This window comes from Lampetra fluviatilis, chromosome 26, assembly GCF_964198595.1.
Source record: "Lampetra fluviatilis chromosome 26, kcLamFluv1.1, whole genome shotgun sequence".
Classification (NCBI taxonomy): domain Eukaryota; kingdom Metazoa; phylum Chordata; class Hyperoartia; order Petromyzontiformes; family Petromyzontidae; genus Lampetra; species Lampetra fluviatilis.
The window spans coordinates 8,525,963-8,644,346 of record NC_136300.1 but is presented as its reverse complement, the minus strand read 5'-3'; the positions used below and the strand labels follow the sequence as shown (position 1 = coordinate 8,644,346).

General features: G+C 48.2%; 4 protein-coding genes across 7 annotated transcripts; 3 read left to right on the top strand and 1 right to left on the bottom strand.

The window, feature by feature from the left end:
- Positions 1 to 7,299: 7,299 nt before the first annotated feature.
- Positions 7,300 to 34,751, top strand: LOC144942034 (cytochrome P450 1A1-like). 3 transcript variants are annotated; one of them, XM_078868652.1, is made up of 7 exons: positions 7,300 to 8,135; positions 25,447 to 26,316; positions 27,244 to 27,367; positions 28,737 to 28,826; positions 29,890 to 30,013; positions 32,730 to 32,816; positions 34,038 to 34,751. In XM_078868652.1, exons 2-7 carry the CDS (start codon positions 25,471 to 25,473, stop codon positions 34,324 to 34,326), a joined length of 1,560 nt encoding a protein of 519 aa, XP_078724778.1. In that variant the 5' UTR covers positions 7,300 to 8,135; positions 25,447 to 25,470; the 3' UTR covers positions 34,327 to 34,751. The 3 variants fall into 3 exon arrangements, with proteins under 3 accessions (XP_078724778.1, XP_078724779.1, XP_078724780.1); XM_078868653.1 differs by lacking the exon at positions 7,300 to 8,135 and adding an exon at positions 25,105 to 25,124; XM_078868654.1 differs by lacking the exon at positions 7,300 to 8,135 and adding an exon at positions 25,178 to 25,207.
- Positions 34,752 to 48,757: 14,006 nt separating this feature from the next.
- On the top strand, positions 48,758 to 61,825 carry LOC144942031 (cytochrome P450 1A1-like). Of its 2 annotated transcripts, XM_078868647.1 has the most exons (8): positions 48,758 to 48,784; positions 49,408 to 49,480; positions 50,470 to 51,355; positions 51,933 to 52,056; positions 53,035 to 53,124; positions 53,970 to 54,093; positions 54,668 to 54,754; positions 58,417 to 61,825. In XM_078868647.1, exons 3-8 carry the CDS (start codon positions 50,495 to 50,497, stop codon positions 58,703 to 58,705), a joined length of 1,575 nt encoding a protein of 524 aa, XP_078724773.1. In that variant the 5' UTR covers positions 48,758 to 48,784; positions 49,408 to 49,480; positions 50,470 to 50,494; the 3' UTR covers positions 58,706 to 61,825. The 2 variants fall into 2 exon arrangements, with proteins under 2 accessions (XP_078724773.1, XP_078724772.1); XM_078868646.1 differs by lacking the exon at positions 48,758 to 48,784 and having other exon boundaries at positions 48,795 to 49,480.
- Positions 61,826 to 78,182: 16,357 nt separating this feature from the next.
- On the bottom strand, positions 78,183 to 91,027 carry LOC144942182 (troponin C, skeletal muscle-like). Its single transcript, XM_078868940.1, has 7 exons — positions 90,963 to 91,027; positions 86,665 to 86,679; positions 85,156 to 85,207; positions 83,188 to 83,331; positions 81,303 to 81,417; positions 79,391 to 79,527; positions 78,183 to 78,538 (listed from the first exon to the last, which is right to left on the bottom strand). Exons 1-7 carry the CDS (start codon positions 90,963 to 90,965, stop codon positions 78,501 to 78,503), a joined length of 504 nt encoding a protein of 167 aa, XP_078725066.1. The 5' UTR covers positions 90,966 to 91,027; the 3' UTR covers positions 78,183 to 78,500.
- Positions 91,028 to 96,740: 5,713 nt separating this feature from the next.
- LOC144942039 (centrosomal protein of 89 kDa-like) lies at positions 96,741 to 117,719 on the top strand. The gene is given in 24 exon segments (XM_078868661.1): positions 96,741 to 96,849; positions 96,852 to 96,901; positions 98,521 to 98,630; positions 99,557 to 99,703; positions 100,152 to 100,210; positions 100,923 to 101,044; positions 101,948 to 102,026; positions 102,458 to 102,483; positions 102,670 to 102,706; positions 103,568 to 103,686; positions 105,500 to 105,553; positions 106,613 to 106,696; positions 107,260 to 107,323; positions 109,133 to 109,251; positions 110,039 to 110,089; positions 110,346 to 110,429; positions 111,956 to 112,068; positions 112,915 to 113,042; positions 113,590 to 113,749; positions 113,988 to 114,155; positions 115,156 to 115,297; positions 115,878 to 115,967; positions 116,103 to 116,272; positions 117,400 to 117,719. Coding segments are annotated over 24 exon segments (2,418 nt in total). The 3' UTR covers positions 117,533 to 117,719.
- The last annotated feature ends 665 nt before the right edge of the window (positions 117,720 to 118,384 follow it).

Below are 118,384 nucleotides of genomic sequence, written 5' to 3'. Positions count from 1 at the left end.
AGGTACTCATTTGAGGCTGAGTCGACTTAGGGGAGGCCCTGTACCGGTTCAGATAATCGTCACTGGTGTTGGTCGTGAGCGGGAATCGAACTCGAGTCGCCGGGTACGTAGCGCAGCGCACTAACCACTACACTGCCACCCCCACCACCAACACAACAACAACCGTCATTCGCCACTAAGTGGCGGTGACGTCACCACGGCGCTTGTGCCAGGCTAGGTGCACGTTGAGGCCACGTGAAGTGTCGGGGCTCACGGAGCACACCCACACCCACACAAACGCGCGCGTGCGCAGTACTTCTGTTGACACAAGGGAACGCAGATAACAGAGCGGCGAGTGGGTGAGTGTTGGGTGGGGGGTGCAATCTGTTGGTGTTTGCTGTAAGATAACCGGAGCAATAATCGTTCGGCAGGTAACAGGGACACGGCGGCTGCCTCTCGGTGCCCTTCGCACGCGAGGCGCGTCGCGTGCGAACGGGGCCGGGGATGAAGTCACGGGGGGGGGGGGGGTGCTTTAGGGGGCTTTAGGGGGCTGCTGCCCATAGGCCTCCGCCAGCTGGAGCGGTCTCCAGAGATGAAGTGAAAAGTTATTTCATTCGTGAATGCTGATTTTTCATTTGTTGTTAGCCTTGTAAAAATACATTATATTTCTCTACGTTATATTTGTCTTTAACTATGATTGCTTTTTCATTGCTTTCATAGCTTTATTTTGGTGATTTCGAAAAGTGTATTGGTTTAGCCATGTTTGTTTGTTGTAGTACAGAGTTAGACTGATGGCCTTAATCTAAGTTGTCTTGTGGTTGTTGTTGTTGTTTGACTTGCATCCCACTGGGATTTTTGCACACAGCGTTGGTGTACGGTGATTTTTCTGCAATATTTTGCTGTCTTTTCTTGGATTTTCTGTTTGCACTTAGTTACATATTCACTTTAAGATGTTTTTTGTTCATGTTTTTGTTTTTTTGTTTGTTGCGGTTGCACCCGATTCAAGAGCCGAATGGCTCACAGGGCTATGTTGTATGTGTCGGGTTATGAATTTTTGATGAAAATAATAAAAATTAATAATTTTCCGAAAAATGTGCAAATCGCATTAATTATGTTAATGTGTGTATTAATATGCATAAATTATGATGATGTGTGTAATTATATGCATAAATTATGATAATCGCTGAGATAATCGTAGTAATTTATGCGGATGCTTGCGACGATGTTAATGTGTGCAGTTGTGATAATTAGGCTCAGCTTCGTTTATCCAGAGTTGTCAATCAGGATAACACGATTATCATCGATTAAACGTTTACCGATTATCCTAGTGTGTTATGATATTTAAGGTCACCAGTTCAGATCTCATCAGGATACAGCTCTTATGAATAAGACAGTTTTGCATGGACTTGGAAAGAAGCACTCGAACAGTTGGTGTTAAGCAATTTTATTCTAACAAGCATGTGACATTCTATCATGCAGGTCAAGCATGCGTCAATAATTCAGGAATAACCAAACTCTTATGCATTTGCGATACTATGCATTCGATTAATATGAATAACTAAAATTCTTATGCAATTACGATATTATGCATTTACTAAAATGAATGAATAAACACTTATGCATTTACGATACTATGCAATTACCTAATATGAATGACTAAATATTTCTTATTCATGTAACTCGACGGCAGCACCGCTTTGCACGATCAGTTGATATTGAACACACCACCTCGAAATGGCAACCCTTTTTGAAACGCAAAGACAATAATTTTTTTTTAGTCTTATTCGTGTGCGTGCTGTGTGTGCGTTGTCCCCTCGTAATATTAATTGTGTCGTTAGCTTGTGTGGTGTAGGAGGATACAACCAGCGGCCAGAAGTTTTCTCTGGCTTGGGCGTGGCCGCCGCGAGCGCCTGCGTGTCTCTGCTTCCTCGCTCAGCGTGTCGCTCGGCTTGTGCGCTCTCTCTCTCTCTACCGCTGGATGACGAGTTGGCACGACGCTCGGTGACGCCCGGTGACGTCCGAGTCGTGCTGCTCTTGCGCGCTCTCTCTCTCCACTGCTGGATGACGAGTTGGCACGACGCTCGGTGACGCCCGGTGACGTCCGAGTCGTGCTGCTCTTGCGCTCTCTCTCTCTCTACAGCCGTTTGACCAGGCTTTCTCCACTGCTTCGCGCTCTCTGCTTTGCACGCTTGGTCGACGCTTGGCGATCTCCGCCCTTTTACAGGTTGATTGCTTGTCGTCGCTCGTCACTCTCTCTGCTCCGTGCTTCCTTTGTTCGTGCAGCTGCCAGCTTCACTCGCACTTAACTTCGTTCTGCGAGAAGCGACACCTGCTATCGGCATCGGTGTTTCGTTTCCTCACGACGCTCCGCCAGCCGGAGCACGGCTGAAACCCAGCCCCAACTCAGGTTGAACTCAAACTTCTGCGACTCGAACGACTCCTCCTCGTTCCATCACTTCTCGAGGCACAACCGCCCCAGCTCTCTTGCGAGCCCCCGTCGCAACGCTGCGTCGCAAGCCGAGTTGCGAGACTGAGCGCGACTCGGACAGACTGCTCTCAGACTGTCACTTTAACGATGTCTCGTCGTTCCATCTCTTCTCGAGGCACGACTGCCACAGCTCCCTTGCGTGCCACGTCGCAACGCTGAGCTCGACTCGGACTGACTCAACCCAGACTGTCCTCAGACTGTCACTTTAACGACGTCTCGTCGTCCCATCTCTCCTCGAGGCACGACGCGCCTCCGCTCTCTTGCGAGCCCCGTCGCAACACCGCGTCGCAAGCCGAGTTGCGAGACTGAGCACGACTCAACCCAGACTGCTCTCAGGCTGCCACTTTAACGATGTCTCGTCGTCCCATCTCTTCTCGAGGCACGACTGCCACAGCTCCCTTGCGTGCCCCGTCGCACCGCTGAGCGCGACTCGGACCGACTCAACCCAGACTGTCCTTTCACGGTGTGCGCCCGTGCCTAACTCAAAACGTGACTCCCCTCTCTTCGCGTCTCTTGCGAGAGAAAACAAACAAGACAGAGTGAGAAGAAGCAGACACCCCCCCCCTTTGTGACCTTTTGCTCCCTCCTTGCCCGTCAGACCCCGCTGGAAGACAAAGGTGGCTGAGGAGATGTTTGTAATACATTTATGTGGTCCTGTGTGTTACATTTATTCTTGAATTATATTTTATGAGTTCCTTCGGTCTTAGTATCGTGGTAATCATTCGTCTATGTTTAATGAATATTCGTAATGATTCTCGTCACATTATTATTTTGGCTTCGCCAAGTTTAGTTCTCCAGAGATTGGTGTTTATTCTGAGTTATATTTTAATGTCCTGAGGTTAAGCGTAATTATGTTTCCACTTAAGCTTTCTGGAATTCGTACTCTTTAGTTTTTTTTTTTTGGAAGGTCGTGTAGGTAGGAAACATATAATAATAGAAAAAAATATTATTGTTTGTTGGTTAATTATCTTTGTTAAGTTTCTACTTTTCGGTAAGGAAAACGTTAAGAAAACGCGAAGTTTCAACCGTTATTTATTCTGCCCTTATCTTGTACATCTCCAGATGTCTTGGGAGGCTAGTCCATACATCTTTTGTCCATCTGGATGTCCATGACCTCTTTGTGACCGAACTCTCAACATTTTAACCGCCCTCCATGTTTCATGGATTCCTGGTGTTCTTGTGAGGAGAAGTGAGTTGTTTTCATTAATTAATTAAAAAAAATATATATATAGATTAAAAAAAATTATTATATATATTTTTTTGAATTGTTCTTAATTAAAAAAAGGGTATAGACACAACAGCTACACCTAATAAATGAACTTGAACTTGTTTTTATATATATTACTGGGTGGGGGGGGGGGTCTACAACATCTGAATCCGGCCCTGGGTGCGAAGGAGCTGCCAGTGGAAGGGGCCCTGCACACGGGGGGGGGGGGGCATCGGCTCGCCTCGCTCCGCGCACTCTGAGCTCGCCGCGAGGAGGATGTAACATTTTAGCCGCGTGGATTTGTTGTTGAGCAGCGGTGAGAGTTGGGAGGTGGGCGAATGGTTACCAGCCCTGCCTCAAACGTTGAACTCCCCCCACCCCCGCAAGTGCTTTACATCAGCAGCAGCAGCAACAACAACAGAGAAATATCTCCTTACTAAATTTCGATGTAAAGCTTTCGTGACTGCAGGGATTCATCTTCTTGGTTCTTTCGGTAAAGTCGCGTAGAAGGGAAATAATAAAATAATAAAAATAAAACATAATAAAATAATAAGTAAAATAATATAATATAAGGTTTTATTTATTATTTTAAATACAATAATATATTATTATGTTTTATTTTATTATTTTATTATTTCCCTTCTACGTGACTTTACTGAAAGAACCAAGAAGACACCTCCTTACTCTTTGGTTCTTTCTGTAAAGTTATGTTTTAAAACAGTCTGCCACAGCAACAGACCATGCTTTCCCACCTGATGATGGACGCTTGTGTTGCGCCCGAAACGTCGTGATTTATTTTATTTTCTACCTACGTGACTTTACCGAAAGAACCAAAGAGTATGGATTCCTGCAGTCACGAAAGCTTCAAATCAAGATTGAACCACCTCCTTCCTTGCTCATTGCGAGCGACGTTTAATGAACGCCATGACATTGTGAAGAACAGCTTTGCTATCTCACACCTGCCTACCACCAACGTGGCTCAAGAATAATAAAAATAAAAAAGTGTTTGATCAGTGCAAGTTGGTGAGATGTTATCTCTCTCGCCTGGTCCCCAAGAAGGTTCGTGGGCTCGATCCCGACCCTGACTCCCGTATATAGAAACACGCGTTTAGATTACAGTATTTGGTTGCTAGAAATGCCCAGGTATTTTTGTTAAAAAAGCTAATGGCTCTGTAGATTTTACCTGGTAGATAAAACAGCTTCTTTTGCGGGATGGGGTACAACGAAAAACAACAACCGCAGATGGCAATCATCCAACAGCGGAGTCCCAAAGGGTTGTACATCTTTATCAATGCTATAGAAACACCACCGTGCATGCTGTGATGGGTCCAGAGTATGTATGCTGAACTTCTTTCGCGCCGTACGTAGCCAACCGCGCTAATCGGAGGTGCGGCACGACAAGGGTGACGTGTGTGCGCATTCGCGTTTATGAGACGTTTCACTCCGTCAATGGCATCGTCTATCAATGAATAACATCAACTTGGGTAGAGGCAGCTACTGGGTGAATTATTGCATCGTAGTATCGTGAGAGGTGACGGTGGCTTTTGGGGGAGGCCATCATCCAGCAGTGGAATGACCATGGCCGATGACGAATGGCACAATAGTAAATCAGTTGACGGAGATTCAAACGAAATACTTCAACTGAAAAATCTATAAAAAATTGTGGGGAAATCCACAGATATGTCTTTTCATTTGCAGTTAATAGGCATCCGCTAATTGGGGCAACGGTCCGGTGGCTTTGAAGTGCGCTTGGATCTCAGCCCCCTCCCTATTCCACTCCCACCCACCTCGAGCCCGAGGTGCTTCTCCTGCCCCCACCCACGTGACGAGCTGTGTGCGTGACGTATGATCACACAGGGTGTGCATGACGTATTGATCACACAGGGTGTGCGTGTCGTAGTGATCACACAGGGTGTGCGTGACGTATTGATCACACAGGGTGTGCGTGACGTATTGATCACACAGGGTGTGCGTGACGTATTGATCACACAGGGGTGTACGTGACGTATTGATCACACAGGGTGTGCGTGACGTATTGATCACACAGGGTGTGCGTGACGTATTGATCACACAGGGTGTGCGTGACGTATTGATCACACAGGGTGTGCGTGACGTATTGATCACACAGGGTGTGCGTGACGTATTGATCACACAGGGGTGTGCGTGACGTATTGATCACACAGGGTGTGCGTGTCGTATTGATCACACAGGGTGTGCGTGACGTATTGATCACGCAGGGTGTGCGTGTTGTATTGATCACACAGGGTGTGCGTGACGTATTGATCACACAGGGGCGTGCGTGACGTATTGATCACGCAGGGTGTGCGTGTCGTATTGATCACACAGGGTGTGCGTGACGTATTGATCACACAGGGGCGTGCGTGACGTATTGATCACACAGGGTGTGCGTGTCGTATTGATCACACAGAGTGTGCGTGACGTATTGATCACACAGGGTGTGCGTGACGTATTGATCACACAGGGTGTGCGTGTCGTATTGATCACCCAGAGTGTGCGTGACGTATTGATCACACAGGGTGTGCGTGACGTATTGATCACACAGGGTGTGCGTGTCGTATTGATCACACAGGGTGTGCGTGTCGTATTAATCACACAGGGTGTGCGTGCCGTATTGATCACACAGGGTGTGCGTGCCGTATTGATCACACAGGGTGTGCGTGACGTATTGATCACACAGGGTGTGCGTGCCGTATTGATCACACAGGGTGTGCGTGCCGTATTGATCACGCAGGGTGTGCGTGTCGTATTGATCACACAGGGTGTGCATGACGTATTGATCACTCTGGGTGTGCGTGACGTGTTGATCACACAGGGTGTGCGTGCCGTATTGATCACACAGGGTGTGCGTGTCGTATTGATCACACAGGGTGTGCGTGACGTATTGATCACACAGGGTGTGCGTGTCGTATTGATCACACAGGGTGTGCGTGACGTATTGATCACACAGGGTGTGCGTGCCGTATTGATCACACAGGGTGTGCGTGTCGTATTGATCACACAGGGTGTGCGTGACGTATTGATCACACAGGGTGTGCGTGTCGTATTGATCACACAGGGTGTGCGTGACGTATTGATCACACAGGGTGTGCGTGACGTATTGATCACACAGGGTGTGCGTGTCGTATTGATCACACAGGGTGTGCGTGACGTATTGATCACTCTGGGTTTGCGAGTAGCGGTTCTTTGATGTCGTCTGATGGCCGAGTGGCCCCCTTTAAAGGAGCTTCTGAGCTCAATGGGGTTGTATTTACCCTTCTGATTCTGGATTTCTCAAAGCCAGGAGGTGCAGGTGTTTGTATCTCGAATGCGGTGTCTTAACGCCTGGACGCCCACGCCGTTCCAACAGCGCTCGCCAAAAGCAGCGTTCCTCCGGATCTGCCCGTGCGATCCTTGGGACGGTGACCGGAGCAGCAGCAGCAGCAAGCAGCAGTAGCAAGCAGCAGCAGCATCAGCAGCAGCAAGCAGCAGCAGCATCAGCAAGCAGCAGCAGCAAGCAGCAGTAAGCAGCAGCAGCATCAGCAAGCAGCAGCAGCAAGCAGCAGTAAGCAGCAGCAGCAAGCAGCAGCAGCAAGCAGCAGCAAGGGCCCTTTAGCGGTGGCGAACGTCTTCGTCCAGCGTTGGGTCGCCGCGCGTAAGGCACGCCAGTCGAAGCAGTGATGTTGCGATCGCAGTTGTGGAAACGACACCAGTGGCCCTGTTGAGTGGGGATGGGACGAAGGAGGGTTACGGGGGTGGCGGGAGGAGGAGAGGCGTGTCCCGCAACTGTTATAGATGCAGAGTCGCGGTGGCAGCGGTAGAATCAACAGCGGCGGCCGTAGAAGCACCGGTGGGTGGCTCTTCAACCTGCGCGCGAGAGAGAGAGACACAGAGACAGGGAGACAGAGAGAGACACAGAGAGACAGAGAGAGAGACAAAGAGAGAGACAGAGAGAGATACCCGTCGGAGGCCGTCGGACTGCGAGACGGGCTGCGTGCAGAACGAGAGAGAGCGAGAGAGTGAGCGAGAGGTGGGGGTGTACATAAAGCAAAGTTATTATTTAAAAAAAAATTACGAAATGATGAACGAAGCAAAGTGCCAACTACACCGAGAATCTTCTTGTTTCTACTGATCGTAAAAAAAAGAGACAGAGAGAGAGAGACACAGAGAGACAGAGAGAGAGACAGAGAGAGACACAGAGAGACAGAGAGAGACACAGAGATAGAGACAGAGAGACAGAGAGAGAGACAGATAGATAGAGACAGAGAGATAGAGACACAGAGAGACACAGAGAGACAGAGAGAGACACAGAGAGAGAGACAGAGAGCGGCGGGGGATTTCTCGGTCCATGCGGCAGGCGGAGTAGGGGGAGCTGCCTCGCCTCGTGAACGTTCGTGCCTGAACGCGGCATCCCATCGCCCACCACCCCCCCCCCAACACTCCAACCCCGCTCGCTCGCTCGCTGTGAGTAACTTTGACCCTGCCACACACGCAAAACAAGACAACGATTCCCCGTATAGCCTTCACAGACCGTTGGGGCGAGTGCTGTGAGTTAGCGAGCACTTATGATGACCTGCACGGTACACGAGGGGGTGGGTGGCCGGCACCACTCCCTAGTGGCGATGCATACACACCGCGCCAGGTATGTCATTTGAGGCTGAGTCGACCTAGGGGAGGCCCCAGGACCGTCTCAGATTATTATCGGGAAAATGTCAAAACTGGGTGGTTTTTAACTTTTGCCGACAAAATTGGATCCCAAATGTCAAAACTGGGTGGTCTTGGAAAGCGACAGGCAAAACAGGGTGGTGCTTTTTGATATGACAAAACTGGGTGATGTTCAATGTGGACAAATGTCAAAACTGGGTGAAGAAGGTGTACGATTTAATGTATCATTTTGTACACGTTTAGGTCCTTGCGTTATTCATCCATATGTCGCCACAGATTTAGAGCGTTCCAAATGATGTTTGTCGTGGCTCATGTTCCATACCTTGCACCACAAACTTCCCGTTTGCATACTGGCACAGTGTGCCAGCTCGCTACTACAGTAACACTTACTTGCCATGTGTATACTGGCACAGTGTGCCAGCTTGCAACTACAGTAACACTTTCAGCTCGCGAACATACACGAACTTGCCATTTGTATACTGGTACAGTGTGCCAGCTTGCATGCTACACCTACTACAGTAGAACAACGGTAGATAGTGTTTGCGTCGAGAAGTATGGTGCTGCACACTTAGAACAAAACATGTTTGTTACATATATATAACTACTTCGACGGGCAAGAGCGCTTGTTGTGGCCCTTGGCGCGACAGAAGGAGCACCGCGTGAGGCCCAATGGGCCACCTTCGCCACGGTTGCGAATCCGACGCTTCTTCGGGCGGCCAGCCTTCTTCTGGCGAGGAGGTGGCATCATGGTGTTGTCGCGTTGCAGCTCCTCGGCAATGGGCAGCTCGATACCGGCAACCGAGGTCCATGTCGTGTTGATGGCAGAGACTTGGTAACACACCGCACATGCGTCGTAGAGCTCGGGCATCCGCCCAAACGCCATGAGGGCACGAATGTAGTGCCGACACGGCAAGCCCATCTGCTTCATGTACCCGCACGTGCACGACCGAGAGCTGAGATCGACTCGGCTCTTGGCAGAGGCGTAGGCGTCTGGATCCTTGACGTATGCACGCGTCGAGGTACTCTCGTAGACCTTGTACCTCGGGGCCAACGCCTGCTGAGCGTCGATGAGTCCTTGAGCGTACGGCGTAATGACACGCCCTTGAGCGGCCCACTTCTCGGCGTCGCTGCGGTGGGCAAAGGCCGTCGTCATCATGTCTTCCATGTGGTGCATGAGGAAGTGGAAGGGGTCCATCTCGCGAGCCGGCAGGGCCTCGCTGTTCGTGGACTCCACAAAGTTCGTCGTGCGCCAGCCGTACAATGGCGTCGTGTGCAGGTGCGGGTAGAGCGCCCACGTGTGGGGGTCGATCTTGTTGTAGTACGTGGCCGCCGCAGGCAGAGCTACGCCCAAGCAGCCCAAGGAGCTGCGGAACGCGGCCTCGGAGGCGCACCCTTGGGCATCGTAGATGATGCCTTGGAGGTCGGGCGTGAACGCGGAGCCGATGTTGTCCACGCCGTTGCAGATCAAATGCCGCGTGCAGTGGATGAGCATGAGGTCCTTCCAGTCGGAGGCTAGGATGCCCGTGCCACGATCGCAGAAGACCGGCGTGCCGTCGAGCTCGATGTCGTTGGTCGTGCAGCAGTTGAGAAACCAGTCGTAGGCCGCTGCTGTCTCAGACGGCACCAGCGCCACGGCGAGAAGGACGTTGCGGTTGTTGCCGTCGCGCCCAACGAGGACGAGCATGGTTCCATTGTAGGCGCGCGCCTTCATGTGCGACCCGTCGATGCCGACGACGCGTTGAAGACTTGGCTGCAACGAGCGTGCGATCGGGTTGCAGATGAACGCACCCCAGAAGATGCCCGCGTCTTCTCGCACACTGCAGGTCGTCGCGTTGAGCTTGCCGAACGTCTCCACCAGCGAGTTGATGAACTCGAAGCCTGCATGGGCCGCACTCTCGTTCGCTGCGATGCACGTGTCCTTGGCGCGGTACATCATCCGGGTCGGGACAATGACGCGAGCAACGTCGGCGACCTGGGCAATGACAGTCGGTGCGGAGGTACGGGGGTTGGCGCGAAAGGCCGAACGGGCTGTCGTGTTCGCCTCCACTTGGCGCTGCGTGATCTTGGTAGTGCCCGTGCAGCCGTGGTGATCCGTGCACAGCGCCGAGACGCGGAAGCCGCGTCGTTCCCCCGTGAGCTTCGTCAGCTTCACCTTGAAGGAACAAGGTGTTGAACTAGAGCAGACGATGGCAACGTGCCGTCCGCCGCTTCGCTTGAGGTCAAGGACCGCGCGCTTGCCTTGTTGCAAAGCAAAGTCTTGGATGCCGTGGATGGCCTCGCGGCGCGTGGTAAAAGTCTTCTTGGGGTGGAGGGTTGCCATTCGAATGTGAGCAAGGTGGCAGTGCGCCCGCCTGGTCGCAAGCCCGCCCCGAGCTCACTTCCGAGTCCGAGCCGTAGCTTGAAATGTTGGTCGTTGGGGTGCTGGCACACTGTGCCAGCGTACAAATATCAAGTGTGTGTAGTTATATGGTGCTGGCACACTGTGCCAGCATACTAATACCACGTGTTTAGATGAATGGGGTGCTGGCACAGTGTGCCAGTATACAAATACCAAGTGTTTGGATGAATGGGGTGCTGGCACACTGTGCTAGTATACAATTATCAAGTGTATTTGACAAATGTCAAAACTGGGTGCACCCTGAGTGTCCAAAACTCAAGTTTTTGGCCACCCAGGGTGCACCCAGTTTTGACATTTGGGATCCAGTTTTGTCGGCAAAAGTTAAAAACCACCCAGTTTTGACATTTTCCCGATTATTATCGTCACTGGGTGTTGGCCGTGAGCGGGGAGATTCGAACTCCCCACATCACACAACACAACACAACGCGGTTACGACGATGTACCTACGTTGAACTTCTTTCGCACCGTACGTAGCCAAGCGCGTGTTGATCAATGCCAGCCTCACGCAGTGCGGGGACGACCCCTCACGCCCTGCCATCGTCACACCAAGCGCAGCGCACCGCCCGCTTGCGCCAATCCATTGCTGAATTGAGGGCCTATTCATCTTGACCATACTTCACCACGCTGGTTCATAGCCGGTTGGTGAATGCGGTGAGCATAGAAGTACAGCGCCACATTTGACCTTGCTGCTGCTGCACTCTGCGTTGTGACACGCAGAGCAGCAGCGAGCCTATAGCACCTGGCGGGGGTAATAACAACAACAAAATAAACACTCAACGCATTCGTCAATGACGCCGCGTGCTTGCGTGCGGCCTTGAAACGGGAAAAAAGTAAACTGTAGGAGACGTTTCGGGCAGTGTCCCTTTGCAACACACAGAGAGGCCGGAGCGGTCGTTGTGCAGTCCTACGGGGTGCATCACAGAGAATCGTGCCGTGGATGCCTACCGTGTCAACACAGACGGTTTATCCCGCATTCTTGTGCAGGGAAATCGAGTTTTCAGGTCCGTTTGGCAAACAGCAAAAAAAAACGTACATTTTTTGTGTGTCTCCCTTGTGATGGGACTGTGTAGGATGAACGTTGAGATGTATAAGGGCACGAGGGGTGACCATTGAGGTCTGAGTTGTTCTCTAATAAGGTAGGGGGCACTGATAAGGGGTTGACTGCCATGTGGAAGTGTTGTTCATCCAGCAGTGTAAGTGGCTTCACCGCGGTCGATCGGCTGGGCGCGTGTGGTGGGGTAAAGTGTGGGCACTCCCACCTCCAACAAGATGCCTCGCCAGCGTGGAAGAGTAGGCCAAATACCCCCCACCCCCCCACCCCCAGATTTACCTCTCGTGGAGGTCCTTGCGTCGGCAGTGGCATTAGCAAGGAATTGCAGGGCTTCGCCTTATTTACCTCTTGACGGTGGAACTGGCGACGTATTGATGCACAGTCCAGCAGAGTGTGATCGCCGGTATATCTCTCTTCTAGTATGAGGAAGACGCTCTGGGGAGCCGTGCACTTTTAAATCATCCAGATTGAAAACGCATTTCTTTATAAACGCTTTGTTTGTGTTTAGTTTGATCTTCCCCCCGCACCTCCGATATAGCACGATTGGCAAAGTACGGTGCGAAAGAAGTTCAACATATGGTATCTCGGCCTCGCCGTGCGCTGCGTTGCACCGCTAGTCGAGTAGATAACCATGTGTTCAATAAACCCTCGGAGCCAGGATGACCGTCCAACTCCGATCGTCATTTATTGATTGTAACAGGTAAAACTGGTGAGAAAACACAGATACAGCATCTGTTATAATTCGGAAACACCCACACAATGAACACCACAGCATCAGAACATTGTCTCAGATAACAATAGATCCTGGAAGGACCAGGCCCCCACATTACCCCTGAACAACTAGACAAAGGCACAAGCTGGTGCGTTGCATACAGGCACATAGTGTATTCATCCCACTGCACCCCAAATGTACAGCTTAACCCTAAACTGTGGATGAGATACTTCGTCATCACTCTCAGGATCGCAACATAGGCACAAGTCTGACTCGACCTACTAAATCACAAGTAACATCCACAATAAGGAAAGTCACAGGCTTCGTTACTAACTAGGCCTCGTATTTACTACAACAACTTAACGGCACCATAAAGGCATTTACATTGCTATAACGGTTATTCCAACATTACAACAGCATTTCCAATATTATAGGAATATAAACAACTTACAGATAATGCTTCTTAAGCTCCCACAATGGACAAGTGCGGCTGTGGTCTCACTGAGATGCGATGCGTGCCGCCATCTTGACTTATCTGTGTAATGGCTGACGCCCGCGTGGTACAGTGGAAATCTAACATCGTCACTTCCTGGTCATGTGACCAACATTAGCATAAAAAAACAGGAACTTCCTGTGAACGTACGCTCCCCATCTGCCGTGAGGCAAGACACTCCCCGTCTGGTATCTAGGAGATACCACCATTTATTTCCTATCTCATAAACAAGTGTATAACAACTTCAACGGGTCGACTTATTTGTCCATATCTTTGCGAGAGAGAAGTAGTACTATCTCGACTATGGGCCTGATGAAAGTTCTTGCGACTCCTTGCTTCGCAATCATAACCTCGACCTTTCGAACTTTTCCATCGGCACTTGGAATCGACTTGAGGATGCGGCCCATTGGCCACTCATTCCGTTTGGCTTGGTTGTCCTTCAGTAGGACGAGGTCGCCTTCTTGGATGTCTGGTCTATTAGACTGCCACTTGTTGCGCACTTGGAGTGTCGTAAGGTACTCGTTTTTCCAGCGACGCCAGAACGTGTTCGCGAAGCTCTGCACTTGTCTCCATTGACGTCTGTAGAGGTCTGCAGTGCTGGCCTCCTCGGTAGGTGCTGTGAGCACATCTGTCTTCTGGGTAAGAAGCGTAGCAGGAGTCAAGATGAATGGTGACTCCGGGTCGGTTGAGACGGGGATCAGGGGTTTTGAGTTAATTATGGCTGAGACCTCGGCCATGAGAGTGGTCAAGACCTCGTGAGAGCCATGGGGACCCGACATCACATAGCATGGAGTCGAGAATGCTTCGAGCAATCCCGATCATGCGTTCCCAGGCTCCACCCATGTGCGAAGAGTGGGGAGGATTGAAGATCCATGTGCAGCCTTGGTCACCAAGGTATTTCCTGAGAGAATAATCTTCGACATTCTCCGTATTGATCTCAAGCTCTTTACATGCTCCTATGAAATTGGTTCCACAATCAGAAAGGAGTTGCTTGGATGGCCCTCTGATGGCGAAGAACCTCCGGAGTGCATTTATAAAGCTCGAAGAGTCCATGGACTCGATGACTTCGATGTGCACTGCTCGTGTACTCATACAGGTGAACAGCACTGCCCAACGTTTGCTGTTCGCGAGCCCTCCTCTGGTGCGGCGGGAGATGACTGTCCACGGTCCGAACACGTCAATCCCTACAGAGGTGAAGGGAGGTTCCACACTGAGTCGATCGGCTGGGAGGTCTGCCATTTTCTGTTCTTCCTGTTTTCCACGTAGCTTGCGACACCGGATACACTTGTGGATTGTGCTGGCGATGCACCTCTTTGCTCCAACGATCCACAGCCCTGCAGATCGGATTGCTCCTTCTGTGAAGTGCCGACCTTGGTGCTTGACCTTCTCGTGGTAGTGGCGCACGAGTAAGATTGCGATGTGGCTCTGGCTTGGGATTATGAGGGGGTTTCGTTCATTCTCATCTAATTTTGCATTCCCTAGCCGACCACCGATCCTGAGCAAGTCGTCTTTGTCCATCCCGGGGTTTAGCTTCCTGAGGGTGCTGACCCTAGGAAGGTCTTCTCCCTTGTTGATGGCCTTGATCTCACTTGCATAAGCTGCCTGTTGCACACAGCGGAAGATTGATTTCCTTGCTCTGGAAAGCTCGTCTTCAGTGCGTGGCACTGTGCAGTAATGCCATCCATTGCAGCTACCAGTGGTGCCTCTCATCGGGCGATAGAAGCAGTCTGCGATATGCGTTAAATGTGCTATCGCTCGCACGAGCGTCGTCCATTTCGAGAAATGTTCAAAATTGTGTGGACTCAGTGGACTTCTCGGTCGCACATTTGTTACGAAAGTTGTCACTAGAGGACGAATCTCCTTGTCGGACTCGGGCTCTAAGAGTCCAAAGGTCTCCTTGGTAGTACATGGGCCAACGTCACGTCGTAACCGGAACGCTGGACCCGTCAGCCAGATGGTTTGATTCAGCAGAGATGCAGGGACGGACCTAGTTGCGAGATCTGCTGGATTCTGGTCAGTTGGAACGTAATTCCATTGCTCCGGCTGCGTCGATCTCCTGATGCGCTCCACCCGGTTGCTGATGTAGGTGTAGAACCTTCTGGTTTGGTTGTTTATGTAGCCTAGTACGACCTTACTGTCCGTGTAGAACTTGACCGCGTCCAGTTTGACGTCAAATTCGTCTAAGATCAGTTCCGCCACCTCTGTAGCAAGAATGGCTCCACACAGCTCGAGCCTTGAGATGGTATGTTCCGGTTGTGGGGCCTTGCCGTGGAACTCCTTCCAGAATTCCCACTCGGACGATAGCTCCGAGTCGAGGAACGGAGAGGCCACGGTCACAGCGACCACCGCCACGACCACCAGCAGAGCGACGAGCAGCGGCTTCACCTTAGTCTTCTTCCCGTCAGTCAGGACTGGCTTGGAGAAACGTGGAGGAACAAACTCCAACGAAGACGGTGGATGCACAAGCGAAGTCATGGGGTTTCTTCGTAAGTCTGCACGGTACAGCCTTGACTTCTCTCGCCGAGTTCCTCTTTCAGCGTGAAGTGGTTGGGGCATGGTTTGAAGAGCGACGTGCGTCCATTCGTGAGCACACTCGTTCTGAATGTGCTAATGTGGTCTGGTTTGTGTATTCCCTTCAGACAAACGTCACCTACGATGACCCATCCTAGGTCGAGTCTCTGGGCATAGGGAGCGTCGTGAGGTCTATTGCGTTGGTTACGAACCTTGTGGACTCTCAGCATGTCCCTGCCGAGCAGAAGTAAAATCTGTGCCGCGTGATCCAATGGCGGGATGAACTCTGCTATGGGTTTCAGGTGTGGGTGGTGACGTGCAACTTCGGGCGTGGGAATCTCACTCCTGTCGTCCGGTATCTCGTTGCACTCTGTCACCGTAGGAAGGGCTAGCTTCATGGTGCTATCTATGGTTTCCACCATGAGGCCGCTCGCTCTTCTTCCCGCTGTCTCCATCAGTCCTGAGCATGTTCTGAGCGTGTATGGAAAGGAATTCCCACCTACACTTAGCTGATCAAAGAACTCTGACCTTGCCAAAGACCTGTTGCTCTGGTCGTCCATTATGGCGTACATACTTACTGCCCTTTCAGGATGTCCTTTGGGATAGACTCGGACGAGGCAAATCTTTGAGCAAGATCTTCCTTTGAAGCCTTCTCCACAGACTTCTGTGCATTTGGTTGTGATTGACGAAGTGAGTGTGGCGGTCTCGCCTTGCTCCCCGCCGTGCTCTGCTTCGGGATCGGAAGCCTTAGTGCTACTGGGTTTCGAGTAAAATGTGTGCAGAGCAGTTGCGTGTTTGTCGCTGCCACATTCCTCGCACTTGATATCTGCCTTGCAATTCCTTGCAAGGTGGTTAGTAGAAGCACAGCATTTGAAGCACACTCCAAATTCTTTCAGCATGTTCTTCCGTTCTTCCAATGGCTTCCTCCTGAACTTACGGCATTTCTGGAGGGAGTGAGGTTTATCATGCAATGGGCATTGCTTCTCTGGATCCTCTATCTTTTTCTTTGTGGTGGTTGCCTGGACGGAGTTTGCGAATGTCGCAGGAGAGACCTCAGTCTTGTGTACGGAAATTGGCACTCTCGCTGTTCCTCGTTTCGCCGTTGTCCTTTCCATTTTTGGGAGATCTGGACTGGAAATCCCCGTGGTGCCAAACATGAAACTCGGGTCATTTCTAGTCTTAGCCAGGTTGCGGATAAACTTTGAGAAAAAAGAGAATGGGGGGAATGCAACCTGATGCTCTGACTTGTATCTTGAACCCGCTGTTCTCCATTTTTCCTGCACGTCAAATGGCAATTTCTCTACGATGGGGTTCACGCCATGGTAGGTATTCAAGAAAATGAGACCTGGTAAGTAGGGATCAGCCTGGGCTGATTCAAGCTCCATCAAAAGATCTCCAAGCTCCCGTAACCTTTTATTGTCTCGACCAGAGATTTTTGGAAAGTTCTGCAACTTCTTGAAGAGAGCCTTTTCAATGGTTTCTGGGCTACCATAGCACTCCTCGAGCCTCTCCCACACCGCATGCAGGCTTGAGGCAGGGTCGTCAATGTTTGCTGACCGGATCCTCTTTGCGTACTCTGCAGATTAATTTCCTAACCATTTCACCAACAGGTCGAGTTCTTCACTTGCAGAGATGTCTGCATTTCGGATTGCATTCCTGAAGGTAGATCTCCAGGCTCGATAGTTCTCAGAGTGGTCATCAAACTTAACGAGTCCTGTGTTGATTAGTTCGCGGTGAGCCAGGTACCTAGCAAAGTCTCCTAGTCCTGCTGATCCAGGGTGTGTCCATACTGGCGCTTGTGAGGCGGCATTATTGGCTGTATTGCCTAGCATGCCGTCATTTGCGATGGCGTTGGACTGTGGGCCCAAAGGGTTTCGATCACGTTGGTTGGATCCCCTTATGTGACTGTCTGGAATGTGGGTCTGACTTGGTGCATCCACGTCTGACCCCACGTGCGCGACGCTGAGTTGGCGACTAACTGCCAGAGCGGGATATGCATTTCCACCATTCCTGTAGACAGCATTCATGTTCATTCGGTGTGGAGATGGCGAAGCCTGAACGTCCACCATTTGTTCAGTATGGTTTGATGCATTGATGCATTGTTCAGACCAGTCCAAAATATTTTTTCTGGTGAGTTGATCACGGTCCTTGACAGGTATCTGCGTGCCAAACTCACTCCAATTCTCTTCCTTATCCAGGTTCGCTGCTGCTTCGAGCACCTCTGCCTGGGCCCTTGCAGCAGCTGCTTCCCTTTTGAGTTGTAGGGTGCTTAACTTAGCATCCAGCTCAATGTTCTTCCGTGTGGCAGTAGCCACTATTATACGCTCTTGCTCTTCAAGCTCTGCTTTCTTCCGTGCGGCAGTGGCCACTAATGTACTCTCTTGCTCTTCAAGCTCTGCTTTCTTCCGTGCGGCAGTAGCTGCTAATGTACTCTCTTCTTCTTGTATGCGAGCCTTTTCAATTAGCATGGCTTCCTCTTCAGCAATGTAGGCAATACGGGCGTTTGCTGCTTCTGCTGCTGCGCGTGCCTGAGCTGCTGCCATACTAGTAGATGGTGTCTTTGAGTGTGCTGAGGCTTTAGATCTTGTGGTGGACCTGGATGAGACGGAGTGCTGAGATCCTGTCTCTCTTAAGCCATCCACACGGTCCATTGCATCTTGTATCACTGCCTGCACATTATCATCGAGCAGTTCGAGGAAGTGCTCTTGCGTGCGCACTCCCTCAATGCCCTCATCTGTTTTCATCTTCGTCAGGAGGGATATGTATTTATTTGCCAGGAGCTTGTAGCTTGAGCTGCTCACCTTCACTCGCTGGATGGCCCGCTGAATTGAGACCACTGTGTCTGAGGCGTTTGAAGCTTCAGATAAATCTGCTTCGACCCGGTCCCATGCCCGTTGTATCCTGGCATCCAGGTTCTGTTTCTCAGCCTCATAGCTTTCCAAGGCCCGTTGCGTCAACCTGACCTCCTTCTGGGGCCTTGAACTCCCTTGGTCCTCTTGAGGCAGGATGGGAGATCCTGGATTGCTTGGTTCACCTTCTTCAGCATCTCTCCCTGCTGAACTGTGGCTTTCCATGCTGCGATGTTTGCAGCACGATTTTAATGTAGACTCGTTGCAGAGCTCCTTGCTTGTTGCAGGCTGACTGCAGGGCTGGCTGCAGAGCTGGCTGCAGAGTTGACTGCAGGGCTGGCTGCAGAGCTGGCTGCAGGGCTGGCTGCAGAGCTGGCTGCAGGGCTGGCTGCAGAGCTGGCTGCAGAGCTGACTGCAGAGCTGGCTGCAGAGCTGGTTGCAGGGCTGGCTGCAGAGCTGGCTGCAGGGCTGGCTGCAGAGCTGACTGCAGGGCTGGCTGCAGAGCTGGCTGCAGAGCTGGCTGCAGGGCTGGCTGCAGAGCTGGCTGCAGGACTTTTTGGGAGCTTTAAGAAGAGTATCTTTTTACTTGGCTGCAGAGAGCTGGCTGCAGCACTGGTTGGGAGCTTCAGGAAGAATATCTTTTTACTATCTCGGCCTCGCCGTGCGCTGCGTTGCACCGCTAGTCGAGTAGATAACCATGTGTTCAATAAACCCTCGGAGCCAGGATGACCGTCCAACTCCGATCGTCATTTATTGATTGTAACAGGTAAAACTGGTGAGAAAACACAGATACAGCATCTGTTATAATTCGGAAACACCGATACAATGAACACCACAGCATCAGAACATTGTCTCAGATAACAATAGATCCTGGAAGGACCAGGCCCCCACATTACCCCTGAACAACTAGACAAAGGCACAAGCTGGTGCGTTGCATACAGGCACATAGTGTATTCATCCCACTGCACCCCAAATGTACAGCATTACACTTAAAACTAAACTGTGGATGAGATACTTCGTCATCACTCTCAGGATTGCAACATAGGCACAAGTCTGACTCGACCTACTAAATCACAAGTAACATCCACAATAAGGAAAGTCACAGGCTTCGTTACTAACTAGGCCTCGTATTTACTACAACAACTTAACGGCACCATAAAGGCATTTACATTGCTATAACGGTCATTCCAACATTACAACAGCATTTCCAATATTATAGGAATATAAACAACTTACAGATAATGCGTCTTAAGCTCCCACAATGGACAAGTGCGGCTGTGGTCTCACTGAGATGCGATGCGTGCCGCCATCTTGACTTATCTGTGTAATGGCTGACGCCCGCGTGGTACAGTGGAAATCTAACATCGTCACTTCCTGGTCACGTGACCAACATTAGCATAAAAAAACAGGAACTTCCTGTGAACGTACGCTCCCCATCTGCCGTGAGGCAAGACATATGGGTACATATGTAGTGACATAAGAAGGGAGGGGCTGCTGGGGGCTCTGGGTTCCCGGGCGGGTCCAGACGCTTAAGCCTCTGGGCGCCAGGCGCTGGGTTCCCAGGGGGTCCAGATGCTTAAGCCTCTGGGCGCCAGGCGTTGGGTTCCCAGGCGCTTAAGCCTTTTGGCGCCGCCAACGGGGGGGGGGGGGGGGCTGTGTGTGCTCTGTGGGATGTCTGGTGGCGCACACGGCCCCACCCCTCGTTGGACTAGGCATAAAAAGGGGAGCTCCCTAGACGATCGGGGCCAGTTGTAACTCAAGACCCAAGACCCACGACCAGCCATCTGAAGACCCTGGGATGTTGTGAGAGCGAGTGGTGGGACTCTGGAACTCCCGACTCTACGACCTTGTGAGGGCGAGTTCCAGAGTGTAGCCAGAGTAGAGTATCTAGGCTGTGTACCTAGGCTGTGTACCTAGGCTGTAACAGAGTATCAGGACTGTTGGAGTGTTGTGTTGTAATAAAGAAGTTACCTCTACAAGTGTCTCCGGAACCCGTTACACATACATACTTACTGCATATGTTCTCTCCCCTTCAATCGCCAAGCTTCACGTCGCCACAACTGAAGTTGGACGCGGGCAATATAGCGAAGAGGTGTGTTTGTGGCACAGAGGTGCAGGAGTTGATTGTTGTTCGCAACACCACGTCGTGGTTGATGAGGGCATTTGTCAACAAGGGAACTTTCCTACGTGTAAATATTCGCCTTGATATATCACGCGAAGGCAAGTGTTGTTATCAATTGAGACTCAAGATATTTCGGGGCATTGTTGTGACACGTGCTGGAGAGAGAGATGGAGCTGATGCGGTACGAGAGGACGTGGAGCTGAGTGGACTTGCCGAAGACCGGTGCCATCGGTGTTAGAATCGGCCTCTATGGAGGAGGCTCGTGAAGGACGCTACTGGGCAGTTGGAGGCAGTCGCCCTCCAACAACAACGGAGGGTGGAGGAGCGACGCTTACAACAACGAGCGGAGCGCCGGGTGGATGAAAGGCAGCAAGTTGGCACAGTAGAGGGTACAGCTGGTGCATCTACCAGTCGTCTCAGTCGGCCAACCCATGGCACCTAGGTCTGTCCCGAGACCTCCTGTGAGCGAGACTTCGACACTTCACATGGCCTCAAAGTGCACCTAGCCGGGCACAGGCACCGTGGTGATGTCACCGTCACTTAGCAGCGAATGGCGAGTATTGGTATTGGAGTGCCAAACTGATTGCCAAACAGTTTGTAACAAATTGGCATGTTTTGTTTATGTGACAACCCTTACTAATTGTCCGTGGCAGGTTTAACGACATGTTTATATTCACGCGGTCAAACCCCCAAAAGAACCTCATGGATAATAGTGTTTGCGAAAGCAACCGTGCTAATCGGATAGATGTTGTAAAGTTCCCGATGACGAGAAGATGGGTCACATCTGTGAAGGATGTCGTTCCTGACTTACAGTATCCTGGAGTCTACAAATTGAGTTGCATTTGTGGTGATTGCTACATTGGAGAAACGAAACGTCATGTTTCTGATCGTGTCCGCGAGCACAAGTCAGATCTGAAACACGGTAGAACTGATTCTTCAGCCGTTGCCGATCATTGCTACAACTCGGTGGGCTCTCATGAAATTGTCTTTTCCGAGACCAAGGTTCTCTGCAAACTTCCTGGCTACCATCAAAGGTTTGTACACGAAGCCATCTATATATATAAAATCGCAAGTCTGTCTGTCTGTCTGTGTGTGTGTCTGTGTGTCGCCGGACCATACGCAGTTTCATTGGACGGCGGTTGCCCCTGGCAACGGGTAGCGACGCATTCGCTGCCGGGTGGACGCCATTTTTAATTTCCATTAAAAATATGCGCACGCATTTGTCGTATAAACTCGATATACCCAGCGTTGCCCGGGGGGAAAATACATTTAAAATCTTATGAAAACTTTCAAACATTACATACCAATGAAAAAACAACTGTGTAATTACTTTTAAACCCGATGCGCCAAGAATCGATTCTCTGAATCGCGCAAAGGAATCGAAGGTTGTAGATTCCTTTACATTCGGACGATTCCCGTTTACTATAAGTTGCTTAAAGTCGATATAAACTGCTACGAAACGGGAAATATCCGGCGTTGACCGGGGCAAAAATGTAATTAAAAACTCCTGAAAAAAGAAAAAAAACAATGAAAATGAAACTCTATCATTCCAAATGTAAACCCCCAACATGCCAGGAATCGATTCTTTGAATCGCACAAAGGACTAATCGAAGGTTGTAAATTACTTTAGGATTGCGCTTCCTGTTTAATATAAGTTGCTTATAGAGTTGATATAAACTGCTACGAATGGGAAATATCCGGCGTTGACTGGGGCAAAAATATAATGGTGAGGGCGGTTGTGAGTGGCGATTGTGAGTGGTGATTAGTGAGTGGTGAGGGTGAGTGGTGAGGGTGAGTGTTGAGGGTGAGTGGTGAGTGGTGATTGGTGAGGGTGTGATTGGTGAGGATGAGTGGTGAGGGAGAGTGGTGAGGGTGAATGGTGAGGGTGAGTGGTGAGGGTGAGTGTTGAGGGTGAGTGGTGAGTGGTCATTGGTGAGCGTGTCATTGGTGAGGATGAGTGGTGAGGGAGAGTGGTGAGGGAGAGTGGTGAGGGTGAATGGTGAGGGTGAGTGGTGAGGGTGAGTGTTGAGGGTGAGTGATGAGTGGTGATTGGTGAGGGTGTGATAGGTGAGGATGAGTGGTGAGGGAGAGTGGTGAGGGTGAATGGTGAGGGTGAGTGGTGAGTGGTGAGGGTGAGTGTTGAGGGTGAGTGGTGAGTGGTCATTGGTGAGGGTGAGTGATGAGGGTGAGTGGTGAGTGGTCATTGGTGAGGGTCAATGGTGAGGGTGAGTGGTGAGTGGTGAGTGTTGAGGGTGAGTGGTGAGGGTGTGATTGGTGAAGATGAGTGGTGAGGGAGAGTGGTGAGGGAGAGTGGTGAGGGTGAATGGTGAGGGTGAGTGGTGAGGGTGAATAGTGAGGGTGAGTGGTGAGTGGTGATTGGTGAGGGTGTGATTGGTGAAGATGAGTGGTGAGGGAGATTGGTGAGGGAGAGTGGTGAGGGTGAATGGTGAGTGGTGAGTGGTGAGGGTGAGTGTTGAGGGTGAGTGGTGAGTGGTGATTGGTGAGGGTGTGATTGGTGAAGATGAGTGGTGAGGGAGATTGGTGAGGGAGAGTGGTGAGGGTGAATGGTGAGGGTGAGTGGTGAGTGGTGAGGGTGAGTGTTGAGGGTGAGTGGTGATTGGTGAGGGTGTGATTGGTGAGGATGAGTGGTGAGGGAGAGTGGTGAGGGTGAATGGTGAGGGTGAGTGGTGAGGGTGAGTGTTGAGGGTGAGTGGTGATTGGTGAGGGTGTGATTGGTGAGGATGAGTGGTGAGGGAGAGTGGTGAGGGTGAATGGTGAGGGTGAGTGGTGAGGGTGTGTATATATGTAAGGTTATTAAGAAATATATTTTTCACCCGGGCAACGCCGGGTTTTACTGCTATTTGTATATATACAAAAGGGAAATTTGTGAATGTGTGTCTGTTGAAAATGTTTAGCGTACTTCCCGACATGCAAAAAACGTGAAATTTGCCATGTGGGTACTTTCCAGAATGTACACCATGCAAAACTTATAAAAACATTACTTTTGTATTCTTTTGGAGGGGGGGGGGGGCGCAATAATGCATATATTTTGCACGGCAAGTGAGCTGTGACGTCACATCTGTCATGTGACCCGCGCGTGCCGAAGCGTAACGCAGTGTGCCTGCTCATCACGCATCCCCCCCTCCCAACCCTCCGTGAGCAAAGTGCCATACAAATGTTTTGCAGGTCTAAGACGTTCTTCGCGCAGCATTGCTTTATTATTCCTGTCGTTTACTGCCGTACGCACCGTTAAAGATGTGTGTCTGTAGCAAGCGCGTGTATGTGTACCTATGGACGGGGGCCGCGTGTGTGGGGCGAGCGGTAGTGTAGTGGTTAGTGCGCTGCGCTATGAACTCGGCGACCCGAGTTCGGATTCCCACTTACTACCACCACCTGTGACGATCATTTGAACCGCTCCTGGGCCTCCCCTAGGTCGACTCAGCCTCAAACGAGTAACCGTGGTGTGAACATCGCCACTGGGGAGACAAAGACGGCCGGGCGTCGAGAATCCAAGTCCCGGGCGAAGCCGGGTAGTAAAGCTAGTAGAAATATACAAACACAGACATAATTTCAACCGTGATGATGGTTACAAACTGAGTAATCATTGGAAAGATGTGATTAACCATGCAAAAAATATTTAACTACACTTATTTGACCAATCTTATTTATTATTTGACAGACAACTATTACAGGTGTACCATGTTTACCATGTTCACCATGTTTAGTTGTCACAAACCATAACAAAGGCTCACACTTTTTAGCCTCACCCTACCATATGAATAAAAAGTGTGCTGTACTTGGCCCTTCCCCCCTCTCCAACCATTATATAAACGGAGTGGTAGCTCCTGCAATCTCTCATTTACTTGATACAGCTGTCGTGGCTGTGACGGTTCCACCTGAAGACGGAAGCTTGTGTTGCCTCCGAAACGTCGTGATTTTTATTTTATTTTACTTTTATTAATTTTAATGTTTTTCCCTACGTGACCTTACCGAAAAAACCTAAGAATATGAATCCTTGCAGTCACGAAAGCTTCAAATCTACGTTTTAGGCAGTCTTTATTCGCACCGGTACAGCAGCGCACAAGAAGACTACGTGAAATTTCGATTTAAAGTTTTCGTGACTGCAGGGATTCATCTTCTTGTTTTTTTCGGTAAAGTCACGTAGAAGGGAAATAATAAAATATACGCTGCCAAGCCTGGTGGTGCCCATTCAGACGCTGTCTTTCTGACAAACCTGTTCTTCACCTGAGGACGGCTGCTTGCGTTGTGGCCGAAACGTCGTGAGAATTATTTTATTATGTTTTCTTTTTATTATTTTATTAGTTCCCTTCTACGTGACTTTACCGAAAGAACCAAGAAGAAGACTACGTTAACGATGCGAAATGCAACGACAAAGCTACGAGAAACGGCCACCGTTGATATCGCTGGATTCTGGCACGATCTTCGATGTGCAGCAACGCCTCCCATCCAGCCACAATCGCCTCCTTTTACGCTCTTCTTGCAGCAGCTCCCAGGCAGCAGCAGCAGGAGCAGCAGCGGCGCGTAAACCTCACGCACAACGACGCTTATTCAGGCAAATTTTCACGGTAGAGTGTACGAAGGAAATACTCCTCGGGGACTCTGACACTGCTAAAGCATCGACGGCAGCGGAGGTAATGCTGGGATCGCCCAATGTTGCTCGTCAAAGAAAGATCTCCGTTGTGTGCCGTGCTGCCACTCGTGAGGTTGTGTGGCTGTAAGGCAAATCCATTGTGGATTTTTTTTTACTTCTGAGCACAACACTGTTTTTTTTTATTTAACCATTTAAATTTACGCGATATATTTTTCCATACCGTAGAAAAATGCAATTTCCACCACAGAGCTGTAACCAAGTGATAAGTATAAGGTTTAATAATATTTTTTACTAAATAGTTTGCCTTGATGTTTTGACGTCTTTTTTGGGGGGGGTTGGGGGATCTGTGTTGACTCACGCAGGCATCCAATCTCAGAAAAAACAACATGAAGGCCTCGTTTCTGCCCAAGTCTGCCGAGTCGTCGCTCATTGCCGGGCTGCTGCTCGTGGCCTCGGCGCTCTGCCTCCTGCTCGTCTACGTGTCCGTGAGGAGGTGGGGCTCCAACCGACCGTCGCCGAAAGGGAAACCCATCCCTGGTCCTACCCCGTGGCCCATCGTCGGCAACATGCCGCAGGTCGGCCTCAACCCGCACGTGACGCTCACGCGGATGAGGGATCGCTACGGCGACGTCTTCCTCATCCGCCTGGGCTCCGTCCCCGTGGTGGTGATCTCCGGCCTGGACACCACGAAGCGGGCGCTGGTCAAGCACGGCGACGCGTTCGCGGGGCGGCCGGCGTTCTACACGCTGGGGCTCATCGGCGGAGGCAACACGCTCTCCTTCTCCCCCCGGTACGACGACGGCTGGAAGGCGCGCAAGAAGTTGGCGCGCAACGCGCTGCGCAAATTCTGCGCGGCGCCCGCGGGGGTTCCGCCGTTCCCGTGCCTCCTGGAGCGTCACGTGTGCGAGGAGGCGGCCGAGCTGGTGCAGGTGTGCCGCGGCGGGGACCCGGCCGGCTTCGACCCCGTGCCCTCCGTCACGTGCGCCGTCGCGAACGTGATGTGCGCGCTCGTGTTCGGCAAGCGCTACCGGCACGGGGACCCCACCTTCTTGCGCGTCGTGGAGTTCAACAGGGACATCTCGCAGCTGACGGGCGCGGGGAGCCTGCTCGACTTCTTCCCCGTCCTGCGCTACCTCCCCAACCCGTCCTTGAAGGCGTTTAAAGCCATCACCGGCAGGCTGCAGGCTTTCATGGAGGGAAACATCAAGGAGCATTACGGCACCTACCAGAAGGTTTGATGATGGAGAGACACTCTGACGTTGATGAACGTTGTCAAGTGCAACATCCTCGTTGCTTAGCCCGAGTTTCACGCCCCCCCCCCCCCCCCCACTGAAGTCCATATTTTCTCCACACAGACACTATAACAGGTCTCAGCATGGTTTGGATAACTGTCAAGAGCAATTGGATGTCAAGGATTATCACCCGAATTGTATTGCTGATCATGACTGTTAATATTAGGTTCCATTGCTGTATTTTGCCCCCAATATGAGGGACGTGTTAAGCTGAACATTTGGCTAAATAAGTAATATTTAAAAATACTTTTTAAAAACACGCTTTAATGAAATGTACCGTATTCGTAATGGCAGAACTCCACGACTCCAGGAAGTGGCCCTGAAGCTTGCCATAACGTAAGGGCCCGTGGTGATTTACAGCCAACATTAGTTGAGCGTGGACAATTAGACCCAAGCCGAAACATAACATATAAAAAGGATTGTTTAAAAAGATATATATTTTATTTGTAATGATAGAATATAGTATTGTCATCAGTATGACATAAGTATACCAAGTTTGCAGTCGATACCACATTGGGAAGCGGGTATAAATTTAGTTACAAGATTTGAGGATACAATAAACAGAGTGAGTTAAATAAAAGCGTGTAATAATAAAACAAACGCTGAGGCTCGTTGGCTGTGCCCACAAATTCCCTGGCTCCACTTTCACGGCCGTTTCCGCATACTGCGTCGGATGGGAGTCAATCATTGCGACGCCGATCGCGATCCGATACGCTGGGGGAGGGAGTCACCGAGCGTACGAATGCGGCGTTGACCCAACGTGGACGACCGCGTAACAACGCGGAAACTATAAATTCGACAGCCGCTCGACTGCTGACGAGAAATTGGCCGGTCTGTGTGCGCACGCGTTTCTTCCCCGTGTCGCAGGATCACGTGCGGGACATCACGGACTCGTTCATCAGCCTGTGTGCGGAGCGCAACGATGACAAGATCATGGCTGGGTTAAGTGACGAGCAGGTGGTCGCCACGGTCATGGATATTTTTGCCGCAGGTGACCACGCGTGCGATTGGGAAACGCCGCGCGTGCGAGTTGTACACCGCCAACCAGGCAAAGGTTCATCTTCTTGGTTATTTTGGTAAAGTCACGTAGAAGGGAAGTAATAAAATAATAAAAATAAAACATAATAAAATAATTATCTTATTTTATTATGTTTTATTTTTATTATTTTATTACTTCTACGTGACTTTACCGAAACGTCGTGAGAATTATTTTATTGTTTTATTTTTATTATTTTATTACTTCCCTTCTACGTGACTTTACCGAAAGAACCAAGAAGATGAATCCCTGCAGTCACGAAAGCTTTAAATCGAAATCAGGCAAAGGTTATCATCTATCGTTCGCCGCGTTGCACAAACAACGACCGGGCGCGTACTCTCACGGCCCGGCTCGCCGATCGATGGAGAATAGTGGCAGGGGAGAATAGTGGCAGGGGAGAAAGCCATTCGATGAGCAAGTCACAGAGGCAGGTGAAATGCTGCTTCAGCATCACCCTCTCCGAACAACATTGAAGTGAGTCGGTGCACAACACGTCCGCTGTTGTTAATATTTCCTTTCGAGGTCTGGGAGTGTCACTGTTGACGAATGTGTTGAGTTCTCTGAGCACTCTGCTCCAGTTTACGGCACACCTTACACCTCGCCGTGTGTGTGTATATCTTACCTTGATTTGAAGCTTTCGTGACTGCAGGAATCCATACTCTTTGGTTCTTTCAGTAAAGTCACGTAGGTAGAAAAAATATAATAGATGACGACGTTTCGATTGCAGTTTGCCGACGTCAGCAGTCTTCCTGCTGTGTTTGTTTCACACCTGATGACGGTTGCTTGTGTTGCGATCGAAACGTCGTGATCTATTATATTTTTTCTACCTACGTGACTTTACCGAAAGAACCAAAGAGTATATCTTACCTGTCAACCCACACGGTTTACCTGTATTTGTGTACAGGAAAACTGAGAATTTCAGGTCCATACGGCGTACGGCCATCTCAAAATGGGCAATTTTTTTTTGTCTATTTGTTTGTGTTTCTTCCTTGCGATGGGACTTTGTAGGATGAACGTTGAGATGTATAAGGGGCAGGGGGTGACCAATAAGGTCTGCATTGGTTGTAATAAGGTAGTCACTGAAAAGGGGTTGACAGGTATGACATATATACTGTAAAATCTGTGAAGGTCTTTCCTGAAAGAAACAATTTACTCAATTGGGGTCGGCTCTCTTGGGTGCAGATTTCCATCCGTCGTTTATTGAGGCCGCTCCGTTTGGCTGACAGAGCCAATAAGGCAGGCACTGATAAGTGGTTGACAGGTATGGTATATCTTTGTGGACGCAACGGTAATGCCCAATGTGCGTCCCCTGTGTGCCGCACAGGTTTTGACACGATCATTGCTGGCATCATGTGGTCCCTCATTTACCTGTGCATCTACCCCGACATTCAGAAGAAGCTACAGAAGGAGATCGGTGAGAGGCCCTTTGATCGCTCGTCTCATCATCTCACGTGGTCGAGGAGTGGAGGACAAATGATTGTATGAGGACAGCGTCTTCCAAGGAACATCCTCGGACATTGAATGCAACTGTGTGTCCCATTTTCTTCAAACAAAATGTGTTCCGCGCTGTGTTCATGAGATAAATTGAAGCGCTCGTGTGATAAATCAAAGGGTTCGTGTGGAAGATCGAAGGGTTAGTGTGGAAGATCGAAGGGCTCGTGCGGTAGATTGAAGGGCGTGTCTCTGGGCGACTATTTTCCAGTCGCTTATTCTTGCCAAATGAAGCACACAACAGCAGCCGCGGTGAGAGAAAGGAGCTTGTGTGTGTGTGTATGTTGAACTTCTTTCGCACCGTATGTAGCCAAGCGTGCTAATTGGAGGTTCGGTGGGAGTTCGCATCCCGCTGTACGTCGGTGCGGTTCCCTGTCTGGCGCTCGGCAACTTGGCAGCAGGAAACCCAACTTCGAAATAAACCATTTTGGTCACGTTGCTTACTGCGCCGCTCGTCGTAAATAAAACTTCACTCTGTGATTATCTTGACTGCGGGGATCTCCTTGAAGTTGCTCGATGTGGCATCAAGCGAAACGTCGCGTATCCAATCGCTGCTTAATTTGGTTCTGAGGGTTGTCCTTCAGCTCACACCAGTGGGCGAGCTCAAACGACATTAATCGGCGCTTCGTTAAACGCTTGTACCGCACACCGCGTGACGATCTCAGTTGCTTCGCTATGCCGCGTGCTTGAGGGTCTTGCGCCTGAAATTAGTCTCGATTGTTTCGAGGTCTATCCCAAAAAAAATTATTTTAAAAAGCGTGGATCAGTTCAATTCCCGTTTTACACTTCGCATGATTGACAGCGACGACATTCATCCATTGCTGCTGCAGAAGCCGTATTTGCATTAGTGACCAGGCGTGGGATTTATTTATTCGAACGTGAATGTTCCTTGCTGTTGCTCTTCTGCCCCCCCCACCACCCCATGCGCTCCGAGCGAACGTCAGCACAACAGTCGCGCCGTGTGTGCGTGCGCGTTTCCCCGTCAGATGAGAAGATCGGCGGGAACCGAGCACCGGTCTCGGGCGACCGCAGCAGCTTGCGTCAGCTGGAGGCCTTCATCACGGAAATGTTCCGCCACTCCTCCTACTTGCCGTTCACCATACCGCACAGGTGCCGGCGTGAGCGCGCGAGTCGCTACAGGGGGGCGCGGCGGGCGACGCTTGTGCACCCTTCTGTGTGCATGTTCTGTGAGTGAGTGGTGAGTGAGTGACTGAGTGTGAGTGAGTGCGTGGCGTTTGCTCCAACAGTCTGTTAAGGCTCCACGGGTGGTCTTTGGAGTTTGGGGAGCGGTGGCGCAGCGGTTAGCGCTCTGCGCTGTGAACCCGGAAACCCGAGTTTGATTCTCGCTCGCGGCCAACATCAGTGACGGTTATTCCAACCGGTCCTGGAGTTCTCCTACGTTGGCTCAGCCTCAAATGAGTCCCCTGGAGCGTTGCGTAAACACCGCCACTGAGGAGACAAAGGCGTGGTGGTGGCCACCCAGCCCCTCGTGTGCCATGTCGGCCTTCATAGGTGCTCGCTAACAGCACTTGCCAAAAACGTCTATTAAAGCTGTAGTGACATCGCAGGATGTTAATGTGCAGTGCCGGCCTTAGAGAGGCACGGTGTGCGGTGGAACGACATCGCAGATACCACCGTAGTTTGGGTGTAGTACCGGCCCGAGAGGGGCCCGGTGAGCGCTGATTAATAGCTCGAGATGGCACCACGCTTTGCGTGCAGTGCCAACCCTACAAGACAGGGTGTGGGTGCCGGCCAAGGGATGAGGTTACTCAAGGCCATGGCACTCTGGTTGACCCGGGAGGACACGTGACCAGTCTACAAAGGGGCCCCAAGTGGGGGCTAGGAGTGGTCACGTGGTTGGGACCCAGATCCTTCCCGAGAATTCTGGAAGGTGGGCGTGGCCAAGGGCGGAGCCGGCCACGCCGCAGAGGAGATAAGCCGGGTCCCCAGAGGGACCAGGGTAGTTGTTCATCCTGGAAGAAACCCTTCGTCTACGTTCTCCGTTCAACGAGTCTCCAACACGTGGACCTGGACCCAAGCTGTTGGTCCCGGTCCGTAGTAGCAGTTACGTTGTAACTAGTGTAGTTAGCGTGGTGGTCACCACCCGGTTAACTACACCAGTTACGTTGTAACTAGTGTAGTTAGCCTGGTGGTCACCACCCGGTTAACTACACCAGTTACTTTGTAACTAGTGTAGTTAGCCTGGTGGTCACCACCCGGTTAACTACACCAGTTATGTTGTAACTAGTGTAGTTAGCCTGGTGGTCACCACCCGGTTAACTACACCAGTTACGTTGTAATTAATATAGTTTGCCTGGTCGTCACCATCATAGGTTGTTATTCTGTTAAGGGGAAAGTTACCCCGTGTGTTGGAGTTAAATAAATCTGTTGCCTCCAAGTCTATGTCTGCGACTCAGTTGAACTCACTACAAAGCTATAAAGGGGTTTATATCTTATGTGGAGTGTGTATGTTCTCCCCCTGTTCTGCATGGGTTTCTTCCGGGTTCTCCTGTTAAGTTCCCTAGCGAGACACGCGCACTTATAATGTGACTGTTATTCGCCAAACGTCCCAATGATAAAAACATACCTGCAAGTCACTGATGTAGGATCACACAGCAGCAGCCTCACTCTGTACTGTGATAACCTGGCAGGACCCTCCTGAAAAAGAGTCTTGAGACTCAGTGAGGCTTTCCTGGGTAAACTAGCGTGATAATGTATAAGAGTAAAAATGCAACCTATGAAATTTTAATAACAATGCCCTTTTACCGTCACGGCCTTGCAAACATGAACTTTAGCTCAATCATTACGTGCTAAAACTTCTTCTGAAACTTTGAACATACGCAGTGTGATGAGAACATCCAGAACCTAACCTGGATGTTCCCATCACGAGCAGTGCCGGCCCGAGCCTCTTGGGGGCCCTAAGCAGAATTTGATTTGGGGGCCCCCCTCCCACCACGCAGACTCATCTGTGCTAGAAGATTATTGACACAAATGTCACACTATAATGTTATAGCGAATATTATAAACGAATACAGTGAGGTTATGTATTAATAAAAAATAAAAACAACACTTAAAATACTTCACTCTTTTATTAAAACTTCTGAATACAAACGGTCACAAAAAACATATTAAATAAATTATTTGCAAATGTGCATTAAATGTGCAATCTTTTAAATAAAACCAAAATAGACAAACATTAATCTAATCAAAAATAGAATGTTACAAAAAAAAAGATACTTAAATAATGAAAGCAAACATAAGAACAGCAAGGGTTCAACAATGTCAACTGTACAACAATGACCTCAAAATCGTTCCTTCCTAGCTTTTCTGGAGGCAAAGTCACTAATGACATCATTGTATGGTATTGCTTGGCCAACTTTGTTATTAATACTAATGACTGCAAGTCCACTTAGTCTTTCCTGGGCCATTGATGATCTCAAATATGTTTTTATCAATTTGAGCTTGGAAAAGCTCCTCTCTGCTGAGGCAACTGACACAGGCAGAGTGCAGGCTATCCTGAGAGCTACCCAAAGATTTGGGTAAAGCTCACACATCTCATTTTGTGAGAGGTATGTGAGAAGCTCAAAGGCAGTCATCATAGTTTGGGGAAGTTCAGGAAGACAGAATTTTCTTGTCTTGAATCATTTATTCATTCATTCATTAATTCATTTATATCACTTGTTTAAGTTATTTAATTGTAAAAAAAAAAAAAACGATTCGGGGGCCCCCTGGTGGCCAGGGGGCCCCAAGCAGCCGCTTAGTTCGCTTATGCCTCGGGCCGGCCCTGATCACGAGGATCGCATTTGTGCTTTTCGCCTTTTTGCAGCACGACGCAGGACGTGGTGCTGGACGGCTTCTTCATTCCGCGGGACACGTGCGTGTTCATCAACCAGTACCAGATCAACCACGACCCGTACGTACGCCTGCATTGACGCGACGGCACAGGGCAGCGCGCCAATGCACACTGGGGTGCCGTGTCGCATGCGTAGACTTTTTATTTTACCAGGTGAGGCCCACTGAGATATGTAGCTCTTTTGCAGAAGCGACCTGGCCACAAATGATAACTCAACGAAGTGGCTTGTCACGTGGACATTTATGGCAGTAGCCAAATACTCTAAGCGCACCTCGATTCAAAATTTGGAGGGAAAAAAACCGGAGGACCCGGACAAAAATTGCACGTGACCACAGGGAAAGAGAGACACGCAAACTCCAAATACACAGCAGCAGGCGTCAGGGCCGGGATCGAACCCACGACCTCCTGCTTACCAGGCGAGGAAGACACCGGTGGGGCGACCCTCCACCGTATCTCGCCGTGTACGCCGCGTAGCGAGCGTATGCCCAGCGGTGCGTGCGCGTGTGCACGCACGCGTAGGCTGTGGCAGCCACGGCCAGGGGCGCGTCTCCCTGCTTCCGCGACGGCTCTGCGTTTGTCTCCGCCACCCTCTCACCAAAAATTAACTCTCTCCCGTAACTCTCTCTCCCCGTAACTTGCTCCTTATTCACTACACCCCCCCCCCCCCTTCATCCGCTCGCTACTCCTTTGCCAACCTGTGAGGTTTTGTTCAACCCCTCATCCACCTACCGAGTCTTCCGATGTCCCTGTCCCAGTCGCCCGACTTCCCATCGGAATCTCCACACCACTGGGGCGGTGACATGGCCCAGCGGTAGCGCGTTCGCTGCTCGTTGCAGAGGTCCAGGGTCGTAATCGGGCAGGTGGCCCTGGTTAGTACTGCGGGTTTATTAGCGGTAAGATATAATGCCATCTGCTTCACAGTGGACTTTTAAAGATTCCTGACGTCGTCCGAAAAGAATAGGCCATTGTGTGCTGGCATAATGGCCCAAATTTGCATATTTTTTATTACCCGCATAATACTAATTACGCACACACAACCCCGAGTGGCAGACCCACGCCCACTTGCAGACCAGATGCAGTCACCTTGTTCCACACCGGGGACAGCTGCCACTAGGGGTGCCTTTTGAAAGTGTTGAGATGAGTTGTGCGTCGCTTATGTCATCTTAAGTGCTCCGAGATGCTCCGGTGTGAAGCGCGCTCTATCAAAAACAAACAATTATTGATTGTTACCGTCGCTGGAGTAGAATCGTGTGCTTGTACTAACACTGTTGTCTTGCGCAGGGCTATTTGGACAAATCCCGAGAGCTTCGATCCGAGCCGTTTCTTGTCGAGCGAAAGCGGCGAAGTGAACAAGGAGCTGACGGAGAAAGTGCAGATCTTCGGTCTTGGCAAGCGCCGGTGTCTCGGAGATACGGTGGCTCAGCAGGAGCTCTTCATCTTCCTCTCGACGCTGCTACAGAACCTCTCCATTACATCTCCACCGGGGCTGCCGGCGCCGGACCCCACCCCGATCTACTCCCTTGTGCTGAAGCCCGCTCGCTACAAAGTGTGCATCACCCCGAGGGTCTGAGCCACCTCTCCGGAGTTTCCCGTCGGAAACGGCGAGCAGAACAGGCTGTGAATGCACATTTTTCTATATAAAAGAAACATATAATTTCCTTCCTCATTGTTAAGATCATTTCCATTCATGACCAAGAAATTTTGAAGCTATGTTAATCCGGGACCTGACTGCAGAACCGCTTACACAGTTATAGGTAATCGTGCAAGCTAAGACTTGTCATCACTTCGGTTTAATAAAGGAGTTAAGACAATAAGCCACGTAAAGTTAGGAGAGAACTGGGGGTGGTCAGGATCATTCACATGTCGATTGTGAAAGTGAAATAAATTTTACTGAAAATAATACAGCATAATTAATTACATGAACAATTTCATGTTAATAACATTAATGAATATAATATACATTCAAAATATATACCTACCTCAGCAACAGACTGGTTAAAGTGCACGGAGTGATTATGTCATGGCGGTCATGTTGCATGGAGATGTTTTCTTGGCAGCTGATTGGCCGGCGCAGTGGAAGTGATTACATAATCCCTAGCAACTCCTGCCATGCCCCTAAATTGGCAATCGTGCTAAGACTCGCATATTTCCTTCGAATTTGTTTGTGTTTTGTCTTACAACATTTTGCATCATACTACAATTTCTGCCTGCCCGATTGTATGAGCAAATTTCTGTACTCATGACCCTGGTGTAGAACCCCACCGTTATTGATGGCATCTGGAACATGTTCCAGTGTGCATATTGCTGAAGAATCTGATCACAAACTATTGCGCTTTAGTTTATGTCCCCGAGAAAAAAAGAGAAAATGGTCATATAGTTCAGCCCCGTGCAAGTCACAGCAGGTTTTAATGTTCATTGGTTAGCCATGACAGAACAACAATCATTCAAGCACATCGTCGATCAGAATAGATTCTTATGTAAACAGCACATGCATCAAATCTTGCATTCAGAAAATATGATTTACGGTGAATGAAAATTATATACAAAGGCCTATGGGATGATTGAGGCAGTACAGGAAAGTCGGGTAAGACAGACACTTTGAACAAGACAAATTAATCGATTATTGGATCAAATGAGACAAATCTCCACGTCCGTGGAGAGTCGCATAATCACGATGGGGTGATTCGTCAGCAAGGCCTCGTCAATGTGCGGTAGCCGGGTAACCGTTCTTGCAGCATCCGTGGTGAGCAGCGGTGGGCCGCTTCCGCTTCACCGATTGTAATAAAACTGGTAGGAACTACCTGGTTCCACCAGCCCACAGGGGATTATTGTGTCCGTCCGTCCGTCTTGCATCCAAAAATGGGAGGGGTCGGGCTGGGTGGAGAGGGGAGGGTGGGGAGGGGCTGGGTGGGGAGGGGAGGGTGGGGCTGGGTTGGGGGTGGGAGGGGTGGGGCTGGGTGTTGAGGGGCTGGTCACCCCGTGGTGCCCTTATAAAACTCAACGTTTAACCTACTCACGCCGGCTTGTGCCCGCCCTCACAGTCGGGCATATTTGCGGAATACACCACGCCGCCGTTGACCCTGGCCATTGACCGAGCAACCCAACGTTCCTACCAGCTCCCTCCACAGGAATGTGTTGCACGCACGCTCATATATGCATCGCCCATCAATAAGGCGTTAAGTTGCTGCTTGTGTGAATGTATAAACTGCTTACGTGACGTTGACGACGGGATAATTAAACACAAGGACGGGCAGAGATTGCTGTTACTGATGTAATACCGTTGAGGACTCTTGGACGCCGGGGTTGAGGCACACGTATTTATTCCGCAACAGTTGTCACAACCGCGGACATACAACACTGGAGGGGGTATCGGCCCCCTCACCCGGCTAGCTGGGAATACACTGCTAGCTATCTCTGACCTACCTCCTAGTCCTCCACTAACGGGCTAGGGGAGGCTGTCTGGCCCGACACTGGTAAGTCGGGCTACGGTACCCGGAGTCCCAGAGCACTAGCTCTGGTTCTCGGGACCACGCCGCTGGCTCGGTCCTGCGCGGCCCTGACAAGGGCGGCGACCCAGGGGAGTCCAGGGCTCTAGCTAGACGATCTTCGGTCTTCACTGGTTTAGCTTTAACATTCTGCCCCGAGCCCTCTGACACATCCCCCTTTATACTCAACCCCCGCTGAGGGGTGGGGCCCCGGGCTGCCTGGTGCGGACGTCGTTAAGAGCACCCCCCCCCGTGCACTCACGTAGCCCCGCCCACTGTGTTTGTTTCCCATAAGCTGCCATGCATAACGGCTCTCTCTCTAACACCCCTACACTGAGATGAATACCTCTCCTCTGAGTGACAGTCAAAATCACCGTTGTTATTTTCACTTGTAACCTTTTGTAATTCACAAGGTTATTCCATCATTACAACACTAGAGGACGTAACTATTTTTCTCTCTCGATAAAACACGTAATGGTAAAGACGACACTTTTACTACTTTATATATTTTTGTAAGCTACGCTGCACTGGTTTGTTCATCTCTGTGAGCCCGCGCTGCCCGTGTTTTGTATACATAACAAAAATAAAATCTACATTTAGATTGAAAATGTGCAGTTATCTACTCGGTCTGGAATAATCCTCGTATTCAAGTATATATATAGATACATCATGGTAAAAAAATAAACACCCTTGAAATTATACATGTGATTACCGCTCGTTTTAACTTGATTGTAATAAGTTTGAAGGGTGGCTGAGACTTTAGCAGATACAGTACTCAATGCCTCCCCCCCAGCCGTGCTGGTAGTGCTGTTTAAATACCATTCCTGTAAACCCCTTATCAGTGCCCCCTACCTTATTACAGACCAGTGCAGACCTTATTGGTCTCTCATTGTGCCCTTATAAATCTCAACGTTCATCCATCACAAGGGAGAAACACAAAGACAAATAGACACGCAAATATGATGCCCGTATTGAAACGGCTGTACGCCGTATGGACCTGAAAACTCAATTTGCCCTGTGCAAGAATACGGGGTGAACCGTGTGGGTTGACACGGCGTGATAATGCGGATCTGGAATGCCACGATCTCTAGGGGCACTCGCTTTCGCGTGTAACAATTTCATGGCCGTGATGGTGAGCAAAGTTGGAATGGAACTCGACGGGCCGTCACGCGTTGGTGGCCCACGTACCGCCGTCAATCCTCCCGTCTCAAACCCCCACGGCTCGATCTCCAAGGGTCAACGCGAGCATCGATCGGTCCGGTCGCGAACCCCATCCCTTCAGTCCTCTCTCTCTGTCCTCCATCCCCGTTCGTCTCCCCCTAGCGCCGCTCTGGCCCCGAGCAGTGGACGCTACCTCACTCGTGGCCCCACGAAACGGAAAAGAACATCACCCCCAAAGACACAGGCAAAGTTCCCCCGTGTAGGTGTAGACTTGAACAGGGCAAGTGCTCTTTTCCAGCATATATGAAGGCCGACACGGCACACGACGGGGTGGGTGGCCAGCACCACGTCCGGCCGCCTTTGTTTCAGTTTCATTTATTTGGTATAGCCCTGTGAGCCATTCGGCTCTTGAATCGGGTGCAACCGCAACAAACAAAAAACATGAACAAGAAAACATCTTAAAGTGACTATGCGCAAACAGAAAAATCCAGGAAAAAACTGCAAAGTCTTCCAGAAAAAAAGCACAGTACACCAACTCTGTGCAAAAAATCTCAGTGGGATGCAAGTCAAACAACAACAACAACCACAAGACAACTTAGATTAAAGCCATCATTCTAACTCTGTACTACATCAAACAAACATGGCAAAACCAAAAAACTTTTCCCGAGTGGCGATGTCTACTCATCACGCTAGGTGCAATGCTCATTTCAGGCCCAGGACTGGTTCAGTTCGCTGGTGTCGGCCGCGAGCGGGAATCGAACTCTGGTTGCCGGGTTCGTAGCGCAGTGCGCTAACCACGAGGCCACTGCTCCCCTATCACCCCTGGCACACACGCGCACACTCTCATACTTATCAATAATTGACCACACTCGATGCAATCCTCTACTTTGTGTGACCAACTTACCAATCGCACAAGGTTTACATTTGTGTCGGCTCTAAGCTGGACATCAGACTCTGGGACGTGACCTTCAAGAGTAGTCCCACTCTGTCATTGCGAACACCCTGTCTTTCTTTCAATGAAAATATTTTTTAAATATATTAAACGATCATATTTTTGAGAATATATTAAGAATGACAAAATGCTATAGTGTTGTTTACGTACTGTTTTTCATCATTGATCAATTACACTGCTGGATGAAGGCCTCCCGCACACCGCGTTGGTCACGGGGAATGTTTCACCATACTTCACCTTTCCGATCCAGAACTGGTTTGGATGTCACTCGCCACTGACCCCGCTATCAAAACAATCATCGTATTTTTATTGTAAATGCAGCATAAAGTATAATCTTAGTTCTTTCGGTAAAGTCCCGTAGGTAAAAAATGAAATTAAAATTAATAAAAATAAAACAATAAAATCACGACGTTTCGGAGGCAACACAAGTCTCTGTCATCAGGTGGGACCGTCACAGCCAGATTTGCTGCAACAAGTGAGGCAAGGATTCAAGATGCAAGCCCTTAAATGCAAGTTGGGGGGGGGAGGAGAGGGGGGGGGTTATTAGAATGTGGTAGCCAATGAATGGAACGTATCGGGAGGGGGAGGGGGCGGGGCTAAAAGAAAGAACTAAGAGTATGAATCCTTGCAGTCACGAAAGCTTCAAATCTAGCAGCATGAAGTGTCCGTCGATGTCATCGCCATCATCATCAGCTATTGTCTATCCACAGCTGGATGAAAGTCTCCCCGTGCCACTGCGTCCCTCACAGTTCTGCGATGCCTCAGTCCGTCTCGCCCACGTGGACCCACCTCGTCGCTCCACCTCCGCTCGGCTGCCATTCCCGTCATCATTCTCCGTTAATCGGCCATCGTTTCTTCTCGTTATGGGTCCCTCTAATAGACCCGTTTCCTCCATTGGTTGTCCCTTAACGTGTGCACGTTCCCCAAATCCGCGTGGTCCTCTAAACGCCTCTCAGGGTCAGTCCAAAGCATGCGCCCCTCCGCGCGCTTTTCGCGAACACTCGCCAGCTTTTGTTCCATTCCCTTTGCCAGAATCGGTGATCATCCACGTGATGTAATGAAGGTTGGCACCTTTGCGAAGCCGAATTTGATATTGAAAAGCAACGGCAATGTGCCTGAAGAAAACACATTTCCGCACCCCCAGTAACCCGCACCCCCAGTAACCCCCACCCCCAGTAACCCGCACCCCCAGAAACCCGCACCCCCAGAAACCCACACTCCCAGAAACCCGCACCCCCAGTAACCCGCACCCCCAGTAACCCCCACCCCCAGTAACCCGCACCCCCAGAAACCCGCACCCCCAGTAACCCGCACCCCCAGTAACCCACACCCCCAGAAACCCGCACCCCCAGTAACCCTCACCCCCAGTAACCCACACCCCCAATAACCCGCACCCCCAGAAACCCGCACCCCCAGTAACCCTCACCCCCAGAAACCCGCACCCCCAGAAACCCGCACCCCCAGTAACCCACACCCCCAGTAACCCGCACCCCCAGTAACCCGCACCCCCAGTAACCCACACCCCCAGTAACCCGCACCCCCAGTAACCCGCACCCCCAGTAACCCACACCCCCAGTAACCCGCACCCCCAGTAACCCGCACCCCCAGTAACCCGCACCCCCAGTAACCCGCACCCCCAGTAACCCACACCCCCAGTAACCCGCACCCCCAGTAACCCGCACCCCCAGTAACCCGCACCCCCAGAAACCCGCACCCCCAGTAACCCGCACCCCCAGTAACCCGCACCCCCAGTAACCCGCACCCCCAGTAATCCGCGCCCCCAGAAACCCGCACCCCCAGTAACCCACACCCCCAATAACCCGCACCCCCAGTAGCCCGCACCCCCAGTAATCCGCGCCCCCAGAAACCCGCACCCCCAGTAACCCACACCCCCAATAACCCACACCCCCAGTAACCCGCACCCCCAGTAATCCGCGCCCCCAGAAACCCGCACCCCCAGTAACCCACACCCCCAATAACCCGCACCCCCAGTAGCCCACACCCCAGTAACCCACACCCCCAGAAACCCACACCCCCAATAACCCACACCCCCAATAACCCACACCCCAGTAACCCGCACCCCCAGAAACCCACACCCCCAGAAACCCGCACCCCCAGTAACCCTCACCCCCAGTAACCCACACCCCCAATAACCCGCACCCCTAGTAACCCACACCCCAGTAACCCACACCCCCAGTAACCCGCACCCCCAGAAACCCACACCCCAGTAACCCACACCCCAGTAACCCACACCCCCAGTAACCCGCACCCCCAGAAACCCGCACCCCAGTAACCCGCACCCCCAGAAACCCACACCCCAGTAACCCACACCCCAGTAACCCACACCCCCAGTAACCCGCACCCCCAGAAACCCACACCCCAGTAACCCACACCCCAGTAACCCACACCCCCAATAACCCACACCCCAGTAATCCGCACCCCCAATAACCCACACCCCAGTAACCCACACCCCAGTAACCCGCACCCCCAGTAACCCACACCCCAGTAATCCGCACCCCCAATAACCCACACCCCAGTAACCCACACCCCAGTAACCCACACCCCCAGAAACCCACACCCCAGTAACCCACACCCCAGTAACCCACACCCCAGTAATCCGCACCCCCAATAACCCACACCCCAGTAACCCACACCCCAGTAACCCACACCCCAGTAATCCGCACCCCCCGTAACCCACACCCCCAATAACCCGCACCCCCAGTAACCCACACCCCCAATAACCCACACCCCCAGAAACCCACACCCCCAGTAACCCACACCCCCAGTAACCCACACCCCCAATAACCCGCACCCCCAGAAACCCACACCCCCAGTAACCCGCACCCCCAGTAACCCACACCCCCAGTAACCCACACCCCCAATAACCCGCACCCCCAGTAACCCACACCCCCAGTAACCCACACCCCCAGAAACCCACACCCCCAGTAACCCGCACCCCCAGTAACCCACACCCCCAGTAACCCACACCCCCAATAACCCGCACCCCCAGTAACCCACACCCCCAGTAACCCGCACCCCCAGAAACCCACACCCCCAGTAACCCACACCCCCAGTAACCCACACCCCCAGTAACCCACACCCCCAGTAACCCACACCCCCAGTAACCCGCACCCCCAGAAACCCACACCCCCAGTAACCCACACCCCCAGTAATCCGCACCCCCAGTAACCCGCACCCCCAGAAACCCACACCCCCAGTAACCCGCACCCCCAGTAACCCACACCCCAGTAATCCGCACCCCCAGTAACCCGCACCCCCAGAAACCCACACCCCCAGTAACCCACACCCCCAGTAACCCGCACCCCCAGAAACCCACACCCCCAGAAACCCACACCCCCAGTAACCCGCACCCCCAGTAACCCACACCCCCAATAACCCACACCCCCAGTAACCCGCACCCCCAGTAACCCACACCCCCAGTAACCCACACCCCCAGTAACCCGCACCCCCAGTAACCCACACCCCCAATAACCCACACCCCCAGTAACCCGCACCCCCAGTAACCCACACCCCCAATAACCCACACCCCCAGTAACCCGCACCCCCAGAAACCCACACCCCCAGAAACCCACACCCCCAGTAACCCACACCCCCAATAACCCACACCCCCAGTAACCCACACCCCCAATAACCCACACCCCCAGTAACCCGCACCCCCAATAACCCACACCCCCAGTAACCCACACCCCCAGTAACCCGCACCCCCAGTAACCCACACCCCCAATAACCCACACCCCCAGTAACCCGCACCCCCAGTAACCCACACCCCCAATAACCCACACCCCCAGTAACCCACACCCCCAGTAACCCACACCCCCAGTAACCCACACCCCCAGTAACCCACACCCCCAGTAACCCGCACCCCCAGTAACCCACACCCCCAGTAACCCACACCCCCAGTAACCCACACCCCCAGTAACCCGCACCCCCAGTAACCCACACCCCCAGTAACCCACACCCCCAGTAACCCACACCCCCAGTAACCCGCACCCCCAGTAACCCACACCCCCAATAACCCACACCCCCAGTAACCCGCACCCCCAGTAACCCACACCCCCAATAACCCACACCCCCAGTAACCCACACCCCCAATAACCCACACCCCCAGTAACCCACACCCCCAGTAACCCACACCCCCAATAACCCACACCCCCAGTAACCCACACCCCCAGTAACCCGCACCCCCAGTAACCCACACCCCCAGTAACCCACACCCCCAGTAACCCGCACCCCCAGTAACCCCCACCCCCAATAACCCACACCCCCAGTAACCCACACCCCCAGTAACCCACACCCCCAGTAACCCACACCCCCAGTAACCCACACCCCCAGTAACCCGCACCCCCAGTAACCCCCACCCCCAATAACCCACACCCCCAGTAACCCACACCCCCAGTAACCCGCACCCCCAGTAACCCACACCCCCAGTAACCCACACCCCCAGTAACCCACACCCCCAGTAACCCGCACCCCCAGTAACCCCCACCCCCAATAACCCACACCCCCAGTAACCCACACCCCCAGTAACCCGCACCCCCAGTAACCCACACCCCCAGTAACCCACACCCCCAGTAACCCGCACCCCCAGTAACCCCCACCCCCAATAACCCACACCCCCAGTAACCCACACCCCCAGTAACCCACACCCCCAGTAACCCACACCCCCAGTAACCCACACCCCCAGTAACCCACACCCCCAGTAACCCACACCCCCAGTAACCCACACCCCCAGTAACCCGCACCCCCAGTAACCCCCACCCCCAATAACCCACACCCCCAGTAACCCACACCCCCAGTAACCCGCACCCCCAGTAACCCACACCCCCAGTAACCCACACCCCCAGTAACCCACACCCCCAGTAACCCAGTAATCCACACCCCCAGTAACCCGCACCCCCAGTAACCCGCACCCCCAGAAACCAACACCCCCAGTAACCCACACCCCCAGTAACCCGCACCCCCAGTAACCCGCACCCCCAGAAACCAACACCCCCAGTAACCCACACCCCCAGTAACCCACACCCCCAGTAACCCACACCCCCAGTAACCCAGTAATCCACACCCCCAGTAACCCGCACCCCCAGTAACCCACACTTCAGACACGTGATTCCGTGTTCCCCCAACCAACTTCAGCATGCCCCTGCACCACCATTACAAATGTAAACCGATCTGGGAAATCGTCATTCCTTTAATCCTTCCACTTCACCGAAAACGATCACGTGAAATTGATGCATCATACAATTATATTTGCTAATTTTTCATGGACAAAAATACGGGTTCGTTTTCTCAGACTAACAACAAGCAGTGGAAGATTAATGGCAAAGAAGCGCGTTGTGTAAAATTAACTGGTGTTTTCGTAGTTTTAACCAGAACTAATGCCACAAAAAAGTCAGTTATCCCCCTCGTCTGGTGTGCGCCCGCATGCCCGAGTGCTACTGTAAAAATAAACACGTGGACGGGGAGTTTTTTTTGTTCTTCCGAAAACATTGCCCGAGCGCGCACGCGTGACTGGCGTCTGTGCCTCGCGACCCTTCCTTGAACCCGTGCAGAGATAACCTGTGCCAGTTCTCTTCCTCTGCTCATTTGAGTTTGCTCGAGGAATAAACAAAACTGTGTAAACACGTGGACTACCACGCTACTGATCCCATTTACGTTAAAGCCTGATGTGTACTTTTTCGAGAATTGTTCAGCCGTGCCCTAATGTGCTGCAATTCAATTTGTATTTTAATCGTGCATAGATGTGACCAGTGGCGGCTCCTGCAAAATCTCTCAGGGGGGGCAAATGTCTGGATGATTGATAAGGATAAGGTCCACCCATGCAAAGGATAAATTAACAGCTTAAGCATGTAAAGGCAACTTCACTTCTTTAATATTAATGAAAAATAAAGTGACTCTTACAATACATCTTGTTTGTTTCTATACTCACTATTAATACAATCCACTCATGTTTCTTTTATTAAAGATTCCACTAGGTGGCGACAAATAATTTTGTTGGATGAAACGTGCTTACGTATGATGACGTAAGCACGTTAGTGCGAGCACTCCCGGAAGCCATAGAGAATGCATTGCAGCGCCCCCTGTTCGAAAAAAAACATCTTTGAATGTAAGTCTATGGGACCACTCGGGGCGATTCTCAGCCAGAGGGAAATCGCCCAAAAAGAGGCGGTACTCCACAGAACGTAGCATGACGCTGATTGGACTATATCCAGAGGCACAGTGACGGCTAGCGTGACTCTGTGGTTGAATGACATTGGTGGTGCGTCGCCCTATCGCCCTAATGAAGAAACCGCCCCTGGATGTGACCGCGTCTCTGAGTGCTGCCTGTAAGCTAGTGTCCTGTCCAGCAAGTGAGAATGTCTTGAATTACGTCCTGTCTCTCTATCTATCTATCTTTCGTGTAGTGTTTGATATCGATTTGTAAGTGGGAAATCTAGTTCGCTTAGCAGAAAGCACAAAAGACCCATTGCGTTTCGCAGATTGTCCCCAGAAAAACCTCCACACGTTCATACGCAAAAGTGGCATCGCAGGGAATGGCTACAAATCACAGCAAATACAGAGAGTGAATGGCATTCCAGCTCCCACATATACAGCACGATTGTATTCTTGCGCATGATGGCAATCTGTTCAGTAGCTGAATGGCAATGTCGAGGTCTGCTGGCCACGAGAGGGCTTCAGAGGAGAGTTCGTGTCGTTTTGCTCTTCCTCCTCCATCGAAGGAGCTCAGACAGTGGTTTATGATGTGGTCCATAGCATTACCAACCCCACAGTGTGCGTGTGGGGTGGGGGGTTCATCTCCCTCCAGTACAGAGACCCCTATACCTACGAACGAGTTGGTTTCAGAGGTCTGTTCGTAAGTCGATGTGCTCATAAGTCCAACTTTACTCCTGTCCATTTCAAACATGTTGTACGGCATGTAGACCAAACAACCGGACATGGCTTTATAAAGTTGCATAATCTCCTGTAGATGTAGACGCCACTGGTTATTCGTGTTCTGCAGATGTCGATGCCACCACCACCGCCATCTATTGAACTTACGACTCTCGGTCCGAACAGGAAAATTTGACATACGGACAGGTTTGTTCGTATCTCTGCAAGTCCTTGAGTCGAATTTATTTCTCTAGTACGATGGGGGCTGCGTCAGCCATGCTCTGACGTTCATTTCGAGGTTGCCGAGTGAAGCGAGTGGGTGGGCGGCTTCAGCGGTAGTCTCGTGGCGCAAATCTGACACCACGTTCGCCGCCGGTGAGTTATAGAAGCGGGCAGCGGCCGAAGCTACTTTGGGTGGTCCATGGTTTGAGACCGGAGTAGAGAGCCGCGTCTGCCGCGCGATGACTCCGGTGATGGTTGTTAGTGGCCGCGATCCGTGTGTCTTCCACGAGGACGCGTGTGGGCGTGCGTGGTCCACAAGACATCCCGTGGACAACGTTTACAACAATTACAGAGGCATCTCCCTAATGCCCTTGTTATCTTGTTATTCGTATGCACGCAACCGTTATGCTGCGCTAATTAAAACTAAAACAGTTATGAAACAAACAAAAAACTCGCTTGCTTTTTTGCATGGTGGAGCGGTGGTGCAGTGCTTAGTGCATTGCACTACGATTCTGGCAAATTGAGTTTGATTCCTGGCCATGGCTAATAATGAGTGGGGTGTGATCTCTACACCTGGACACCCCTTCAACAACGCTAAGTGACCAGCGTGGTGAATATTAAACACCGCCTCAAGACCCACGCGACATGGGGAGGTCTTCATCCAGCAGTGGATTGACAAAGGGGCACACGTAATTTTATTAAACTTCATTCATGCAAAATACGATTTTGTTGTATCCTCTTTCCGAAGCGTTTCATCATCTGTAATCACGTCCCTTTCCTATATTGTAGATCAGAATTCGAATGCGAGCGCAAAACCAAATTCACGTATTCGTGATGGCGGGGCTGAGAACCCGCAAACACCGTGAGCGTGAGACCCGAATCACGCACACACACAGAGGGTGCACGCGGCGGTCAATCCCAGGATCTTGGCAGCCGCGTGGTTCCACAGCTGTGACCTCGATGCGCCCAAGCCTCTTGGGGAAGGAGGCAAGTTTTAAACACGAGTTTCGAGCGCAGTTAAAGTAAACACGTCGAGAACTTCAAAGTCTATACGAGTTACTCGCACATGCGCAGTGTCGGATTCCTAACTTGAGGCGGGGAGAACAAATGTAAAGTATCCTGAAGGATGATCGCATTACACGATGTAACACAATTTTTGTGCCTGGGTAGTATAAGTGTTAATTCGTAAATGCTTATGCCTAAAAAGTATAGACAATGGCTGCTATTCCCCACAAACTTTGCTTTTTGTGACCAGGACAGTGATATTTAGAAATGTACCTATTTCCAATGAGAAAACTGGTGAATTTGTGTCTTTTCGTTCACATAAAGTCAGAAAAAAACCATATTAATCAAAATTCACATTTATAAAATTATCTGGACAAAATAGCAGAAATTACTTTAGGGATATCCTTCCCACCGCAGAGTTTGTATGCTCGCTAACAGCACTTGCTCCAACAGTCTGTTAAGGCTACACGGGGGATCTTTATCTTTTGCCTTTGTATGTATGTATATGTGTGTGCGAGCACACGCACCGAGGTGTTCGCTCACAGCACTTGCCCCAACAGTCTATTGAGGCTACACGGGGGATCTTTGCATGTGTTTGTACACGCACCACTCAGTGTAAGGGAGCGTGGTTAGCCTCGGAGGGAGCTGGTTAGACGCGTGAGTGATGTAACAGTGGGGACGTCTGAATGGACATTTCTGCGAGACACTAAGTTCTGGGTTTCTTTTAGAGTTATTGTCCTGTGAAGGATAGAGGGCAGCTGGAGGCTGCCATCGGAGTCTGAATTGTTGTAGGAGTAAAAGAAAATCAATGCTCGCGAGGGAATTCGTAGCCGGTTAAACTTTTAATTCTCTCAGTTGTTGCCGACTGCTTGAATTGGCCTCTTCACTAAGTGTCGAGATGGACTGTGAGAGATTTATAAAAATAATAATTCGCTTTGAGCGTAAAACTATCACCAGAACTGCAGCAGTAAGAGCACATGCATTGATTGGTCTATTGAACCTTTTCAGAGTTAATCACTGCAGTCATTTACTTTTTGTTCGGCTTTGTATGCCGCTCACATTTCAAAAATTATATTAAATTTGACAGCTGCTATTTCCTGCAATTCTGCCTCGATAATTTTTGAAATTTCCATGAGCGAAATTGTGCACTGACAAAAGAAAAATGGCCGCGTTCCTCCCCCTCCCTCCATGCAGTCGCTTCACAAGCGTGGTGCCCCAATCTGTACTTGATGAGAAAACACAATAACAACAACAACAAACAACGACAAACAACTCATGGTTTTCAATCGTGCACTGTTACTGAGCCCATTTACAGATGCGATGTTTTAAAACTATATTTATTTTAGCGAATGCTTTTACACGTGACTTTCACACAGTTAGAGCCCCCAGATCCACAAGGCGCTGATAAAATGCTCAAGTAGTGACACATCTTTGTAGTGAATCTCTACAGTGCAGTATTCGGGCTGGAAGTAAAATCAAAACAAAAACATCGTTAACGTACAATTTGTAATGTTGCGAGGATATCGCGATAATCGTCATATCGTGATCGTGAATATCGTATAATTTATATCGTATCCTATAGTTTGCGATCCTATCGTGTTTTATTGTTTATTGTCGTAACGTTCTGACCTGCCCCCCTTTACTGGACACCTTTGAAATAAGAGCTTTATAGCTAATCGGATTACTCCTGCAGCAGGAATAAATATTCTCATTTGACATCATGGGACCTTTTTGCCAATATCAAAGTATGAAAAATAAGAAAAGCTCTTACCCTTTCTGGCAATAATACAGGCGGTGTAAAGAATTTCAAACACCAAATTAAAAAAACTTTCGCAAGGAATCGTTTCTGCATTAACCACCCACAGTACTTGTGGTGAATATGTCAAACAAACATCCTCTGATAATTATTATTTAAGCATTGCCTTTGAAACGTATTGGCCGACATCAGAGAGAGAGAGCAGCCTTATTTCGAAGGCCTTCTTTAGAAGGCTGTCTCCGGCACCTATTTGGGTATCTATGTAGTGTTTGATCATCTTAACACCACCTCTCGTAAGAAGAAAAGTGAGAAGAGGGCTAAAGCTAAAGCCCTCTTCTTACTTTTCATTTCCTCGTTTGATTCTGCGTCCTCGTGGGATTGTGACGCTGCTGATGATGCTGATGATGACGTTGATGGTGATTTTTGGGGCCGCAACCCCATTGGTCGGCGACCCCGCTAGATGCACCGCCCACCGTGCGGTGACCACGCCCCCCAAGTCTATATAAGGCGGCGCGTGGCGGGGGGGTGACCACTCCGAGTGCTTCTCGCTGTGCGCGCGGTGAGTTACGTGATGTTTTTATACATTGTTATATTTTAAAAACACGCATAAAAATGTATTACGATGTTATTGTTCATTTGGCTGTGTGGTTGGTGCTCGTGCCGCGTAAATAATCGCGGGTTTTTAAACAGATGAAATGTCTCACTGGCGGGTGGTGGTTACCATCACCCTCGGAAGGGCGATAAAATATATACCGCGTTGTAGAAAGTGAACAGGAGAGTTGTGCTGTATCATGGGGGAGAACCGACGCACGCTATAAGAACGCTGGAATGTATACCACTGGTGGCAGGGGCTGTCCAACGCTCGTATTTGAACGGGCAATTGTAATTGATGTGGATATGAACATAAATCCGTGTATGGTTTTAAAAAAAAATTAGAAATGCAGGTGGTCGTTATCACAATGCTATACTAGTACAGTACTTGCAGACGTGCAATATCGACACGAACACGGTGTAAGGTACCCTGGGGAGCCACGTGAAGCCCGCCACGAGTCAAACATTGCAAGCATCCCAGCGGCACTCAATTGGGTTCTAGAGGGCACATTCTCGGCCTGGCAACACGATTGTGCGGCTTACTTTTATCAGCCACTTGTGTCACTGCAAGGGCTTCTTGTGGTCACGCAGTTGGTGAGTGAAGACCCAAAACGTCAAGCAGGAGCACTGTCGATGTTGTTCACGGTGCATCGTTAACACCGAGGTAGGTATGTGTGTGTGTGAATATATTGAAGCTGCAGTATTTGAAAGTGCTGTTAAATGAAATACAAAGTTTGTGTAAGGCAGGTGCACCAAGGAAGGTGTGTGATCGTACATTTGCTTTCCGATTTAAAGTTAAACAACATGCAAATACATTTCGATTTCAAGCTTTCGTGACTGCAGGGATTCATATTCTTGGTTTTTTCGGTAAGTCACGTAGAAGGGAAATAATAGACTAATAAAAAAAATTCTCACGACGTTTCGTTTGCAACACAAGCAATCGTCATCAGGTGTGAAAACCACCTATAATTTTTTTGAAAAAACCCGCCACTTTTTTTTCAAATTTTCTTGCTGTGGTTTTCACACTTGATGATGATTGCTTGTGTTGCAATCGAAACGTCGTGAGAATTTTATTGTTTTATTTTTATTATTTCCCTTCTACGCGACTTTACCGAAAGAACCAAGAATATGAACATGCAACTAATGCACGCCGTTCAAGTGCATATTTAGTCAAGAGCGGAGCCACAGGAACAGTTCAGGCAACGCTCGCCACCGATATTCGCCGTGGCCGGGAATCGAACTCGCGTTGCCGGGACTCATGGGGGCAGGGTGTGCTCGCTCCTCTGCCACCGCTCCAGCCCCGACTCGGCACCGTTTAATCGACGTGAAGGGCAACCTTCACAGACATCTCACTCCAGGGTGTAATACTGTGCGCGAGTCACCAGCGGTGAATAATTACGTTGTTTTCGAACGGAATGTAAACAAACAAGACGAAGAGCGCGAATTTCGTTACACAGAATTCTTTTAGAAGGACGACAAAACACCAAATATTGATTGTGCGTTAAACTTCGTGGGCACCCCACAGCCGAATGCACATTTGCCAATGCGCGCATCATTCCTCTCCTGTGCGAATCATGCCTCGCGCGCGTATTGCGCTGTAATCAACGTTCACGTCACTTTCAAAAGCACGCCGCCTTTTTTGTGCTTGAGCAGGCCGACTCCCGCAGGAAGACACGCCATGGAGAGTTCGAGCTTACACGACGACGACGCCCTCTCCTCCTCCTCCTCTCCTCGGCTCACGCTCGCATTATTGGCGCTCGGCCTGCTGCTCGCGGTCGCTTTAGTCCGACGCCGGCGCTCCGCGCGTCGTCTCCACGGCGACGCGAGGCCCCTCCCGGGCCCCGTCCGCTGGCCCATCGTCGGCAACATCCTCCAGCTGTGGCCCAACCCCCACCTCAAACTCACGAGGATGCGCGATCGCTACGGAGACGTGTTCCGCGTTCACCTCGGCTCCGTCCCCGTGGTGGTCCTCAGCGGTCTGGAGACGATCAAGCGGGCGCTCGTGAAGAACGGCGACGCGTTCGCGGGGCGGCCGCCGTTCTACTCGCTGAGCTTGGTCGGTAACGGAGACACGCTCACGTTCACCCGCGCGTACGACGGCTGCTGGAGGGCGCACAAGAGGCTGGCGCGGAGCGCCCTGCGGAACTTCTGCGCCGCGCCGGCGCGCGCCGCGGGCTACGCGTGCCTGCTGGAGGAGCACGTGTGCCAGGAGGCCGAGCGGCTGCTGCTCGCTTGCAAGGGCGGCGGAGCGCAGCCCGGCGGCTTCGACCCCGTGCCCTCCATCACGTGCGCCGTGGCCAACGTGATGTGCGCGCTCGTGTTCGGCAAGCGCTACCCGCACGGGGACCCCACGTTCCTGCAGATCGTGGGCTTCAACGAAGAGGCGTCGGAACTGTCGGGCGCCGGGAACATCGTGGATTTCTTCCCGGTCTTGCGTCACGTGCCGAATGCTCAGCTAAGGGCACTCAAAGTCCTCTCCGCCCGGCTCTTGGCTTTCATGGAAGGCCACATCAAGGAACACTACCACTCCTACCAAGAGGTGCGGTGATGCCAATGGTTTTGTTTTAATTTGTGTTTTCGGGTTTTACTGCGCGCCGTTTGACATGATGCCCGACGTATTGCTCCACGTGCTGTCGTAACCGTCGTCAGGCTATAGAGGATGACCAATGCCAATAGCCGCCATTCGACACTGAGTTACCACGGCGCCTGTGCCAGGCCGGGTGCACTTTGAGGCCACGTGAAGAGGATGAACACCACCATCATCACCACAACCACCACCACAATAACCACCCTGACTAGCACCTCTACCATCACGATCACAATCACCACCTGACCACCACAACTATTCCCACCACAAGCATGGCTCGCAGCAGCAGCACCACCACCACCACGATCATGACCTCCACTTGCATGACCACCAGAACCAGACTCCGATGCTATTGCGCAGTAGACCCCGTCCCCTCGTCTCTGTCGCATTCCTCTCGCGGCCGTCCTCCATCGCTGTTCTACCCACGGGCCATGTCCCGCTACCCCCCCCCCCCCTGTATCCCGTCCCGACGTTGAATGTTTGAATGTCAACGCCGTTGCAAGTCGGTGTGACGTCGCGCTGCGTGCAGGGCCACGTGCGCGACATCACGGACGCGCTCATCGCCATGTGCGCCGAGCAGGAGGACGCGCTGCGCGAGGTGGGCCTCAGCGACGAGCGCGTCGTCGCCACGGCGCTCGACATTTTCGGTGCTGGTGAGCAGTGCACTACGTTGTGGTCGCTCGGTTCACCCGCGAAAGCCTCGCGCGAGGCTCAAGATTTTTGTTGTTGGGGGTGCAGGTGAGCAGTGCACCACGTTGTGGTCGCTCGGTTCACCCGCGAAAGCCTCGTGCGAGGCTCAAGATTTTTGTTTCCGGGAGGGTTCCAGCCAAGTATTTCTTTTTTGTGCAGTAGCGGACAGACGCTGCCTCTGCTGCTGGTGTGCGATCCCAACTGAGTAATTTGCGAAGCGTTTAGCCAACACCAGTTCCGTAGTTTTTTTGTTAATAGCTATGGGAGGGCATCTGACGTGAGTGTGCCCAATGTGCGTGCGTGTGTGTGGCGTACGTCGTGCGTGCATGTCCATAACATCTCCCGTTAATTGTAATCGGCTGCTCCGTGGTCGATTACTCGGGGCCCTTTAAAAATGCTGCCGCCCCCCTCCCCTCCCACACGCGCTGCTGCCTCGCGTAGGCAGGAAACCCCTTACCAGCCACGCCTGGCGTGACGTCACCAAGCCCCGCCCGTCACCGCCCGTCCAGCGGCACACGTAGGAACGGAGGCGAGATCGGTGTTTTTTCTCTCTTCCCAAACCGTGGTCGAAGAATCGACGCGGTAATCGCTAGAGTAATCGATTACTTGCCTAATTTGATTTCCCATGTCGAGTTTGGTATATCTGGCCGAAGGTAGCCTGTTCCAGTAACTCCAGAGCGAGCGGTGCTTGGGCTGGGGGCACGTGAGGCACGCGGCAGGAGATGGGAATGTAAGAAAACGCACCCGGCTCCTCGTAGCAACTACAGCAACGCGTAGCAGAGCGCACAATCGTACGTGCGATTCATCGCAGGTAGGCTCACGCCGGCCACGGGCAGCAAAGGTGTAGAGCACACGGTGCAGGTGCCGCGGCCGCTTCCGTCCGGCCATCGTCACCCCCGGACAGCCAACGGTGAGCTCGGTTCCCTGTGCGCTCCACGCAGGCTTCGACACGATCATCACCGGCTTGACGTGGTGCCTTCTGTACCTCTGCATCCATCCCGACGTCCAGGACAAGCTGCAGCGAGAGATCGGTGAGGTGCCAGGCTTCCGCTCGTGACAAACGCGGAATTCCCGATCGTGATACGACTGATGATGATGATAATGCCATCGTAACTTTGGTGACCACGATGTCACTCTTCACGATACGAGGCCTTGTAAAACGTCACAATATGACTTCATATCGTTGTATCAGTGTGCAAAACGTAATACACTTTTTTTTTATTGTAGTGTTTTTGCGCTTTTCTGTGCTCCCAGTACAAATAAGGGTTGCTTATAAGCTCTTTAGTTAGCTAATTAGCAATGATTTATATTTTTTATTCACGTCGTTATGTTGTTCATCGTGCGGTGTAAGGTATGACGATGTTGGTGTTGTGACATCTCTCCAAGATCGCTCAAGCCTCAAAACTACAGTCTGACTCTATACGTTTAAATTGCATATTTATACTTGGAAGAATATATTGGCTAATGCCACGACTATATAGGGATAACATCCTTCATATTATACTATTTTTTAAGTTTAACATTTGGCAAAAACATACAAATTCTTATAAAAAAAAACCGAAGGACGCAATTGAACTCGAATAATAATGCAATCTCAACGTAAGTAGCTTCTCTTAAATTTCAATTTAAAGCTTTCGTGACTGCAGGGATTCATCTTCTTGCTTCTTGGTTCTTTCGGTAAAGTCACGTAGAATGGCAGACTCTGTCTTCTCGACAGACCTGTTCTCCACCTGAGGACGGCTGCTTGCGTTGTGGCCGAAACGTCGTGAAAATTATTTTATTATGTTTTATTATTTTATTATTTCCATTCTACGTGACTTTACCGAAAGAACCAAGAAGATAGCTTCTCTTATTTGCAACGTGTGCACCTTTGCAGATGAAACGATCGGCAGGGACCGCGCTCCGAGGTTCGAGGACCACGGGAACCTGCGGCGCGTGGAGGCCTTCCTCACCGAGACGTTCCGCCACTCCGCGTTCGTCCCGTTCACCATCCCACACAGGTGCCCGGCGCTTCGCCGCCAACCCTCGGCACCTCGCCACTGGGAACGCAACGATGCCCTCCGACTCTGGGCACCCCGATTAAGGAAGTCAACCTGGTTGCATGGTGGATTTGACATATTTGTTTTATAATGGATTTAAAAATCGCGTTGGTCGCATGCAAAGCTGCGATGGGTTTGGTTGAGCGGTTCGTCACCATTTTTTGGTCTGGTGGTCCGACCCCGGTCAAGGCCACCACTGTGCCTCCGTTGAGCTTGCAAAGTTGGTGGTGGTTCCCAACGTTTTCTTATCGGTTTGGCCGCGGGTTCTCCGCAGTCGCGTTCCGGGTTTCCCTTCGTTTCGCGAAACTGACGGCCGGATGTAGCGTGATGATGGGTCACGCGCATTGAGTCCCGTGGGTCTGTAGCTTTCGGGGAAGGTTGACTCCTGGTGTTCAGGATGCCTCTGAATATCCAGATTTGTCTCAAATGCTCTTTAATTCAGACCTCACCGTCCAGTACGAGGAATGTAAGATGCTAACAACTGTGGGAAGTTATTCGTTCGGCGCGACGTCATTTGCTTGTCCCGTGTTCACAGCACGACGCAGGACGTGGTGCTCAATGGCATGTTCATCCCTCGGGACACGTGCGTGTTCGTCAACCTTCACCAGGTCAACCACGACCCGTAAGCCCCACTAGAAACACACACACTCCAAGGCAGCATGCCGCCACTGTATGCTGCTTGCACATGCATGCCACTGTCACGTGTGGGGAAATGAAATCTGTGTCACTCTTTGGTTCTTTCGGTAAAGTCACATAGAAAGAGAAAATAATAATTCTAGATTTGAAGCTTTCGTGACTGCAAGGATTCATACTCTTAGTTTTTTCGGTAAAGTCACGTAGGTAAAATTTTTTTTTTTAATTTAAATTAATACAAATTAAATAATACAAATCACGACGTTTCGGAGGCAACACAAGTCTCCGTCATCAGGTGGGACCGTCACAGCCAGATTTGCTATAGAAAATAATAAATTAAATAATAGCATGCGACGTTTTGATTGCAACACAAGCAATCGTCATCTGGTACAATTGAAAGAGAAAACAAACCTAGTAAAAGTTAGAAATATAACGCAATACAACACAGAGAGTCGGCTACCATAACGGTCAACTATCTGTGTTGTATTGCATTATATTTCGAAATTTTACTAGGTTTCATATTCTTAGGTTTTTTCGGTAAAGTCACGTAGGTAAAACATCAAAATTAATGAAAATAAAATAAAATAAAAACAATAATCACGACGTTTCGGAGGCAACACAAGTCTCCGTCATCAGGTGGGACCGTCACAGCCGAATTAGCTGCATCAAGTGAGGCAATGATTCAAGAAGTAATCCCTTATAAGCAAGTTGAAGGGGGGAGGAGAGGGGGGGGGAGCTCATCAGAATGTGGTAGCCAATGAATGGAACGTATCGGGAGGGAGGGGGGCGGGGCTCAAAGACAGCACGGAGTGCTAAGTACAACGCATCGGGAGGGGGAGGGGGGGGGAGCTGGGTCAAAACAATGGACGACGGCTTGGACGCGGTTGCTGCTGCACACGCCAACACAATGGACAGAGAGGGGGGAGGGGAGGTCTGATACACATGATAGACAAAAGAACGAAAATGCCCATGTTTATACCAATGCTGGCTGAACAATGAAGAGAGCACTGCCAAAAAATAACTGGGGATGTTAACACTCGGTAAAGTAAAGTAAAATAGTGCCTGTCAGATAAGATGGTATTCTTAGGTTTTTTCGGTAAAGTCACGTAGGTAAAACATCAAAATTAATGAAAATAAAATAAAATGAAACAAAAATCACGACGTTTCGGAGGCAACACAAGTTGCCTCCGAAACGTCGTGATTTTTGTTTTATTTTATTATAATAAACAAAAATCACGACGTTTCGGAGGCAACTTGTGTTGCCTCCGAAACGTCGTGATTTTTGTTTTATTTTATTTTATTTTCATTAATTTTGATGTTTTACCTACGTGACTTTACCGAAAAAACCTAAGAATATGATTCCTTGCAGTCACGAAAGCTTCAAATCTAGATAAGATGGTCCAAAAAAGTGTAATGAAGTCTTTTTTGCGTGGTTGATAACATCTTTCCAATGATTACTAAGTTTGTACCCATCATCACGGTTGAAATTATGTCTGTGTTTGTATATTTGTATGGCTTCGTGTACAAACCTTTGATGGTAGCCGGGAGGTTTGCAGAGAACCTTGGTCTCGGAAAAGACAATTTCATGAGAGCCCACCGAGTTGTAGCAATGATCGGCAATGGCAGAAGAATCAGTTCTGCCGTGTTTCAGATCTGACTTGTGCTCGCGGACACGATCAGAAACATGACGTTTCGTTTCTCCAATGTAGCAATCACCACAAATGCAACTCAATTTGTAGACTCCAGGATACTGTAAGTCAGGAACGACATCCTTCACAGATGGAATCAGATCACGGATTTTATGCACTGTACTGAATCGGACTTGGATCTTATGTTTGTTTAGAATTTTGGAGATCTTTTTTGTCACGCCTGCTATGTATGGTAACGTGATGGTTTTGGTCGGAGTTTCAAGTGGCTGTTTCTGTGTGGTGGGAGAGACAGCTTGGCGGATAGTACGGTCAGAGTATCCGTTCATCCTGAGGGCCCGATGTACATGTCTTAATTCACCGATCAGGTGGTGTTTGTCAGAAATGCCATGGGCTCTGTGGTATAGCGTTTTGATGAGAGAATTCTTTTGAGATGGGTGGTGGTGGGAATCCGGTTTCAGGTAGGAATCTGTGTGGGTGGCTTTCCTGTAGACAGAATGTCCCAAGGATCCGTCTGGCCTCCTCTCAAACAGAATATCCAAGAATGGTAGTTTACTGTCTTTCTCCACTTCCATGGTGAATCTGATGGATGGGTGTCTAGAATTGATGTGGTCCAAGAAGTGGTTCAATTTTGGGAGGCCATCTGTGAAGGATGTCGTTCCTGACTTCCAGTATCCTGGAGTCTACAAATTGAGTTGCATTTGTGGTGATTGCTACATTGGAGAAACGAAACGTCATGTTTCTGATCGTGTCCGCGAGCACAAGTCAGATCTGAAACACGGCAGAACTGATTCTTCTGCCATTGCCGATCATTGCTACAACTCGGTGGGCTCTCATGAAATTGTCTTTTCCGAGACCAAGGTTCTCTGCAAACCTCCCGGCTACCATCAAAGGTTTGTACACGAAGCCATACAAATATACAAACACAGACATAATTTCAACCGTGATGATGGGTACAAACTTAGTAATCATTGGAAAGATGTTATCAACCACGCAAAAAAGACTTCATTACACTTTTTTGGACCATCTTATCTGACAGGCACTATTTTACTTTACTTTACCGAGTGTTAACATCCCCAGTTATTTTTTGGCAGTGCTCTCTTCATTGTTCAGCCAGCATTGGTATAAACATGGGCATTTTCGTTCTTTTGTCTATCATGTGTATCAGACCTCCCCTCCCCCCTCTCTGTCCATTGCGTTGGCGTGTGCAGCAGCAACCGCGTCCAAGCCGTCGTCCATTGTTTTGGCCCCCCTCCCCCTCCCGATGCGTTGTAGTTAGCACTCCGTGCTGTCTTTGAGCCCCGCCCCCCTCTCGATACGTTCCATTCATTGGCTACCACATTCTGATGAGCTCCCCCCCCCTCTCCTCCCCCCTTCAACTTGCTTATAAGGGATTACTTCTTGAATCATTGCCTCACTTGATGCAGCTAATTCGGCTGTGACGGTCCCACCTGATGACGGAGACTTGTGTTGCCTCCGAAACGTCGTGATTTTTGTTTTTATTTTATTTTATTTTCATTAATTTTGATGTTTTACCTACGTGACTTTACCGAAAAAACCTAAGAATATGATTCCTTGCAGTCACGAAAGCTTCAAATCTAGAATTTACTAGGTTTGTTTTCTCTTTCATTTGTACCTGATGATGATTGCTTGTGTTGCAATCGAAACGACTTTACCGAAAGAACCAAAGAGTCATTCCTGCAGTCACGAAAGCGCCAAATTAAGGAGACTGTGTCCTGAGGCGAGTAGATTAATCTTGTATTGGGTGACAGATTGAACACCGAAGGAGATTGCAGTTTTTCAGAGCAGTATTTACTGAACCTCGGAGCGAAATGCAGCAAAAAGCTTCTCTCAATGACGCCCCGCAACAAAATGCGAACGTGTGTGCATCTCTGACAACCCCAGAGTGCTGTACGCCACGAGTCCCCCAAGTTTGCGTCTCTCCCCGTAGACCACACCCTGACCCTCGTCTGACACGCTGTTCGCGTGCGGTTGCTGCGTTCAGGACCGTATGGAGCGACCCCGAGCGGTTCGATCCGGACCGCTTCTTGTCGCACGACGGAAAGGAGGTGAACAAGGAGATGGTGGAGAAGGTTCAGATCTTCGGCCTGGGCAAGCGCCGCTGCCTGGGCGACGTGGTGGCGCGCCAGGAGCTCTTCGTGGTCCTCGTCACGCTGCTCCAGGGGCTGTCGTTCCGAGTGCCGCCCGGCACGCCCACGCCGAGCATCATCCCGCAGCACGCCCTGGTGATGAAGCCGCCGCGCTTCCACGTGTGCACGTCCCCGCGGGCGTGAGCCGATGCTCGCCGGTGCTGGCCGGGCGGACGCTGTGGGATTGCGAGAGTCGGCTTTTTTTGCCGGGCGATTGAACCGTTCGGGGTGTGTGCGCGGCCACAGCAACGAATGTACAATGGGGCAACGAAGTGAAAGACTGCAGGGAGTCTTGATTACAGATGTGTGTGTGCGTGGTTTTTTTGTAGAGACACACAGGCGCCCCGGTCATTGTCTTCGGGCACAACATCATGCTTGGAACTCGCGCTCATTCCCCCCTCGTGCCAAAGTCTTGGGATCTTGCACTGCTGTGCTTGCTTGCACCGTCACGCTCCAGTGCAGAGCAGTTTAGACGATGTGTTTTTGGGCTGCTCAATTGGCTGTGGTTTTCACACCTGCTGATGATTGCTTGTGTTGCAATCGAAACGTCGTGAGAATTTTATAGTTTTATTATTTTATTATTTCCCTTCTACGTGACTTTACCGAAAGAACCAAGAAGATGAATCCCTGCAGTCACGAAAGCTTTAAATCGAAACAGAAGGATGTTTTCAGTTTTCTCTTCGCAATGCGCAATACGGTTTTTGTGTCACTGTGGAGAAACCACGGAGGGCACCACCTGCAGTTTGTGCAGGGCACAAGTGAGATGTGAATAAGCTCAATGTTTTTTTTTTACCAACCTCAGAATCAGAATATTGATACTGGAGAAATCCAATGAGCTAAAATGCTCGAATCGGATGAGCTATGAAGCTCTTTGTCACAGATGTCAGAAGATTGCAACAAACAATACAAACAACACAATAGGAGTTCAACCGAAAGGAAAGGTAAACATATCACTGACAAAAAAATACATATTTAAAGAAACAACTTTTTACCTTACCAGGTAAAGCCCACTGAGGTATTAAATTATTTTTCAGAAGCGACCTGGCCACAAATGATAGCTCAACAAAGTGGCTTATCATTGTGGAAATTCTAGCAGCAAAATAATCAAAATAATCGAAATGCATGTTTCTCACTCATGTCTAAGGCTCGTTTATCAACCTGTCATCTCCACTATAGAATGCCACCTCTTCTGTGCCACAGTGATGGACGATAATGCCCTTCCCATTGACATCCAGTGTTACCTCCATTTTAATGATATTTTGGCATATGGTGGCAATATGTTCAGGAGCTATATTCCAATGTCGAGGTCTTGCAGCCACGAGAGGGCTTCAGGAGGAAATTCGTGTAGTATTACTGGTGAATAGTTACATTGAAATGAAAAGCTTATTTAAAGACTGAATCAGACATCAGAGTGCGGTGAAACTATCGACGACACGAGAGTGAAAATACAAAGGGTGGGCACAACATTACTCCTGATGCTCTGACAGCAAGAGAGGAGTTGGGTGTTAGAGAAAGAGGCTCTAGGAGCTGGGAACACCACACCACCTCGACCGCACCAATGAGCGCCGGTCTCTTAACGGACCTAGACAAACGTCGATGAGTTTAACCCAAATGCGTGGCCATCAGCCACCGCCCGCGTGTTCCACACCGCCGCGTTGTGGAGAAGCCGGCTTACGGGGCGCCGACGTCTCTCGCCGTCCCTCGAGCGCTCGGCGGTCGCGCCGCGGTGCGAGCCCTCGCAACGTCGAGGTGTAGATTTGTGCAGTAGTTTCGCGCTGCCGCGCCCGCCGCAATAAGTTATAATGTAACGTTGTAAGCCTCATTTTGGCGCCCCTTTACCTTGGCGCCCGGGGACATTTGTACCCCCCTGCCCCCCCCCTAGCTACGCCTCTGCTCCCCCCACAGATGCCCAGTAAGTGTTCACGGATGTTCCCTCACGAGGTAGGGGGGCTCTGGCTCCCTGCGTCCTCACGCTGCAACACACGCACATTTCCGTCCTAGGCCGACTCCTCCGCCCCGTGGGGTGAGGCGGGCCGAGGTCGCCACTTGCACCACCGCTCCCTGCGCCTGCCCTCATGCCCTCCACGCTGGTGCCCCGGTGCTCACCACCTTTCTTCTCGCGTGGGCCTCCGCTCTTCTTGCGCGATGTTCTATCCATCCGAGGTGACTTCTTTTTTTCCCTCCTTTGCAGCTTGTCAGAGATGGGTGACACTCTTGCCTTCTTCCTTGACGCTTCATCTCTGACCCGATCCAGTTTCGATGTTTACATCGCATGATGATGAGGGATGGCGACAGCTTGGGAAGTCATCATTTCTGACGACGAAATCCTGTTTCTGTATATACTTTATATACACACCTGTCAACTCCTTATCAGTGCCTACCTTATGACAGACCAAGTCAGACCTTATTGGTCACCCCGTGGCCTTATAAATATCAACGTTCATCCTACAACATCACAAGGGATACACACAAACATTTAGACATTTTTAGATCGAGTAGAGTAGTGCCTATGGGCCAGATAGAGCCTCCACTCCCCCTACCCCACACTCCCACCCTCCCTGTCTCTCCTCCCTGGCTCCCCCCCCCCTTCTCTTACCTATATAGCCTCTTGTTGCAGCAGCCCTTTTGCCCACTTCAGCAATTGTTTCTTGCCGTGGTTGTCCCACCTGATGACGGACGCTTGTGTTGCGCCCGCAACGTCGTGATTTATTTTATTTTTATACCTACGTGACTTTACCGAAAGAACCAAAGAGTTTGGACCCCTGCAGTCACGAAAACTTCAAATCTCGATTAAGAGTGGTGTGGTGTAGAGTGGTGTCTACGACGCGGTCTTCTTCTGCAGCACCCCGCTGCTGATCATCATCTTTCCTACTTTGTGTAGCGAATTATCGAACAAAGACGGTCATTGGATCGCGCGCTTTTAGATGCGCTTCTGCGGCCGTCTGGAACGCTCTTCCTTTCGATATTCGGTAGCCACTGGAGCTATGCACTTTTAAATGTAGCTTGAAAATGTATTTCTATAGAACAGTTTTTTTTGTGATTCGTTTGTTGTCCGTCTCCCGCATCTCCAGTTATCACGGTTGGCTACGTACGGTGCGAAAGAAGTTAAACATACTAATTTCGTCCAGGTATTGCGTGTTGTGCAGGGTTCTCAAGGAATGGGATCACTGAGTATTATTGTTATTGTTTTCTGTACAATCGCATATGCAATTACAAAACATTCCATGTAATTTTTCTTTAATAAACATTCTCCGGTGATATATAATTATATCAAATGTGTTTGTGTCATATTTACACCTACATCAATGAGCAGAGAATCACCAATGTTATCGTCAAAAGAGAAAGTTACAATGGGAAAGTGTGACGGAGTTTACAAGCGAGTATTGTTTGCAAGCGAGCATTGTTTACAAGGGAGCATTGTTTACAAGTGATCATTGTCTACAAGTGATTATTGTTTACAAGCGATGATTGTTTACAAGTCATCATTGTTTACAAGTCATTGTTTACAAGCGATTATTGTTTACAAGTGATCATTGTTTACAAGCGATCATTGTTTACAAGCGAGCATTGTTCACAAGCAAGCATTGTCTACAAGTGATTATTGTTTACAAGTCATCATTGTTTACAAGAGATCATTGTTTACAAGAGATTGTTTACAAGCAAGCATTGTTTACAAGCGATCATTGTTTACAAGTGATCATTGTTTACAAGCGAGAATTGTTTACAAGCGATGATTGTTTACAAGAGATCATTGTTTACAAGGGAGCATTGTTTCCAAGCGAGCATTGTTTACACGCGAGCATCAATGGTTCATCGGCCTGGTGGAGTTTGGCGCCGCCCAGTGGAGGGTCAGGGCACACGCCAGGTGACATTTGCTCCGGGAGTCGAAGGACAAGTTCGGGATGATTTCTGCTCGGTCGCGGTTCCATGCTGCTGCTGCTGTTGTTTGTAGGAACCACTCTACACCGTCTCCGAGTTGCACTCCCAGAAGAAACGACACCAACTGAATGCGGCAGTGTTCCACGTCGTCGGTCAGCTACGACCTCATTTGTTCTGAGCCGCGTTGTGCGCGTAATGACAATAGAGCCTGCATGGGACCGTCCATAAATGACGTCACGCGATTTTGGACGATTTTTGACCCCCCCCCCCTCGTCACACGGCGTCACAAAAAGTCAGACCCCCCCCTCAAATGTGACGTCACAAAGCTCTGCCCCCCCCCCCAAAACAATATATCCATTTTGAAAATAAAACATGTTTCGAATCGCTTTAAACTATTGTCATTGTAGTGCGTATTTAATATGGCGCTGCACTCTGATGTTGTAGGAGAAAACATTTATTGAAAAGTCTATTTAATTAAGTAGAACGTGTTGTCTATATTTATTCAAAGTTGCGCATTTTGATGTGACGTCACATTTCTCAACACCCCCCCCCCTCGTCACACATCGTCACAAATGTCTGACCCCCCCCCACCCTAGGTGCGTGACGTCATTTATGGACGGCCCCCATGCGGTGAGAGTGGACTAGTGGCCACGGGAGGTAATACCAGGGGTATAACAATAGGTTTTACCCTTTCTGGCAATACAGCAGGTGTCAAGACGTTAAAACACCAAACATAATCCTTATTCAAGGAATCGTGTTCGCTTTAATCACACCTGAGGATGATTGCTTGTGTTGCAGTCGAAACGTCGTGAGAATTTTATTGTTTTTATATTTTTATAATTGTATTATTTCCCTTCTACGTGACTTTACCGAAAGAACCAAGAATATGAATCCCTGCAGTCACGAAAGCTTTAAATCAAAATGTATTTGCATTGTCTTTGAAGCTTGATTGGTCAACAACAGAGACAACATCTTGACACCTGTTTTATTGCCAGAACGGTTAAAATCAATTATATTTTAATACTGGCAATAAAGGTCCCATATTTGAATGACATGGGGTATCAGTTGTGAGTGCGAAGGGACTGGTGGCTACGGGAATGATCGAGAAGGGAGCGTGTTCAGGCGACGGAAGAGGACGGTGGAGTCTGCCGGTGGAGCAAGCGTCCAGAGTCAGCGAGAATGATCGAGAAGGGGGGCGTGGCCTCGTGTCGGTATATAAGACAGATGCACGGGAGACTCGGGGCTGTTGCAGTGGGGGTCTCCGCCTGATGTCAAGTGTCAACGTGTCTTCAGTAAAGTGACATCTCAAGAGAAGTGTGTCGCGTCGTCCTTACATACGCATTCACGTCCCATATTAGACTTCAATATCGAGGTTACTCACACCTGTACCTAACATGTAATTTTTTTCTCCTCTGGCCCCACTTGCTTCTCGCACGGCGTTAGCGCGTGTTTGTTTTTATCGATTCGCGTGCGTTTCGTTTACCATCGGTGGTGCAATATTCCCAAAGGACAGGAATATTCGACACTGGCAAAAAAAGGTCCCATCTTTGTAGCTGCTCACCCTGAGCTATACATTTGTGTGCGCTATTCAAAAGTGAGGAGGAGCGGTGGCGCAGCGGTTAGCGCTACGCTGCGTTACGAACCCGGCGATCCCGAGTTCGATTCCCGCTCACGGCCAACACCGGTGGCGAGTATCTGAATCGGCCCTGGGCCTCCCCTATGTCAACTCAGCCTTAACAAAACGAGTACCTGGTGCGGTGTGTAAACATCGAGAAAAAGGCGGCCTGGCGTGGTGCTGGCAACCCCCCCCCCCCCCTCGTGGGCAGTGATAGGTGCTCGCTAACAGCACTTAGCCCAAACGTCTGTCGAAGGCTATATGGGGGGAGGGGCGGCTTTGCCTTTGTCCATTAAAACCTTCACCAGTTATACTCCAGCCGCCTCGCTAGAGGGGGCTATTGGCAGCAACTTTGAAAGTTTATTTAAATCTATACTCTTTGGTTCTTTCGGTAAAGTCACGTAGGTAGAATCAAATAAAATAAAACCAAAAATGAAATATTTTGTATATTTTATATATATGTTTTTCTACCTACGTGACTTTACCGAAATAACCAAAGAGGATGGATTCCTGCAGTCACGAAAGCTTCAAATGAAGATTGAATTTAAATTCTGTGCTCGCACGAAGACTGTCACGCTTGTGTTGTTGGCCAGCATAGGGCCCACTCAGCGTAGGCGAGTAACTTCAAAATCAGAGCTATAGCACATGTGGGATGATGCGTGATATCCTCTTACAATCCCCAGGGACACGTTTGAATTCAGAGGAGCGCTGTCATTGCTGTGTGGGGCTTGCATCGTACGGATGTCATACAGGGCTGCACGAGAGATCCGTATGATAAAAGAATTGGGTTTACCCTTTCTGGCAATAAAACAGTTGTGTTAAAATGTTAAAACGACAAACAGAAACCTTTTGCAAGGAATCATGTCTGCATAACCACACATACTTGTGGTGAACATGCAAACAAAAACATACTCTGGTAATATATGCATTGTCTTTAAAACTGATTGGTCCACACCAGAGACAGCCTTCTTTATGGCCCAGTGTCAAATAGTGTTATGAGTTGAGTTGAGCTTGGTGGACCTTAAAACGTCAAATTTATAGTATTGTATAGGATTTTAGCTCGTAGCTTTCTGCTTTACTGTTATCGAATTCCTTTGATCCATCGCGATATTGAAGGCACTCTACACACATCCTATAGGAGCTTGAGAGCTTATCATCTCCCGAGTGGCCGCAGGTAAGAAAGATACCGTTTGTGGGTGCCACTCAGCGGCGGATACTCGCGGGGAACAGGAGCGAATTGCCCGATGATGCTGAATGCAATTACCAGCGAAACGTCGTACTCAAATTGTAAATGTTGTGGTTTCGCGCTTCAACACACCGGTGGGCTAAAGCAGTGAACTAATTTGTCTTTTGTCAACGTGACACTTTTTTACTGATTGGCCGTGTCGGGTGGTGGAGGGTTACGACACATTTATAAATAACGCGATCTAAACCCAAAAACGTTGATTATGAATAATATTGGTCGCGAAAGCCTGCTACGTGTTAAACGAACAGGAGCGAGTTCCCTCTTGAGTGCGGACTGCTGTTCCATCATCAACATCACAATCACCCGTGGCATCAACTCCATCACCGTAGTCATCATCGCCATCGTCGATCCGCTGCTGGGTAGACTGTGGCCACGGGTAACAGGAGTCACGGATGGTAATGTCACAGGTAAGAGGAGATCAACGCTCTCATTCATAGGGACGCATTCCAAGCGGGTGGGAATACTGATAGTGCGAACCTGCAAGGAATTTCACTTCACTAACTCAGGTAGTACGATAAGCAAAACTTTACAAACGGTATTCTTCACGATACATTTACTCCTGAATATTTCTGTTACAGACAGCAGCAAATCCACGTCAATTTCTATGTTGCGTACACCTGTACGCGTGTGTACACCTGTACGCGTGTGTACACTATGGGGTCACCGCATTCGGTTAACCCATCGCACCTGGGGTTTGCCCCGTGGACCTGCTGCCAGCGGCTCTTTGCCACTTCCCACGGCCTCACAGTGCACCTAGCCTGGCACAGGCACTGCGGCGACACCGCCGTCGCCCTAAGTGGCGAACGACGGCCGTTGGTGTTGCACTTTTGGGGCGCGTGACACTCGAGTCGGTCGATCGCAGCCGCTCATCGCAGCGCGGCCGTCCCGTTGTGCGCTGCCCAGCGCCGTACACGCGAGTGCGTGCGTGGGTGGCGAGTGCGTGGGTGGCGCGTGCGACTCAGAGAGAACTTCGTGGATTTAACGCCGCTCGCGCGTGGCGGCGTTGAGTCCCACGCAGCTGTCGATGGCCGCGACACCACCGTCACCCTCACCGCCACCCTCACCGCCACCCGCACCGCCACCCTCACCGCCACCTTCACCGCCATTCTCACCGCCACCCTCACCGCCACCCGCACCGCCACCCTCACCGCCACCCTCACCGCCACCCTCACCGCCACCCTCACCGCCACCCTCAACGCCACCCTCACCGCCACCCGCACCGCCACCCTCAAAGCCACCTTCGCCGCCACTCTCACCGCCACCTGCACCGCCACCCTCACTGCTACCCTCACCGCCACCTGCACCGCCACCCTCACCGCCACCCTCAACGCCACCCTCACCGCCACCCGCACCGCCACCCTCAAAGCCACCTTCGCCGCCACCCTCACCGCCACCTGCACCGCCACCCTCACCACTACCCTCACCGCCACCTGCACCGCCACCCTCACCGCCACCCTCAACGCCACCCTCACCGCCACCCGCACCGCCACCCTCAAAGCCACCTTCGCCGCCACCCTCACCGCCACCTGCACCGCCACCCTCACCGCTACCCTCACCGCCACCTGCACCGCCACCCTCACCGCCACCCTCACCGCCACCGCCGTGCAGGCCGCCGCCGGCCGTAACGCGACACCCGGCTGACTCCGCTAATAGCCCCGTTTCTCGACTATTTTTGGCACCGGAATTAAATTTAGTTGTGCCAAAACTTCCTAATTAATTTACCACACCGCATGCGCTCCTCTTCTTTAGTAATTAGGGCGCGCTTGTTGTGTGCTGATACTCATTTAGATGATTCGTTACCCGCCACCCCGCCACTTTGGTCCCGTGTCTTCTCGAGGTGGCCGCAAAGCCCAACGCGAGACCCACAAACCTTGCCGCCTGGGCCGTCCATAAATGACGTCACGCGATTTTGGACGATTTTTGACCCCCCCCCCCCCTCGTCACACGGCGTCACAAAAAGTCAGACCCCCCCTAAAATATGACGTCACAAATCTCTGACTCCCCCCCCCCCCCAAAATAAAATAAAACATGCTCCAAATCGCTTTAAACTATTGTCATTGTAGTGCGTATTTAATGTGCCGCTGCACTCTGATGTTGTATAAGAAAACATTTATTTAAAAGTCTATTTAATTAAGTAGAACGTGTCGTCTATATTTATTAAAAGTTGTGCATTTTGATGTGACGTCACATTTCTCACCCCCCCCCCCCCCTCGTCACACATCGTCACAAATGTCTGACCCCCCCCCCTCCTAGGTGCGCGGTCTCGAAGCCAACCCTCCGATACGAATGTTCCACTTTCTTATTCTTAGGTTTTTTCGGTAAAGTCACTCAGGTAAAAAATTTAAATTAATAAAAGTAAAATAAAAATAAAATAAAAATCACGACGTTTCGGAGGCAACACAAGCTTCCGTCTTCAGGTGGAACAGTCACAGCACGATTGCTGTATCTCACGCAGCCCCTCCTCTCTCCTGCGCGCGGCTCTTCACGCTGCCCCCCCCCCGCCGCAGGCGTGAAGAATGTCTGCTTCACGGATTGGCCTCATGCGTCATGGTCATGATCATTATCATTGTCATATTCTTAGGTTTTATCGGTAAAGTCACGTAGGTAAAAAAGTAAAATATGTTATTATATTATTTTATTTTTATTTTACTTTTATTAATTTTTTTACCTACGTGACTTTACCGAAAAAACCTAAGTCACGAAAGCTTCAAATCTAGAATTATCATTGTCGTAAAGACAATAGCTGCACGTTGTTTTGTTATCCTGTGAGGGCAGTGCTGTGCTTCAGCGTGAATTAGGAACGTGGAATAGCCCCCCCCCCCCACAAACGGCTGAAGAGCACCAACAAAGATGATAATCGTTAAGCACTTTAAAAATAAATCTAAAATTTTAATTTTTAAAACTGGCTTTTAAACAGGATTTTCTTAAGGTGTTATTTTATTACGTCTTTGCTAGAAATTTGTCACGTATTTTTATTTTGCGTACAATTTCACTTGTATCGTTCATGCCTGTAAAGCACTATGTATTGCAGTTGTTTGCAGGAAAAGCGCTTTAAAAATAAAGTTTTTTGATTGATGAGAATCGTCCAACACTGGTCGTAGTCAGGGGACACGCGCACCGTGTGTTGCAATGTTCTTCTTGTACCTTCAGTTATTTGTGCTACTGATTCCTCAGCCACCGCCAGGAGTGATAAAGATTGTGCCATGATTGGTCAGTATGGGGAGACCATTGCTACACTGGCTGCAGCGAAGCATCAGGGATTGACGAAGTGCCAGGATGTTGATTTTGTACAAGAGGCCACCACTCTGTTGAGGTTGAATGCAGTGACGTCACTAGGGGGGTGCGGGGGGGGGTGCGGACCGCACCGGCTGACACCATCAGAGGGGGTGACACCAAAATGACTGTCTATAAACAATATTTGTGCAGTGTTTCAGTAGAAATGTATTATTATTGTATTATTTTTCTTTATTAAAACAAATCATATTAAAAAAAAAATAACCCCGTAGTTAAAACAACACAAACATTTTTCGTAAGCCCAGCTTACATGTACTGTATCATTATACCTACAAGGCTAAAACTCGATGCAAATTTACTTTTTGAACCTTCTAATGCGCTCCGCTCAGAGCTGTCATTGTTATCCAACTGCAGTGACGTTTCGAGTCACGTGGTCTCGTCTGCACGCGCTGCGAGCACGTGCTGTTGTGTTCGTTGCTGCTCGTGTTTTTTCGTCGCTGATCTTGTAAAAATGCTGATGTTTTAGCTACAATATTGTGGTAATTAGTATTTGTGAACCTATATCAATAACTTTTTTGAGAATAATGTAGTAATTAAAGGAAAAGGAGAAAATTTTAAAAAAGGCTTCTGCTCTGTTAATAATAATGTTGTAACTAATAATGTTGTAATTCAATGTAGAAAGATTTTTCAAAAATTTGTGTTGTTTGTATTCTTATAATCTAACAAATATTACATTTAAGCAATTTACAACTACATCACATATTGTTAAATGATTAAAATTGATAATCAACTTACATGTAGAACAATTATTGATTATATAATTCTTTGATAACTACATAGAGAAATTGACAATTTAAAACACGAAGTGGGGGGAAATGCTATGTTTCTTGATACATGTTTAGAAATATAACTTAAATCTTAAATTCTGTTTTTTTCATTTTAGTCTTTTTGTTTCTTGAAAAACATCAATGTCTTGCAAATATATATCTGATTTAATGTAGTTCTTAAATGTTTTGACGTTTTTTTTACTTCGAATTCGATTGTTTTCTTACCGAATTTTCACTTTAACCACATGAAACTATGTAAAAGTACATTTAGGCTGTACGTATGATATTGTAATTTAAAGGTGTAATTTAAATTTTGCTACTTGTTTATGTCACTACTATTGCCAATACATTCCTTGATCTCTGGGAATTACGATTTACGAGTAATATTAGTACAAAACACATTACTAAGAATTCTGTATGGTCTGGTAGGTGAGGAGGTCCATGGGGGGTGACACCATGAGTTACCGCACTGGGTGACACCAACCCTAGTAACGCCACTGGTTGAATGTACTGCCTATTGCACCACTCCTCTGTGCCCCCTAAGGAGTTCGATAAGTTGAAAGTTGTCCGTTCGGAGTACAACATTGTACGTTGGCTTGTGTAAAAACAAAATCTTTAACCTGGTTACTTTTTGCATGGTAAAGAATAATCACGACATCCATTTAAGATGTTAGAGTATTGATAAGGACAAACACATTTCTATCCATCAGAATCTGGCCATACATGAGCAGTATTTGGTTAAATCTTTGCACATCACTGCCACTATTAAGTCTTATGCTGATTCCAAATAGATTTTTGCATAGTGTTATATTTTGTAATGTTCGATGAAAAATTTACACTGGACAGATAGAACAGTAATATTAATGTATATACAGCCCTTTGCCAATTCACTGCTGGATGAAGGCCCCTCCAAGCTGCGTCAGTGAGGTGGGTTGTTTGACCATACTTCACCAACACTCGTCAGCACTGGGAACGCAGGACAAGTTCAGATGAGACTCATCACTGATGCTAGCCATGGGCTGGAATTTAACTCAGGTGTCCTGGTTGATCGTGCAGTGAATTATTAACAGCTGCGCAAACGCCTCCGCCCTTTTCCTTGACAGGTCCTCTCGTGCCATTGGGTATGACTCTGCTCATCGGCCTCACTCGATATCCCAACTGGTACGCAGTCTCTGCTAATGACCATCGCATTCATAACGTCTCTCTCCGAGCCAGGGGCCGCTTTCACAGCAATGCCAGCCACGGCAGCAGCTGCCTACCATGACAGCACTGTTCATCATCATCATACATGATTTGAAGCTTTCGTGACTGCAAGAATCCATACTCTCTGTTTCTTTCGGTAAATTCACGAAGATAGAAGAAAAAATAATAAAAAATATAAGAAAACACGACGTTTCGGTCGCAACACAAGCGTCCGTCTTCAGGTGAGGGTAAGGTAAGGTGCATTCTAGCGGTGCTCGTTTCCCAGGGCCCGTGGAGGGCTGGCAGGAGGGGTCGCAAACGGGTTTTGATTCCTTACCCGTACCCGGCCGCACCAGGGTCGAAATCGGGTACCCGATACTCGTACCCTACCCGATACCCGGCTACCCATACCCGGCCGGGTATCGGGTAGGATACGGGTACCCGATTGCGACCTCTGGGATGAAGCCATGTTGCAGGCGCGGGTGGGTTGATTCTAGGAACTTGAATTGTGAGAAGAGACAAGACGTTGGGAAATGAGTGACAAACGGTTACTCACCAGTGACTCACGGCCTACCCGTACCCGTACCCGGCCGCACCAGGGTCGCAAACGGGTACCCGTACTCGGCCGGGTACGAGTAGCCGGTATCGGGTAGGGTACGGGTATCGGGTACCCGATTGCGACCTCTGGCTGGCAGCGCTCCGGCTAAAGGGGCCTCAACGCCGCCTGCGGACCGGTGGTTATGGATACCCGCAAGGACTCGGTGTCCGTGCCAGATACGCGAGGTAATAATAGCGGCACGAGAGAACAGGGGCCGTGCCAGTGAGACGGGGGTGGGGGGGGGGAGGAGGGGTGGGGCGCAATGGGTCAGAGCAGAAATACACTGGCAAGACATCAGCGCGTAGCAACGCAAGAAGGCTGTGGTGGTCAGCACTTTCAATTTCACAAGCGCAGCGCTGCGTTGTCACTCAGGGGCGAGTGCGCGCTTGCTTTGTCTCGCACACGGAGCAGAGGAGTCGCGGTGGAGAGGGCTGATGAGCCGATTTAACGATGGGAGAAGTTGATGCTTTTTTTTTCCCTGGATTTTTCTGTTTTTTTCCTGGATTTTTCTGTTTGCGCATAGTCACTTTAAGATGTTTTCTTGTTTTAGTTTTCTGTTTGTTGCGGTTGCACCCGATTCAAGAGCCGAATGGCTCACAGGGCTTTGCTAAATAAATGAAACTGAAAAACTGAAACTGATGCGAGTGAGTGGAAAGTCGCTCCTAAGAGAAACGAGTTGGGTGTTGTTGCCATTGGCAACGATTTACCACTTGGCCACGCGTTTTGCAAATATTTATGGTGTTCAACAGTGTGCGTTGTTCGTATAACAATAACTACAACTTAGTCACAGCCGCAGGCCTTTGCCACTCCACTGCTGGATGAAGGTCTCGCCCGTGTAATTTCGGTCAGGGGGCTAGTTTATTCATACCTCGCCACGCCGGTCCGTGCGGGGTTGGTGAAGGGCTGGATGGGTTAGGGTACCAAGACTCGTTCAGATATTGTTGACCCACTGCCATTAGCCGTGACCGGGAATCGAATTCAAGTCGTAGGGGCGCATAGCGCAGCGCTCGTGAACCACTGCGCCCGCCGAAGGATCCTGAATCCTGGGGGCTCTCAATGTGCTGTTAAAGGCAACCATAATAGAAAAAATTAACCCGTAAAAACAAAGTTTTTCACTATAAATCCTTTATATGCGTGGCGGCTAGAGTCCTCTCGTCCTCTGGCTTGAGATGGCTGCCACCTATGGGTCAGACGATTGCCTGGCAGCATTAAGCAATTGGTAATTAAATATAATTTATTTTTTCCTAAAAAGTGTAAAATTTTGCAAAAATTTTCTGACGAAAATTAATTGTCACGCACAACGAGTCTATGTGCAAAATGTCAGCTCGATTGGATCACGGAAAGTGGGTTAAAAAACGACCGAAAGATTTGCACGGTCGTAAGCGCGCAAGCGAAGCAAGCAAGTGAACTTAACATAAATGATTTAAAAACGACCGAAAAATTTGCACGGTCGTAAGCGCGCAAGCCAGCAAGTAAAGCAAGCGAACTTAATGTAAAGGATTTAAAAACTCAACGTGATGAATACAAATTAATAAATGAATGAGCTAAAATACGAGTTGCACAGACTTATGGAGCGATGCGACACGTGCGATGTTGAACGCGTCTTTGTGTCACCACGTAGTGTAACCACACCTCCATACATGGGAAATTAAAGACGCAAGTCAGGGCTGGTGTGACGGTGGCCATGCGACTCAACTAAGGACCGCACAGGGGACCGACTGTGGGCTGCGCACCTTCGACGGAGGAGGAGGGGGGAACAGCAAAAACAAAACTCTACGAACTCTCTGGTGAACCCCTCTCGTCGTGGCGTGCAGTGCCCGCCCGACATTGGCAAACTGCTGCCGTTGTACTCAAGAATGAAATCGAGCCACGTGACCACCTACGAAGACAAGGGTCGGCAAACATCCCTCATTCACCTCTGTAAGGGCCGCTTCGTGATGCTATTCGCGTGTATTGCGGCACTTGAATTTTAGATTTTTATGTTTTTATTTACCGAATTACGAAAATAAACGTCTCCTTTTGTTATTTTGGTCGCCCGACTCTTGTACAAGGAGGATGAATGGCAGCAGCTCAAGTCCGCTCGTTCGTTTTAGGAACGTCACCGCTGCCATTCTTTCGAGTGGCAGGACTAGGTGGCCTGCAACGGGAGAGCATCAACTTGAGCTCATGTCCACCACCACCCCCGCCTCTCTCCCAGACATTTAGAAGCTATAATTAATGATGATGTCAAGTGCAGAGCCAATCATCAATCAGTAGAGGCAGCTTTCGCTCGCAAGGCTAACGGGAGACGTGAGCTCTGCTGCACGACCACTGCGCCCTTGCAACAGCTGGTGGCATTACAGGGCCCGTCACGCATCTCGCAGTCTGCGTCCTGAGGAATATCAAACACTCGTTGGTGCGCCGTGCGGGTATTGTCCGTGCGTGTGGATATAGGAAGACGTTCTGTAACCGTTCTCTGGGTAACACACGGGGGGTGATGAAGTGCTCTGCGAAAGTTGCAAACAGACTCGATGTTTGGAATAAAAATGGAAAACGAAAAGAAACACCTTAGAACAGTGCCGAATTAAGCTGGTGCGGGGCCTGTAGCATATGTTATACAGGGGCCCTGAATTAAAATATATACTCATATTAAAACACAATTTTTTTAATGGCATAGTAAAGTCATTGCATTTTTTCATTTGCTATACAGCCAGATAATACGACAAATCGCTAACCTTAAACACCCAGTCGTCAATAAAAGTTGAAGGCAGTATAGTACTATAGTAATAGAGAATCACAAAACCGGAATTGATAGCTTGAAAGCATTTAGCGCGGGGCCCTTGAAAGTGCGGGGCCCCAAGCATATGTGGCTACTTTCGCTACGAGGATAATCCGACACTGCTTGTGAACGCTGTGCAGCCTCCCTGCGTGACGTTCACCGCGACACCGCGCGGCCACGCTGGGGCCGCGGGATGGACGTGGAGGTCGTGGTTGGAGCGGAGGGGCGGTGCCGTCAGTGCGCACAGCGACGGTGAAACCTCGTGTGGACAGACACGGCTCCCCACCCCCCTTCCCCGTTCCACAGCCACACGGCCGACTGGCTTACATCGCTTTTCTCTGGCACGGTCCGGCACGGCAAGGCTGTGTGCCGATTTGTGCCACCATCATCAACTCTGTGCAACACCACACGGACACACCGAGACCCGCTGAATCGAGACAGTAACTGTGCATGTATCCATTGAGCATCCTGAAAACAACAATCTTGAGCTCTTTGTCATTTGTGTCTCGGTCTAATCGACGTGCTCTGGGATGGGTAAATGCTAAATAACTGACAGCTCTGTTTTAAGGGTCACCTAGGTCACTCTTCCTTGGGCATATATTTTCTCAATTTATGACCTCATTCCTTCAACGTCACGTGGCCTTATCAATGTTCTTCTTACCCCATGGTACTTGCATCGCATCTTGTAGCTCGGAATGATTTATTTACAAAACGTCAACATTACATGCAAATGATGCACCAACGTGTCTCTATTATTCGCCAGTTGCGATGTCTTATCACACTGGCCTTGCAGTCCAGAGGTCACCGGCTCCATCTCCGAGCGCGGCAGTTGAAGCAGTGGTTCGAGTTTCTTAAATCCAACCACCTCTGCTGTACCCCCTCCCCCTCCCCACAGCGGTGTGAATGGGTTCGACCACAGTCCGTGGGCAGGTGGCACGCTCTTAAACCCAACCACCTCTGTACCCCCCTTCCATCCAGCGGTGTAGATGGGTTCGACCACAGTCCGTGGGCAGGTGGTGGTGTACTTGTTATGTTAAGAGAATGTGGGGGCTCCCGCCTTCTTCCAAGGCATCCCTTGCAAGCGTGCAAGAGAATGCCAAATCGCCAAATGCCCTCTGGAGGGCGCTCTATCGCTCTAGTGCTCCCTCAGGCGGGATGGCCCTGCTACCAGCAGTGGCACCTCCGATTAGCACGGTTCGCGACGTACGGTGCGTAATAAGTTCAACAGTGTACATACATATATACATTGAGCTTAATGGGGCAGATAAGATAGCACATGCGAGCCCGTTAAATCAACAGTACTGCGTGACGATTAAGAATACATTTCTGAATCAAGGCGTGAGCGAATTTCATGAACATTCATGGAATGCTCTTGGGGCTGACTCGTTACACCTTTGACCTTTGGCAGCAGATGGCGAAGTTGGATCATTTCCCCAATGGGAGTGACGGCTGGGTTGCATGCGGGATCAAAACTGTCACCGCCACCGTGAAAAACGACCCAGCCGAGAATGCGCTGACGGACTTGGCCATCCCACGGCCCGGTTATTCGTGTCCTGGTGTTTGTCACACGCGCTCGCTGTTGCGCGGCACCGTGCCCTGCGAATTCCACCGCTGGATGAGGGCATCTCCACGCCACGTTGCCCGCACGGTACTTTCCTTTACCCCACTTCACCACGCTGCTCAGGGCGCATAGAAGTACAGTGGAACAAATGATGTTGCAGCACTGCTCTCCGTTGCTCACTCCGTAGCGTATTCTGGGTGATCGGGTAATTGGTTTGATAGGACCACCTCTTATTTTATTTACACTGAGCTCTGCTGACCCTTTCCCTGCTTTGCTTTGTTGACCAAGTGTCGGATAGCGTGGGCAGCGGATCCCGCTAGCATTCGCTCGATTTGGAAAACCTTCCCCTAAACCCGGTCCTAGGTGCTACCTTCAAAGCAAAACTGATCAGTGGACAACAGTTATTCCCCACTCACAGCACATCAATGCAAGTCATCTGCAATGAACGCGGGTGTGGTGATTCAGCAGATGGGACACGTGATAGGCATAAGGATTCGATTTTTCGACATCTCAACCATTCCATTGCCCAATGTCAGTCTGGCCAAGGGGACTCCATGTGTCTCGACGTGGCACGCCGTGTAGAATGTGCATGGATGTAGTCTACCAGTAGAGGGGCGTTGTAACCACAGTGCGGTCCAGCATTTGGGTTTTCCCGATTGATTGATTTCCAAGTATGTGTGATTTTTTTCTAATTTGTCAAAATTTTACGGTGACAATTATCCACAAGATTGACAATCGGCAAACCGTCATCTGTATCTACCTGTTGCAATCCTAGAAGGACTGAAGGGACACCTCAAGGTACAGAGTGGAGACTACCACTGTGGAGGTGAAGATCAAGGCCGGGTTTATGTGTGGGAGAGAATATCTTGGCTCAGTTGAGAAATTGGAGCCACTACAGCGATGCCACCTCGTGTGGCAGCGTCGAGTCGAGTGTCTGCTCTGGGATCATGGCCTGTGTGTGTCCTGGTGTGTGTGTGAAAGCATTGAGCGTGGGTGCATGTTGAGTAAAAGCGTTGTGTCTCGGTGTGTGTACAAGCATTGGGTGTATGTGCATGTTGTGATAAAGATGAACGTTTCTGGTGGGTTGGAGTGTAATTGTAATACGTCTGGCCTCATGTTATGAGGTGAGGAATCCATTTGTAAATACTGTATCATAAGAGCAGTGCACCCCGTGTCGACCAGGAAAGCGGTGGCCTCAAAGTAAGGGGCACATTTTTACACAAGATCTGTTGTGGGATTATTCAACAATCTCACAACAGAGCTTACACAATAATTATTATTGTGTGAGTCAAACCAATATAGTTTTTTTTTAAGTCTCAAAGCTGGAATCTAGCGAAATCGATGTGCCAAACCCAATTTAATGTTATGGTTGTTTCTGTGCACAGTCATTGGGTGACTGTGATGAGACAAATTAATCAACTCACTAAATCGAGAACCCAGTTTAACCACGGGCAGATGCCCAAACTCGAACAGAGAACAGTCCATGGGCGAAGTGCCATAATGTGATGTGATTCACCCTCGCTCAACATTACCCCAAAGGTGAACACTAGAGTTGATAATGTCTTTAGCGTGTGCGTAACAGCTAAACAGAGTCATATATTTACCTACAATTTATTGTTCCATTTATTAGCAATTACAGTTGTGATGGTTTCATGGAAATTTCATAACCCTCTCGACCATTCGTGAACCTCACCACATATCTCACCAATTCCAGAGTTAAGATTTGTACAATTTTAGAGGCAGGGTGCGCAATGGCATGCTTACAGAAAATAAAATATCAATTTTTTTCTATATTTAACAAATGTAACTTTACACTGCGTAGCCATGTGACCAGTGGGCGCATGGTCGAGTGTGTGTGAGCGTGCGTGACTCTGAGTATGTGTGCGTGACTCTGAGTGTGTGGCTCTGAGTGTGTGTGTGGCTCTTTAGTGTGTGTGTGTGCGTGGGAGAACGGTAGGGTAGCGGTTAGCGCGTTGTGCTACGAACCCTGCGACCCGACTTCGATTCCCGCTCACGGCCAACACTAGTGGCGATTATTTTAACTGGTTCTGGGCCTCCCCTAGGTCGACTCAGCCTAAAATGAGTACCTGGTGCATCGCCACTAGGGGACAAAGGAGGCCGGGCGTGGTGCTGGCCACCCACCTCCTCGTGTGCAGTGTCGGACTTCATAGGTTGCTCGCGAAGAGCACTTGCCCCAACAGTCTGCTAAGGCTATACGGGGGATCTTTGTCTTTGTGACTCTGAGCAGGTGAGCCCGATCTGTGCTCGTATTTGCATGTTTAATAGGGGATTCTCGCGTACGAAGAAATGTGAACGTTTCTAACAACACAGAGGCTTGCTTAATGGATTGGCTTTGCAGATTGTTAAATATAATTGTGCAGGCTGTACTGCAGTTGATATTGAAACCCAATATAAAATGACGTGTGTTTCCTACACAATAACTGTTGATAATTTTGAAACATTTCAATACGACTTGTAAAGTAACATTACTTTATTGTTTTAACATATATAATTTACAATGATTGACACTCGACCATTTTGTGATGTTCATGTGCTGCGTCACCCATAGTTGTGCTTCTCGCCATTCATTCTCCACGTGGGAATGTCCCCCTCCACACTCCCAGGTGCCCTGTGCCACACGGTTCAACATTCGCGCAAGCAGCTCATTTCACCTGAACACATCCATTCCCACTCTCGACAACCACACCCACACGGGACATGCAGAGCTGCCCTGAATACTTTATTTACGATGTTGACTTGACAAGCGCTTGCTTCGTGGTCGTGAACACATATTTGTTCTCTTCTAGATGCTACCGAGTGCCCACGAAGCATTTTGGCACAAATCAAAAGTTACCCTTTTCTGAGCTGGCACAATGTAACGGCAGTGAAGTTGGTGTGGTTGTATACGACATCCTGAAACCGGTGGCATCAGCAACTGGAGTCGTTGCATGGGTTCACACAGACAAGAGATGGGACTCATCAGACGGGGATTACAGGGGAAGGGGGTTCTGGGGAAGAGTCGGTCCACGGTCCACCTGATCAAGACGCAGCGATGCCCTCCATCATCTTCAGGAACTCTGCAAGTACAAGGCCACGAATGTCGTCAGTCCACGCGTCCATCCGCTGCCGAACGAAGGCATCCCCGTACAGCGGCGTTTGACCATACTTCACCGCGCTGGTCGGCGCAGGTTGGTGAAGAGTGTCCTTGGACCGGTTTAGATATATCTCGCCACTCGTGTCGGCCATGGCCGGGAATCAAACGCAGGTGTCTGGGTTCATAGTACAGGGCACTCCACCCCAGTTTCGCCTCTAGTTGTTTGAATTGCTAATTGTGTTTAATTGCCATACGTTTGCGTGGAGTGTGGGTCAATTGTCATTCGCGCGTGTTTATAAAGGATCATGCAACCCAATCCATGCATATAGCAGCCCCCTTATCTTGTAGACGCCTGCTCAGGCTGCGTCCTAGGGTGCCCGATAAAAGCTTAAAAGTGGGGCGAGAACCAAGCGTCTACTCGCGTCCTCCCGCGTTCGCAGGACACCGCACGAGAGGGAACGCGAGTGACACCCCGGCGACGTGGACTGGGGCGGCTCATCGTCAAGGTCCTCGTTCTCGGAGCGTCAACGTCTTATGATCCCGGCAGGCCGAGACGCAGGCCGGCAAGACGCCCACGCGATGAGAGACTGGAGGGTTGCTATTGGTGGCAGGTGGGGTTTTCGCAGCCAATTTGATTCGCAATGAGCTGGCCAAATTCGTGTCGTTAGACTTATGCAGACTAACATTGAGAAAACACAATGCGGTCATCCCAACATCCTATGATAATAATTTTTATTTTCAACAAATCCCACAACAACAACAACCTCCCACACTTCGTTAAATAACGCTCCCGCAACGTGGGGGAGCGGTGCAGAGGATCTCGCTCTGCCCTCACCGTCAAAGTCCAGACGCCCGTCGCAGTTCTTGTCGCCATCCTTCATCAGCTCATCCATCTCAAGGTCCGTGACGTTCTCGCCCGTGTTCAGCAGGATTTCCTTCAGCTCATCCCGATCGATGTAGCCATCGCCGTTCCTGGAAACACGTGCGGTTGTGTGAGAGGTGTGCTCGTCCTAATCCGGGATTCGTTCGACGAGCGGGCAGTCTGCGCTGCCACTCCGTGCGCGCGAGGGGTTGGTTGCGGCACCAATTCGCATCGCGCCAGGTCATCTGTGCGATGTTTTCAAAGTTAAATGTTTGCCAACGATGAACGTATCCCCAGCACGGAACGTTCCCCCCCCACCTGCTGCCCCTGAACTCTGCAGTGGAGCTCTACGCGGACTCGTTGCACGTGGAGCCGTGAGGTTGACACGTGACGCGTCAGGTGGTGACGGCTTCTACGAGAACGACAGGAGGAATACCGTCGAGGACGCGGGCTCTCGACCCTCCGCACTCGCCGATAACAGTACAGCGCTCTGGAAGCAGCAGTGAGGGGGTTCTTTCCCGTGTGCATCGTGGTGCCATGCCCTGGCTCGCCGGCGGAATGCAGTACAGCAAGTGTGGACTGATATGGTCCGTCCATCTGTATGGGATAGAGTGTTGCCCCCTCGCATGCGTGGGGTTTTCTCCGGGTCCTCCGGTTGCCTCCCACTGGTATACACACTCACCGATTGGCTGAAAACAACTTAATATGTAGAGAACTACAGAGCAATTGGTGGTGCCGGCTCACCGCCGGGCAGCAGCCTTCCAGTCTGGTTTGTGGTTTCTACTCAGCGAATGTGAGATGCAATTTGGATGAACGAGGAAACTCTCTAAAATTAATCGTTCGATTTGGATTGATCCCTTGACCGGTCCACTGGCATGGCTTTAACATGCAAGACTCCCTTCTATGCAGCCAAAACCCACAGGCTTTGCGGTTGCGCAGAGACATTTATAAAGACAAGATTTGTCTGTGTAAATGCTCGTTTTATCCCAACGCGTGTTAATGGTCCTTGCACCTTGTGGTTTGAAAGGCGCTCTATAAATAAGGTTTCTTATTTTATTATCATCACGAGTATTTTTGTCTAGAAATTTCCCAAGGGGAAGTGGGAACGATATTATTGGACGTTGAATTGTGTTTGTGCAGTGTTTTTAATTTCCCCTGTGACGACGCAGTTGGTTTTTTTCGTGCTCATTTCTCTTTGCTTCGTTGCTGTACTTTTACTTTATTGATCATTTGCTTTTGTCATTTTGGTGAATCGCTATCAGAATATTTATCTATACTGGAGGAATCCGATGAACTATAAAGCTCTTTTTCACAGTTGTCCACTTTGTTTCACAGATGTCCAGTCGAAGGTTCGCAGCCCTTTTGATCAGTGCCGGATTATCCCAACGGCACAAGTAGCTACATGTGTAGTAGCTACATGTGTAGTAGCTGCATGTGTAGAAGCTGCATGTGTGGTAGCTACATATGTAGTAGCTACACATGTAGTAGCTACGGGCCCAGCACTTTCAAGGGCCCCGCACTAAATGCTTTCAAGCTATCAATTCCGGTCCAGTGATTATGCACTTGCTCTATTACTATAGTACTATACCGCCTTCAAATTTTATGAATGACTGGGTGTTTAAGGTTAGCGATTTGTCGTATTATCTAGCTGTATAGCAAATGCAAAAATACGATTACTTTGCTATGCAAAAGTTTTGTGTTTTAAAATTTGTGTGGTTTTTATTTATTAAATTTATGGCTCCTTTATCACATATGCTACAGGCCCCGCACTAGCTTAATCCGGCACATGCTTTTGGTCAAACAAACCATCGACGACTTGAGACTTTTTCGAGACACGTGCGCGCGTCAATCGATGGCCAAGGTATGCCACGCGCTCCCCACTCACGTGTCGAGGATGCGGAACGCCTCTGCCAACTCCTCCTCCGTCTGGCCGGCGGACTCCTCCTTCATCTGCCGCACCATCATCACCAGGAACTCCTCGAAGTCGATCGTGCCGCTGCCTGCCACGGCGCGCGCGTGGGTAGACGGGGAGGCCAGCGGTCAATGTCGTTGTGCGTTCACTCTCCAGCACACAACCGGTGCGCTGAACGCGTGACGAATTGCCTTGTTTTGATTACGTGTGCAAACATTACTAATTGGCTGCGTCGGGTGGCGGCGGGTTTTATGACATTCTAGGGGGTTTTATGACACATTTATATTTACGCGCTCTAAGCCCCCCCCCCGCCCCCCAAAATCAACTTCTGTTATGGAAAGGCCTTTGGTTAACGAGGGGGGCATTCAGTGGGGTGGCTTCTTCACTCGCCACGGGAGTTTGACGTTTTGCAGGGGGAGGTCGATTGGGCCGTTCGAATAGCGGAGATACGACGAGGACATCAACTTGACCTCGACGAATCGTTAAATATTAACTCGATATTGGCATACAAATCAGTTGAAGTGCGTTACACTCCAGTTGACTCTTACACAAGTGCAGTCCCACACTATTTGTTTGTCTCTGTGAGTGTGTGTGGTGGGGAGCGGTAGTGTAGCGGTCAGCGCGCTGCGCTATGAACCCGAGTTCGATTCCCGCTCACGGCCAACACCCAGTGACGATTATCTGAACCGGTCCTGGGCCTCCTCTAGGTCGGCTCAGCCTCAAATGAGCACCTAGTGCGGTGTGTAAACATCGCCACTGGGGAGACAAAGGCGGTCGGGCGTGGTGTTGACCACCCACCCCCTCGTGTACCGTTCAGTCCTTCATAGGTGCTCGCTAACAGCACTTGCCCCTACAATCTGTTAAGGCTATACGGGGGATCTTTGTTGCGTGTGACATGCACCGTGTATTCGGTGTTGGGAGCGGTGAGCGCCCTTGGATGAGAGGGTTGGAGGTTTGCCACGGTGGCCAGATGTTAACTACCTCGCCTGGTATGCAGGAGTAAGGGTTGTCACGTAAGGAGGTTGTGGGTTCGATGCCAACCCTGACGCCTGCTGTATTTGGAGTTTGCATGTCTCTCTCTTTCTCTTCTCATGGTCACTTGGATTTTTTTCTCCGGGGCCTCCGGTTTTCCCCTCCGCATTTCGAATCAACATCACGCGTTTAGTGTATTTGGCTGCTAGAAATGTCCACACGATGAGCCACTTCCTTGAGCTATCATTTGCGATTGCCAGGTCGCTTCTGAAACAACTCGCTGCTCCCGTGCAATGCGTCTGCTCATGGTCATCCCATCCACCTGGTGTCAAATGCCAATGCTCGTCTCGTACACTAAAGCCCAGGCAGCATGACTACAAATATACTGTACCTCTCGCCCAGTGGCGGAGGCAGCAGCAGCAAGGGAATGAGTCTGTAGGCCAGGGGTGGGGAAACTCTTTTCTGCCAAGGGCCATTTGGATATTTATAACATAATTTACGGGCCATACAAAATTATCAATTTAAAAATTAGCCCGTTATATTTGGTCAAACATTTAATTAACTCAACCCCTAATGCGATGGCTGGAACTGCTTCTCTTTGGCGAGGCGTGTGATGTTAGCTGGTATTGATGATGTTGCTACTCGCAACTGCTTTTCCAGGTTTGCTCCTAGATTTATTGAATTTCGAGTCCCGCCTGCGGTTGCCTTGGCAGGGCCACACCAAATGATTTCGCGGGGCCTTACACGGCCCGCGGGCCGGACGTTCCCCACCCCTGCTGTAGGTCGTGGGGGGCTTGGGAGTGGTAGACTGTCACCGCGGTCTGTACGTCTGCAGCCGCGCCACGCTGAATACGTCGTGAGCGTGAGAAGACGTCGTTTGGCGTACCATCCTCGTCCACCTCCTCAATGATGGCGTCCAGCTCCTCCTTGGTGGGGTTCTGTCCCAGCAGCTTCATCACCTTGCCCAGTTCGCTGGTGCTGATGTCACCGCCACCGTCCGCGTCGAACATGTCGAAGGCCGCCTTGAACTCTGCTCGCGGAGAGGGGAGACGCGTGGGTTCATGGCGCCTGCTGACCGCCCCTCCCTCAACCTCTCCCCAGCCTCCACCCCCCCCTCATGCGACATCGGCAGTAGCGTAACAAGCGGGGGGGCAGGGGGTGCCTTGCCCACCACCCTCCGCCTGGTGCCAAAGCCACGTAGTTTGGGGGCCCTCTTAACAACCACCACCACGAGATATCTCTTCAACAACAGTGTAAAAAAACAACAACGCTTATTTAAATCGCCGTTGCAATTGCTTTTTTTTTCATAAAAAAATTTTCATTTACGTTTCCACTTGAATTTTTATTTTATTGGAGAAGTATTGGGGCCACCCCACCTGACCGATTGCCGCACCCACGTGAGCTGATAATGTCGTTACTACGACACTGCCAAGAGGGTGCCGATTGCAACTCAAGCGATGAATATGGGGTTCACTCACGCGCGTGCGGCTCTACACTCAGCCGCATTCTTCACTGCAAGGTCTCTCTCTCTCGATGTCACCGACACAATGTGTACTACACATGCCAAGCTTTCTAGGTTACTGAACTCGACATGTACGGGACGCGGTGCAATTACAATGTTGTATTCCAATTGCGTCTAGATGCGGCCACATTTCGAGATACTTAGGCGCTTGCAAGTTCAACTATTGAGCCTCAGTACTCTGTCATACTATACTGGTATTAGAAGAAACAAAGTTTTGATGGCTGGAGGGATGGACGAACAGATGGAGGTAACGTCCAAAGGACGTGTGGGTGGCTAGTTTTTAATAACATGTATACTCGTACTCTTTGGTTCTTTCGGTAAAGTCATGTAGTTATAAATAAAAGAAAAGAAAACAAATCACGACGTTTCGATCGCAACACAAGCGGTCGTCATTAGGATCATCAGGATGACGATCGCTTGTGTTGCGATCGAAACGTCGTGATTTATTTGATTTTATTTCTAACTACGTGACTTTACCGAAAGAACCAAAGAGTATGGATTCCTGCAGTCACGAAAGCTTCAAATCAAGATGTATACTCGTATTTTACGTGGAAATCAACAGTGGCTTTCCTGAGGTGGCCGGGTGGCTCAGAGGTCAGAGCACAGAGCTGGTACTTATGAGAACATGGGTAAGATTCTGGGTTTCAGCGATCCTGTGGTTAAACCGAGATCTCGAGTGTAGCGAGTCGATGGTTTCATCTCGGTCACCAATGACTGCACACACACATTTTTTTTTAAAAATCCCTAACGCTAACTTGATTCTGCACTTAATTTTGCTGAATTCCCCTCTTGTGTGGACCAAAGTGCCGCAGGTAGCTCTGTGAGATTTCCAAAATGGGCACTTCATCTCATGGCAAATGCGAATCACATCATCGGTATCGAACTGGAGGGACACGTGATGTATAACGGTGGTTTTCCTATGGATAGACTGGTCCTCGCCATGGTAATGTAGAATTGTCATCCCTGGCTTCAGACTCCCAGTGGAGATGGGCATCAACACCGCAGCACATTTTCAGAGACACACTTTGGACTTTTGAGGCTTTTACGAGTTGTGAGTAGCGTTTAGATAGGACTATGTATTATCTATAAACAACTCATTACTAAATTATGCCACGGTTCTGTATGCAGTACTCACCTGGACTCGGGTGGCGGGGATAGGTAACTTAACAGACAACACTCCCTCCCAAAACTGAACCCGTAGCTCAATTATTGTCATGTATATCAGACAACGGCGATGTCAACCATTGCCAGTCTACCAGTATCTTCTGCTTTCCCCCCGTTATCCGCGACCTCACACCCGCGTCTTGCCACGTGCGAGCGCTCCGGCCTTACCAGCGATCTGTTCTTCGTTGAGGTAGGCACGAGCATCGTGCTGTGCCTCTGTCTGCAGGTCGCACGCACGCACACACACACACATCGCGATCTTCACTCTGCTTGTGAATCAATTACTTTGGCTCTGGCAGCAAGCTGGGGTCATCGATACAATAAATAACTCAATCATGCTGGTTGTAGCACGTGCATTGCCTGCCATTGCGGCATCGTCATTTCATTTGATGCGACGAACTTGGACCAAAAAAACACACTTCACAAACTTGGTCGTCAAAGCAGAAATGAATGCAAATGGACTGATCGGGATGGCGATAGCGCTCGGTGTAACCGGACGTTTGAAGCCACAGCTTGCAGAATCGGACGTATTGTGTTTGCACTGCGGTGCTTTATGTAATTAACACTATCACTGGAGAGCGTGTTTCATCATTACGGCAATGTACTATGTTTAAATATTGCCTTCAACAATCAAATTAGTAATCGGTCCAAGTGTTGATGAACGCGCCTCTGTTCGGCGCTTGTAAATATGCGTTGTCTCAGCTAACAGCAGGAAAAGCTGCTCGTAAAAAAGATTGAATTTCAAATGCCATGATAATTCCTATACAAACCCCCCCACCCCATATATTATAAGCGCTGAAAAAGTTGTGTCATTGGCCGGTGAAAGTGATTGGTTATTGACAACTCAAATGTCAAATGAAGTTTCCTCCCGGTCAGTGAGCGCGTGAATTCTGAACTGAGAAGGCATGTAACCCATTTCCCCAGCGTATATTCAAATCTAAAGGCATGCTTGGATTGGTATATATCCGTGTACACGAGAACACGTGTTCACGTATATAACCCAATGCTGTGCCGATGCACGCTCCAACGTATACCTGCTCAAGTGAGCAATGTGTTTGCGAAATCCATGGCTCACTGGTCATTATAATTGAAAAAAAAATAATCCTCATGAATATTTTAGGTAAAAACAAATGTGTGTTTGTTATTTCTGAAACGTGAAATAATCAACACAAATTGTTGTTTCATAGCAAAAGATCAAATTATGTCGATATCGCGTGCGTTACTGGCAGCACGTGCGTGATAATGATTTAAAGTCGTGACGTTCCAGTGATGAGAAAACTCGCCGCAGGCTTAGTTTGAGTGAAATGCAGTTGTACTGGAAGTACGGCAAAGCATAAGAACAACGCTGCACAGTAGAGAAAACAATATGTACCACATATAGAGTTGCAAAACTATGGCAAAACCCAAATCGCGATGATCGTCCTCTCGCGGAAATTGATATCGTATCATGAAAAATGATATCGCGGCAACCCAAGCAGAGCGGGCACACTCGGGCGCCGTTCCCGCTCCTACTCCGTGATGCCGGGGCGTGGAATGAGCCCATAGAAGGCGCTCCTCCATCTCCCGTCCGCCTGGACTTGCCAGCACGCATAGAGCCACTCACCGAGCTCCCACACTGTGCACGCATTGGCCATGCAGTCGCATGCAAGGCAGTGTACTGCTGAGTGTGTGACAAACCGCGCCCTCGTCTCCCTGCACGAGAGAAACACAAAAAAGAGAGAAACGGAACGGGAAATTAACGTCGAGCGAGCGACTTCATGAACAGCCCCGAAGAGCCACGCAGGTGGCACTCGAAGAGCACACCTCCGATGAGCGCGGTTGGCCTACGTACGGTGCGAATGAAGTTCAACATGTATACAACATATATACAAGGACTGTTTTCTTGGAATTTCTTGGAATTTCTCTCACTTGATACAGCTATCGTGCTGTGACGGTTCCACCTGAAGACGGAAGCTTGTGTTGCCTCCGAAACGTCGTGATTTTTATTTTATTTTTTATTTTACTTTTATTAATTTTAATTTTTTACCTACGTGACTTTACCTAAAAAACCTAAGAATATGAATCCTTGCAGTCACGAAAGCTTCAAATCTAGAATGTATACAACACACATAGCATCGGTATATTACACTCACCGTTTTTTGGGATTGCGTATAATCTATGTTCAGCTCTGAAGGGGGATTGACTCGGTTCCCTTTCTGTGTAGAATTTCCATCCGTCACCCACCTGTGACGTTGCTTTTATCTTTGAACGTATGGCACGGAATTAGTCGTGAATAAGGAGATTATTTTGCACGAGAGAAGTGTTATAGGCATCTGCTATAAATAAATAAAAACCTTTCATCTATGATGATGGCTTATCCGCAAACTTGCACCTGACGGGAACGATTTAGCCTGTAGCTCCTATCCAATTAAAAGTAGAAAGCCTTTCCTGTAATCCGTCGTGGTATCTGGTTGACAGCAACACAGCCAAAGTACAAAATGCTCAGTAGGTACTTGCAACACACTTTCCTATCATTATCTACCTTGCAAAACAGACATGTCTATTCTATCCTACTTGATGCCGTCTTATCTAAAATTCGCTATAAATCCAAATGTCCGCCTGCACGCTGGCATGTCTTGCATTGAAACCAGCCCCATGAACAGTGCAGTGTGATAACCTCAGGGTCTATTTCATTGCTGAAATCACCCACGCTGACTTTCACTCCGAGCATACGGAGAGAATATCATGGACATCGGGATAAGGGTGGCACGCGCTGCATGTGTGTGTGTTTTTTTAAACAATCTCGTTCACATCATCTTTACTTTAGCTTCTGATCGTGGGAAAACCGATGCCAACGTCGCCCCCCCCCCCCTACTGGCAGAGTGGAATGTCCCCACTCCCCGGCCGGACGTCATTCGCCTTGTCCCGCGCAGGAACAGCTGCCACCAGGCGATTTCCCCTCTGGGCTAAAACTACAACTGGGCATTTGTATGAGTGCGAAGATACGTTGGTGCAAGGTGCTTTGGGTTGCCGAGGCATTGAAGTGCCCTATGAATACAAAGCCTCATATTGGGCGGCTGTTGATTCGACTATGAACAAACCAGGCTTGCAAGTAACCAGCAAGCAGCGTGTATCACGCAGTGCTCACGAGGCCCTCTTGCTGTGCACGTGCGTGCACCAACCTGGGGGAGTGTCCGATCTCTCTAAAGACGTCACCTCCAGTGGTTGCGTTGTGGACAATGACAGATAAAGGGATGGATATATCATGCCAATGCCTTGTATCCGCGTTACACCGTGTCCTTCCACAGCCTTCCTCCTATCCACCATTTCTCAGACATTAAGGAGGGAAAATTGTTCATTGAGAACATGATGGATTGTGGATTTGCCTAATTCTGTGGTCAGTTGGAGATGTGGAATTAGAGAGTTATGGATAAGGAGCTTACTGCACGAACGTTTGAGATAACGGACAGTTTTGCGTGAAGCTTTCCTTATAACATGTTTTTTTACGGCGTATGTATACGACAATGGGGTGCACAGTACAGTAGAAGGTTCTAGAGGCTGTGAAATATACTAAAGGAACGCGATGCCCGTGAAGAGACGGAGCGCATCAATCGGCAGCGAGCGCTTTCCACGTTTTGTCTGCTTCCCATGCAGAGGTGGAGCGCTCCCCCAGGTGGCCACGGCTCATCATCCACCAAGATCGCTCCACACGATGAGAGAGACAGAGAGCCATCTCAATGTTCTAAGTTCCTGTCGTGTAAGTTTTTAACATCTGATTAGCACGGTTGGCTACGTACTGTGCGACATAAGTTCAACATACATACAACCTCAACTTGGCTAAATGTAAATGTTTAAATATCAAAGAGAATCCAACATGGCACTTCCCTTGCCTGTATTAAAATATACCTCTTGCTAAAGGTTTCTGTTTGGTGTTTTAACATTTTAACACCTGTTTTATTGCCAGAAAGGGTAAAACCAATTATTATATCAAAGAAAATTAACAACGAAATTAATACACGAATTATGGATTTGTGGAAAAACGTTAGTTAGTTAGTTATACGTTAACCTGAAAAAAATCAATTGTGCTCGGTTGGTGCATAAATAATATGCCATGAACAAGTGCCACAATACATATCGCTGGGGGAGCCAGGCAAGGTGACACGCGTTTGCCAAAGTTATTCACAGCAACACGGGAAGATGATTGGTCAAAGATTTGAATAGAATAAACATTCGCCATCTCAGATTTGCTGACGAAGTACTGTAGTCATTGTATAGTCAATGCGAAATAACTACAGAAAATGTTTAAAGAACTGAGTAAAGAAGGCTGCAGAGTTGGACTCAAGATAAATTAAAACAAAATTTATGTCCCGCAAGTTCCTGTCCCGAAACGTCGTGATTTTATTGTTTTATTTTTATTAATTTTTATTTCATTTTTTACCTACGTGACTTTACCGAAAGAACTAAGAGTATGAATCCTGTCCCTCTGTTTGTGTTGCACGTGGGTTTAGGCAGCTCCGCGTCGTGGCCACTGGAAGGGCCGATGGCCGCCGGTTGGGCGAGAGAGAGAGAGTAAGCACCGAGTGCGAGCCAAAGGAGGCAACGCGCCCCACGAGGACGACCACCGTGGAGATGCGGTGAGTGATGAGATCTCCTGAGTGGGATATTCCATCTCACGATCATGACACATGGTGGCGGATTGAGGGGGGGGGGGGCCTTCATCCAGCAGTGGAATGATCCGTGACTGACGAATCAACCGTTATCGACACGAATATTTACTGTGGTGACTCATGCTTTATACTATATCTGAATGTTTTTATATATATGGAAATACATTTTAGTTTGGCCAACACAACATTCACCACAGTCAACACTTTGAATCCGCGGGGCCTTTTTTTTAATATACGAACGTGCATATCTGCCTGCGTGTGCACATGTTGTATTTTTAGTGGGCGAATACGGACCGCCTAATAAGGAGGCGCTGAGGGCTGGACGGGGCGATACGGCTACTGTGACAGCGGATCGGGTGTCGTGCCGAGACGATGGTGAAGCTTAACCCCCCAGCCCCCGCAGCCCCCCCCCCCAGAGCCCCCCCCCCCACGCGTCTCAGCTTAGAGCAGCAGCAGCGTGCTATTCAGAACACGCAGGCGAGTAGAAAACGCCATAAAGCGAAGAAGACTCACGTAAATAGATTCTAGCATGTGCATTTTAATTAGGGCCCAGAAATACCGAACATGCACCGAAGGCAATTGCAATTTGACGTCGCGCAAAGTGACACGTGTTAATTATTGGAGCGTTTTGCAAAGAAGTTAAAAGCAAATACTTGTAAAGTTGGTGGCAAATCATAATCTGATGTTATTAATCGGTATCATTATGGAACTCGTGTAATACAATCGGCCACAAAAAAAATGTCAGCGTGTGGGCTTTTGCCTTAAGACTGAAGGCTATAAATAAGATGTTGATTATCTACTTACGATCTAAATTTGTCCTTTTACACAAATCAGATGCCATGTTATATTTAAGGAATAACTTACAGGGATATTTGCTTGGAAACACTTAATTTTCTCTGTATATGTCATCATTCAGCGTAATTTTTACGAAATGTATAGTTTGTATATTAAGAGTCATGAATCTGAAACCTGATCTTTGTGGAGGTGCATCATTATTTTAAGAGAAATATCAACCGATAGAGTTCTAAACGCAATACATCGTAATATATTTTCAAACGTAATCATAAATGCGTTTTAAAATGTTTAATACAATTATAACATATTCGTACAATTAACAAAAAATCGTCTTAGCCAATACCTTAAATCTCACTTGTGCACGCATTAACATTTCTGAACATTTTAAATCTAATTACATCTCATTTCAGTTACATAACCATGACTTCGAAACAATGTAATTCGTGTAACCTTAAACAGTCGCTCTTAAAACACAAACTTTGCACGTGTTGTAATACGATTACGCGATCGCAGAAACACGGATGGAGCACTCACCATGGTACTTGGTAAGGGGTTGTCTTGATTTCTACCAACACTCAGGACCGCCTAGCTGCTCAAACCTTCTTGCCTGAGTGCCGAGTCTAAGGAGATTCGCTCTTAAGTAACCTCTGCCACCTCCTTAATTGGGCTGCCCAAGTTAGCGCAGCTCCCTGTCCTATTATAAAAGCATGAGCTTGCAAGAAGCGGGGGCACGTGGCCCCACGTCGATGGGAGGCGACGTGGGCGCGCTCGGTCAGACAGCACTCGGGAGTTGGAGTTCTGTAACATCACGCTTCGCTCATTATATGATCTTACAACTTTAAAGACTCGGTGGAAGTTTGAGTAGCACATTGGTAGGATGTTTTTTTTTTATCAAATGAACACACGTGTACCATGACAGCCAACTCCACACCTCTTCATTTGACAAACGCACAATTTATTTAGAAAAAAGCAGAACCAGCTAATTCTAGATTTGAAGTTTTCGTGACTGCAAGGATCCATATACTCTTTGGTTCTTTCGGTAAAGTCACGTGGGTGAAATAAATTATTCTTATATTATTTTTATTTCACCTACGTGACTTTACCGAAAGAACCAAAGAGTACAGAAGCAGCTATTTGTTCGACACAACGACACATAGAAAAATCAAGTATACCGATCATAAAGTGATCAAAAATACAAACCGGACTGAATAAACTCACGTAACTGAACATTAAACAACCGCTCAAGGTTTGGCAAACTGAACATGTCAATGGTTACTCCATTTGCCACTGCGATGTTAACTGATTAAAACCACGCACGCTTTGTCAAATGAAACATTGTTTAGCCAAATGAGCCGTAACCAAATGATAAATCAAAACTGATAAACCCAATTCTCTCCACGTGTCAGCTTCTCCCGCTAAAGCCTTCATAGATCCTGCAGCCCAGACTAAAAATATCGAAATGTGTGGATTATGAGAAGTTACAGTGGACCTGACAGTTAAAGCGTATTCGTGACTATGTTGTACATCGGCAGTCATGATTGTTATGCAAACTCCATATGGCAATCGTGGCAAAGGAGATTATAACGTGAGTAGAGTCCATGAAATCTTGAAAATGGCTTTCCCAGTAAAGATGCCGCTCGTCATGCGCTGAAAATGCAACTCTGTATACAACTCTCTATTCTCAGCAGCATGGCACGGGGCAGTGGCGGTGTCGAGAGAGCCGCGGAAGGGAGTGGAGGGCGAGAGGGCAACTAGCTTGCCCGCCCCGTCAGCCAGCCAGCAAAACTTTAAGAATTATATAGTATGACATAGACTGTATATACAATGTAAGCGCATTTTCCGTGACCTTTCCACAAATAATTGTTTTGTCCCTGCACCTTGGATATGAATTTCACGAAATATTATCGTTCAAATGTTCACTTTGTTTTTTTCCAATGGCTTATTGACGATTTATTTACCGTAATTTGTCTCATGTATTTTACTGCAGGGTTCAGGTTCACTTGGAAGAAACTTTTGTCTCATTGTGGTCAGACCAGTAGGTACCAAATATATGTAGAGGTAATTGATTATTACCTTCTTAGATCTATGTCTGGTATAAAAGTTCACTGAAGTAACAGCTATATCTCTATTCTGATGCAAACACATATACAGTGATGTGACCACGTACGTGTCTCTCATATTTATTTGATACCATCCCAGTCAGTCAACCCATGGCACCTGGGTATGTTCCATGACCTCCTGCCAGCGGGCCTTCGACACCTCACGTGGCCTCAAAGTGCACCTAGCATGGCACAAGCGCCGTGGTGACGTCACCACGACTTAGTGGTGAACGGCGGTTTTTCTTGTCGGTCATACTGACTTTGACAGCACTGATGGCAGAAGGAAGTATCTTGCAACATGTTTAATTAACTTTGAGCAGGAGAAAGTTGCACTACAGAATGGAGTGATGTTTACAGATGGGTCGAACACATCAGGACAGAGATTGATGGCTTATGTTTCAGAGAGTGGTGGCATATCGTTCATTACACTCTCTATGCTGGTGTGTTTGACCCCATCAGTACAACATTCTCACTCAATTCTACAGTGCAACTCAAGGGCCATCAGCACAGACAAGTCCACACCACATGGCTTCCAGTACTCACAACTTACCACCCACTTATGCAGCTTTCCCCAAAGACTGCCTGTCAACCCCTTGCAACACTGGCTTCTATCCCAACAAACAAATTACAGTTTATCAATACACAATGTCAGAAATTTCTCACAATCAGAAGTTCAATACCCAGTAAGGGGTCAACTCATCCCATCATCTCTCCTGCGCAGATGGTTTATTGTGGAGAGACTGGACCCTGCCACATGTATGTGGAACTTCCACAAATCACTCACGAGTGCCAAAAGGGATGAACATTCATTTGAGCACCGAGACACGTAGCCTTGATTTCCCTGTGATCTTTATTTAATCTACAGTTCTGGGTCTGACTATTCCCTCACTGAAACGTCCCCAGAAGACCCATTACCATCACGTGCAGCAGTCGGTTACATTCCACCCATGTCCATCAGCTGTGCTGTCCACTGCTCTCCTTAGGCTTGTAAAGATGTGAGGGCGGTATCGAGTGACCAGAGGGGAATGGGGCCAGGCAAGGTTGTTGAGATGCCTCCACTGTTCAGAAGCCTCCTGCATCCAAAACTATAGTGAACCACTGTGGTATGCGCTCTTTCAACGGAGGAGGAACAGCAAAAGTACACGAACTCCCTCCTGAAGCCCTCTCGTGGCTCACAGAACTCGACGTTGGCAGTCAGCTTCTGAACATATTGCCATCATGCGCAAGAATAGAACATTGTGGAACCCTACAGTGGTATACAGTAGATGTTCTCCAAATCCCTTACATTTAGTTAAATAAAAACATATTAAATATCATTACTGGACATTTAATTTTATAAGGGGTTTTGTCTGCTTACTTCAATTATTGGAAACATTAAAAGTACTCTACTTGTATATTAAAACACAATGTAGTGAAACATTTACTGATTGTAGGGTGTTTTTGGATACTTTTGATCATTATTTTTCATCAGGGCTTCTCTAGTTGACCTTCCTGTAGCAGTTATATCCATAGTGTAATGTGCCAACAAACATTTTTATTTTACTTTTAACAACTAATTAGTTGGTTTATTTAGTAATAAATGTTGATTACTGAAGGAGTCGTCTACTACTTGATACCCACTTATCACCTCATGTTATAAAGTGCAGTCTGAAACTCTTATCATTCTATATCTCTGGCCTCTCTTTTCGTGTCTTATAAAGAAGGGCCATTGCCTAAAACGTCGCCTATTAAAGACGTTTCATTTCAAAGCCAAAGTGTTATTGACGATCGTGTTGAGTTTTTTGGGGGTTTTTCGACATGAGGTTTCTGCACTCCCAGAAGGCCCTGTGGCTGATGTGATGTGTGACGGATATGTGGGGGGACATTGTTACTTATATTCTCCGCAACAACAACAAAAGTTATTATTACTATTGTAACAAGATACAACATCAGACAATACGTCTTCGCATATCCGTTTCCGCGTAAACAATTACCGTATATATGTTTTACACATCCCATTGGCCGCAGGGCCTTCTGGAAGTGGGCAATTTCAGCAACATTGATTGAGGACAAGCAAAACTAAGCACCGGTGTAGACACTCAAGTGTCTCATCGCATCAAGAGTCATGCTTTGCTCGGACAAATGCCGATTAAATGCCAATATTATAGGCAAGGACCCCATATCTACCCTACGAGAGGGGTCCTAGTCCTATTAATATTCTCGTTGGTGAGGTAATTTCTCAGATGATGCTGCCATCAGTGCCGGATTAAGCTAGTTCGGGGCCTGATAATTGTTTTTTTACCCTTTTATCTGGCAACAAAACTGACACCTTTTTTTACAAGGAGTCATGTTTGCATTGACCACAATACCTGCAGTCATAATGCAAACAAAAAACATAACTCTGATAATGTACGCACTGTCCTTGAAGTCGATTGGTCCACACCCGAGACAGCTTTCCTTAGAGCCTAGTCTCACATGGTGTTGGACCAAATGACGCCAAAAGGCGCCTTTTGGAGTAATTTTTTTTGTTTGCATTATTACATGCCGGTATTGTGGTCTATGCAAACATGACTCCTTTTAAAAAAAGGTGTCAGTTTTGTTGCCAGATAAAAGGGTAAAAAAAATCAATTATCATATTTTTTTACTGGCAAATGAGGTTCCAATGGTAGTTCGAGGCCTGTAGCATATGTTATAAAGGGGCCCAAAAACCATCAATATTAAAACACATACATGTTTACTTGCATAGCAAAATAATTGTATTTTTTTTATTTGTTATAAAGCCAGATAATACGACAAGTCGCTAACCTTAAACACCCAGTCGTTCAAAAAAGTTGAAGGCAGTATAGTACTATAGTAATAGAGCAAATGCAGAATCACTGAACAGGAATTGAAAGCTTGAAAGTATTTAGCGTGGGGTCCTTGAAAGTGCGGAGCCCGATAGAACACATTCCTGCGGAGGGAGCTGGTAGGAACGTTGGGTTGCTCGGTCAATGGCCAGGGTCAACGGCGGCGTGGTGTATTCCGCAAATATGCCCGACTGTGAGGGTGGGCACAAGCCGGCCTGAGTAGGTTAAACGTTGAGTTCATCCCCATCCCCACCCAGCCCCTCCCTGCACGACGGACACAATAATCCCCTGTGGGCTGGTGTAACCAGGAGATTTCTACCAGTATAATCCGGCACTGGCTGCGATTACAGTATACGCTGCGCCCTCTTGTGACACTTCGCTGCGGGTGTTGTTGAAGTGTCTCCATGCCCTTCGCTCGAGACTCCGTCTGCAACCACTTGGCACCATTGGGTTGGCATCCGTCACTGGCTTTGGGCCGTGACGACGTCTTCATGTCGAGCGTGTGCACGTGCAGTTATTGCATTCGCAATGCGCACACGTGCAAGCGTGTACACGTGACGCATTGCAGTGGACACGTGCAGTAAGCACAGTAGTGTGTGCGCGCGTAAGCGAGTCGTGTGTAAAGGGGCCGTCCATAAATGACGTGTACGCACCTGGGGGGGTGGGGGTCAGACATTTGTGACGATGTGTGACGAGGGGGGGGGTTTGAGAATTGTGACGTCACATCAAAATGCGCAACTTTAAATAAATATAGACAACACGTTCTACTTAATTTAAATATACTTTAAATAAATGTTTGCTCCTACAATATCAGAGTGCAGCGCCACATTAAATACGCACTACAATAACAATAGTTTAAAGCGATTTGAAGCATGTTTTTTGGGGGGGGGGCAGAGCTTTGTGACGTCATATTTGAGAGGGGGGAGGGTGTCTGACTTTTTGTGACGCCATGTGAATAGGGGGGGGGGGGGAGGGGTCAAAAATCGTCCAAAATCGCGTGACGTCATTTATGGACGGCCCCTTACAACACCAAACCTTTTTAGCAAGGAATCATGTCTGCATCAACCACATTTACTTGTGGCGAACATGCAAACAAAAAAACGTGCTCTGATAGTAAGTGCATTGTCTCTGAAACGGATAGGTCCACACCAGAGACAGTCAGAAAAGGTAAAATCTACTCTTAGATATATTTTTAATGTTGGCAAGGGATGTCCCATGATTAAAAAAATGTTAAAACTTAAAAAAAAAACTTCAAATCTATAATTAAATAACGAAGCCCGGCAGCGACGCCTTCCCATTGGTCAATCCACCCCCCCACCCCCACCCACCTCCCCACGCGACGCTGAACCAATGGGAAGCTCTCGCTTGGCAACGCGGAAGCCATTGCCATGGCAACCAGGTACGGTCGTCACGGGGCGACGACTTCATTCATTCGTTCGTTCGTCTCGTTTCGTTCGCAGCGAGACGACGACGCGACTCGTTCGCTTCGCGTCCGTCTCGGCGTGAGACGCTCGCAATGTTCTCCAAAGGCAAAAGCAAGTGGGAGTTTGTAAGTCGCGTGCGGTTGTAAATGCGTTGTTTATCGCCCGTCGTGTCGTCGTTGTTGTTGTTGTTGTTTACACATTCGCCGCGAAATAAACGTTCGCGCTGCGTTTACTTTCATTTCATTCGGTTGGAGAAAACAAACAAACTTGTGCGAAACCAGCAGTGTGTTGTCCCGTGGAAGTTCTGACTCGTCCCTTGTCGAAATGTGGAATGTCCATCAACGATGATGAGATATTGAGCGTTGAGGTACTGTCATTTGTGTACGTGACGTTCTTTTATCGCAGTGTAGGAACAACAATGCCTTTAATTAGTCAGCTAATCACGCTTTTCAGTCGTGGGAAAATGTTGTCTATAATTTGAGCGGTTAAACCGAAGTCTGAGAGCCCACGGTCCTTTAACCTCGTTCGTTTGCACCATAGTTGATGTTATACCGTACTGTAGTACTGTACTAACATCCTTCAGGATGAATATACCCAAGCCTTTGGGGCCGTCCATAAATTACGTCACGCATCTGGGGGGGGGGGGGGGTCAGACATTTGTGACGATGTGTGACGAGGGGGGGGGGGGTGAGAATTGTGACGTCACATCAAAATGCGTAACTTTTAATAAATATAGACAACACGTTCTACTTCATTAAATATACTTTTTAATAAATGTTTTCTCCTACAACATCAGAGTGCAGCGGCACATTACATACGCACTACAATGACAATAGTTTAAAGCGATTTGAAGCATCATTGGATTTGAAGCATGTTTTATTTTTTTTTGGGGGGGGGGCAGAGCTCTGTGACGTCATATTTGAGGGGGGGGGTCAAAAATCGTCCAAAATCGCGTGACGTCATTTATGGACGGCCCCTTAGCCCTCTTTACACTTCACTGACGATCTTGGTGGAAACCTACCGTTTCGAATAAGGCTATTGGAAAACACTCGGTGAACAAAGTTGAGAAAGGTATTGCTGAGTACACACAAAATGATGCCACCACGTCCCAGCATCGCTTTCTTCAAGGTTGTCTCGTGGGTTTAAAACATTTACCCATCATCCAAGGTCTGCTCTTGCACCATCTATCTCACCATGGCATCTGTCTTTAAGTCTTCTCCGTGGAAGCCAACCTCTGGGTGTCACTCAAGTGCCCGCCTTGGTAACCTGTCATGTGCTGCTCCACCACTGCGCACATGCCTCACCCATATGTCACTTGAGTACAGTGATACACGTGTGTACATCTACAGCCCTTTTGTCAATCCACTGCTGGATGAGTATTTACCCACACTGCGCGTGTCGTTGGTGTTGGGGTAGGCAGGGAGCATAGTACAGTCCAACAATGGTGAATGCTGACAGTGGAGTCCTGCAACAGCCTAACAACAACACCTGTTCTATGCATGGTGGTCACCTGTCGAAGGACCATCTAAGCTCAACCCTGCTTCGCTTCTGAAGTTTAATGAGATCGGGATTATTCTGGGTGATTGGGCCATAGGCAATACAGTGACATGATGAGTCAAAAGCAGGCGTCGTATTCCTTCTGTTACTTCGAGAAACGTAATATATCCATGACGGCTTGGGGAGGTCTTTATCCAGCAATGCGTTGAACATGGCTGACAATGATGATTCCTTCTGTTACTTCCAGAAACATGTCTGTGCTGGGCTTGGTCCAGCACTCACGCTGGCTCCTCTCCCGGCCGTGCCCATCTCTCCGTCGCCGCGCGTCCCGGAAAACATCCTTCGCCGCAAACCCCAGTACAACATGGCCAGCATTGAGGGCACACGAGCAGGGCACTTCTTGATGGCATTTAGTAACCGCACATTCATGGTGGTTCATGCAGCAGAATATGGGATGTGCCAGGGCTTCATTTCACATTGAATATTTTCTAGAGTGGACATTTAGACAGAACCACAGTGGCCTGTAAGTAGCCACAGCCATATACTTGATATGGTGTGCTGGGTGTGGAAAAATCTTCTGGAAGGCTCACTCGAATAGATCAGGCTGATATGAATTCCTAATGTGTGCACACTTTTATGGTTAACAAAACATTTAGCCATAATGCACTGGCACAATCTTTGCTTGTTCAGGAGTGCACATGCAGTTCAATTAAACACAACAAATTGACATTCTGATAAACATGTATCCATTTCATCACTAAACAATCTCTTTCAATTGTAATAAGCACTGCACAAAATGTGTATTTAAATAAAATCTAGTGTTTCCTAAATGTAATAAAATATCTTATGGTGTGTGCCCCATTAGTAATGTGAGCACACAATATTCTGTACTAAATACCAAATGAGTAATATGCATACAGATAACTGGACAATTTTGCTTTTTGTTCATTAAGCACATGCTAAATATATTAGCTATGTAACAATATTCACCGCAGCACTGATATGAGGTCTACGTTTCTGTTATCCTAACATCCGCATTTACATTTATTCTTACATATCACGAAGAATACATTATAGAATGAAAATCAGTATTAATTTATCAATCAACTGTTAAATGCATGCATAATTATATGAACGTATGCTTTTTTTTTACCGGAACAATATTTTAAGCAGTGGCCTATTTCAGAGCATTTATCACGGTGGTTTTGTCACCACCACCATTCAGCAGAAGATGGGCCATCCATCGCCAACTGTTAACCTGCATGGCCGTGTGTGTATCCCAGCTCTGCCCTGGCAGCGGCCGTGTTTGTGTCATCGATGACGGGCCGTGTCGTGGGCATGCCCCTGGCGAATCTGCAAAGTCAACGGCCTCGCTCCTGGTCCTTCTCGGACACGTACAGCATCGTGGAGCCGTACGGCCCTACTGGCCAGTAAGTTTGTTGCCCTTCTGAATTAGGGTTGGAGCACGTGTTGCCCGGCGTGATGTCCGACGTTTCACTCCACATGCTGGGACCTTCTTTAGGGACTGAATAGTTCCTGAGAGCGAAACGTAAAATTCGGTTTCATGGAACCTCCAGTTTCTGAAGAAGCTTCCAGCAAGTGGAGGGAAACGTCGAACATTATGCTGAACAACATGTGATACAACGCAAGCACACATTGGAGAGCCAGACTCTTGTTGAGTAGCCTTTTTTAAAGCTATACTTTCAAACCACGGTTTTTAGACCAAAGCACGTAATCACACTTGTATTGATTGTTTACAGACATTTTCAATCATTTTAAATGCAAATGTAACAAATTTCCATAGTTTTCATTCCCATAAACAGGCATATCAAAATGTCCACTTTGATACCATGTCTGCTCTTTTCATATTTTCCAAAGATACCTGGACGGAGTTGAAGTTCCACTTTCTGATGGCGAGGAGTCGTCCAGAAGTCAAGGTACTTCAGCACAAAACACGTTTTGTACATGATCACCAAAACTACTAACTTAAATGTGACACGTACATGCTCTGGTCGGGATCTGTCTGGGTGGAGGAATCCGATGAGCTATGAAGCTCTTTTTCACAGATGTTCAGTCGGGACTTGCAATCCAGAGGTTGCTGATTCGATCACATTGCTCGGATCATATACAAAATCCTGTTCTAAACCAAGATAATACTGACAATTACAGTTCATTAACTCAATAGTCATATCATAAAACTTCACAATGGTAAAATAAATATGTATTCATAAATTAATTAAGGACCTCTGCAGCTGCCATTAATTTTAATGTTCCACAGTGATCAAAAAGTACCGCTCGATTTGCAAGTCATGTTGTAACTCATGTAGTAATTTACATAAAAAAACCATCTGCTAATCAGGACATAACCTCATGTTGTTTGAGTCACGTGGGCTCAGTCAAAGTATCCCAAGTCATTCTGATTTTTGTAGTAAAAATCTGGTTGAACTGATGATAAACAGAACTAATGATATACCCTTACAAGGCATCGCAATTTAATAATTTAGAATTGTACTTATGCCTCGGGTTTGACGTCTTCTCTTCAGGATAGTGCAAGAAGGCAAATTGCAGATGTGCGTCTTTGGAGTCATTGTGCCCAGAGGCATCATTTGATTCACGAGAATGTGCCCTTTTACATTTGTGTTACAACAGCAGTGGAGTCTCGCGCAGAGACGATGTCTCCAGACCCCGACTCACAAGGCAACCTGGGAGAGAGCTCAGCCATCCGCCAGGATTTGTCAGAGATGTACGCCCAGCCGAACAAGAATAAGCATGTACGTGCCAACGATCAGCACGTCTGAGCATTAATTCCTTCACAAGATTAGAGAAAGCCTTATTAAAGGAAAACACAAACTATACATTGATAAAGAAGCAGACAACACCTTCGCATATCTGTCCCTCGACATTTTACACATCTCATCAGCCACATGGCCTTCTGGGAATGCGTAATTTCAACAACATCGGTCCAATTCCTGTTGTACAGAAGCTCAGCTTTGTGAACTGGTGTTACACATACCATCTATTTATTTAGTTTATTAAAGTTTGAGTCTCCACGATAGAGGAGATTCTTAGCAGAGGGAGCAGTGGTGCAACGGTTGGTGCACTGCGCTATGGACTGGCCACCTGAGTTTGACTCCCATCCACAGGTGTCATCAGTGACGAGTGATATCTGAACCAATCCTGGGCCCTAGATTCTCTCTTTAACCTTTTTTAAGGCAATTTTAGTGAATTCATGACTTATTAAAGTTGGTCCACACTTTAGTGATATTAACCAAAAATGGCACAAAGAAAGAAAAAAAAGTTTTAATCTTTTAGTTTCCCTGTACCATTCTCAACATCCATAGCAGTCTATAGCTAGGTATGACTTGCTGATGAGCCCTTATGAAGGTGAAACTATAATGGTAGCTCTATTGTGTTCTTTGGGTCTTTCGGTAATGTCACGTAGATAGGTTCAAATTAATAAAAAGGAGGATGACGATCGTTTGTGTTGTGATCGAAACGTCGTAATTGATTTTATTTTTTATTAATTTGAACCTATCTACGTGACTTTACCGAAAAACCCAAAGAAAATGAATTCCTGTAGTCACGAAAGCTTTAAGTCCAGCTCTATTGTGCTTACATATGTATAATCTCGTTATTCAGTCTGATTTCTTCAATTGCTCTGTTGCTGCTTGCAGGCTGAGGTTGCAGAAGTGACAGAAGCCATTTCAAGTGAAGGGCATTCAAACACTCAGCAGGCACAGAAACCCAAAAAGAGTAAGGTCGTACACCAACACAACCATACTTGGTGTTGTTCTTGGTGGCTTTGTGATACATTTACATGGTGTTAGTTAATGGTCATAGCCTGCCAAGGTGACCGATGGTTGTAGTATATGACTCGCAGTTTAAAGGTTGCAAATTAAAATATCTCTCTCAGACATCAGCTCAGCCCACCATATCTCAAGGATAGATCAAATGAGTACCACGTTATGGCTAAGTCAACAGTGTCCGATGGAGACCGGCTCTTGCCATGGTAATGAGGAATTCCACGACTGTCTTAGGATCATCAGCAAAGATGAGCACAGCTCAGTGCTCATGTAGAAACACTTTGAGGTTAAGCGCATAATCTGTTTCATTCGTTTAAGAGTACGCATGCAATCATTTGTGTTTGTGTATTAATTTTTTTAATGTTTCTCTTCCTGTAACAGAGCGTCAGCCCGAAATGAATCCAAAGGTGTGATATGCTGCTGCAATTTAACATTCAAGAATTTGCTGTAACGACTCAGGCCCCGTGCATATATTAATGTCAGTTAAACTCGGGGTTGCGATCGAAGTTGGGACATGATCACGTGAAACTATAACGGTAGCTCAGCTGTGTGTGTGTTGTGAGTAATCTTGATATTTTTTGAATGATCCTCAGGTGACTGCGAACACACCAAGGGATGGGGAACGTCCAGGTAAAAGCAAAGAGCAGCAGCTCACTCACAACGTGGGCACATTTAAGAGGACTTAACAAAACATGCAGGCATGTGTTTGTGGCACAAACCTACACCTCAACATCTGTACATTGACATTTACGGCTCTGTGTTCATTCACCACTGGATGGGAGCCTCCCTGTGCCAATGTGGATTGTGGGGGCTATTGGACCACCTTGGTTTAGTGTGTTGCAAATGGCATTGGTGTGATTTGTATCATGGGCATACATGCCTCATCCTCCATGTGTGTGCTGCTAAACTCTACAGCTCATTGCCCACCTCTACCCACACAGTTATGATTTGCAATCGAAGGTTGACAACTGTTTATCCATGTGGACCACTTGCCACTCTCAGAACTTATTTTCTGACGTTGCTATCTTCACATTTGATTTAGAAAAGTTTTTTTGGTTTGGCCATGTTTGTTTATTGTAGTACGGAGTTAGAATTGATGGCTTTAATCTAAGTTGTCTTGTGGTTGTTGTTGTTGTTTGGCTTGCATCCCACTGGGATTTTTGCACAGCGTTGGTGTATGGTGCTTTTTTTCTGGAAGACTTTGCAGTTTTTTCCTGGATTTTTCTGTTTGCGCATAGTCACTTTAAAATGTTTTCTTGTTCATGTTTTAGTTTTTTGTTTGTTGCGGTTGCACCCGATTCAATAGCCGAATGGCTCACAGGGCTATACCAAATAAATGAAACTGAAACACATTGGGCCTAGAGTTCCTTGAGCCTCCGTGATATTAAAGCTGTAGAGGACATCTGAGTGGTGAAACCTCACACTCCTCTGTAGGTTTCCATGTTTTTTCGTCAGACGCTGACCACGTGTCTGTTTGCCTGCGGTCACCAGCCGATGCGCTCAGTGGCTCTGTCCCAGACGACGTGGCCACTCTGAAGGGGATGGTGCACAGGCTGAACGTGCTGCTCAGTCGCTACCAGGCCACCTTCCGCCCTCTGACAAAAGAAGAGGTAACCTCCCCCCCCCCTTGTGTATGTATAGTAAAACCTTGGATTGCGAGTAACTTGGTCTGCGAGTGTTTTGCAAGACGAGCAAATTTTTTAAATAAATATTAATTTGATAAACGAGCGAGGTCTTGCAATACGAGTAGTACGTGTATACGCTTTGTCTGCCGAGCGTCACGTGATCACAACTGATATACGAGTGCTTTGATATACGAGTGCTTTGGATTACAAGCACGTTTCTGGAACGAATTATGCTCGCAATCCAAGGTTTTACTGTACATGCTTACTACCAGGAGGAAGTGCTCACGTTAGATTTTTTTCTGAACATCTCGGCTACATTTTCCTGAATGTAGAAAAGACTTAGGTCAATTCGAGGGTCAATTATGACTGATACTGTGTGACCCCCACACATTGTGGGTTGTTGGCTTTTTTTATTTGTGCACAAACAGTGGACATGCAGAGCCTTGGTGAAGGTACTTTACACTTATGAATGTTGATGTTGGAGATATGTAGGTAAAAATGAATGAATGTGTATTTATGTATTAATGGGTCTTCTAATTTAACTATGGTAATGTGTACGTGTAATCATTTTCTAGAAACACTCTCAAAATTTTCACATCTTTTGCGACCACGTGAGAAACACGTGATTTGAATATATTTTATGATAATATCTTTTATTAGGTGAAGCTAAGTATATTTACCATTCACACAGGAAAATGATTGCTGAAAATCTGAAATTGTATTTTTGTATGAATCCTAGAAAGTCACTGGCATGCTCATTATAACAACGTTCACTATTAACTTCTAAAAACAACACGAAATGCTTACCCAGGAAAGTGCTTCACTCAATTCTAAGATCATCAACTCAGATATCAGGTGAAATTGACTGAGCAGGTGGTCGCTAAAATAACTACTAACCCAGTGGTGTCTCATCATTAAAAGGCCGCCAGAATCAGGCACCATCAATGAAAAAATAAAACACTATACTGACCTGCACATCCGGCGTTCACAAAATGTGTGCTAATGGACTAGATAATGTTCAATTTCATAACGGCGGCAAGAGATATGGCGGTTTAAAATGGAAAATTGTGGCGGAGGAAAAGAGGAAGGATGGGTGGCACTGAGAACGGGAAATGTTTTTTTATAGCTCACAGAGGAAGTTTGTTTGAAGAAGCATTACATTTTATTTGGGAGTGACGCTGATTGGGAATTTAAATGGACGGAGACCATAATCCCATTTTATTTAAGTGAATGAGAGTAGGGATAACGTACAGCCTTTGTTCACTGTTGGATGAAGGCCTTCCCACTCTGTCTCAGTCATGGGGGTTGTTTGACCATACCTCACTACATTTGTCAATGCAGGTTGGTGAATGGATGTGGAGCCCAGGACTGGTGCAGAAATCACTCACCACTGATGTTAGCCAGGAATTGAACTCAGGTTGTCGATTTCGTATCAGGGTACACTAACCACTGCGCCACCACTCCCTTGCTTATTAAAGTTACTGTAGCTTAAATGTTCTACGGATGCGCGACTGAAATAATGTGTTAGTTCACACGGACAATAATGGAGGTTCATGATTCTTCCAGGTGTACACAATTGTCCTGGCCATTCCGTTAAATATATGCAAAATAACTTGATGATTCCATGATAGGGAAACACGTGTGCATGCTGGGAAGCATGTTTCTCAGCTATTTGCTTAGCTAGGAATGTGGAATTGTGTCCACCTGCTCAGGACCGTAGGGCATGCTACACTTTGAGCTTTCCTGCTGTGATTCATCACAGGGACATAAGTTGACTCCTTTTCCTTTAATCCCACAGAGGAAGAAGAAGGCAAATGGATTATGCTTCAAAGGGCCCCTCCCTCCATGGCTGGTAATCCTCTGGGCCTTATTCGTTGTTTCTCACACACCTGGCTTCAAGACGGTTCCATTCTAAACGGAAGTCATACAGCCTATCATCTTTTTCAAGCCGAAAGGTGCATTGGTTGTTTTGCAGTGCAGTGTTGTACCAATGAGTCTGCCACCGAGATGGAAAACTGCCTTCTTTTTTCAACTATAGCTACTTTTTGGGTCGTGTCTTTGTGCTTATGTGGTGATTTCTGATGGGTTTTATTGATAATTGCAAACAATTTTTTTATATTGTGGATAAGAGGCTGAAATTCAAATTATCCACGTTTTTGTTTATCCAAAGAACTGTCAGCTTGTGTCATGAATCGGAAAAGAGAAATGCTGTACTGCGAACTTCTTAAAAACCTAGCATCAATGTATCACATATCATCTTGAAGCAGGGGTAAAAACATTAAAATTTAAATAAGAACGATAGTAAAAGTAAGCACCGACTCGTTTACCCCTAAAAGTGCTGAATTGATGACTTGGAAAAAGTGCAATTCTATGACACCAACCCTGCCTCCACACACTTATGTGTCTCTGCGTGAATACTTCATATAGATTAGGTCATTAGGACATGAAGTGTCAGAATGAGGCTAACAGCAGGTTGTTAGGACTTATTTTCATAGCTTGTACTTGAGATAGTTTGGGTCATATTCACATGTTGCCAAAATAAATCACCTGTGGCGATTTGCCGCATTGTTGGTGCGTGGAGAATTGGAACGTCTCCCCAAATTATCAGCTGAAAAGGTACCTCAGCTAAAGCATGAATAAACTCCCGTATTTTATTTACCAGGTAAAACCCACTGAGCCATTATCTCTTTTGCACAGGTAACCCGGCCACACATGATAGGTCATCGAAGTGGCTTATACCATATGTGGGAATTTATAGTGTAGTAGTTATGGTGCTAGCTAGGAGAACAGGTGGGAGAGGTTAAAGAGGGGTTGGTGTAGGCCTGGTCCTAGCTGGAGTCTTCTTCAGCCGGTTAGGCCCACGTTTTATGCTACAACGAGTTTCCTTGGCTCGAGCATCTGTCCTGTGCAGGTGGACGTGCAGCACATGCCCCCTCTTCTGCTGGAGTATGACAAGGAGCTTCAGCAGAAGGAAGAGATGATACACAATTACGAGGTACAGCTGATATGTACACTCTATGGACAATCTTCTGAAAATCTGATGTTTGCTATAGCCCGATGGGTACGTGTAAATATTGTGCATTTTGTGATGCAAATATGACAATTGGAAAACATTTAGAGCTTAGTTCACTGACTATTTATAAGATAAGACCTGTAAATTGGGTTCACATATTATAATGTACAATATATTCAAACAAGTACAACATATATAAAATAAAAAAGTTATTTGTTACGTATGCTATTTATTACGTATCCAACGGTGTATATTTTAAACATTGTAATATTTAATACCAAGGCAGGGTATTTGTTAATTATTCACTGGGCTCATTGCTCGAAACTGATTCTTGGTGAACTTCTTCAACCATGTTCAGTGTGTTCTGTGCTCATCGGATGCCACTGATGCACCTTATAGATATGTCAAATAACAACACACTTTTATAACAGAGAGACATTTTGTTAAATGACAGTCTCTTCCAACACAAAGTTCTTCTTCTTCCAAGACTATTCCCCATTCGGCCACCTCATTCTCTGTGAATGATTCGAGCCATCTGTTTGCAGGAGGAACTACATGCCCTGCGTGAACAGATGAAGGGGAACAGAAGGGTTGCAGGAAGAGGAGTCGGTAATAAGCTTTTGACTTCATCGCAATGACAGCAACACACACCATAACACATGTCCTGAATGCTATGCTCGTTGTTGATCAGGGGAGAGGTGGCGCAGTGGGTTAGTACACTGTGCTATAAACTTGACAACATGATTTTAGATTTGAAGTTTTTGTGACTGAAAGGATTCATACTCTTTGGCGTTTTCGGTAAAGTCACGTAGGTAAAGAAATAAATGAAAAACAACTAAATTAAATCACGACGTTTCGGAGGCAACACAAGCTTCCGTCTTCAGGTGGAACCGTTACAGCCAAAATCACTGTCGTAAGTGATCACTTACGACAGTGATTTTGGCTGTAATCACTTACGACAGTGATTTTGGCTGTAACGGTTCCACCTGAAGACGGAAGCTTGTGTTGCCTCCGAAACGTCGTGATTTTATTTAGTTTTAAATTTATTTATTTTTTACCTACGTGACTTTACTGAATTGACAACATGAGTTTGATTTTTGGCCACGGCTAATTTCAGTGGCGAATGATACCTGAACCAGTCCCCCTGCTTTGCTGTACTGATAGAGCATGGGGAGGCCCACGATGAATGTCTGTATGTTTTTGATTATTTTGTTATGCATCAAATGCCTTTTATCAATTGATCGAGCGTGCTTGATTCCCGCTTGCAATTTTGTGAGTTTAAATCCCATTTGAAGGTTGATTCAGCCCATCATCCTCCTGCAGTCGATAAAATAAGTATAACTTTCTGGGGCATCAACAGCATTTGTCCCATAGGGAAACCAGCCCCATATGTATGTGGAATGTTTACCATTCAGGAGGAGCACTGCCCAATGCTTATTGAACCATAGCCACAGCTTCAATATGATTTTATAGAAGGGACATTGAGCAAGAATCCAAATCTAGGATCCTCATGATAAATAATTAATCTTGAGACTCAATGAGTCCTAAGATATATAAAAACCTACTCTATATATCAGTGTTTCAACCATTGCTTGTTAATGATACAAGTGGATTTATTATTGACTGTTTCGTACTCCGTTGCCATTGCAGTTCCTGAAATATTCCCTTGTTTTGATTGTCTAAAATATACTTAAAAGGGGCAACTTGTAATTGATCACCAGAATTTTTCAGAACCAATTATTAGCCACCGGAGGCGCAATAGCTTGCGCATCTCACCTTCATACAGGCTGGGCTACCCTACCTACTTTCTGTGCTCAGGACTGGCAGTCCTGCACATTGTGCGTCTCGCTCGATTGCTCACGGCTTGAGTGGGGATCTGCACAGGCGTGGGTCATTCGCACTGGGTTGATATGATCAAGTACTCTTTTGGACTTGAACTGAGAAGGGCGTGCAGTTTGTGTACAACAGGTATCGGATGCTTGAGGGTATGTCTCCTATGGAGGAGGCTCTTGAAGGACGCTTCTGGGCAGTTGGAGGCACTCGCCTTCCAGCAATAAAGGAGGGCAGAAGAGCGATGCTCACAACAACGAACGGAGCGCCGGGCGGTTAAAATGCAGCAAGTTGACACAGTAGGGGGCACAGGTGGTGCATCTGCCAGTCATCTCAGTCAGTCAACCCATGGCAGTTGGGTCTGTCCTGTGACCTGCCAGCAGCGAGCCTTCGACACTTCACGTGGCCTCGAAGTGCACCTGGCCTGGCACAGGCACCATGGTGACATCACCGCCACTTGGTGGCGAATGGCGGTTGTTGGTGCTCTATAGGCGTGCTTGCCTGAGCAAGGAGACCTGCTTGTTCCTTTGCCGATTCCCACACGCGTGCTTGGCACTAACAGCATGCCTATGGATATGCCGTCGGCAGACGAGGAGTCGAATGACCATGCCCAGGAGGAGGTGGTCTCCCTGAACGAGATGGTGCACAGGCTGAACGTGGTGTTGAGCCGCTACCAGGCCACGTTCCGTCCTCTCACGAGAGAAGAGGTGACCCTTTGGCTCATTTGCCAGTCTGGAATTTCCATCGCTGGCCATAAAACGTCCACACACTTATTTGGGCATGGAGACCCTTTGACTTGCTGGGCTAATCTAATAATGTGCTGCTGTATGACTAACATCTAGCAAACAGAATAGATAGTGTACTCGTGTTTATCTTGTATACATTGCCTTTCATAAACTGCGGTCAATATGAATGTATTTGCTCTGGCAGCGCCTCGCGTGCGATCCCTCCACCGTGGCCGTGTACACAGCAAGGCGCCCGTGTACGCAGGGCCTCGTCCTTGCGCCACTTTGGGTTCCCCGGCTCAAAGCTGAACGATTGACAAACACCTCGCATTGCATCAATAAGTGTGTGGTGATGTCGATGATGAAAATACATATCTTTCAGTAGATATTTTAATTATTGATATTCTAAGTTGACAGAATGATTATATGAAATATAGTGTAATCCATCCATCCATCAATAAGTGTCTTTATTGAGCAAACACAACAATCCAAACACTGCATGAAATGTTCTTGCTCTCCAGGTCAAGCCGTGCGTTCTCAAATAAAACAAATTAGAATGTTTATAGGGATGTTTTGCTGCTCTTAGGTATATCGTTCATTCTTATACTATTTTTGGTTCTCAATTTATAAGTGGAATGGCAAAACATACTTTCATAGTTGTATAATTATTACAGATCACAAATGTTGCAATCTTTCAATAATTAGAATTCTAATCATCGTTGTTGCTGTGTTGTCACCTATAATGCAATGGTGCCCTTTCATTTCACAGAATAAGACGCCAAATGTTCTGCGCTTCAAAGGACCAATCCCTCCCTGGCTGGTAATCCTTCTGCCTAGTTACTTATTTTCTTAATCTATAACAGAGTCCAGACCTACAATTGTAAATTAACATGACCCCCCTGTATTTTGAGGGAATGGGAGCTATTAACACGATAAACGGACACATTTCCATAAATTCCACCAATTTGGCTACAATTCTGCCATGAATTGGCAGCAGAATGATTTACAAATGTACATAGGACAGGTTAAGTGATTTTTTATTTATTTGCCAATGTACTTGGGCTTTGTGTGTATAGGTGGATGTGAGGATGCTGTCTCCTCTCATCCTGGAGTATGACATTGTCCTTCAAGAGAAGGAAGACATAATTTGCCTCTTCAAGGTAAAGTGCTGACTGACCACAATTAAAAGGCTCAATTAAAAATCCTGCATTTTGCTCATTCCTGTCAACTTCTTCTCTCTCAGCTCACTTGGCTACCCATTGCATACCCTCTGCTCCAGGGCCCAATAACTTTTGTCGATATCCTTCAGTGGGCGTTCACTCTTTCTCCTCTGCTGCCCCTCTGGCTGATGAAACTCCACTCTTATGGTCTGCACTGCCAACTTTGTGTCCCTGTTTTAGTGCAGACATTCCCCTTCTCTGATTATCACCTCCTGTCTCTCACCATCAAATGTCTTCTACTTCATTCACAATACATCGTGGCCCCCTTCTCTCTGTCATGTAAACCTCCCCGACTCACAGCATCTTGAGATGGCAGTCACATTAAGTAGCTAAGTACAACAACATTGCATTTTGTGGAATGGCAATTTAAAAAAGAATATTTACCAAATGTTTAGCTTCACCTACGTGTTCAGCCTCATTTAATATTTTTGTTCAAATTAATATTTAACCATTTTAACTCTGTGTTAGGTTGTTTAAGGTTTCCCTTGAACGTTAGATATTTGTGGTGGTTTCCGTGTATGAAATGTTATAAGTCCACATTGTGGATATATTTTTGCGGTTCCAGCAGAAGCTTGCCTTATTTTGGGAAGCACTAGTCCGCATTATGCTCATCTCACATTGGACTTAATCCTCCAACCTGAGATCTTACTCCGAGTCCCAAACTATACAGCACTTTGGCAATGGTTACAGCACAATAACAGTTGTTACTATTACACCTCTTTGCAAATCAAGCACTCAAATACAGCATCCCAAACTGTGCACTCTGCTTCTCAACCAAAAAGCCACGTTTTTGGCTGGTGCACAGTTCATTAAGGTCCCACTTCATCTTGACTCCCTTCATTGGCCGCAGCCCTATTCCAGCTCGTAGATTACTTGACAGAATACATATATCATTCTAATGCAAAAGGACATTGATATGTCGATGAAACGTATGAAATAGCTGGGATGAAGGGAAGTCTTTTTTGATACAAACTGCCATGTCACAGGAGAGACCCATAGGCTCAGAGCCTATCTGTCATACTGACTATCATCCAATGTCAAGACAAGAACCCCAGCTTAATATAAAAATAATATTATAATAACATTATCAGAGTTGTGTTTTTTGTTTGCATTCCGACCGCAGGTATTGTGGTCGATGCAAACATGACTCCTTGTAAAAAAGGTGTCAGTTTTGTTGCCAGATAAAAGGGTAAAAAAACAATTATCATATTTTGCTACTGGCAAAGGAGGTTCCAATGGTGTAAATATAATATTGTTTGCAGGAAATCGCTTAATAAGGGATTCATGTCCAACCTTATAAAGGGAGACCATGGAGGGAGAAGGGAGATGGAGTTTGGTTGGCTCATTGTTCTTAACATCACTTGTAGTTCACTCTGGGTCTTAACACCTGAGTGCGCGTGTGTGTGCCGCCAGTTGCTCTCTCACAGTCGTGTTTCTGTTGCTGCACCGGCTGACAATTCTTGCAGGAGGAGCTGCAGGCCCTGCGCACGCGCACGGAAAAAGTGGCAGACGAGAACGAGGAGCTGCAGCTGAAGCTGCAGAAGTTGCTGGCGGAGAGCGAGGAGCATGCTGAGGAGCGGTGAGGAGGAGGAGGGAATAGCAAGCTCCCCCTGGTAGCAAGCCGAACCTCGGCCTGCTTTTCCTAAGCAAGTGGTCACTGGCCGGTGCTCATCCTGAACCAGTTTTGTCTTCCCGCTTAGATACTCGGCTTAGTGACCCCTGAAGGATGATGAGCTGAATTTCTGACTACAATTTGAATTCACAACGATTCCAAATGTGGGTCAAGGCCTCTACCACTTTGCCACCTGTCCAGAAAATTACAATAACAGTATCGGATAAATGTTGCTGACTTAAAACTTCTATTCTTCAGGTCAAATCTTTTTTTTTATATATACATAATTATGTATACAGGATATTCCTTGACTTACGAACATCAGTTCAGATAATCATCACAGGTCTGGGCCGTGAGTAGGAATCGAACTACGGTCGCCAAGTTGTTTGTGTGCACGGAAATAGCAGTATCTCTTATTGCCTGCTCACACGTCATCCCCATCGACGTATGGTGACCTGTATAGGCATTCAGTTTAACTGTATTACTTGATAAATCGCTTCCAAGCCTGTAACTATCCGAACGGTTAAAATTATTTTTATTTCTCTCAATTTTGATCGATTCTCTAATTAGTCTTGGCCAGTAGTAACTAGTTTTGCACAGAACTTAAACGTTACTAAAAGTACTTTTTTTGCCAAGACACCTGTGCGTTTATATAATGTTTAACTATATACACCACCACACACCCTAATCGCTTACAATGCCGATTTGTTTCCTGGACAAAATTGGGTCTCGGGAGGCGGGAGTGAAACTCACGCGAGGGCTCGGGTGGCGGTGAGTTTCACGCCGCTGTGACGGGTTGTGACCCTGTGACAGGCGGCTCATGCGGGAGCAGGCCCAGCTGGTGGTGGAGGAGAACAAGGTGCTGCTCGACCAGCTCGGCCTGCAGCGGAGAGCCCACGGGGAGGCGTGCGAGGACACGCGCCGCAAGCACGAGAGCGCAAGTAAACGCAGCAAGCCCCTCGTCCGTCAACGGGGGGTGGCGGCGGGGGGGGGGGGTTACGTTCTTGCAGATAGCCGCAATCGGCAAATCCGCGATCCGCAAACTCAAAGGAGAATGGGATGATGAGGGTTTGGTTCACAATTCGTAATACGACGCCCCACCCCCCTCCTTTTGTTTTATGTTACCCTACATCAACCAAAACATTAAACGGGAAGTATTTTGAATGTAAAATATGATTGATATTTTCCCACGTAAATGCATAGAATTTAAAACATTCATGTAGCATACAATACTGTACACATGAGACCTCCATCATCACCTCTCACGATCCTGCGATGTCATATTTCACCCAGCACCTGCACATGAACTCATCTTATTTCCCAATCTCCTTCGCTGACGCCTTCTCCGACGCCTACCATTCCTCGGTTGCCACTCTGTCAAGCCTTGCACGCGTTTTCTGGTTGCCATCTTAAATCCCGGCTCTGCGATCCATGCAGTGATACAGACCTTCCTGTCGTGACGAACTGCTGTGCTTGTGCGATCTCCAGTGGGCGAGATGACGCGGCTCTTGGTGGCCAAGCAGGACGAGAGGGATGCGCTGGAGCAGGATCTGGCGAGCGAGCGGCGCTTGCGGGCCCAGCTCACCGAGCGACTCGCCGGCCGCGTCAGCAAGGAGGAGCACGAGCACCTGGTCGCCTCCCTCACGCGGTACGCGGCGGGCGCGAGGAGGGGGCGGACAGCGGGACAGACCAACGGGGGCGTAGGCAGCGCCGTCTCTACCTGCGCGCATCGCACGTCGACAATTACCGATGCCGCACCTCCCATCTTACAAGCGTGCGCGGAGCCCCGCGGTGGTCGCGTCGCGCGGACACCCCGTGACTACACCACTAGCGTCGAGCTGTCCCACTGGTGGGCTCGAGTGAGCTGCGGTTGTAATTTGTTACAGAGAGCTCAAGGAGGAGGTGGACCGGCACATGGCTGACGAGCAGATGCTGAAGGAGCGGCTCGTGGAGGCTCAGGCTGAGGCGCGCAGACAGACACTGGACAATGCCGAGCTGTCTGCCGACAATAAAGAGCTGACCAATGACCTCAACCTGATCAAGAAGAACTTGAGGTGTGACGGCTCTGTGACCTTGCATAGGGGGCTAATGTGCAGTGCATGCCAGTGTGCAATACATGTATTGCCGAGAATAGAGATGAAGTCCTAAGTGGGATCGACATCAGTTGGCACAAATTTGCAGAAGTGGTTAAAAGGGGGAAGCTGACCCTGCTAAGGGTATGGAGCCTCAAAGGTTGGAGGAAGAAACCACTTCTTGTGAGTGCCTGGTTGATGTGCCTTCTGCACATTTACCACGTAAACACCTGGTGAGTATGAAGAAATCTGATAATCCATGGACTTTAGCGTCATTATTTTACAGAGTATTTAAATTCAAACATCTTGTGTATTATAATTGGCCCTTGTCCCGGCAACCCGGTTATGACAACACCCTCGTGCAGGTTGAAACCCGCAATGGTCATACCACCACATTCACCCTATCCCTGCCTTAACTGTATCCTTTTGTCTTCTTGGTTCTTTCGGTAAAGTCACGTAGAAGGGAAATAATAAAATAATAAAAATAAAACATAATAAAATAATTCTCACGACGTTTCGGCCACAACGCAAGCAGCCGTCCTCAGGTGAAGAAGAACAGGTCTGTCGGAAACCCCCCTCCACCTCCTACGCATTCCACAAGTAGTGACTAATCCCATATCTGCATTTCCCATAAATATGCTAAATTCTTCTTGATATGCAAATTCCTTTGTCAAGGCGCCCTTCCTCCTCCAACCCAGCTTAAATATACGCTGCCAAGTCTGGTGGTGCTCATTTAGACACTGTCTTTCCGACAGACCTGTTCTTCACCTGAGGACGGCTGCTTGCGTTGTGGCCGAAACGTCGTGAGAATTATTTTATTATGTTTATTTTTATTATTTTATTATTTCCCTTCTACGTGACTTTACCGAAAGAACCAATAAGATGAATCCCTGCAGTCACGAAAGCTTTAAATCGAAATGTATCCTTTTGTCCCCAACAATAAACATAACTGTAACCCTTTCTGCTTATCTGCGTTGTGCAGGTCTGTGCAGCAGACGGCGAACACGCTGACTCGGCAAGTGGAGGAAGTGCGTGACGTAGATGAGACAGCCACCCTGCACCTCTCTGCCATGGTTCGTGTGGCCAAGAATGCCCGGAGAGAAAAATCCAAAGTCAAGCGCTTGGTAAGTCGTGAGTTGCATGGTTTTTACTCTCGCGCGCTCACGATCCCTCAAAAGTCTCACTCTTCAGAATGTACCGGGTTTTTTTTATTCACACGTTCGCTGAGCATGGGCCCAAAGACCCAAAATGTCAAGTAGCCAGCAACAAACAGCATTGTCAAATTCGTAATAAATATGTGTCAACACATGTCCTGAATTAAGCAAGGTTAAGAGAGGTTGGGAAATTTGAGCTTGGAATTCAACTCCAGATACAAGTCCTGGCAGAAGGTGGAGTGGGGTACCTAATTGGTCTGGGATTCACGTTCCCTTCTCATCATACTGGACATCTGTGAAAAAGAGCTTCATAGCTCATCGGATTCCTCGAGTCTAAATAAAGATGCAGGTCTGATTCTGATAAAGATTCTGATTCTGATGAGCCGCAATATTTTACTTTGTATCATCGTAGTTCAGTGTATTATATTGAATGTCCTCGTCGTCATGGTCAACACCTTCACTGACGACACTTTCACTCAGCGCGAGTCTCACTTCTACCCTACACCAGATCCTCACCCACACCCGAGCAATCCCTTTGCTCTCTCGGCAGGCAAAGACCATCGCTGATGAATACCGATTGACGCTGAAGGAATTGATCAAGAGGAGCAGCGATGACGGTGAACAGCCAGAGAAGTTACAGGTGAAAGCCGGCCCACACTCGCTCACTGCCGCTTGAAATCACCGCTTTTCATGTGTGTTGATTAACATCCCTTTGGTGGGGAAAAAAGTAAAAGGCAATTGTTACAAAACTTGCCATGTGTCTGTTTTTGTGCAGGACTCCAATAAGCAGATGTTGGTCAGCATGGAGAAGCTCTCCCAGAGTCTGAAGCAGCAGGAGGGGGACACGGCAGAGAAGCGGCTGATGTATGAACAGAAGATCCGCAAGCTGCAGTTTCTGCTGCAGCAGAGGCAATGTGCCCTGGATGAGGTCACGGCCCAAGAACGGTACAGACACCCTCCTGAGAAAGAGCCTCGCCATCCACAGAGGCTTTCCTGTTTATTTGTTAGACGGACAGTCCCATTTAGCCAGTTACCCAGCTATTTTAGCATGAGAGATCCACGGTGCAGTAGCAAGGAACAGGAACAAACAATTTCAGAGCGATGTGTATGGTGAAACAAGCAACAGTGGGACAGAACGCATCTAACTCAAGCCAAAGTACCTCCTCCTCGCTCCTATGAGCGCGGGGTAGCAGTCATCACCGTTGGCAGCTAGGAGCAAGTGGAAGTTGAACATTCCAGCGGCAGGTGGTGGTTGCGGTGTTGGGCTGAATTACAACGAACAATCGCAATGCCTCTTGTCTAAGACTGCCTCAGTGAGTCCGGAGATTTGTTTTTACATGATTATTTGCCTTGATTAAACCTAGCATTGCATAGGGGTGACAATAACGTTAGAAGCCGAAATCCAACTTGCTGCACTGCTATATTCTGCCCATCTCACTGCCGAGCGTGTTTTTTAGTTTCACGGCGCATTATTAAATGTGCGTCACCCACCAACCCCTCCTCCAAAGCGCTGAAGTACAGGTGTGTGCGCTGCCACAGGTGGTACTTGCTTTATTCCAGCCACTGTGCTGATGTCCTCGGGTAGACTTTGCCTTCATTGAGCTCCCAGTGGTGACCTTATGTGTTGCACTCCACATTTAAAACAAGTCTCATAGAGATCCATCATTCACGTAAACATTATGTTTAGTGGTGCATTCAGAAATAAATGCGTAAAACAAAGCCCTCCAATAACAAAATATTGCGTGACATTTAATTGTTAAAAATCTTAATTAGTGTTTGTTCTGCATTAAAAAAAGTCCATAAAATTTGTTTCTAATTAGTAGGGACTGCCATTGGGGTGTCCAATTGAGAGCCGTGCACATAAATGCATAAGTTACTTCTCAAAGGTACCATCTCACTTCCTTCAAACGTGCATGTGTGCCACTGCATAGCCCTCAAAAATCATTGGCTTGAGTAAACTGCATCGGAAACATCAGAATGGAGTAACAGGGCCAAACAAAATCGTAATGAAGTAAATTTAAACTCAATAAACAAATCTTCTTGCGTAACGGCTGGCTTGCCTTCCATTGCAGACAGCTCCAAACCGACCTGGATGTAGTCTTCAAGATCAAGACCCGAGAGGATGCCCACCTACAGAGCATTCTGTGGGACACTCTGGGCAAGGAGACGTATGGTGACTCGCCATCACCCACACAGCGGAGCTAAGCACGAGCTCCGTGAGAACGCTCAAGAGTCAGAGGCCATCGTCGCCGTTGCCACTGATGTCACCACACTTCATCTTTGCTTCTTTCCTTCTGCATTGTCGACCTCTGACCTGTGACACTGTGACAGCGTCTCACCATCTTCTGTTTGATCAATGGCCTCAGTGCATCCATTTGGTTACCTGAGCTCTTTCCTGCACTTTTACCCCAAATATTACTCTTCACACAGTGCTTTGCTGTCATCTCCTATTCTGAACTTCCATGGTACTTATCATATCCTAACAGAAGATATTAAGCATCTTCTCCACATGTACCGATAAATTAAGTCCAACATTTATTTTCTAGTTACTTTGCTAAAGTCCTGCTGTTTAACCCGTACGATAACATCGACATCACTCACCCCTTACCTTGAACATTTGCCTCAACGTAAAATGTTAAATATTGAATGTACTAAGTTGGTTTGTGTCGTAAATCAAAATATTGGTGATGACAAACTTGCCAATTAAATTATGTAGTTGCATGCGTTTTATTTTTAAATGGCTTTCTCAGTGGGTTTACAGCATTCAAGCACCAATGACTCTGCCGTTCAACACCCGTTATTGCCATGTTACACTCAACGACAGATTGGTAACCAAGCGATGCTCCTTTTCATTACGTGTTGGGTGCTACAGCACAACAACTGGGCTGTTTCAAAAATATCAGAGATTTTATTCTAAAGTAAACTAAAAACTAAAATGTGTTTTATTTGACCAGATAAGGCTCATAATTCAGGACAAATTATGGATCAGGGTCCATGTTAGGACACCGCTTTTGTTTAGAAAGTTAGCCATTGTGAAGAGTTTTATTAAATTGGTCT

Coding starts and splice junctions, on each gene's coding strand:
- LOC144942034 (XM_078868652.1), top strand. CDS start 25,471: ATGAAGGCCTCGTTTCTGCCCAAGTCTGCCGAGTCGTCGCTCATTGCC. Junction 26,317..27,243: donor ATTACGGCACCTACCAGAAG/GTTTGATGATGG, acceptor CCCGTGTCGCAG/GATCACGTGCGGGACATCAC. Junction 27,368..28,736: donor CATGGATATTTTTGCCGCAG/GTGACCACGCGT, acceptor TGTGCCGCACAG/GTTTTGACACGATCATTGCT.
- LOC144942031 (XM_078868647.1), top strand. CDS start 50,495: ATGGAGAGTTCGAGCTTACACGACGACGACGCCCTCTCCTCCTCCTCC. Junction 52,057..53,034: donor GCTCGACATTTTCGGTGCTG/GTGAGCAGTGCA, acceptor CGCTCCACGCAG/GCTTCGACACGATCATCACC. Junction 53,125..53,969: donor CAAGCTGCAGCGAGAGATCG/GTGAGGTGCCAG, acceptor GCACCTTTGCAG/ATGAAACGATCGGCAGGGAC.
- LOC144942182 (XM_078868940.1), bottom strand. Junction 83,332..85,155: donor CAACGAAGAACAGATCGCTG/GTAAGGCCGGAG, acceptor CTCCGCGAGCAG/AGTTCAAGGCGGCCTTCGAC. Junction 78,539..79,390: donor CGGGCGTCTGGACTTTGACG/GTGAGGGCAGAG, acceptor TTGTACTTGCAG/AGTTCCTGAAGATGATGGAG.